Here is a 135166-nt window from a genome sequence, read left to right as displayed (position 1 = left end):
GCATGCTGTTATGGAGGCATCCCTAGGCCAGGAGTTCCACCTGGGAAATCTTTCTCATTTTTCCTGTGTATTTTACGTTTTCCCCTCTCCTCCCACTCTCCCTTCCTTAACTTTCAGTTACATTCTTGCTGACGTTTCTTGGGACAGTGGAGTGGGAGGGGAGGATTTATTAAGATTTTATACTGTTGTGGTCATTGTTGCCTTTCAAATAATATATTAAAAGCATTCTGGCCTGGGTGCAGAGTCAAAAAAAATGGGCCAACAACACTTGGAATTGGAGAGAGGAACGCCTTAATTTTGACTAATTTACAACTTCTGCTGTTCTATGAAATGAAATGAACTACAGAAATAGTAATTTTGTTAACTGGACCTGAGCAAACTGTTTAAATGCATGGTAAGCTAAAATTTAAAACTTAATGAACTTTTAACAGTATTATCTCATAATGAGGCAAAAATTTGAAAAACATGTAGCTTTTGGTGATATCAGGTAAAGTATAAAGCTTTGCCTGGGCTGTTTACTGCAAGTTTTTGTCCCTGCAGTAGGTGTATCAAGGGCCCAAGACAGTAGTATGTGAAAGAAAAAAAAAAAAAAAAGGCAGTCAAACTGTAGTTTTAGTAGAATTGTGCATCTGCTTGATTTCGTGCAGTGACACATTTTTGGTAAGGGTTTAAAACAACTATCTCAAAACTAGTGAGTAAACAGTCAGGGGTATTTCCTAAGATCCACTTTGAATGCAAGACTGAGGTTTTGTAACTAAAGCATCATCATCTACAGACAATTTACCTTTTGTGTGGCATAAACCAAGCGGAGAAATCAGGCTTGAAAGCTAAACTGTTGATGGGAGGGGCAGAGAATTGTCAGAATGTCTGGCTAGTAAATGCAATCTACTAAAGCAGCATTAATTTTCCCCAAAGACAAGGAGGAAAGGTACATCTGACACATCCCTCGTGGCTGGGGGAGCGGAGGCACCAAAGAACGTCCCCTTGAGCCAGGATCGCCCCGCAGCGGCCCCGGACACCCGCCTGCACCCCACGGGATGGGCACAGCCTCTGGGGGACGCTCGGGGATCCAGCCAGCTGCTCCCTGAGCCCCTTCCCGGGACTCCTGGAGGCGAAGGGTCAGGAGCGGTGGGGGCTGCGGGTTCCCGTGGAACCGGGGCTGCGGGTTCCCGTGGAACCGGGGCTGCGGGTTCCCATAGAACCGAGGCAGCGGGTTCCCATGGAACCGGGGCTGCGGGTTCCCATGGAACCGGGGCTGCGGGTTCCCGTGGAGCTGGGGCTGCGGGTTCCCATGGAACCGGGGCTGCGGGTTCCCATGGAACCGGGGCTGCGGGTTCCCATGGAACCGGGGCTGCGGGTTCCCGTGGAACCGGGGCTGCGGGTTCCCGTGGAACCGGGGCTGTGGGTTCCCATGGAACAGGGGCTGTGGGTTCCCGTGGAACCGGGGCTGCGGGTACCCATGGAACCGGGGCTGCGGGTTCCCGTGGAACCGGGGCTGCGGGTTCCTGTGGAGCTGGGGCTGCGGGTTCCCATAGAACCGGGGCTGCGGGTTCCCATGGAACCGGGGCTGCGGGTTCTCATGGAACCGGGGCTGCGGGTTCCCATGGAACCGGGGCTGCGGGTTCTCATGGAACCGGGGCTGCGGGTTCCCGTGGAACCGGGGCTGCGGGTTCCCGTGGAACCGGGGCAGCGGGTTCCCATAGAACCGGGGCTGCGGGTTCCCATGGAACCGGGGCTGCGGGTTCCCATGGAACCGGGGCTGCGGGTTCCTGCAGAACTGGGGCTGCGGGTTCCCATGGAACCGGGGCAGTGGGTTCTCATGGAACCGGGGCTGCGGGTTCCCGTGGAACCGGGGCTGCGGGTTCCCATGGAACCGGGGCTGCGGGTTCCCATAGAACCGGGGCTGCGGGTTCTCATGGAACCGGGGCTGCGGGTTCCCGTGGAACCGGGGCTGCGGGTTCCTGCAGAACTGGGGCTGCGGGTTCCCATGGAACCGGGGCTGCGGGTTCCCATGGAACCGGGGCTGCGGGTTCCCGTGGAACCGGGGCTGCGGGTTCCCATGGAACCAGGGCTGCGGGTTCCCATAGAACCGGGGCTGCGGGTTCTCATGGAACCGGGGCTGTGGGTTCCTGTGGAACCGGAGCTGCGGGTTCCCATAGAACCAGGGCTGCGGGTTCCCGTGGAACCGGGGCTGCGGGTTCTCATGGAACTGGGGCTGCAGGTTGTCGTGGAACCGGGGCTGTGGGTTCCTGTGGAACCGGGGCTGCGGGTTCTCATGGAACCGGGGCTGCGGGTTCCCATGGAACCGGGGCTGCGGGTTCTCATGGAACCGGGGCTGTGGGTTCCTGTGGAACCGGAGCTGCGGGTTCCCATAGAACCAGGGCTGCGGGTTCCGGTGGAACCGGGGCTGCAGGTTCTCATGGAACCCAGGCCATGGGGACACAGGAGCCAGGCGGGCACTTGTCACAAAAGACAATGTGATGTGTGGCCAGAGGAAACAGCTGGGGGTTCCACCATGGTTTTTTTCTGGTTTTGTGGGCTTCAAGTCCCGTGATATGCTTAGAACGGTGAATCTCCTGTGCTGGAAGTGTAGGCTCAGATGGGTCTGTGCAAACAACTCCAGATGTGGTATCCTCCATCAAATACAACAGAAGTTACAGAATCACAGAACATCCCGAGTTGTCAGGGACCCACAGGGATCATCAGGTCTGATACAGGGATCAAACCCACATCCTTGGTGTGATTGGCACCTTGCTCTAACCCACTGAGTTAAAGTCAGTGGAACTGTAGGGAAGGTTAAAGCTTTGAAGTTGCTTTGAGTGAAAGAAAACTATAGTTTCTCTTGGGAATGGATAACACTCCTATCGCTTTGACAATAGGCTTTTATTTATCCATTGGTCTCTTTTCAGGATACCTTGTGAGAGGATGTTTTATTTTTTTCTGGCTGAGAAGAGTTTGTGTCTAGAAGGACATAAACCACAACTGTTAGACTGGTAGTAACTTAGGAAAACTTGCACAGGCTTTTGGTGCTGTTGTGGCACAAGAAAAGTTCATAGAATCATGGAATGTTAAGAGTTGAAAGGGACCTTAAAGACCATCTTGTCCCAACTTCCCCTGCCATGGGCTGGGGCACTTCCCACTTGACCAAGTTGCTCAAGGAGTTGTCCAGCCTGGCCTTTAACACTGCCAGGGCTGGGGAATCCACAGCTTCCCCAGGCAACCTGTTCCAATATTTCACCACCCTCACAGTAAAGAATTTCTTCCTAATATCCAGCCTAAACTTCCCCTCTTTCAATTTGTACCCATTACTCCTTGTCCTGTCACTACCAATCCTCATGAAGAGTCCCTTTCCAGCTTTCCTTCAGATACTGGAAGGTTGCTGTGAGGTCTCCACACAACTTTCTCTTCACCAGGCAAGATGTTAAATCCTCTCTAAAAAAAAAAAATCAGTTGTGCTGCTACAGTTACATGTGCGTAGTTGAAATGGTTACATTCCCTCTGTCACACATGGTAAGAACAGAAAGATATGTTATTGTTAGATAGTATCAGAGAACTGAGTGATAAATTCCAAGTTTTGTTTCCTAACAAAATACTGGGGGTAGTTGAGAAGCGACAATATGGTATTATAAAATTTATATATAATAAAAAGATGCCATTTACAAAGATGCCTTAAACAACAACAGAAGTGAGCAGAAGTTGTATTCATTGATTTTAAAACTTATAAAGATATTAAAGATAATGTAGTCATGATCTTCTGTAGCTAATGAAAGTAGTAAACCCTCAGCAGATTGAACCATATAATTAGAAAGACTACTTTGCTATTTTAAGTTTTAGTCAAGTTTTTGACTAAGTTTTAGGTATTACTGAATATCTTCATTGTGAGACATATAAACCAAGCTTCCTTGCTGCTTCAGAAATTCTGGGCCCTTTCCTATTTGGGAAAGGGTAAAAGGTCAGTTTGTTGCAGGCTGGCATGCGTTTTATAGCAGAAATCTGCTGATGAGCCCAAAGTGCTGCAGTGGCAGATTTCAGAGGAGGCTTTTGGCAGGAGCTGGAAATGTTGCAGCCGTTCTCTTTGCTGAGACTGTTCAACACGCCTGAGCTTCCCAGTTTCCTGAGCTCAGACAGTTCACTTGCTCCTGCTGGTTCCTTGGGTTGCATCATAAAATGATTGACTGAATCAGGCTGAAATCCTGCAGATCTTGGGAATCCCCTCGGATGTTCTGTGTCTGCAGGTGACGAGACTCTAGATATGCAGGGCATAGAGATCTGGGAAGGCTCAACAGGCTCACATGTGTAAGTCTGCTGTAGCTGCCTTGTTAATAATTACTCCTGCCTTCCCAATATGCTTCTGTCTTAAAGTTGTGTTAGCTGCCTCAGCTGCAGTCCTTTCCTGTCTTAGCCAGGGAGAGAACAGTAAACAAAATACTCTGTCAGACACCGTGGATACTCTTGAACTTGGCTTCTCTCTACCTCAGAAAAAGCACATCATGTTAGAATTGTTCTGATGTATTGTGGCTTTGTTAGATCCACTTTGATACTCTGCCTTCCGCAGTGATAAGCACTTGGTGCTCTCTAGCAAGCAGTGCCTCAATTGCCTTGTTTGTCCAATGCTCTGAGTTGTCACATGGAGTTTGCCTCTGGACCTTCAGGCAGTTGGCTTATACTTTGGGACAGGAGATTTAATTAACTTCATTACAGTTTGAGCTGGCATTCAATACAAACATTATTAATGGTCATAAAAGTTACCCAACCTTTTTAAAATTCCAGTCACACTTGTTGACTCTCTGACCTCCTGTGAAAGTGACTTGTGCAGCCTGCCTGTGTGTCGCAGGAGGAATTACTGGGATGGTATCTGCAAACCTGAAACAGGCTCTGTCTTCAGAGATGTGGGCTTCACTTCTCATTAGAAAAGTGTTTAACATGTAATGAGTTTGTATCTGTTCAGAAATTAATATAATTATTTGTGCTGTGCCATTCCCTCGGGATCACGGAAAAGCCATCACACGTAGTCACGTGCATGGTTTTTACAAGTCAGTCCCCTCCCAAGCACTTGCACGGGTAAGCAAAAGAACCACAAAGCAGGTAAAGGAGCCAGATGGCCACTGAAACAAAGGGAAGGAGTCCAGGTGGTACAGCAGAGCGGAGGAACTGCAAACAGGATTAGCTCAGCCAATCCCATATACATCGCAGTTTGTTTGCCTTCCAGGGAAAACTTGTGAACACAGTCGTCACAGAATTGTTAAGGCTGGAAGAAACCTTGAAGATCAGCAAGTCAACCCAGCACCACCATGTTCACCATTAAACCATGTTCTCAGGTGCCATTCCCCAAGTTTTTTGAAAACTCCTGGGGATGGTGACTGCACCACTTCCCTGGGCAGCCTGTTTCAATGCTTTATAACCTTTTCCATGAACAGATTTTCCTAAAATCCAATCTCAACTTCTCCTGATGTAATGTGAGGCCATATTGTCTCATCCTGCCACTTGTTACCCAGGAGAAGAGACTGACCCCCACCTCACTACGATTTCAGCTCAGGGAGTTGTAGAGGGTGAGAAGGTCCCCCTGAGTTTCTTTTTCTCCAGACTGAGCCCCCTTGCTCTTCTCTGGACACACTCCAGCAATGTCTTTCTTGTCGTGACAGGCCCCAAACTGCACACAGGATTTGAGATGTGATTGAATCAGTCTCTGGGGTGTGTATGGATGGGTTTGTGTGTTTGTGTGTTTGTGCAGGTGCACTTTGCCATCAAGGCATGTCTCTGTGTCTGTCTGTACACACACACACACATATATACACATGTGTGTTTTCTGTGAATAATTTGCAACCAGGATGTGATTAATAAAATAAATTGCAGCTCTAATCTGCATGACATCAGAAAGTACATGAGCTTAATTGTGACTCTGATATGTAGTGAGCTGATAGTGCTAATCTTTATTATGCCACTGGGATAAACTTGAAAACAGATTAGCCATAGGTTCTGTTCTTACATCATAATGGAACAGCTTCCTTTTAGATATTACTAATAAATAAAAATAAATTCCTATTGTCATACATGCACACCATGTGATTTCTTTTTTAAATCAGTCAATCTTTAAATTGCATTACCTGGAGCTGCACAGCCCTGTACACTTTCCCAGTCCTCAGCAGGTGGCACTATTGGAGTGGCATGACTGTGTTTGCCTGAGACTGAAACATTAGAGGTCTCCATTTGGGTTGCTTTAGGTTGCTGGGGAGTATAAGCAGCTAAGCCATTTTCTAGCACTGGCACATGTATCCCTGAACAGCACTACAGGTTCTGAAAATTTATTGCCATGATTAGGTTTGTGTCAAAACTTGTTCTTTTTTAATTGAACAAATTCCTGATCAAAACATCATCTGAGTGGTTTTCACTCGATTAACCACTGAAGACTGAAGTGCCCTATTTCCCTTAAGTCTTTTCTTCCATCACGATGGAACCAATTCTTCATTTCCTTGAGGCAAAAAAAAAAAAAAAATTTAGAATACTTCATAGTCCAAAAGCTGTGGCTTTTAGAACCTGAAGTAGATGTTTACTGCTCTTGACCTTGGTTGCAAAATCTCATTTAAAAAGATGCAACTAATTTTATCTCATACTAATTAATTTGTGTGTAGTAAATTAGTTTTTTATTAAAAATTGTTTGGAGGACCTTTTAGGAATAATTGTTGATTTAAAGATAATTAAAAATGCTCATAATGGTTAACTGATTGAATGCACTTCCTATAACACTGGGTTTTACTGCACACCTGAGACTAGAGGTATATTATTCATGATATTCGTGTGCTGAATTATAGACATGTTCAGCACTGTTCACGGAGGTTAAAAAGACAGAATACAAATGTCTGTAGATTTTAACTTGCACTGAGAAGGAAAAATCAAAGTTATTGTGATAATCCCCTTTCTCTAGCTTTCTACAATGCTTTTAAAAATTTTATTTACATGCAGTCTTGAAGTGTAAGAAAGTGACTATTTTATTGTTAGAAAATGTAATAACACAAAGACAGATAGAAACAAGGTGGCTGCCATTATTTGGATTCAGGACAGTATTAGTAGAATCAATAGTAATTGTTTACTTTTTAGTGAGATTTTTGATAAGAGCACACACGTTTCTATTGTTTGAAAGCACAACCTTAAAACATGCCCCAGTTACGGCGATTAGTGAGTAGAGCACAGGACTTTCTGATGGCAAGATTATTTCTGGTGCTCTATGTATGTCCTTGCTAATGGGGTGAAGGATCCTATGATGGAAGTTTTCAAAATGATCTCGAGATGTTTCCTCTGATCTGATCTTTCCTGTGCTTTCAGACCTCAAGGGTTCAAGTATGTCAAAGGAAGGGACTAGCTGTCCTTCAGGTCCCTCTGCAGGTTTTGTGAGCTTGGCTTGCATGTAGTCCATCTTCACATTTCCTTGATGGGATTCTGAACACCTAATTTAATCCTTGTGTCTCAAGGTAAATATAATTAGGTGGTGTGTGTAGGTAGGCATATACCCAATATCTCCGATCCTGCACTCTGCCCGGGCGTCTCTAAAGGATTAAATCAAGCACACCAAGGGTTTAATATCAAATATCTTGTGCTTTACATGCTTCTGCCAAGAAAGATTGGACCAGATGATCCTTGAGGTCCCTTCCAACCTGGTATTCTGTGATTCTATGATTTAGTACTCACTTATCTGGTTTTGCAGGTGTCAGGAGCTTGGTACTTACTATCCAGTCTCCTTGACATTCTTTGGGGTTTTTTTTTCCCCTGTGTTGGTGTTTTTGTTGGTTTTTGTTTTGTTTTGTGGGGTTTTTTTGTTTGTTTTGTTTGTTTTGTTGTTGTTGTTGTTGATGGTAAATGTGGTCAAACAGAAATTACTGTATTCCTGCATGTCAAATTCAGTTGTGCTGCTTGTGAGGAGTTAATAGCAGCAGATGTTCTGTATGTGGTTTTTGTGCCTGACATAAGCAGCATTAAAAAAAACTCTGTTCTTCTGTCTTGACTTGCTGAGGATTAAATTGTATTCCTTTGGAGTGTTAGTTGCTACAAAAAGTGAACTAAAATGCAGAAATTTGCTTTGTTAGAAGGCTGCTCCCTCTGTTGGTTGTCTCATTGATAGGACTGGAATCTCTCCTGGGCAAACAACCAGCCTCTAAAACCAAGGGTCAGGAATTGTTCATTTTACAGCTCTGCAATTCTTGCCCACAAAGAACTTCCGAAACTCCCTTTTAGAAGTGACAATGTGCAGAGGCAAGTCTAAGAAGAAACTGAACATATTTACCAGTTAGAGATTTTAAATAAATGAACTTTTGACATCTTCCCTCACAGTTCCCCTGGCCTCCTTCTCTTCTATACCAACTACTTTTCTGACTGTTTTCTATCCATGGAGTTATGAAGGCTGCAGTTCTGGGAGGTGACAACAGCCTGTGGTTATTTGTTCTCCCAGGAGACATAATAGGGATATAGGAATTCTGTGGGAATTTCAAGCAGGGTCTAAGACAAATTGTATAAGCATTGTAACTTTTCTGCCTTGAGGTTTTTGACTCACTCTTGATTGCAAGATTTTTGGTCCTTGCAGGATGATGCTGAAAGGAGCAAGGTTTTTCTCTTATTAGTTTCCAATTCAGGCGTTGTTTGAGTAGGAATGAGTTTATCTTTGATTGCTTTTAATCAATAAGATGTACTTATCTGTAAGTGAAGATTGATAAGCATCAAGTACAGCATGAAAGAACTGGTTAATCTGTTGTTAATGAAAAGTTTTATCTGGATGACACCATCTTGCTTCTGAGATATTTGCTTTTGAGCACTAGAACACAAACCACTTTGGTATTCATCTTCAAGAAATTCTGCTGGGTGCATAAGTTAACTTTAATAAGCCTTGCAAATGGCTGTAGTTAGGATAGTCCTCCAAAGAGGATGGTTAAGTACTGCTGCTATTGTGAGAATGAACGTAGACTTCAAGTCTGTGCAGAGGAGGAAAGTGTCCTAAAAAATAATTTGTTATTCAGAAGCATCCTTTACTTCGCTTCCATACAGAAATCTCATGAGGACTTTGTACTGCACTTCATAATCACTGGTAGCCTAATCGAGTCAAGGAAATGACATCTGTAAAACTAGAGTATATAAAACCAGATACAATTCCACAGCGCCTGATTCAGTATCCACTGAAGTCAAAACATCTTCTGCTGAATTCAATAGAAGTGAAATTGGAGGATTTTATGTACATGATCAAATAAAAGCTGCAAATTGACCAATACCCGTGAAACTGATGGTATAGTTGAGATTGTGTAGTTGAGCCATCATTTAAATTCTCTTCTTGTACCCATTATTTGTGTGCTTGTGTGTTCTTTTATATGGAACCCTGCACCACTTCTCATGAGTTCTCTGTAAAGGGCCTTAACTGGTTAATGCAGTACCACACCTGGCATATTGAATATGCACATGTCAAAATATTAAATCAGCCAGTAAGTTTGTGGAGTAATTACTATACTTAAATAATCTACATTTTTAGTCTCTATGCAACAACTGTGCTCTGGGCTTCCTCTTGTTGAACTGATGCAAAGGGATTTTGTTGGATCTTTGTATATGCCTTCACAGAGTGGGTCAGGTTGGAAGGGACCACAGTGGGTTGTCTGGGCCAACATCCCTGGTCAAGGGTCACATTGTCCTGGAATGTCTCCAGTGAGGGAGACTCCACAACTCCATAACCACTCTGGGCAGCCTGCACAGCAACAAAACACAACAAAGCAAAAAAACCCAAAACCCAAAAATGAACCAACCAAACAAAAAACAAAACAAAGCAAACTCCACCCAAAACAAAACAAAGACCTCCCAAAAAACAAAACCCTCTCACATTCAGGTGTTCACAGTACAGTCAGAAAAAACCCAGTCACCTCAATCCATTGCTTTTAAATATCAAGTTCTTATTCTTACAGAGTGAATACAAATACATGCACTTGGAGGTATGGATAAACCTAATGGTTACCACGAGATCACGTGCAAAAATTAACTTCAACAGATAAGCACATATCTAGGGAGAGAAAAACACTTTTGCTGTTATAATGCCATCTCAATAAAAAGAACAGAAACTTCGTCTTTAAATTTTTGGTACTGTGGTATTTTATATTCTCGGTACTCGGTTAAATATTGCTGGAGATTTTGTGATAAGAGTTCTTGCAATACCAAGTAGAGAGGGAATGACCTTTAGAGCATTGCCATTGTTCAGATATTGTCCTAGCAGGTAGGTCTAGTGCTGAGGCTGAAATTATTTCTTTTTAAAATGGGATGTGTTAATGTGTTATTGTTGTGTTACTTGGAGCTCAACAATGTAAACCTCTCCTGCCTCATTAGCAGCAGCACTGCACGTGACTCAGGTTACTTTGGCAAAAAGGTTGGCTTGCATCTGACCCAACTTGCTATGTTTAATGTTTCTGAGGCTAATTAAAGAGGCACAGGATTTCTTATTGGGGAAAAGATAATTCTGCTGCCAGACTTAAAAATGCTTTTACAGACAAGGCCTGCTGTGGTTTATTGCATGTTCATATCTAAGTCTCTATTTGCAGTGACTCTTACCTGTCCCATTGCTTCTGCTGGGCCCACCTATGCTGATCCACCAATGTGGAATACCTTTTTGGGGCTTAGAAACACTTGGCTGCCCTGCTACTTAAAATAACTAGTTAGGTGCCCCAAATCTACTTCTGGAAGCAGGAAGATTGTTAGCTTTGTAGTTGCCCATGGGCTTCCTGTGAAGGTGTGAGTCCTTCCACATCCCATTCAATTATGTAGGCAGTATAAATCAGGTTAGCTGGACTGCTGTCAATACAGCCATCCTAATTTATAGCAAAGGTCTAGTCTATCTGCTCTCCAGCTTGGCATGTCTCAGATGATGTGATGATAATGAGGCCTGGAATTTTGGCTATCACTGTTTTCGAAGGAGTTCCCCTGTGTAATGTTGCAGAGTGCAGTTAAATCTAAGTTCATATCAGGGTGCAGCTGAGATCAGAGGCAGGTTTTGATACTGGAAGTGAGAATAAAAAGTGAAAAATCTCAGTATGTAGGAATGTGGAATACAGTTAATTTATGTTTTGCAATGAATTGATATAAATGTGCAGTTGCAGTTAACTTGACAGTAGGGTAAGAAAAAAGTAGCTTTAATTGGCGTCCTAGTTGTAACTTATCTAAACAGCCAGGGGCCTAGGAAAGCATGGAAGTATTGCTTCTCCATCAGGTCAGAAACTAGTTAATAGAAAAAGGAATAAACTTGCTTTTCCCTTTACTCTGCTCCACGTGTCTTGAGTGATTAATCTGTGCTTTGCCTCAAGCTGTTAATCTGCAGTGGTGACATTTCAATTATAAACGGCATTTTGTCCATCCCCTCTGGAAATTCTGGATTTGTCAGTGCTAAAACATCACTGGTACACGAATGCAGCTTCACTGATAAATGCACAGCTAAACCTTTCAGGAAATATTTTTGGAGGCTATGGCAGTATCTGTAAGCATGAATTTGAGTCAAAAGAACAGCAGCAATGCACATTTTGCATACTCAAACAATACATTTTAGACAACGCTGCCTTTATGCAAAGATGGGCAACAGAGTGACTGGGCAAGGCATTGATTCTCCAAACTTCCTTACTTTCTTTTGAGAAACATGAACAGTGAAAGTAGCAACAATAACACTCCCACTTTGTCCTTCAGTGGATTCTCCTCCTGGCTTGTCTTGGCCCCTTGTTCCTAATTAAGGAGATTGATAATACAAGGGAGGTTATTCCAGCCCCAGCTTTTCTGTGCTGTTTAAGTCAAGTGATTTCTTGGGTTTTGAGAGTATTCTGTCCTGGTTGCTGATATAACTGATTATATATATATATATATATATATAATATAACTCATTCTTACATACTCACGAGATTTTTTTAAATTTGTAAACTCTGGTTCCCTTTCTACTAGCTAATACCTCCTTAAAAATTAAAATCCACTAATTTCTCTTTTTCAGATGTCTTTCATCATTCTTACATTCAGACTTACAGACTTCAGTTTCTTTTTGTTTTGTCAAGTCTTTTGAAAATTGCAGCATTTCAAGTGTCAGCCTTTGAATCTGTTATTGTTTACAGTAACTATGGAGCCAATGAAAGGGCTGAGCAAACCTCTCCTCTCTGGCTCACCAGCCACATCCTGCATTAATAAAAAACTCAGCCTCTGTGTGTTATTTGATCCTTTGTTTTCTGGTATAAATTACACCGAGGAAGCAGTTCTTGGTAACATTTCAAAAGCATTATTTCCTTCACAGCCTCTGGTTAAGTGAGACCTTTGTTCAGGACAGGTTCATCCAGCATGAGCTCTTCAGGGGCAGGCAAATTCCACCAGTACCTGGTGGCCACTGTTCTAAAGGCTGTTCTTTGCAACAATAACTAGAAATATCGAAAACATGAACCTATGGATGTTAGGGCTTTGAGAAATCACTGGACATATTTTTAAATGCTCAGTCTATGACAAAATTTCATAGTATTTTATAATTAGAAGCACTGAATGTTCTGAGTTGGAAGAGACCCACATGGATCGCTAAAGCCAATTCTTAAGTGAATGGCTCATAAAGGGATCAAAACCACAACCTTGGCATTATTAGCACCATGCTCTGACCAACTATTTGAGCTATCTCAAATTAAGTGTTTATACTGTAAAAATGGTTTAAGATCCTGGGCATGCAAAACCTATTTGACTTCATTAAGGCTGTGCTGAGATACTGCCTTGACTATGGAATGGAAGTGTATTTTAGATGAGTCTTCTTTAGATTAAGGAATTCCACTTTGCTTGTCACATGCTATGGCAGATTATGCAAACCCCTGAAACCTCCCCAACCCTCTCAAGTGAAAAAAGGCAAACTAGAAAACAATACTTCAGCCCAAGTAACAATACTGTGTTTTTTAATGGAACGCTCTGTGTGTTTGTGCTGATTAGAGTGTGATACCACAACAGGGCTGTGTGATATTAATTGCATTAACAGGGCATTAAAATTTAATTAATTCGTTGGGTTGAGGTTGCTCGTTTTGATTTGGTTCTGGTGCTTGGGTGGTTCCTGCCTGGCAGTTCTGGGGCTCTCTCACTGGCCTGGGTGCTGCTGCTGGGGATCCCCATGGATCTGCTGGTTATCCGTGCTCAGCTGCCCCACAGTGTGGCACCCATCATCCCACCATCCCATCATCCTGATCTCAAGCCCCTCAGGGTTTGAACAAGGGTTTGTGTCAAACTTTGCAGGTGTTTTGTTTTTGTTGCTAACCAGTAGCTGTAGCTGGACAGTTACGATTAAGCAACTGCATTGTGAATTCCGTGTGCTTGGCTAATCTGTTGTTTTAAGGAAAAGGGAAGACAAGCCCAAGATGAATGGGCTGGACAAGAGCCACCGAGAGTGAATTCAGCAGAACTGAGCAGTAACTGGGGGAAAGTGATTACAGCAGTGGGCAATCGCGACCATCAACTCATGGACTGAAAACGGACCCAGACTCAAACGCGGGGGGAAGTCACATCATTTGTAACCAGTGAAAGCCGACGCCTTTGTTAAAATGTATGCACAGTGTAAAGTTTTGATGCGTGTGCGCCGGCCTTTTGTGGGTTACACCCAGCTCCTCACTTCGCGCCGGCTGGGACGGAGGGACAGCATCACCTCGGCCCGGTGTGTGAACTGGGGCTGCTCGGCGGGGAGCGGGCCGGGGTTGGGAACAATCCCACCGCAGCCTCACCCCGCCGTGGCCTCTATCCACCCCGGCATCACCCTCCGAGCTCTGCCCGGCGCCTCCGTGCGGGGGATGGAGCGCTCGTCCCGCTGCCGGCTCCCTGAGCACTCATTAACCGCGGTGCTGCCGCTCGGCTGGGCCGACTCCTGCCCGGGGAGGCTGGGCCAGCAGAGCCGCCCCCTTCCCGCTCCGTGCCCGGCTCCGGGGGACGGCGAGGACCGTGCCGTGCCATGGCCGCTCCCTGCTACCTGGGCTGGGATTTCAGCACGCAGCAGGTACCGCGCCACCTCCGCCGCCCCTCCCGTGCTGTCCCCTCCCTGGGCCGGGCGCTGGGGCCGGGGCCGCCCCGGTTGCTGTGGGCCCTGCCCGATGTGGGGCTGTGCGGCTCCGAGCGCCCCCGCGGTGCGGGGAACGGGGGATGATGCCCCGGCGGGATGCGGGGGATGAGCTCGGCGCTCACGGCGGCCGCCGAGCTGAACTGGGCCAGGCCTTCCTTGTCTCGGCCGCTTCCGTCCCCTCCCCGCGCCTTCCGTGGCCGCTCTCCTCCCTCCCGAGCCCGGTTTGCCGTGCGGGGCTGCCCGCGGTCCCCGGGCCCGGCCGGGGCTGCGGGAGCGGCGCGGTGATCCCTGCCCGGGGCTCGCACCCGCTGCGCCCCGGCACGGCTGATGCCAGATTATTCCCGGAATCACACAATCCTTAGGGCTGGATTGTCCAGGGAGGTTGTGGAGTCTCCCTCGCTGGGCATAGTTAGTAGGTGTCTGTGCAGAATGGTGTGCTTAGGGACGAACCTCGTAAAGCAGGGAGGTTGGACAGGGTGATCCACTACGGTCCCTCCAACCTGATTGAATCTGTGGAAGGGACTTCTGGGACATCATCCAGTTCATCCCTCCTGCCAAGGCAGGGTCACCTGGAGCAGGTGACACGGGGATATGTCCGGATTTGGAATGTCTCCAGAGAGGGAGACTCCATGTCCTCCCTGGGCATCCTGTTCCTGTGCTCTGCCACAGTCAGTGTAACAAAGTTCTTCCTCATTTTGAGGAGGAACTTCCTGTGTTTTAGCTTATGGCCCTAATAATTCCGAGCAATTAGTGTGTTTTAAGATGTCCGTGGTTTGCTCACAGTGCATGTACCTGGTTGTTCTCACATCCCCTTCACCCCTTTCTCTTTGCCCCATCTGAAGCAGTGGGTTGTATGTCTGATTGTGTCCTGCTTCTCCATCCTGCTAGGAATGGATTAAATCCCGGAGAAGAGTGCTGTGGCCCTTCTCTATATGCAGGCTGCATAAAGACCCCTCTGCCTGCTGCTATAGGAGCTGGGATTTTCACCCAAACCTGGCTTCCCAGTGTCCTTGTGGGAATCAACACTGTGAACACGGATGCTCAGGTTTCTGCTTGAAATTCTGATTTGTCGGCACAGCTGGGTATTGCTGCACTGTGAATAGAAACTGCCCAAGTTGTGCAGAGGCCAGAATATGTTAAAAATAGCTTTTCGAGCATAAATCACCATTATATGTTTGTGCTGAAGTTTGGGAGCTTGAAAAGACACATCCAGGTTAGGTTGATCAAGTGTTTTTACGGGGACATGCTGCAAGGAAGGAGCCAATTAAGCTGCGGTGGGTCAGAGCCATTTTTAAGCTACTGCAGGTTGGTAATGAGTTGTGCCAGGGCATAGATAATGGCTCTACACTACTATGGTAAAAATGGGGATGGCCTTGTTATTTGAATGCAGCTCCTTGAGATGACAGTCCTTGTAGGTTTCTTTTAATCAGTTCCTTTAACAGCAGTTTGCACTCTCCCCCGGTTGAAATAGGTACAGAATGTGAGCTTCCTTCTTGCTTTTCTTCTCAGCTCTTGCTGTCTTTCTTCAGAAGTAGGTGAACTTAAGTGAAGATAGAAGAGGAAAGGCTGTGCTACCTTTCTAATTCATGCTTACAAGAAGGCTCAGCTTTATGGACTTGGGGATGTTGCCTTCTGTTGCAGTAGCTCAAAATGCACTTATGTAATGTCCTCTGAGCTTTGCCAAATGGGCAGAGTTTGATTTGCTCACCATCTGGGGAGCAGGAAAGAATGTTCATGGTGCCCTGAAGGGTCTGGCTGTAAGGTTCCTTGGTAAGATGAGGTGACAAAAAAAATGAAGGTGTGTGACATCTTTAATCTAAGTTACTGTATTCTTTGGAGGAATTGGAGAAACTGGCTACTGTGATGCAAGGTATGCAAGCTGTTCTTTAGCCTGTAGCCCAGTCTTGTGCCTTGCAGGAGAAAGAAAATACAAACAACCCCACATGTTGCTGGTAACATGCTGGAAATTCACATAATAACTTGTTTAATGTAAAACTATGCCCTACTTTCAGTGAGTTGTATGGATTGGGGTGATTTTTATTTTTTTAATTTTGTCTTGGGGAATTAAATTATTATAAATGAGTCATCAATGCTATTCAATTATTGCTAGATTTTGTTAACTTCCTGTTTTATATCTTCTAGTTGAAAGTCATTGCTGTTGATGAACAGCTGAGGGTCATTTATGAGGATAATGTTCATTTTGATAAGGACCTTCCGGAATTTAAGTAAGGCTTTTTATATTTTATATTTTACTTGGAGAATGTAATTTAAAGCTTTGGAGATTGGGGTGAGGGGACTATTGCCCTGTTTAGTCTCACTGATATGTATGGAGGAATAAAAAAGTTCACGTTTCCCATTCTGCAAGGGTAGTATATGCTCTTGCTTTCCTTGCATGTAAAAGGAAAGCAAGGAAACAACAGCTCCAAACAAGAAATAAATTAAGAAAATATACCCCAAAATATTACGTATAAACAAACCATTCTTTTTCTTTTGGAGCTTCAGACTTGTGGACATGACTGGGTAGGATGCTCTCAGAACAGCATGTAAATTGCATGAGGGGAACATCTAAAAGGCATTTGGAGATAAATTCAGTTGTTAGGATGTAGGATGACAGTATTTGCTTACTTAAAAAATAGACTGGAATTGACAAATGTCATCCTCCAGTCACATGTCACATAAGACACATTTATTTACTTGATGGTTTAACAGCAAAAATTGAACTTCATCTTTGAGGTTCTAGTCACTAATTGTGACAGAAATTACTGAATTACATAGAGCCAATGAGCAATATCAGCAATGGATTCTATCACAGATCTTACTTCAGGGTCAGGGCCTTTCCTTGAAAATCACTTACTTTGCAGTTGGGTCAAACATGTCACCTCCTAGGAGCTGGCTTTTACTTTTCCATGTTTCAAACACTGATCCTTGCTCTTAACATAAAAAACATTGCAAATTCTTTTTGGTCCTTAATGAACTTGAAGAACTCTGCTTGGCATGGAAAAAAAATATTGCTGAATTTACCAAGAGAAAATTCTGTTTTTCTGTAGGACTCAAGGTGGAGCCTATATTCACAGTGACAGACTGACAGTCACTTCACCAGTGCTTATGTGGGTCAAGGTATGAACAAACTTTATATGGATCAACTTTTTCCTTGCTGTTACAGAAATGAAAGTTTATCGTGAGCAATAGTGGAACCCATCACTCAAATCAACATCATCCTTTTGCTTACATTCTGTGTCTTTGAAGTGTTGTTCTGTGTCTTTGGTATGCAAATAGTAATGCTATCAACAAACACAGCAGAAATTGCTAACACTTTGATGGGCTTTTTGTTTGTTTCTTCACTCTCTACTATTACAGCATTCTATGTGTGAGAAATTCCTTCCTGACTTTCCTTCATTTGAAAAAAAAGACTGGTTTTTTCCCTCTCATACACAAATGGGGCAGTTGTCACTTTGCCTTCCTTAAATCTGTGGTTTTGTAGCACCCAGGTTACTTAAACTATTTGGTTTAGAATAAGCTTTGCTTACAAATTGATGTTGCAACTGGTAAAGTGGTGAAAGGGCAATTTATTCCCTGGTTCCCAGTAACTTTGACTGATGTTTATTTTGAAATACAGCTTCTTTTTCTATTTTAAAATAAGGCCTTAGTTCTGTGCAGATTCTGCGACACTTATATGGCACTATGTAAATTTGTCTTACTAGAGGGATTTGAATAGTTAAATTATTTGAAAAGTCACAGAACTCCCAGTTGGTAATCCTCAGTAGCTGACAAAGGTTTGGTAAATTTGCAGTTTGCAGTTGGTTTTCTGAACCATAATGAAGAGGAACTGTTGTAATTAATAAATTAATAATATGATGATATAGGTATATATGATGTTTCTTTGGAAGACTTGCAGCGGTCCATTTGTCAAGAGAGACTGGGATATGCTGATCTAAATTAAACTATTTAAAGATAGGTTTGTTTTTGGTTCTAAACTTCAGGAAAATGTATCAAGAACAAAATTTACCTGGGTGCTTGAAGTGCTAAAATCACTTGAATTATCCTTCTATTAAAGAATCTGTGAATATGTTGGCACTGGGGGCACTGGTATTGGGCTTACCTAATGTCTTGTAGGATGGGGTGCAGGGTGTACCCTATTAAGATTTCACAGATTTTCAAAAGTAAAAACAGAAAAAGATAATCTTGCTTTGTGTCTAGCACTCTTAAAGTGCTTTTTAATGAATTGGAATTCTTTAATTTTTGCCTCTTATTTAGGATTCAAAGAACAGATTTTTGTGATTCATCTTCTTTAAAGATCTTATTTTTCCCCTGTGTGACTGAACTTTTCTTTTATGGACTCTCACTTAATAAATTAATTTATGCAGATTTTTGAGAAGTCCATAGTCATTAACTAATTTTTCATTATCTGCCAATGAACTCTTATCAGTGATGACATGAATTTACTGTTTAATTCCAGATTGTGAGTATGCATAATTTGATAGCTCGTTACTGTCATTCGTGATTCTGTTTGTTGTTGTAGGCTCTGGATATGATCTTGGAAAAGATGAAGTCTTCAGGCTTTAACTTCTCTCAAGTCAGAGCTTTGTCTGGTGCTGGCCAGGTTGGTTTATACAGAAAAGTTCACTTTTACTCTATTTCTTTGATAGAGTATAAGGTAGAGTGATAAATTTAAATAATTGTATGGCAGAAGATTGTAATGGCATAAAATAACACCTAAACTTCTACATAAGCATCCACAGACATTCCTCAGGGGAACTAGACACCTGGAGCACACAGAGCAATCACTATAAGGGAGTGGGAGTGGAGTACGAGGTTGGTGTTGCAGTTGTTTGGATCAGCATAGTGCAGAACTGCTTGGCTTCACATTGTTTTAATTCTTTGTTCACTTTGAATTTCAGCAGATCCAGGTGCTTGTGGAAAATGGGGTAGAAAAACCAGCGAGGAGCACAGTTTTCTAAAGGCACAGTAACATCCCACTGAGCAGTTTTTTGTTGGCCAGGACAGGGATCTGCCCAGAAACAACCAAACCCAAATGATGCAGAAATGATGCAGAAATGACAAAAATGCTGCCATGATTTAGCATGTAGTGCATGATGCCTTTTATTTTTTTTTTTTGAGATTTATAAAACCCACCCTGACATTTAGTCAGTTAGCCAGTCTCCTCCTAGTACTCCAATGAATCAACAAAGGCTTTTATAACTTTCATAGATGATATTCAGGGTGAGGACAGCACCAAAGCAATAGCTAATTCTGACATGTGAGGTTTAGGTTATTCATCTTGATGTATCTGGGACTAATTAATCAAACCCCTTGCTTTTATCTCCATGTTTCATTGATTGCAGTTGAAAGTCTGAGCAAAGTGTCTGAAAATCAGAGCTGGAATCAAGGCTCTGTTATGAATTCTTCAGTGGAGCACAGGTTGGGGACTGCCAAGTAACCCCATCTTACTCAAATGGAAAAAAGGAAGAGCATTTCCAGAGTGCCCATATTCCCTTTATTTTGCCCCCCTACAGCAAGGGGACCAGGCTGTGCTGAAATAGCACAGAGCTAAATCTTGACTCTGGAGCTCTGGCTACAGCTCAAAGAGCCCTCAAAGAAGTATCTAATGCCATTAGCAGTACAATAATTGGTCCCACTAGAAAATTCTGTAGTTCAAAATAATGTTCTGGTTTAGAGTCTGCTTTGCTCAGTCTTGAATAAGAGTTTTTTTATGAGAGCCTTGATTTGAAATGGGCCACTTTTTGGTCGTAGTTTGGAGAGAGTTCTCTTGTTGCTTAGAGTGTAAGATCAGGATATGAACTTTGAAGCTTGGGAGGGCATCTCCAACTCCTGTTTCTGTATTTCCTGCAGCAACATGGGAGTGTGTACTGGAAAAAAGGAAGCAACCAGATTTTAAAGAATGCATCATCTGAATTGCCTTTACATCAATCACTAAAGGTAAGGTGCACAAAAGCTCTGAAGGGAGAGCTACACTGTCCTTTTTCTGATCCTTACACATTGCTTTCCTTCTTCCTCTTGTTTGGCTGGGCTGCAAGCCCCTGCAGCATAAATGAAATGTAGTAGTTATTCCTTCAGTTGCAGGGCTTTTGACATTTCATTTTTTTTCCTGAATGACAGCATGTTCTGCTTTAAAAGCTTACAGGTGCCTGTATGTGTCCCAGAATCTTTCTGTGTCAGAGTAACACCCTCTTTGTTCTTCTAGAAAATGTAATATTTTTGTAAACAGTCTGTAAATATTTTAGATTTTTTATATATTTATATTAAAAAAAAAAAAAAGTGGTGAAAAAGACTTCTGTACCAGAGTTTCCTTGCAGGATGTGCAAGTGATTTAGTAAGAAAATACATCTATTTAAAAAAGACCAGTTTACACTTACCTCTGAAAGAAGTGTAGTGTTGTGTGGACTTAAAATCCTAACCAAGTGCCTTGTTGAACCTCAACATTTTTAATGTGTGTGATTGGTGAGCTTTGAACACAGACTTGAAAAGCTCTTATTTAAAAAGAAAAATTGAGAGGACTCAGCTTTCCTTACTTCAGGGTCAGAAAGGACAGATATATGTTGAAAGGGAGATTCTGTGTAACTGATGTGTTAAATCATTGGTTTTGTAACTGTCTCATCTGTGCAAAACTCTTGGAAGTGGCATTAAAATGCTGCAATAAATGGTGCATTAAGCCTCAGTTGTATTTCCAGGTGGTTATGCCATGCATTAAAGAGGAATGTGTTAGTAGAGCTGTGGGAAGATAATCTGATGGTTTGCAGGTTCTAAAAGAGGCTGGGGTTTTTATACCAGAGGATCTATTGAGACATTGTGCTGCAGGGGCTGTGAAGTGACAGCAGGAAAAGAATGTTGCTTCCCTCTGATGCAAAATTTGGGCGGAACTTTTCCTCACTGACCAACACAATATCTGCTTTCTGTAATTGCTGAGAGAAGGGCAGAAGGCCCTTCAGTCAGAGAAGTGAGCCGTGAGTTGATATGTACAGCTGCTGCATCTTTATTACTTTAGCAGGGACTTCTCAGAGATCAGACTTTCTAATAAAGGGTGTTCTTCACTACAGGGGTGTTTTTCAGTCAGTAACAGTCCCATCTGGATGGATTCCAGCACAGCCTCCCAGTGCAGAGAGCTGGAGAAAGCTTTGGGGGGAGCCCAGCACCTGGCGAGTGTCACTGGCTCCAGGGCTTATGAGGTAAGGAATGGATGGGGAGACAGTTCCCAGCAGAATCCCGTGATAGAAACAATTCTGTCATCACAGGGAGCTGCAGCAGGTAACCACCTGCCATTAACTATGAAACACAGAGCTTTTGAAGCAGGTCCAACCACGCTGTGCTTTGCATTAGTCTCACAAAGGAAGATACGGAAATTTTTCAGTGAAATGAACCAAGTGCTGGAAATTTTGATGCAGCTGGAGTGAGCATCTGGCCAGTGGTTCCCAAATACAGTGTTGGGTGGCAATGTTTAATGTCTCAGAGCCTGGTTGTCCCCTGGAAGCATCTTGTGTAGCCACATTTCTATTGGGATGGAAACCCAGTGTGTTGTTACAAGTTTGTTTAGGGTAAATCCCTCCACCTATTTGTGGACCACTGCTCGAGGTGACTTCAGCAATTAAAAGATTGGCCTTTTAATATTCCCTGGAGGTTAACAAGCAGCTGTTGACCTAAGAGAAGTGTTTCAGAAGTTTGGGACACTGTCAGAGGTACATTGTCACTTGTCTCCTCTTCCTGAGTGTTCCCTCCTTGTAACTGTGACACTGGGTTATGGAGTGGGAGCAGGGCTGCCCTCCAGGCATCTCAGCACCTGGCCACTCACACTCTTGCTTCAACAGAATAAGGCTTTAACCTCCCAGACTGACGTCTCTGTTTCTGAATCATCAGGCAAGGTTTATGGTCAATATGTTGAAATCTGACTTTCCATACCACTAACAGTTCATTTTTTACTTGTTAAATGTTAAGCTTTCAGTGCTAGAAGGTTTTTTGATTATTTGACATAATACGTGGATGAAAAATAAATATTCTTGTATCTGTTTTTAGCCTGTGCTGGAGTTTCTGCTTTGAGTATGAGGCTTGCTGCTTTAATTTCAATTCACCTGCCTCACAGGCAGGTTCATAGATTGTGTAGCTTAAACCTTTTCAAGGATTTGAAGGCAGCATTTGAATTGTGCTGGTTCCTGTGCACGGAATAAGTGTGATTCATTCCATTGAACTGTCATTTGTGAAATGTAAATTATGGATAGTAATGCTTTTCCACATGCCTTTTTTTCAAAAGGTGAACAAAATTCTCATAATGAGACTATGTGTTATACCCTGTTTAGTGCAGATTGCCTGCTGTGCACTGACTTTCATCATGCATCAGGCAAATTAAATATCCAAAGTGCAATGTTCTGAACTCATTACACAGAGTTAATGATTATTGACTCCATTTAGGGTTTGTGTTTCTAAGCATTTGCATTTCTTTCTCAGCGTTTTACAGGAAACCAGATAGCAAAGATTTACAGCCAGAATCCTGAGGTCTACAAGCAAACTGAGGTTGGCTTAACTTCAATTCCCTTATTGGAAAACACGGTTGAAAATCTTTTCAAATTAATTTTGTGCAGATGTTTTTACGGACCTTTTTGCTGAAGAATATTCTGATTTTCGTGTTTGAATTTAAGATGAAAATTGAATGTTTTTATTTTTAATTTTGTTAAATCAGTTCTACTTTGAGAGTTATATATCTCAAGCTGTTTTAAACAAGAATAGAGTTTTAAAGTGAAATGGTGGGGGGAGGAGAGCCTGAACTATCACTGAGAACCATCCCACTCCTATCAGATTGATGCCAGTGCCAGGAGACACAAGTGGTCAGACCAACTTCAGACTTTGAGGGCTGTTTGAACTGGTGGCAACTTTTAGCAATAAAGCTTATGCAAGATGTGTTCAAGCACAAAATAGCTCTTTGCCTGAGCTGCTCTTGGGGACCCTCAAGGAGCACTTAACAGCTTGGCAGTCTCAAGGACATGTGGAAGGTGGATGTTTTTGCTTCTGTAGGTCAGCTTGTTAAACTGGCTGGCTGATTCACAGTTTAACTTCATCCTTTTTTCCTTCCATTTCAGGCTAGTGCCCACTGGGGCATCACAGAAGGTAGGCCTTTGTTATCTGAGCACAATGTGATATATTCTTGGGGAGACGTGCACGAAGAGCAAGTGCATCATTAAATTTCCTGGCCATTGCAACCACCTCTTAGAGCTCTGACTATGGGCTGCCCTTGAATGCTGTGTGAAGCAGTGGTTTTGTGATCATTAATAAAAAAACCCCTGTCATTTCTGGCTCACTCCACCAGCAGAGGTTTGATTCCGTTTAGTTACTGGGTGACAACCATATTTCTTCTGAGCGAGTCGCAGCACAGAATGAGGAATTTATCTGCTTTTGTGCCAGCTTCTTGTGAACAGACAACACCTGATCGTGCAGAAAGCCTGCTGGTGGCTGGTTGACTTGGTAGTTCACACAGCAGACGTGAAAAGGAAGCAGGTTCATGGAGGATCAGTGTCTTGTGTCATATGGGGCATTTTTTGGGCAGCCCTACAGCTGGATTTTATGCAGTAGGAGCATGCCCTGAGGCAGAGCTGCAGGCAGTGGCTCAGTTCAAAGCTGATTATTACCAGCTCCTGGGAGTAACTCCTGGGAGGTCTGGGCTCCCAGCTGGAAGGAAGGCAAGGGGTCGTGCAGAGATGCTAAAGGTGCTCGAAGAGCTTTGCCAGAGCTCCTCAAAGCTTACAGACCTGTGCTGTGGGTGGGGCAGAGCGTGGTTCTGAGCATCCTGTCATCAAGACACAGGTGGTTTCACGTGTTTTGGGTTTTTTTTTTTTTTCTGGTGTGTATGTGTGTGTTTTTCTTAGAAAGTGTTTTTCTTTGAAAATGGGATCCTGTGACAGACTGCAGTTGTGGATTCATGCTAACACAGTGTTAACATGCTAAGTGTGTTTTGCATGTTTCTGAGCTATTAACAGCTTTTGTCATGGGGTTACTTTTAGATTGATATGTGCTGTATTACTGTGATGGTCAAAACTGAATAATCCTTCTAGGTGTATTTTTTGTGTGCTTTCTGGGCCTAACTTTAGGCATCTATTAATATTTGCTGCTTCCAATTACTTTATTTGCTTTCCACTTAATTTCTTTGAAGTGAATACTGATGTGACTTATTATTTCTCTTTTTTTTTTCAGAGAATCTCTTTGGTTAGTAGCTTTGCAGCTTCCCTTTTCCTAGGAACTTATGCACCCATTGATTACAGTGATGGTAAGTGTGGGCTTTTTTTCATAATAACAGTTTAACAAGGAAATTTTCCTTCCCATCTCTGCATTACATGGGTGGGGGACAAGTTCTCTGGAATTTGTTTTCAATCTTTAAGTTTTAATGACAAGTAGATCAGATTTTAGGCAAAGTTACTCCTTTCAGTTTGTTGTTAGCTATGATAATCTATCCCCATCATAATGATCCCCACTTCTATCAAAGGGATTCACAGAAAAGATTCTTAAATGTGAATATAGCTTTTTTTGTTATTTTGTGATGTACAAAGGAGTGCTGAAAGATCCTTTAGAGGCATCAGAAAGTTGTGGAATCTTAAATTAAACTTCAGAGTTCTGATATTTGTTTCTTGGTTTTGCTGGTTTAGCTCAGAGGTGCACAGATGTGAACATGATGTGTGTCATGATGATTTTCCCCCACCTAACTGGAGTATGGATCTTCAACAGAAGTATATTTTCAAAATGAATCAGGAAAAAAAAAAAAAAGCACAAATAAAGTAAAATGTACTAAATCCAGTTAAAAAAAGAAGTTTTCCCTATCTCTCCATTCATCATAACAAAGACAAAAAAGTGACAAGATTACTGTCTCTCTTTTCCGTTGTGTGTTATCTCTGTTATCCAGCTTTTAAATGGCAATTTTAAATGGCAATTACAAAGAGAAGCATTTTCCTGGGAGCACTGCTGTTATTTCTAAACAGCATTTCTGATTTCTGCTCTGAAACTAGGAGAAGATATATTTCAGAGCTGAGAGGTTAGATTTTTGTATTACAGAGACGTGGTTGACACCCATGTGTTAAGACCAACTCATTTTTTCTCCTTTGTTATTCCATCAAATCTTACAGGAAAAGACAAGACACCTCAATTTTAGCTAATGGACAACTAACTTGCTATCAGAGCTTCCAGTTAGACTTGAGACCTCAGAAATGGCAAGACAATCCATGCTTATTTCATAACACTTGTGAGATTATTATATCTGTTTTCTGGTCTTGTCCTTTTAGCCAAGTATTTCACAGCTGAATTTTATTTTTTTTTATGTATTATTGGCAGCAATAACTCTTTGGAGATTTGCACTTTACTCCTCAGCAGGTCGAAATACTGAGCACTCAAGCTGCTCAGCCACCTACTGTATTTCAAAGAGAAATAGTGAGATCTTTAGGTGCTTTTTTGATAAAGGAACATATTGATTTTTCATTTTTCAATGAGAGTGAAGTGTTTATTTTGATTAGAATGTTTAAAATTATAAGCATTAAAAATATTTCCATTTTTTTTAATTTTTTTTTTTTTTAAATAATGTTCCTTTACCTTTTCTACTTGAAAGCAAGTGGGGGAAAGCCATGCTTCTCCAATGTCAGAACATGAAAAATTGTTGGAAAACAAAATATTTTAAAGTGAAGAACATTAAACTTTCCTTAATTGGAAAATTTTCTTAGAAAATGAGTCACATTTTTCAAACAGCTCCAGGAGAGCCTGTTCTGTTACACCTGTGGACATTTACAGAACCTGAATAAATGTTATGTGCTGTTCAGAGGATGTAAGAGTGTTAAATCTTTGTGTGAAAAAAAAGATAAGAGAACTAAGCAGGATGTTACAGTTCTCTTTACAAGACAAAAGATTTTTTGGCATTGTAAGCTATATTTTACCTCATTCATTCCTTTCTTCTGTTAATATAATGAGAGAGAATTCTAATTCCAGTAATAAAATATAAGTATAGTGGAGGCAGTAGTTATTTGGATGCAGCTGAAAAACTTGTTTTCTTGTCATTTACAATTTCTTGCAATTCACTTGATCTTTTACTTAGCACCTGTGTATTGTAGTTTTAAATGCATCTCTCAAAATAATATTCAGATAATAGACCTATTCTTCATTTCTGTAGGTTTAACTTCAGGTCATATCATCTTTAAAAGACCCTATCATATTGTTTAGCTCTACACAATAACTTTTCTCTCTAAATTTGCAGGTTATTGTGGGAAATGTGCTTTCAGTTTCAGGATTTTTTTTCCTTTTCTTCTTAAAGGTCCAATCATTTAAGGTTCAAATCACTTGTGAATGGCTGAGCACCCTGACTGATTGATTAAAAAAAAAAAAAATGAAATTACCTTCTAGTGGAATGAAGAATGATTTTCATTTGTATTGTGCAGATGTTAAAAGTAAAGATACTTCTGGGACATGAAGAAGTTGAACACTTGGGGCATTGTTTCTTTTAGAAGACACCTTAAAGAACAGCAATTCAGCTCTTGACCTAGAGAAGCTTTATCTTTTGAAATGCTTTTCTAAGAGCCTTAGGCAAATCGTAGCTCATCATACTTGTTTTTTTGTTGTTCTATCAGAAAAGGATGTTTTGGGCTGAAGCCTTTTCAAAAGGAGGGTGGTGAATTTACTCCTCCTGTTGCTTGTGTGGTGGCAGCAGTTACACTTCTCATGGCTTCCACTCACTGAAAAGGCAACCCAGAGGGCTGTAATGCAGAAACAGATGCACTTAACTGCTTATAAATGTGTGCAAATATTGATCTTTACTTTGTTGATTAATAAAACCAGTTAGTCTGCATTGTTGGGTCATTGTAATGAAAGTGTTTGTATTCTCCTCTTCCTGTTCACGCACTTACACTTTTGTATTTGTAGTAAATATTAGCAAGGCCTGATTGTGCTCCTGGTCCTTCTGTGCTAGAAGTCAGTGATGTTTGCAGTGAAAATGGAAACTTATTAATCCATGTTTTGACCCTTTCCCCAGTTCTTATTACTGTGCCATGGCCTTGGCTGACCTTCACTGCTGATGGAGTGACAAGTCGAAGGGCTGCCCTTGATTTTTGGTTGTTTTCTCCCCTTACTCCTCAGATTATTCCTGATTTTGTATGTAAAACTTCGTGATGTAGATGACGAGCAGAGGTGCTAGAGTTAGGAACTCAGTGTGCATCACTCCTCATATAATCAGAGCAGCATTCAACTCTGTTTTTTATTTTTCACTGACTAGAGTCTCCCATGCCCACAGCTGGATAGGATAAATCCAGCCCAACAGATTAATTGTTCTTCTAAAACAGTTATTTCATATTTTTTAAAATGAGTTTCTGAGGTTGGGGCAAATTGCCTCACCTCTCTTTTCTCGGGGCATATGAAAGTCTTTGTGCCACTGCATCTACCAGTCAATAAACTGAAGTGTTCTTTCTGTATAATGCAAACATTCAGTTATAAAAATTAGAGGCTTTTATGCTTTATGCAGGAATGATTGAAGGCTGCCCTAATGTCATGTAAAATTGCATTGGAGGATTCTGATGAAATGTTTCTCTAGGCTTGTGGGGTGTGGACTAAGAAGGATTAAAAAAAATAAAAAAAAAAACCCCAAACCCACAGAATACAACAGCTAACATTTCCGTAGAAAATCCCTATTTATTTAAAGATTCTGTTCCCCACTGCTTTAGTTTAGTGAAGAGGTTCTTGGCCTTTTATATATTGGACTTTTCCAGGAAAATGTGTAGATTTGTGTGTTTCCTTGTAGAAAGCCCTGTTATGCCTGAAGCATGGGAAGATGTGGCTGCTCACACCCTCTAGCTCTGAAAAATGCAGGTGGTGACTCTGGGCTGAGTTTACCTTGAGAGGACGTGGTTTACCCTGGGAAGGAGGGGATGGCTGGATTTAAGAGTGATCTCTCATAAGGAACTGAGATAAGCTGGAGTAAATCTTGCCATCTTTCCTTTTCTGGGTGTGTAGTAGTGGTTTTGATGGCAGAAAAGGGATTTGCATCCTTTGCCTGTGGGAAGGTTGTTGCACTTCGTGCTCTGTCAAATTCCCACTGTTCCATCCTAGGCCAAGTATGTAAATTCTGTTTAATTTGCCTGAAATGGGATTGATTGATTTGGATAAAATTAATTCTGTTTTTATGTCATTAAGTATAATCCAAATATCCTGCTCTTTGGCTTGGGTTATTCCAGTGTCTCAGCTTGAGTGTGCAGTTTACAGCACCATGTGGAGCACTGGGTCCAGACCACGCTCGTGGTGCTTAGGATTGTGCTGATAAATATAAAGTTTGTTTATAAAAGCTATTAAACCCATTTTTGAGCCTGCATGAAAAAATCTGCTGGGACAGGGGATTTACAGGGTGGGCTATTTTGTGTTTGTGTAACCAGAAGAGTGTGTGTGGAGTGTGTTGAAGGACCTTTCTCAGAGGAGAAGCACTGCTGGAGCCTTGTGATGTGCTGCCTGAGATGAGGCTTGAATCCTGTTCTTCCTCTGCATCCCAGCACTAAAAGCAGTCTTGTTCCACAGGCACTGCATGTGGCATCAACTTCACCATCTTTATGATTTAAAAAGCTTAAAAATATGCTGAATGGAAGGAAATACCAGGTTTTCCACTGTGCTCGACTCAGAATATGGCTGCGTTTCTGAGATAAATAAGTTGTGGGCTAAAGAGTCTTTGAAATTAAATTGGTAATAATCTAGAATAACACTACTATGTTCCTGAGCAGCATTAACCAGAAATATATACAGATTTTGAAGTCTAATGAAATGTGCAATTAAAGGCATCTTAGAATCATAAGCCAGGGGCGTGGAGTGCTCAGTATGTTATATAGATTTGGCCACTAACCAACTTTAATTAACTTTTAAATCAGTAATAAAACAGTGAGGAAAGAGCAATGAGAAACCAAACCAAAACTGCACAGGCCTTTCTCAGATCTGCTGATAGTTCTGGTGAGGAAACAGGTGATCAAATCTGTTATTTAGGTTTTTTTGCACCCTGTGAGTCAGTTCACAGAATCTGGCCTTAAGAGGTTTGCACACTTGCAGGTGCTGCAGATTTCAGCTGGGCTGCTCAGCATTCCTGAAAATCATGGCTTTGGTGTTCAAAACTGGATACCAAATTATCCTCAAAATTAGAGGCTTTATTTGAAAAATTGAAAAGGGAAACATTGCTATAAAGGAGGATTAGTCAGCGTGGATTTAGATGCTCATAGGATACTCTGCTCAAAGGTAGGAGAAATGTAAAGCCATCCCACCCAGGGGAGAATTTCTTCACTTTTAGGTCTCTGCTGAGCACAACACATCTTCAAGGGACATTGCTCCAGCACTTTTAGTTACTTGTATGAGGTCCTTCTCCAAGGTGGAAGATTGAGGAGGGGAGCTGATGGGGAGGCATTGATATTCTTGTCTTTACTCATAATTTGAGAGAATGACTGAATTACCTAGTGCATTGTACCTCAGAGAAGGATTTTCTGCTGCTCTTGCAGATGAAAGCTCTCCAGAGGCTAAATTATCAGTATCCTTTATTCTTAGAGGAGCTGAAACTGTTCTCTTTAAATGTAAAACATACAGCTGTAAATTTTCTGTTGTTGGACTTTTCTGGTCTTTGCTTAATCTTAGGCACTTCCTTTTTTGATCTGTCTTGTAGGTTCTGGTATGAACTTGCTGCAGATTTGGGAAAAGGCATGGTCAAAGTCCTGCCTTGATGCTTGTGCCCCTGGATTGGAAGAGAAACTGGGATGCCCTGTACCATCCCACTCAGTCCTGGTATGTGCCTGGCCAGAAGAGTTGCAAGCAACAACTGGGGCTTTGCTGGGAGTTCTGCTGATGGCATTTGGATTGTGTTTGTGTGTGCAATGCTGCTGCTTTAATACTTCCAGCTGTTGTGGGAAGGTTTTTTCCAAAGCCAATGCAGACATCTTTGGAAAGTGACACCCATCATAGCTTTGGTCTCCTTGGATTCTTGCATGCTCTGGGCTGTGTGAGAGACTTTTTGGTAGATGCTCCAATGATGAGGATTTTTGGGGTCCTCTCCCATGTCCCAGAGCACCTGGTCACTGCAGAACTGTGCACGGGTGTTTATTGCTGCACAAACAGAGCCCAACATTTGCATTTCTCAACAGAGATCTTGTTTTCAGCTGTTTGTAGAGTTAATGAGGTAATCTTTGTGAATAATTTGGGATATTTAAAGCTCCTCAGTTCACGTAGCATAATGGTGAAATCAAATCAAGACTCACATCTCCTGAGTAAATGAATTTAGTCTTACTACCCAGCACAAAACCAGCTATTCTTTAGCTGTGCACATGTGAGGCAGTGGAGATACCCATCACCTGAGCCCTCTGAATTCACTGCTGATCTGTAATGGAGAGGAACATATTAAAAAAATCCTTATAGATGTCCTTGTATTTTTTATGGATAGTTTTCTTCTGTTTTATTTTTTCTCTGTGGCTATCAAACGTGATTTAAAAGAATACGATTCTTGACCTCTAAAATAATAGGGGTCATATTCCAGCATTTGATGCTGTGATGTATATTAATGTTGTGTTTCCTCTTATGTTTGCATTGAATTTCTAATTTCTAGCTATTAATATTCATGTATATGTGCTAAACAGATAGATGTGTTTATGTTACTTGATGTGAATAACTGAAGAAAGATCCAAAGCTAAAATGCTGCTATTTACTAGCCTATTTCCAAATCTAATCTGAGGGTATTTCTGTGAGGTTCTCAACAACTACAATGAAAAAAAGTGCATTAAAAATTTCTAAAATATTCATTTATACTTTAATGTTCATAAATTATTTTTGTAGCTTCTCTAGGGTTTTTCAGTTCTATGTTACAATACATTATGTAATATATTGCAAGATTGCATTCCATTTTTTTTGAGCTTTTTTCCCCTCTCTTTCTTTCTTTCCTTAGGGGCCCATTTCTCCATATTATAGTCAGCGTTATGGGTTTAGCCCAGATTGTAAAATAGTAGCATTTACAGGAGACAATCCAGGTGAGATGATTAACTGTGCAAGATTCAATGTGCAAGATATGATTATGTACGTACTGAAACTCTAAATTTATCTTACTGGTTCTCAGATGCTGCCTATAAAATGAAAGAATATTGTTTTTATCAGCATTAATTCCTCTTTCCAACACCCTTCTGAGATAGAGATATCTTGGATAGGCTGTGTATGACAAATTAATTCTCTTTTGCCAAGTAATCAGAGGTGAATTCATTTGCCTCTTGATAACTCCAGTTTTTGTTTGCCTGCCTATGAGAAAATATTCCTACTATGGACTGCTAACACTTTAGCTTAGAAAATAGGAATTTAAAAATGCTCTTGTACCTTTTCAAGCAAAAAGGTGGAGATGGACTTTGTTGGTTTTCTCTAAAAATTAGAGCTGTCCTTTTGTCAGACTGATAGATCTCAGTGCAAGGGAAGGTGTTAATTTAGGCTCAGTTTTTTGAATCCTGGAGACTGTTTCAGTGTAAAGCAAATGTGTCTGTTTCTGAAGGCTGTGAAAATAAAATACTTCCCATATTATAGTAGCTTATGCAGGTTTGAATCATGATGGAAGCTTCATCAAGATATATTTCACATTCTTATTCTGGGAGTTGGGTAAACTCTGCACTTCCCAAAAGTCCATTTTTTTTCTTCTAGAGACACAAATTCAACTTAGTCCAATAAATATGTGATTAATCTGATGGAAGTGGGAATGTCCCTCCTTTAAAGTGTGTTGTTAATCAAGGGTCCACTGTATATAAAACCTGAATACATAAACCATTAGAAAAATCACTCTGTTCTGTAGCCCTTTGTCTTGAGCACTTTGCTTTTATTAAAAATCACTCCCTCACCCAAAAGCTTTGCCCATCTTTTATGGTGGATAACCCAAGGCCATCAGGATCATATTTGCCATTTAAATTGTACTTTGAGATGGTGTTTGGAATGTCCTATGATGCCTCAGACAACAGACTGTAACAGAGTCAATGAACTACCTTTGTACCTGAAATTCTTTTTGCTTTCAGCATCACTGGCAGGGATGAGACTTCAAGAAGGAGACATTGCAGTAAGTCAGAAAACTCTCCTGAAAACTGTCCGTGCCCTTGGATGCTTGAAATACCTGAAATGTAAATGGGTGCAGGTTGCCAGTTAAATATACCTGCTAGTGTTGATTTACTGCTTATTGGATTTATGCTTGTTCTATTTCTATCAATCTATAAGCTGCCTGAAAGGTTTTAAGTAAACTTTTGTGACTATTTTTAACTAATTCTCCAAACATTAAAACCTAAGGCTCCATCTAGTATGTATTTCACTGGCATGACAGTCTAAGTCAGAACTAGCTTCAACACGAATCCAATTGACTTAATGTGTAATTTAAAAACAATTAGTGGTAATAACAAATGGTTTTAATTTAATTTCTGTATTGCTTTCCATGCGCATTGTGATAAGGCTTCAATTATTTTTTTTCCCCTCCAGATTAGCCTTGGCACAAGTGACACATTGTTCCTGTGGATCCAAGAGCCAACTCCTGCCTTAGAAGGTCATATCCTCTGCAATCCTGTTGATTCTCAAACATATATGGCACTTTTATGGTAATACCATTTATTTTTTTTACATCTGGGATCGATAACATATATTTCTTGCCCTGTGTTAGTGCTTTTTATTTCTTTTGTGAAATGATAATGAATAGAACATTCAGCATTCTCTACGGTATATGGCAATCTACTGCTGAAACATTTCCATCAACGTTATAGCATTCCTATTGTTTAATTTGAGGAACTGAAACTGCAGAGTTGTGAAGGATAAATCCTCGTGGCAATAAAAGCTGAAATTATTTCGGCATAAGGATAGAGCCAGTTCACTGTGTATCTCAGGTAATGCATTTAATGTACAGGAATAACAAATCTGCTGAGACAGAATGTGAAATGTGTGAAGCCTGACCAGGCTGTGTAACTTCTGTGCTCCTCCAGGGGTCCAGTGGGGTGATAATGGAGGAGGTAAAGATTCCCTTTCCAGTGAGGAGCATAATCAGTGCTGTTCAGGGAAGTATTATGGCTGTGCTTGAGGAAAATATTGAAATCTCAAGAAACCCAGCTGAGAAGATGATCCTCATGGTAGCTTTTGGCTGCTGTGATTTGGCAGTTGTTTGACCCTTGCCAGCCAATGTGGAAAGGTGGTCTGCAGCTGTGTTTGCCCTCACTGGACCACTGTATTCTGGATTAAAATTTCCAGTCCAGGTCATAGTGTTTTGGCAACTATTTGCAAGTAATGCACAGATAATTTTCTTGTCTAAATCCCCTGGATTGCAGATGCTTGAAACTCAGAACTTCAGCAAAGCTCAAGTCTGCCCTGGAGCTGTAGTGTTGAATCCCACCTTCACAGTAGTAGATGACAGCAGGAAAAGTATTCATGAAGTTGAGTTCAAAAACATGATGTCAATTGCAAGTTACTGAGTTTTATTTTGTGATTTCCCAGCAGGTTTGTTTTGTTTTGGGTTTTTTTTTGTTAGTTTGTTTGCTTTGTTTTTAATTTACATTTGAGTTTTTCTTCTACCCTATGTTTTCTTTACTTCTGCTGTGTAAAAGAGCTCTGTAAACAACCTGTTTGTAACAGCAAAGCAGATACTGAGACATTTTTCTGAATAAATGTTACACTGCTGTTCTTTCACTGCAGCTTAACATGTGGTTTGGTGCTGGCCTTGGCAGTGCTGAGTTAATCCTTCCTGTTCCTCCTGTGTAGTCATTTCTGACCTGACACTGCCCCTTTGGCACCAAAGCCTCTTTATTTCTAGAATATTAGAGTTAATGGGGGACTCTCAGTGGAAAAAGAATGCCTGAGCTACCAGACAGGGTATTTGTACAGAAAACTCAAATGACTTCAGCTGGTGCTACTGAGCAAGTTCAGTGATTTCCTTGCCCTCATTTTTGATATTTCTGTGCCTCTCCTGCTGAGCTGCTCTGATAAGTCTGTGCTGGAGAGTGTTCAAAGTGCTTTCCCCTGCATACAAGTCCAGTGCTGCAGCATTTTGCAGGAGTGTGATATTCACAGAGAAGGTGATAGCATGGAGTGTGCAAAGACCATAAAAAACGAAGATATGCATATTTTCCTGCATGGTTTGTTTACTGGCTGTGGTGCTTTCCTTTGCCAGATCCTGGCACAGAGCTAGACCTCATCATAAGTCTTGTTGGACCCAAGCTGGTTCCATACAGGTTCCATGTTCCTGAAATCATAAATGCCACATGGAGACACTGCTGCTGCTCCTTGCAGAGTCATCTCAGAGTGAGTGGTGGCAGGGCACTTCTCTGAGGAGATGTCTCAGCTGTTCAGAGCTGGGTTTGGCATGTCCTGCCAGCCTGGATCTAACCTCACTCACTGGAGAAATGTATCCCCACTGTGCTCCCCAGCACCTCCTATAAAAGTTGTTTTCTCTTATCTTGCTCTTCCTTCTGTATCTCTTTGCATAATGAAGTGATGATATATTTTAACTTGCCCAGCTTTATTTGGCTGATAAACTGAACAATATCAAGTAAAGGAACGAAATGCTTTAAAAATCTAGAGCTAAACATTTTGGAAAATACATATAGTGTGTTTGTGTGTTTCAGTTTTAAGAATGGTTCTCTGATGAGAGAGAGGATCAGAGATGACTGTGCTTCAGGCTCCTGGGATGAATTCTCCAAAGCCTTATCATCAACTGTTGCTGGAAACAGTGGGAACTTGGGTATGAACCTTAGCAGGGCTGGGACTTGGAGGGTTTGCTTAGACACATACTGCAGTAGGTGTTGTACCTGCTTTTTATTTGGGTCATCATAAAGGTCAGGAGTTAAATAGAGCAAGAGAAATTCCTGATGTGTCCTTGGAAATGCTCTGTTGACAGCCTAAGTGTCATCACAGGGTTTTCCTCCAATATTCACTGGCTAAGAAAATTATATTTATGGATCTTCTTTGGCTGTTGGAAGGGTGTTAGTAATATCTTAGCTGTAGAATGTTTAAAACTAGTAATTTCTGAAGGAGGCTTTAATTCAAGTTTTTTTCTTTTTCTGAAGACTCAAACCAAGTGAATTAAGTTGCTCCATATTATTTCTTTCTCAGTCTTTTCTCTAGAATCTTGTTCATGCATGTATCTTGTAGAATCTTCTACAAAGCAGTGATATCAAGGAATGCCCAGATTTCCTGCATTTTCCCCAATGTATGTCACAGAATCATTTCCTCCCTGTTTTTTCCCCCATGTTATGGTTAGTGAATGAAGTGTAACAAAATTACAATCATGGAAATATTTAAAAACTACTATTAAACTAGTGGATTTGAAGTTTTACATTATTTTCTTTCCCACAGTGTAAGATTTTACAAGTCTAATATGTAGCTCTGAAATAAGCTGTCGAAAAGTGAGCACACGTCTAATCAAGATTAAAAAGGACCTATTTCAGAGCAGGGTTTGAAATCATCACCATCATCTCAGGTGTGAATTGATATGAGCCAAATTAATGTAAAAATTGTAGGCAGCAAAGTTTTTAAACGTAGTTTTAAACTATTTAAGCTATAGAAGACTTCACTCCTTAGCAAAGTGAATTTAAGATAGAGCCTCTTGACACTGTGAGATTAGATTTTTCATTTTTAGAAGCTCTGTCATGTTGTCTGTCAAATCCAGTCTCTGTGGGGTACTAAAATGACCAGGAATCTCTTTTCACTAGAAGACAAATCAATTCCAGTGTTTTAGAAAATGGGAAGAAATTATTCTAAAACCCCAAAGTCAGCCAGTTTAGACAATATTAAAAAAAAATTGGAAGTTGGTGAAAATATTTTTACTGAACCAGGACAGTGCCTTTAACTTTTGTGTTATAGTATGTTCACTTGAATATCTCACTCCTCTATAAAATGGGTGGTTCATGGAACTCATCCTCAATAATCCATACACTAGAATAACCTCTTGGTATATCTGTAAAAACACAGTAATCTCCATGATTTGAGTGCCTGGGGAAAGCAAAGCAAAGGCATAGCTGGGTAAATACCCCCCCTTTTACTCCCCTGTGCCTCCTGTTGTGTGAGAAGGTGCCTCTGCAGAGGTCTGGAGGTCAGAATTGGAATGTTGGGATGTGCATCCCCTTACAGGGCCTGCAGATCTGTGACACACAGAGTGGCTTACTGGCAACTGTGCAGAATGTTTAAGCAGAAAGGTGACATGTGCTAAAGCACAGGATTATTTTGGGCTTTATTTTGCCAGTAATCACAGGTCTGATGGGGCAGCACAGTTTTGTTCCAAGGTTAGAACCTCAGAAATTCTCCTTAGTTTCTTAGCTATTCTGTTCAAATTTCCTCTCCTCATTTTTTCTGCTCTCCTTTCTTGAATATCTTTTCTGACCAACCCAAAGGAAGCTTTGTCTAGCTGTCTACAAAGCATTACAGCATTTCCTCAGATCTCATCGAAACTATTCAGAGACCAGCTCTGCTTCGTGACTTAAAATATCTGATGTTCTCTAATAAGCTCAGGAAATCTAATCCAGGGTATGAAATGTTCCAATATTCCTGTACTCTTCTTACCAACTTGCCATTTTTTCTGTGTGTGTGTGGTTTTTTTCTTTTTTTTCCCCTTTCACCCTTGCATATGACTTACTCAGACTATTTCTGGTATGTTTTCTATCTGTGTTACTTGAAAATGTGTGTATTGTGGTGGGTGTATCCTCTTTTGTAGGCTTGGTGTTTATAGTTTAGCATGTTTAAGATCCACATCTTGTAAAATGAGAGAATCATAGAATTATAGAATATCCTGAGTTGGAAGGGATCCACTGGGATCACTGGAGTCCAACTCCTGGCTCTGCAGAGGAGAGCCCCAAGAATCCCACCACATGGCTCAGATCATTGTTAAGAAGTTGATGTGTGGACTGAAATTAGTAAAGAAACGGGTTGTGTGCTCACTCATATGTCCAAATACATGATAAACATCTGTTATCATTTTAGCTGAGTGCAGAAATAAGATTGCAACTTTGGGCCTGGGAGCAAACATGACACTCTTTAATGTTCCTTGATGCAGGTTTCTACTTTGATGTGATGGAAATTACTCCTGAAGCAGTTGGGATTCACAGATTCAACAGAGATAACCAAAAGGTACTAATAATCTGGTTAATTCTCAGACTTTGAAGGAGTGCTGCCAAGGCTTCAAATCCTTGCCATTATATATTTTTTTCTTTCTGTCTGAAATATTTGCTTTCCAGTTTAATTTATTGATGCAAGTCCCTGGGACGATTTTCATAAGGAAGTATTTAGTCTGGAGCTTGAGAGCATCCACAGAGCAATGTCTGAACTAGAACTTATATGGTATTGTTTTTATTATATACTTTCTTTACTGGAAAATGTGGATTTACTGAAACCAACACTGTCTTCGAGACAGGATTAGCTTTAAGCTTACTGAGAATTTAGTACATGTACATGACTTAGTCCTTGTTTTTTAAGTTTTAGACACATAGATAAGGGTGTGTGGAAAATTTGGGTGTGTGGAAACTTTGGGCTGTAATAGTTTGTCTATATATGTGTGAACTAAAAACCTCACTTTGCTGTCCTGCATGACTTGGAGTAACCTACAAGCCACACAGTGGTATGTGAAGGGATAGAGGAAGTTCTTTGTATATTTTCCTTTTTTTTTTTTTTTTTTTTTTTTTTTTGAGGAATGGTTGTTGTTTAAATGCCTGGCTTTCTGGGTGGTACCGAAACTCAGGAGGTGTCTTTGATCAATCATGACTCCCAGTCGATTAGACCTCACGTAGGCGAACATAGATTGATGTTATCTGGTGTTTGCAGTGCAGCTCTACTCTCTTAAGTGTTGGCTGTTAAATGAATGCTTAATCACTTCTAGCTGTTACACAAATGTGGGCACTTACTGCAGTGCATGGAGAAACTCAACTTCGTGTGAAGGATTCCCTCTGTTTGCAGTTCAATATTCTCCTGCTTCTGTTGCTAGTCTCGTTGATGAAAGGACAGAAAAATGTTATAGATAGAAACGAAATAAATTAATGAAAAGATTACATGGTTTCACTTTTGTGCAAACGGAAATAGATTTAAAACGTCTGGGACATTGCTTTATTCATCTGAATTTTATCTAATGGCTTTAATTTTATATTTCTGAGATATTGATTCCTAAGCAGCTCTTGGTGATGGGAAATGCTTAGGGAAAAGTTTACAACTTCCCCTAAACTTCTTCCCATTGTGCATCAACTTCAAGTTTGATGTAGTTGCCAACAGCATGGAGGATGTGGGTTGTGCTCTCTGTCATGAGTCCTTAGGTCCATCTTGTGTGCATCAGTGAAGAGCTGGGCCTGGATGAGAGCAGACTTCAGGGTGAAGGCAAAGATAATCAACTATAAATCTGCCTTGTGTTTTTAACCACTCTGCAGCTTGGCACTGAATGCTGGCTGAGGTGTTGTTAGTTCATTCTCTCTTTGGTACAGGTTCCAAGCTTTCCAAAGGAAGTAGAAATACGAGCACTGATTGAAGGGCAGTTCATGGCCAAGAGGATTCATGCTGAAAAGCTGGGATATAAAGTCTGTAAGTATGATGAGAGCTAATGGCACTAGAGGCCAAAGGCAGTAATGTCAGTGCTGCGATTCCTGTCCTGCCCGATGGATACAGAAACTGGTATGAATTCTGAATTTGGTCTCTTGGAAAAATTATTGATGGTGTGTTGGGTGAAAATTTTTTGCAGATGTTAACATTAGAAGGACAAAGGAGTTTTTACTTTAAGAGGACTTATTTTTCAAGCATTCTTGCTGTTTCATTCTTTCTGACCTGCATTGTCCATTTTTAAATAAGAGTTTGGCCTTCAATAGTTGTTAAGTGAAAAGAAGACCAGCCTTCTGCCTGAAGCACAAGACTGTAACTCAGAAAATCTGAAATCTATGCTGAGTTCTTGGATCTGCCATAAGCTGGTCACGTACCTCTTTACCTCAGTTTTCTGTTAATAAGGCAGAAGTTTTTTCTCTGTCTTGTGATTAAGAAAGCAAGAGATCCAGCTTCCTAGAATTCATGATATGAATAGTTTTTAGCATATTGGAGCAGCAAAGTCAGCCAGTGTTTCACCTAGAGAAGTGGGTTCAGATCATTACTAGGTGTACAATTCTACAAAAATATTACAGGCAAGCCTGTAAAGTTTTTGTTGATGTTTTCTGTCAGTGTATCAGCCAGTGGTATCTTAAACATGCTGAATTAACTCATCTGGAGGACTTTTAAATAAATACTTTATTTTTAAATGTCGTATTATTTTTATTTGTATCCTGACTTCCTTCTTCACAAGTCACTGCTTGACTCCTACCCCCAGGCTTTTACCAATAATCATGAAGGACAGAATATTTTTGTTGTTTATTTTTTAAGAGAGAGCTCCAGGAGCTGAAAGTTGAGAAAATGCAGAGATACTGGAACAAATCACAAGGCTTGACAGTGCCACCTCATAAATTTACTCTGTAAAGATTTTTGTGTTTTATATTTTCTTATATAGTGGAAACTGTATTTATTTATGGAGGTTATTTATGGAGACAGGCAGAATTTCAAATAGACTGTGTCTAAAATACCTGTTTATCCTTCATTCTTGGATTCTGCTGCACCAAAATCTTGGCTTATATAGCCTAGAAAGCTCATGGCTGAGGACACTTTTGTACTCTGCAAATGTCAGGGGTTAGACAAGCACCAGAGTGTGAGAAGAACTATTTGAGATATCAGACAACCCTGACACAGGAACAAATGGGGATAAATTATCTGTAAATATATTTAGGCTGAGTTGGACAGCCGAAAATTCAAATAGTTTTAGGATGTGGCTTAATAAGCTTGGAAAATTTTTCATTAGTATTTTTTAAATGCTGTAGATGCCTACAGTGAAAAGAAGAGAGGTGTGATTGGATTATGTTCCTATGGATTCTTTGGAATATTGTACAGTTTTGTTTTGCTGCATCCCTAGGGCCTTTTAGCTATTTGGTAACTTAACAGATGAGTTGCTTTAAAAAAGAACTGCTGTACATCGTGTAGGCTGTGTGCATCTCCCACTTCTCCTTAGTGGTATTATTTAAATGTCATACTCTGTTGTTTGTGTAGTGATGGCAGGCTCACGTCTGCATTTGTTTTGTGACAGCTCTGAAAACAGGGTGTGTTCTCAATGTGTTTCAGGGTATGGATGAGCATTGTGGGAATTACTCCAGCATTGCCAGACTTTCTCTTGTTTAATAGCTGCTGTTTTTCAGGCTGCCTTTTTTCCCCCCTCCTTCCTTTTAATGTGATTTAAAAGCTTATTTATTTTTTGGATTAAATATGCAGTCAGGACCCTTGTGTTTATTCATTTCCTTTTAGGCCTTGCCTACATGGGGGATTTACTTTGATATTTCCAGGAATCAAGCTGATTTACATTCAGAAATATAATCACAGCAGGGTAAATCTTGGCTTTTTTTTTTTTTTTTTTTCTTTTTTTTTTTTTTTTTTTTTTTTTTCTTTTTTTTTTTTTTTCCCTTTTTTTTCCCTGTTGTTTGCACTGATGGGAGAATACAGTAGGAAATGCTCACAAGATCTGGAAGGTTCTATGATGACACCTATTAAATCAATGTCAGTCACAACAAATGCCTTGCTGGGGTGCCCTGAGCTTTGTGTGGTGCTGTCACGGTGGTGCATATGAGTCAGAAACCTGGCTAAGAATTTCCCTAGCTCTGGCACCAAGGTGCTGGAAAATGATTTTGGCAGCTATGAACCTGCCTTTCTGTTCTTGGGCCAAACGCAGTTTGGATGGCTGTGATCAGAAAAGCCACAGCGAACGTGAGAGAGAATTTTGGAAAAATAAACAAATAAAACCCTGCCATTATAAAATTCCTGGTTATGCACTGTGAACATGACAAACATTAGATAATCCCTTAGAATTAGCTTCCAGTTAATGAATATATTATCTTGCAAGGAGCAGTATTTTGAATCCTCAGCCTAGCTGGTGCTGTGGGAAGGAGCTCGATGATGCTGAAAGAGCTTTTTATATGTGAGGTTTTGTTCCCAGTTGGATGTGTCTGGCACATTATAGATCTGATATAAATTACAAATAATAGTTTAAAATACCCCTTAAAACAGCTCCTCAGGTGCTGTTTGTGCTGCCTGTGACACGAGCTCAGATTTCAGTGTGGCTTTGGAGCCAGTAGAGGGCAGGGGATTCTGTCTCATGAATTTTGTCTCCAAGACTGGGACGTGTCAGCCTTGTTCTGAGAATGGCACACAGTCACCAGATGATCCTTAGGAGAAAGGTTAAACCTTACATTAATTGTGATTTAAAGGCTTTCAAAGTGTGTGTCACCCTGTTCTAATTGCTGTAATCTTTCTCAATCAGGTTTCAGAGGAAATCATTCAGTAACACCCTGTATCCTGTTTTGCTTATGTGCTTAAGGGGTGGACTGAGTGTTGAATCTAGAAACAAACAAGTGAAGTTTGGTCTGTCCCTGTTGTTTACATCCTCCCATTCAGAGATTCATGAAGATAAGGTGAAGGTTTGCTGTTCTGCCTTTATTTTCCTGAATTTTGATCGTATCGTAAAACCCTATTTTTTCACTTCCTTTTACTGCTTGCAGCCATCCCCCTTGGAAAGCCAAGCTCACAACTGGAGTTCAGAGGCTGGACTTACAGCCATTCTTGCTGCATGGTTAGGGGACTATCTGAAGCCAAAACCATGTTAACTTGGTGGAGAAATGACAGTGTGATCACACAGGTGATCACAGCAGCTGTGAAGCTGTCAGTGGTACAGACTGATCTGCCAGTGTATACCTCAATAATCCTGATGGTCACTTCAGAGTTGTTTCTATTCCTGACCAAGCAATCCTAAAGTTCATCCTAAAACTGACACTGACTGGAGAATGTTGCCATGGTCCTTGTTTGGGCCTAGTGAGGCTGTCCTGCTGAAGACCCACAAAACTGATAAATTTTGGCAGCAAAATCCATCTTCCACCTTACTGATAGGTGAAGTAAATATGCCATGATGTATGTGTCATATGCTGAAGGAAAACAGCACACAGGTAGGGGTTCTGTGTTGATTACACATGTAGTCAATAGATATTTAAATTACATTCTGCTCCAGAGGAATGCTCTTGGTAGGAACCTTCATGAAAATGGTCATCTGAGCCCTGAGTCAATACATGTTGGGTCAGGTGTGTGCTAGAGTCGTGTTAAGTAAGCTTTTGTGGGACTGCAGCAGCAATTAATAAATCCTGCCACATAGGAAGGCTGATTATCTGAGGTGGGGTCTGTGTTGAAGCTGTTAACTTTGGGCAGCTGTTAACTTTTTTCTGTCTTTCATGTGCCCATCAGTGACTTCATAATACTCCACTTGCCCAATGTGCTGTTCTGTCACCTTTATACCTTTAGGAATCTGATTCTGCCACCTAACTGTCATCAGCAGGGGCAAGTGGATAGAAGGGGCCACATTTTACTAGTGCAGGCTTTGTCCATAAAGCCCTGTATCTGTGATTATTGTATAATTTATAGTTTCTTGCATACATAAATCCATCACTCACAAATAATGTTGGTGCCTTGAATTGTAGTGACTGTATTGGTGTGAAAGTGCTGGCTGGGGTGACACTGACTTGCCTGGGGCTTTGCATTGCTGTAAGAATGAACTGATTTTTTTCAGTGGGGTGCATTCTTGGAAAAAAAAAAAAAAAAAGCAGTCCTGCAGTGCTAAGAAGAAAAAGAGGAATGTCAGAGCATGCTGGGCCTTTTTTCTCAGTGATTAGAGAGGGAACTTACATTTCTGAGGAACTCAGCTTAAGATTACATGAGGGCAAACTCCAAGGTGACAAATTTTCTTTTTCTTCAGGTAGTGCTTTCTTCTGATGCTCTTCTCAGCAGGCTGGAGGTAGCAATAATGTGTAGCTTTTTGCCTGCAGGAAGGGCAGTCTGATGGAGTCAGGGATGCTCAGAAAATAGAATCAAGGAATCATTATGGTTGGAGAAGACCTCCAAGATCATGATATCCAACATTTGACATAACATCACCATACTCACTAAGGCATGTCATGAAATGCCACACCTACAGGTTTTTGAACACTTTGAAGGATAGTGACTCCACCACTTCCCTGGGGAGCTTATTCCAAACTATCAGTTAGTTCCACATGGAGCAGTTGTGTTTCATTGTTCCTGTTGTCATGTGGAGGCACAGAAACCCAAAGGTGGGACGTGAGGCTGTTACTCCACAGCAAAGTTTTGGATTCATTGGAGGATGAAGTGGCTCTCCTGCAGGGCTGGATGCTTCAGGGATGCAACTGGTCCTCGGGATGCTTCAGGGATGCCTTTGTGTCTGGCTGTGAGACAGATTGTCCTGCTGGTGGTTGTCCTTGACTTCTGGCATTTGTGGCTGTGCTCTCCAAAACTCGTGTGAATTATTGGGAATGTGGGGATTCTTGTTCTGTCTTTGCCTGCACTGCTGAGTGTGTGTTTACTCCAGTTGTAGCAGTGTTTTGGCTGAAATAAGGAACACTGGGAGTGAGGCCATTTTGTAGTTGCATACAGATTAAATTGATGTTTATGCCCTGCGGGATTTAAATTTCTTAGAGAAATCAATACTAAAATGTTGTGTTGGCTTCGTGCTTGTCTCTTGCTGTTTACTGCTGAGAGTGCTGATGGTGTTTCAGCAGCATGAGGGTGCTGGCTTTGTTAGGAGCCTTTTGCTTAAACAAGTTTGTGAAAACAGTTTAAAACATTATTAGAGGACAGTGACAGGTTGAAGTTTTCTTTTTGAAACAATAGTGAATAGTGGTAACAGCCAGATTGAAGCATGTGGAACAGAGATGGGGCAGAGTGTGCTGCTTGGCACACAGTCCAAACAGACCTCAGAAATGCCTTGCCATTACATCTTAAACCTATATTTTTGAGGGAGGAGTGTTGGCTCAAGAAGTTCTTTGGAATTCATCAGAGGCAGGATCTTCTTCCCAGACAAGCCTGTCATTCTGCTGCAGAGGATATTTGTATTTTCTGATGAAACTTCTGGCTGATAAGAGTGCCAGTGTGAGATGGGCAATAGCTTGCCAAGAACTTGACTCTATCCCCTTATATTTTTCACAGAGCATCAGACTTTTATCACGTAGCTGAGCCTTCAAGGCACGATCAAGCAAGGCTTGGTTTTAAGCCAGTGATCTGGAAAGGTTGGTTAGCTTATTACCAATTCCCTGACCAAGTATTTCACAAAAAATGGCTTTTTATTATTACTTGGCTCAGGAGAGTAAAGTATTAGTTTAACTAATTTTTTAAAGGGTTAGATAAAATGTCTCTGAAGGAAATGACCTCATGTGCTATAAGGAAGCTGCTTACGTGCTCTAGAATTTTTCATGCAGTGGCTATTGTCTTGCTTTTATTTTGCTTTATTGTTGTCCTACATATACAGGAAACACAATGAAGACAGAAAATCTGAAGAGTTAATAAAAAGATTGGAAAGGGTACTATCTGTCTTTCTTTTCTGACACAATGATAAAATGTTGTCATTGTTTGAACAATTGCTTTTAATGTTTGGTCAGCAAAAGACCAAGTATGTAAATGGTTCAATTCCTGTGCCCTGATGTTAGGAGAGATTGTTTATGGCTCTGTCAGTGGATGTACTGTTCAGGCAGTACTCAGGAAAATAGCCAAGCTGTCAGTTTGCTGGGTTTGTTAGAGCTTTGTGGATCTCTGGAAGCTGGGAACCTGGAGATCAGTTGGGTTATCTACTAAATCTCCTTTTATTACTTGTTTTTTGAGCCTGATCTACAGTTTTAAATCCAATTAGATTAGCAAGGGAATGACATGACTGCAGTCTGTAAGTACCTTCTTGGGAAAGGAAACTTGATAGTATAGGACTCTTGAGCTTTACAGACAGAAACATTATGGTTCAATAACTGGAAGCTGAAAGCAGGCAAACCTCAAATGACAAGGAAGGTGCAGATTTTTAGCAGAAACCGAAATCAAACTGCAGCAATTGACAGTGGTGTAATGAATTCTTTAGCACTGGCAGTTTTAAGAACAAGATTTTTTTTCCCCCCTAAAACTAGGTGCTCTGGCCTAAAGAGATCATTTATGTTATTGAAGAGTGAGTTTAAAAGATGAGAGTTGTCCATTCCATCTCAGACACATGGGTATCTGTAAGAAATGCCATTGCTAAGAAGTTCATCTGATTCACAGCTATAACACATTGCTGTGTAGTAATCATTTATACCCATAGCAGCTTCTGGTATCACTGTAAATGAAGCCCTGTTTCCACAGTCATTCTGCTTGTAAAAGACTGTGTTTCCCTTAGTTGACACTTAGTGAAATGCTTCATATTTATTATTTTTAAATCTTTCTCCAGGTGTGTTCCTGTATTTTCATATTTGTTGCTCAAATGTGACAGTCCTCTTAGGGAACTCTAATCAGCTCTCCCAAGACTTTCCTAGTCCTTCTAGCTGTTTTTCCTTTTTTTTTTTTTCCCTTTTTTTCTGGTTTAAGGTTATTCTGCTTCTTTTACACGTCTCAGGTTGTGCATCACTCCTGAGCATTGAGTGTCCCAATGCTTTCAGCTGCACAAAACCCACATCGAGGTTTTTTCAGTATTAAGAGGGATTCCTTCCAAAAAAGTCATTCTTTCCCTGCTTCCTCTATTTGCCTGCACATACAGTGATTTTTAGCTGTGATTGTTGGCTGCATGAAATTAGGCAAGGCAATTTTCCCTTACTTAAAAAGAGATTACTGCCTAAATTTTAAAAACAGTTTTGATATCCAAAGCTTTGTTTCCATCCAGACTTTGATTTCCAGAGGACAGCTACTCAGTGCTTACCCAGATTATCTCAAGAAAAGAAAAGCCAACCACCTCCCCCATTTCTTAAGTAAGACCCAAGTAAAGTTCACACAATCGTGGACAAGAGTTATCTTCCTTTCTACTTGCATAACTTCAATTCTCTTAAGACATGAGGAACTAATTTGGGCAATTTTTTTTTCTTATTTCTGGCCTGTGGTTTTCAAGAACATGCAAGAAGGGTATTCTTTAAACTATAATGTGATTTAGCCTGTATGTGGTGTATCTAACTTGTGCACTAGCACAGATGAGTGTGGGGCATGTAAAATGACAGGTCTCAGCCCCAAGGCTTTCACAACTTCAGTTTAGTCCAAGTGTAAAAGGTGGCAAAAGGTGGAAAGTTAATGAAAAACAACTTTCAAGTGCAGTGTGTACTTCTCCAGTTCTCTCTCTAAGGTTAGAACAGAAATGTTTTACCTTTGCACTTGGAGGCTGGAATTCAGGATCACTGACAGGATCGACCCAAGGAAGAAAATTTGGTGTGTGCAAGGGTGAGATTAGAGCATCCACAGAATTAAGTCCCTTGATGACATGGTGGGTGACATGAAATTCCTGATCCCAGCTTCTGGACAGTGATATAATTTTTTCTCTTTGACGTTCAAAAGACTGGACCTGACAGTGTCTTGCACTGACCTCCAGCTTGTCAGTGCTACAACTTTCCTAGCTGGAAAATCCAAAGAATGGATAAAAGAACACAAAGAAAGTTTGCTTGAATATGAAATTGTCTTTTTTCTGACTGCAGTTAGAGTGATTGTACAGCATCAGACAAAGTAAAACTAAACTCAGGAGTACCTGCTGAGCACTGAACATCAATTACTACTCAAGTAGAAAGGGAGTTTAAAACCGGCCACTTCTCTACCACTTCTGTTGGTTTTAAAGTATTTGTGTTCCATTTGACAATATCTGAAGATTAATGAGAAATGTCAAGAAATCTCTAAAAGCTGGAAATTTGAAATTAAAAATAGAAGTATGTATATACATACAAGCGAAGGGTGGGTTTGTGATGGTTTTATTTTTCATAGTGTCTCAAAGTGAATTAGTTCTTTAGAGGATACCTCTACTGCAGATAGCTGCAGTTGTCAATACTTATATGAAATGTTCCTAAAGTGTGGCTTAGCATTTAATGTTTCACCTCTGGTTGTGCCTATTTCCATGGATTCTTCTGAAATGCATATTTATTAGACATTTTCAGAAGTTGCAGTGGATAAAAGTTCAATTAGCTCCTAGCTGTAGAAATCAGCTGCATCTTTCTCAAATGTAAATCTTTTCTATTTCCACTTTTGCAGTAACACTAACAAATGAACTGACTTGTAAACACGTTCAGTTTCTAAAGCTGGTAGCCAAAGTTTCAGCGTGCTTGTCTATCTTGCCAAGGTACTCCATCATTTAGCAGCTTCCCTCAGGGTGTTCTCATGTCTTGTTTTCAACAGCTTGGTATCACTTTTGTTGCATTTTGAATATGGGCTTTGTGTCCTGGAGGTATCCACGTGCTGAGGGAAGGCTCCTGAGGGCTCCATTTCAGTGCATCCCTGGCTGCCTTCTTTGTGTTCCCAGGAGTGGTCACGCAGCTCCTCCCTCTCCATTGCCAGTATCTGTTACTGAGCAGGGTAGATGTCAGAATTTATCTGCACATAGCCATTTTCTTGGTGGCCAGGTTAAAACACACAGAAATGTCATATATTTTTTTCCTGTGTGGCAGCAGCCCTGTGAGTAGCATTGGAATGAAGGTGGTCACTGGTCATGGAGCCAGAGGGATTTCTACAGGATATTTTCAAAAGCATCCATTCTCTTCACTTACGGTGCTCTTGATCTTTTTTTTTTTTTTTTTTTTTTTTTTTTTTTCTGTGTTTATTCTGGTCAAAAATGAACTTTTTGTTATTTTGAAGTAGTTCTAATTATAATGGCAATACAAATGTACAAGTGAAGAGCTGCTTGACTAATCTCTTCAAATTAAGTGCACTTCTAGTTAAATGACTTAAGGTTACCTGCAAATGAGCAGTTTTTCTGCAGAGAAAGTGATACAAGGCTCATATTGGGTACTTGATTTTGTGCACACAAAGGCCTGGTACCCATTGAAGTGAACATCTGAAACCATTGTTTTTAAGTATGACACATTAGAATAAGAAATCGCTGGCATATCTGCTTGAAAATGTGGAACTGCTCATAAGTAAACTGCAAGTAATAACTCCTTTAATAATCATGTGCATCTGATGCTTTGGAGCAATGCCACAAAAGTATGGAAAAAGTGATCTAATGGATGGTGTGTACCTAAGAGCTTCACATAAAAGGCTCAAAGAACAATTATCTTAGTTGAATGCAGTGTTTTAAAAACAGCTTCATCCATTTTCCTGCCATTTTTTGTACTTTTCCTCTAAATAACTCTAATGTATATTAATTAATTGCTTGAAATAATACCAATAAATCTAACAAGGTTTGTCTAAAGCTTCACTGCACAGAGGAAACTTCATGTTTGTTTCAGTGGTGAGAGAAAAAAATAATTTACTGAAAATACTAAGAAAGCTAATATTAATTTAGATGGAACTTAATGAAATCTTTAATGCCTTTTTAAAATTATTTTCCTTAGATTGTAATTTGAATTAAATCATTACTATTGTTAAATTAGTTAAACACTAAATTAAGAAATGCAAATGAAGTGAGCCCAAAATCCAATGTGGTTATTGTTTTTATTGATATATGTAGCCTAGTGGTGCGGAGCAAATTCCAATTATATCTGATCTGTTATTTGCACTACAAGTTCCTGACTCTTCATTAAGTGTAATACATTAGATTAAATGCTTTGTTCGATAAGAGCTTGGAAAATACCAGTATTACAATAAACCTCTTGCTGCTCTTGCCTCTTTGTTTGGGCTGTTAGCACTGTGTATAATGCAGGCTCCAAGGCTTTCTGGTTTAAAGTTTGAAAACCCTGCCCGGCTGTGATCATCAGAGGAAGATAAATGTTGGTAGCACACTCACAGGAGGCTCAGGAGTGAGGGAGAGTTGCTGAAGGCAACTCCATTACATACATGAGTTCACCTGAATAAATGTTCAGTGGCTTCTGTTTTGCTAACTTTAAATACTGGTAGCTAGCGAGGAAAATGCTCGTTTCACATGATATATCTCTCTCTCTATGATTAAAACATCCAAAATAAATGAAGCATGCCTCCACGAGTCAGAACTGGATTGATCCAAGTTCTTTATCCTTTGGTTTATATTTTTTTATAATTTTTGTATCTATAAAACACCAACTGGAATCAGTAGAAATCCAAGGAGGAAAGAGGACAATGTGTGTGCCATTTTGGGCTCGCCTGCTTTATGCACAGCCAAGGTACTCGCCTGTGTAAAAGCTCATTTTTCATTTTTAAGCTGCTGTTTTCCTCGGAAGCCATTCAGGAGGGTGAAATGGAGCACACCAGCTGCCAAATCTCCCTGTGGCTGCCCTGTGACAGTCCCATGTAGAGGGAGGACAGCACAATCAGGGGTAGATCTGGCTGCATGATTGGGCAAGCGGGGCACACGTGGTGAGACCAACACTCCTGAGCTGTGCCAGGCTTGTGCCTGTGCCTCTGCATCTGTCCTGGTGCTGCATGGCTCTGTGCCCTGGGTTGTAGTTTAGGATGTATTCTATGACCATCTTCAATCAATGGCTCATCAATGCCTTGTGCATGACTCATAGATAACTCCCTCTGGGGTTATCTCTCTTTAATGGGCCATCAAGGACCCACTGCATGACTCATCATCCCACTGTGAGATGCTCCGCCCATGGGGAGGAGCCAAGCATTCTCACCTGGATATAAGCTGGGATTTGGGATAGCATGAGCTCTCACCCACTGGATTCCCAGAGGACCAGAGCTACCAGACCTTTTAATGAGATCACTGCATCAGGAAGACCACCTCACCTGGACTGCTTCCATCACCCTGCTCAGGTTGTATTCCGACTCTGTCAGTGGGGTTTTTTTTTTTGTATTATTGCATTTATTTTATTTTATTTTATTTCCTTTTCTTCTCATTAAATTGTATTTCTGACTTGGAGCCTCTCACTCGGTTTGTTCTCAAACCACTACACTCTGGATCTCCCTTCTCAGGTGTTCTCCAGAGCTCCTGTGTGATAGAGGAATCATTATTATGCACTGTGGAAGAACTTGCCTGTCCTGTTGAGCCCCCATGCAGAAGTGTTCTTAGCTTGTCAGTATAGTGATAAAAACCACTTTCAGCTCAGTGTGCTCCTCAGTTCAGTTTATTCTGGTGGTGTCAAGGCACGTGTCCAGCCCAAGTGGAGGAGCTGCCTCTGCTCTGGCTGCTCTGCAGTGACAGCAGATTGTAGAGACAAAAACCATGAGACCTCATCACTGTTTTCCAACGTTCTGGAAAGCGCTGTTGCATTTGGGAATCCATGCAGGCAGGATGCTGGCAGAGCAGTGGTGACAGCTGATGTTTGCAGCAGTTGCTCTGGTTTCACTGGTCATAGATCCCTTTTTTCCCCCAATGTATGAGGTGAGCAGTGCAAGTTGCTCCATGATCATGTGAGTATAACAGATTCCTCTTCAGTCCGTGGTTAACCTTTTCCTGGCAGAATAACTATTGGAATTGATGTGTTAGAGGCTTGTGAGGTGGTTGCTGCTCTATTTTAGCCTGATGTAGTGGGCATGGTTAGTGTATCCAAAGTTCTTGTTGGCTTTGAGAAGTGGGATTCCAATCCTGGAATTAAGTTGTTTGCAATGTCTGTGTCTACAGCAGGAGCATGTAGCAGAGTAGGACAAGACAATGAGCACTGAGCATGTTTTGTGAGCCTTTTTCCCGGTTCCCAGAGAAATTTTTGCCTGTTGTACTCCAAATACTGAAACTCAATCTTTTTCCCATACTGTCTCTGTTCTCCTCCTCTTGTTTCAGATTCTTGGAATTCTGAATCATTCTGCATCCAGAGCAATTCAAAATGGTTTTGTGAAGGCACTGAAAGACCTAAATAATGTTTTATTACTGGAAGGAATTAAACATCCCCTGTTTTCTCCATCATGATGAGGGCCCTAAGGATATTTGCCATGTTGCTTTGTTTCATGCATTTGAAAGCTCAATAACTGCTACCATACAATCAGCAAAAGGCTTCCTTTTCTTGGTTTCCTCCAATGCTCCTCATTGCACAAATCCTTGGAGTGTGGCTGCAGGATGAGTCTCTGAAATGCTTTTGTCTGTTGGTGTAGTCTGTTCATCCAACCCCATTCCCACGGCCATCCCTGATTTGTGCTGGGAATAGAAATGAGACCATTCTGGCTGAAAATCCTCCCAGATGTTTTGGGATGCTGGCTTTGTGGCTGAGGGTGGTGTCTCCTAGTGAGTGTCTCCTCGCAGTGGCAGTGTGTAGAGAGGAATTTCTGGGTTGGAGACAGAGATTTTTACCTTCCAGGAGATGTGTTGTGGTTTTGAGGCTGACGTTGCTTAGCCTATTCCTCTTGAAGATTTTTGAATGTGCTCTTACACAGATGTTTTCTTCCAGGCATAGGGGCATTTTTCCCACACTGCTGTCAGAGGATAACTAGACTTCCAGAATGATCCTTTGGCCTTCTAGGACCATGTTGGAATGGCATCATCTTGTACTTGAACTGGATTGAATGGTGTGGCACCAGCAACCTGCAAAGAATGAGGATCTGGGCACCCAGGCAGAGCAGACTGTGGTTATTTTCAATGCATACTGTTAAATGGGAATCAGTTATGGAGAAGCCCTGGAAACACTGGCGGGGAGGAAGCGTGGTTGGTGTTGACCTTTAAGGTTTGACCATGCTGCACTCCTGCAAAACAGTATCAATGAAAGCACTGGGTTATGAATAGTGCAGCTGCTAGGAATAGTGAGGATAAGTAGTGCTGGATTAGAATATAAATCTTAATCAGGATTAAGCCTCAGCAAATATGTATCTATGAAGCAGAACGTGCTGTATGAATAGGGAACAAGCTAGACGAACAGATTCTGTAAGTTCAGAGACAGCTCTGCTTCAGTCTGTAAATGATCACACCATTTTACACTCCAAGGACCATTCTTACTGCACTGGATGTGAGGCTTTTCTTTGAAATCAAATTTGTTCACAGAATCACGGAACTCTTTGGGTTGGAAGGGACCTCTGGAGACCTTCCAGTCCAACTCCCCTGCCAAGGCAGGGTCACCTGGAGCAGGTTACACAGGAATGTGTGCAGGTGGGTTTGGAATGTCTTCAGGGAGAGAGACTCCACGACCTCCCTGGGCAGCTGTTCCAGTGCTCTGCTCTGTTTGTTGGCTCAACAGCTGAGAAAAACCTGCTGCAGCATTTGTGAAGGATTCACTCACCCCATCTGAAATTCTGTCAGGGCTGAAATGAAATGTGAGCAAGAGGAAGGACCATGTAGCAGTAGAGGCTCATTTGTTTTCACATGAATATATTAGAGCAAAATCTCATTTTCATGAATCAGCATTTCCTTTGTCAATAACTTTCAATATTAAACAGTAAGGTGACACCAGGATTACACTGGAGGAAAAGTAAATTAAACTGCAACAAAAGATTCTAGAAGGTAAACTGACACTTCAGATCTTGATTTAGGTTCAGCTACAGAACAGGAAAGGAATAACTGTTTCCTACCCACCATGTTTCAAATTGTTTTGTGACTGAGAGATAAAAAGGACATTTCCAGATCTTTAGTGGATACCAGCTCATCCAAATCATACACAGTGTTGAGAAATTATTTTGTTATTCTCCTCTGTGTTCTCTGAAAATTGTAACACTCAGTTTGCCTAGATATGGAGCATACAGTGGTGCATATCCCTTGTTGCCTAGAAATAAAATAGCTGATGTTTTAATATCCTCATGTGCTGAAATGTCATATTCTTCTGCTGAAGTGCACTGTTTCCTCCTCTTCCTTCTTGCCAAATCCATTTTGTGTTTCCACACATTAACCTCTTCCTGACCTAGTGCTGCTCATGCATGAAATGCCCAAGTGCTTCTGGGTTGCAAGCACAGCAGTTATCTGATGTGTTAGTCTTGACAATGATGAAAGGAAATGCCCAGGTGTATGAATGTTACCAATAATTTTAGTAAACAGTCCCTGGAAGTGTTTTAGGGATGTGTATTTTGGTGAAAAAGCAGTCTTCAAATCTTCTGAAACTGTTTTTTAAAATTACAAAGGTCTCCTGCTATTCTGACCTTAGCAACAGAAATTATCTTACCTTACATTTGGTTGATACCCTTAAGTATCCATGGGTTTACAGAAATACAAATACATGCACTTTTTGACTTGTCAATGTAGTGGCAGGTTCTCCCTCACACTTAATTGTGTGAGTCTCCTGTATTCTTTCATTTGCCATTACAAATGCAGAGGGCCACTCTTGAGATGTTTTCAAAGTTCACAGAAAATTTAGAAGGCAAACTAAACCAAGAGGCAACACACTTTCTGCAGGGCTGTTGGTGGAAATTCAGCTGCTGCTTTAGTTGAAGAGTAGGTTCTGTGGAGCCAACATCAGTGAATGCTTCCCTACCCTTCAATTGCAGCTGTGACTTAAGGAAGTACCTTTAGAAGAAAATGTTCATATTTTTATAAAAATGGACTTTACCTCTAATCTGTCCATTTTTTTTTCTTTTGTTTTAATTGTGAACCTAGATTTAAATACAGACACTGTCATCTCATTGACTTGTTGGTACTAATGATGCTACTTGTGTTTAAGTGTGTTCTGAAGCAATTTCCTAAGTTCCTAACTTGAATTTTTCACCTGCTCCTGAAGGCCACCAAGAAAACTGAGTTGTGTCATTTGTGAGCCATGTAGCAATGCCTGGCAGAAATGCCTCAAACAGGGACATGAGCCTCTCAGAACAGAGAAGTTTCAGCAGAGAGACCCCCAGTGTCAGGCACTGTGAGTGTAAAGATGGAGAGAGGTCTTGTGATAAAATGAGAAAAGGCCAAAGAGGTGAGCTGTGCAACACACTTCTCCATCCAGCGTACACCTAATCCTGTCTTACACATTCAGCTCTATCTCCAGGCTTATCCTCTGCTGTGATGATGAGAAGCTCATGCTTGTGACTTGAATAAATCATGTAAGTTGCATGTTAAACAGAGGAATGGTCCATTGGGAACCTCATCAAATTCAACCAGGAAAAATGTCAAGTCTTGCACCTGGGGCACATAGACTCCCTGTCTTGATAAGAATCTGGGGGAAAGCTCAGCTGAAAGGGATGTGGGAGGTCTGGCTAAAAATGAGCCAGCAGTGTGTTCTTTCAGCAAGGATGGCTGAGAACGTGCAGGCTGTACCAACAGAAGCATGGCCAGGCAGTTGAGGAAGAAGAATTATTGTCCTCTGTTCAGCAGCCCAGGAGATGACATCTGGAGTGCTGTGCCTGGTCTGGGGCCCCTTAATGTAAGAAATTTATTGACAGGCTGGACCAAGTGCAGTGGGGAGCCTCCAAAATGGCTTGTGGCTGGAGGGCCCACTCTGGGCAGAGAGGCTGGAGGAGCTGGGCTTGCTCAGCCTGGAGTGTCTTTTCATAACTTCTGAAACAAAATTATTGAGGGGGGAAATGGCTGGACTTGGACATTTGGGACTGGTAGAATCAAGTGCCTAGTGGCAGCTTGTTGAGGTGCTCTTGTCTGAGTTACACAGTCCATAAACAGATAGAGGAGACTTTCTAATGGGATATATATATTAAAAAAAAAATCACAGGGAGGAGTATAAATATAAAACATTTTATTAGTGAGCTCCTGATAACTGAAGGTCTTGAAACCTTGTCTGGGAAATATAACACGACAAGGCTAATTTTATGTTGTCCTCCTTCTGAATAAAGTTGGTATATTGACCTAGTTCTGTCACTCTGAAGCCACAAGCCAATTGGATCCCTCAGCTGCCACCCCATCTCGTTTTGCCTTCTTCGGACAGAGAGAGCTAATTACAGTGGGTACTCCATCCAAATTTTTATGGATTAATTTACTGCATGAGGAACAGTGTCAGTGATGGAGATGCAACGAAAGAAGTGAGGGGTGCTCTGACCTTGTCACTCACATGGATGCAGAGACATACTGCTCTTTTCCCAGATGGCTTTTGAGTTTTACAGAAAGCCAGTGACAAGTTTAATTATTTCTGACAAACAGAGAATGCTTTCTCTTCTATCAGCATTGTGTTATACTCTTCATGACAGTGGAAGGAGGCAAAGCAGCATCCTGACCAGCCACCCTTTGGGTGAGGTTTAATAGACTCAATAGAAGTTTTGGGGTTGAAGTCCAGAGTTGTGGTTCCAGTTGGCTCAGTGCTGTCCAAATCAGATATTTCTGATACAAGAAGGTGTTTAGGTACCTCTCAAGTCAATGAAACTTCAGTGCCTGCCTAAATAATATTTGGCAAAGAGATGTTTTCTCAGCAATCAAGATGTAGTTTACATGCTGTATGGCATTTGATAACTCCTGCTAAACAGAGAAGGTTAATGTGCAGTTGTGTTAGCACGTGGGTAAAAAGGTCAAGATTGTTGCAATCTTCAGAATTATGATAAATGTAATTAAGGTTGTAAGACTTTTGTCTTTTTATAACTTTTCAAACAAAATTATTGAGGGGGGAAATGGCTGGACTTTGACATTTGGGGCTGGTAGAATCAAATATTTCTTTGCAAGATTTTAAGGTGCCTTATCTATTGGCTGGATAATGACTTTTTTTAAACACTCAGTGTAAAATACTTTAATGTATTTTGTGACAGAGAAAGGAAAATTGTGCAAGCTGTGTCTTCCCAGCTGAAAAGTCTTTTGGATCACCTCTGGCTTGACTTGATTTGCAGGCTTTTGTTCAAAAAAGAATTAAGGAGAGGTTCTTTCAAGAGTGCTCAAAGATAAAACAGTTTTGATGCTGTGTGTGAATGCAGAAATGTTATCCTGAGTCAGGCTGAAGGCACAGCTAGGCCAAAGTCTTCCTCTGACAGTGGCCAGTCTATAACACACAAACTAGGCTTGAACATCCTCCTGGTCTGCATCCAAGCAATTTCCCAAACCTCAGATTTTTTTATGCGATTTTCTTTTGATGGACTTTTTCCCATGATTTCTTTAATCACTTTTGAAAAGCAGGTTTTTGGCACCCGTGGCATCCTGCAGCACTGAGAGCTTCACCTGAGCTGTGCATTGTTTGAGATGTCCCTGCTTTTTGTTTGTGTTAAGCAGGTCACCCGATTTGCAGCTTCATTTGCACCTTGGTAGGAGTTGTACTATGAGAAACAGAGAATAGTTATTCTATCTCTGTATTTATTGTCTCTGACTTCCTGTGCTCTGCTGGCCTCCTCCTGGTACCCTCTTAGCCATTTCTTTTCTTGGCTGAATAATTGTAATCTGGAGTTACTTATGTCTTGTTGGAAGCTGTCCCACCTTTGATCAGCCTTGTTGTGTCTCTCTCCATTGTTTCCATTTCTGCTGTGTTCTTTTTGAGATGTAAGAGGGCTGCTGCACTGAGTATTCATACAGAGACTCAACTTTTATTTAACTGGTGGCATACTGCTGTTTCTGGCTTTATTCCTTTTATAAAAGTTTTTAATGTAGTCGCTTTTTCTATTTTTTGAGTATTGACCTGGTATTTTAAGGAAATTTTTAAAATTTACCGTGCTTTACTCAAAGATAACACTTCAGAGCACGTTGGGTGTGCAAATTTAGGTCTCTTCAGTGTTGGGTTTGCTGCCTAATTCTCTGCTTTTTCCCAGATTACCTTTCACTAGCAACTGTGAAAACCGATCACTTACTTCTACTCCTTGTGTCATGTCTTTTTAAAAAATGATCATTAATTTGTGAGACCACTTCCATTCTTGTCCTGCGGCAGCTGTCTTTGGGGAAGGAACTCATCTAAATACCTGTTGGAAATCTATGTTTATGCTTGTGTAAAGCATTTATACTTTCCACAGGTAATATTATAATAATTGGGCACTCCATTTGTTCACAACTTTTGCATGGGTAACATACAATTTGTTCTTAACTTCCCTTGACATCCTGAACCCATGGATTTTGTGCTTAAGTCAAGAGTTGCTTGGGTGGTTTTTTCCCCCCAGGATTTTTGAGAAATTGTAGCATAAAGCAGATGTGAGCATGATGTTTAACCTAATTTTTATTAGTTTATTAGCTCATCCTAATGTAGGGATAACTGTAGCGTGTTGTGGTTCCTGTATTGCCTGTGCAGGTCTCTTTGTGTGTGTTCTGATCATTGCCATCACCCTGGGCAAAGGGGGCTGTTGTAAGATCCTGGTATTGATGTGATATTCAGACCATATGGATTATGTTACAAGTTGGTACAAGTAACTGCTTTGTCTGCTCTGGCTTCAGGTTTTCATTAGTGTATAGCAACACTCACCGCTGTGGTTTTCCTATATCTTTACAATATAATTTGTTCTTTTATTTTACAGCATGTAATGATTGCCTGCCTTTCACCAGTGTGTTGCTTCTATCAATATCCTCAGTGAAAACTAGGCATTTTAAGCCTTTCTATCTTATTTTTTTTACATTTCTAGTGTCAATATAACAGCACTTCCACACTTGGCTCAGCAGCTTATTTTTGTGCTATGATTAAAATGGAATTGTGGCTTCTTCGTGGTTAGTTGTTAAGATTTATTAATGTCTGCCCTATCTTTTATTTATAGATACAAAGTTTTAATGATTTCAGCCCTAGAAAATGTGTCATGTCCATTTGTGCCAGCCTTATTGTACTTCTTAGTTTAAGGATTCTCTTGTAAGATTATTAATTGTAAATGCTGGTAGTTTGGTACCAGTTTGATTTGGATGAAAACCATCTTTTATGTATAAGCAGAATTTCTTCCAAAAGTTTCTGCAGTTCCTACTGAAACAAAAGTTTGTAGTAAAAATGAAGAGAGAGTTACACCAGTATGGAATTGGGTTTTTTAAATACCAACTGGAATATTTGACAGAATTTATTAATGGAAAGAGATTTGTTAGAACCTGTGAATATGGTTGATATACAGTGATCTGTGGATACTGTAAATGCAGAGTGGCAGTTACCAAAGCAGTGGGCATTCAGGTGTTGGCCGTGACTTTGGAAGAACTAACCTATAAAAGAACATTTTGTTCTACTGGTGACTTGGCAAAAGACATTCAGAATCCTCAGCAGAGGGGAGAATCAGGCTAATAAAGGCAGATTCGTGCTATATGGGTAGGATTTGGTTGTAGGAATTTGAAAGTTGAAGACAGTAAGCTAAGCAGCTTAACATCTTCAGAATAAGAGGGAGTGAAGCTTGTAAGTGCGTCAAGCTGTTTGCTTAGATCTGGACTAAGGAGCTTAAGTAGCTTATAACACCACAAGCTCCCGAGCTCCAGAGGAAGGGACTTACAAGCTGTGCAACAGCCACACTTCAAAGGCCTTACAAGTAGAGCTGATGGAGCCTGCAGGGCTTCCAGGGAGCGTGTCAACTAAATGTGTCCGTCCGTTTGTTTCCGTGCAGCATCCAAGTGCTTCCTTTTGTTCCCTCCTTACTAAGTTATGGACCACTCTCCCCCCTGGGGCTACCACAGTGATAAATACCAGGCACTTTCGAAGAGAGGAGGTTCTGAAAATCAATTTAGTCATGTCCTTTATACATAATCTGTCCTTCTTACTCACTAAAAAGCTGTAGTATTATGCATGCTGGGATGTACCACTTGTTTTTCTGATTAAATGTATGAGGACCTTGAAAATGATGAAGAGTTCCTTGCTTGTAATGGGGGATAGAAAATTATTTCAATTGTATTATCTCAAAATGTAAATGAGCTGTCTTCAAGATCTTCAGCTCTAAACGTTTTTGGTTCTTGTTGAAATCTTTAGGACTAGATCATCACAGCTTGAAAAGGTGCACTGTGTTGCTGTGGTCCCACCCAATTCCCACTAAAATCAGTTGCCTTGGTTGGAGTCAAAGGCTCCTGCAAAGCAGAGATGACTACTTTCACAAACTTTTCTCTCCAAAATAGCTGTGATGTCCTCAAGAGTGTCATTACTTACTCGTCAAAAAAATTACCTTCATAATGGTGCTTTCTTAAGTAATTTTGTCATCTTGAGCTTTTTCTGTCCTGATTTCATTAAGCCTACTGAAGATGCACTTTAAATTAGAGGCATATGACCACATTTCTGTTTTGCTCTAAGTCCTTGCTCTCCAGCTATTTAGTTGCTATATATTTCAAAGTAGATCCTTACATGCAGCTTAGTATTTTTTGTCTGTACAGAGTGAAGCTTATGATGATGAAAAATGGATCTTTGTGCATTAATATCTCACCCAGACTGATTTTGCAAAGTAGTCTTTCAGGGTATTTTGCACTGTTTGCAGTTACATGTAGTGTTATGCTAAGAGTAACTCAAATCACAGTGTGGAAGAGGATGGAAATGATCTCTGGAGCTTGCCTAGTCAGAGCAGGGCCAGTAGGAGGGGACAGCCCAGGGCTGTGTCCAGTTTGGGTTTGAATCACAGAAAGGTTTGGGTTGGAAGGGATCTTAAAGGTCATCTCATTCCACCCCTCTGCCATGGGCAGGGACACCTTCCACCATCCCAGGTTATTCCAAGCCTGGCCTTGAACACTTCTAGGGATGGGGCACCCAAAAGTTTTCTGGGCAACCAGAGGCTGTCTTAACACCCTCACAGTAAAGCATTTTTTCCTCATAGCTAATCTAAACCTACCATTTGTCTCAAAGGGTGGAGGTTCCAGAGCCTCTCTGGGAAACCTGCTGCAGTATTTGATCATCTCTGAAAAATAAAAGGTTGTCTGAAAGGATTTTGTTTTCTATTTCAGTTTGTGCCCTTTGCCTCTTTTTCTATCACTGGACAGTACAGAGAAGAATCTCTTGTCTTATTCTCCCTCATCAAGTATTTATGCTCATTGATAAGATTCCTGTGAGCCTTCTCTCCTCCAGCTGAGCAATCCCAGCTCTCTCAGCCTTTCCTTGGATGCCAGATGTTCAAGACCCTTAATCACTGGCACATTCATTCACTGGGCTCACTGAATGGTGTGTCCATGTCCTTGCACTCCCTTGCTCAGCCTGGACCCAGCACTCCTGGTGTGTGTCCTCATCCTGTGAGTGCTGCTCTTTCCAGATGCAGCTGGCTGCCTTTTCTGCAAGGACACATGGCTGGATTTTGTTTGCCTTGCTGTATTCCAGGATCCTCAGATCTTTTTCTGCCAACCTGCTTCCCAGCCCATCTTCAGCCAGTCGGTGCATGGAGTGTTTCCTCCCTGGTTGCAGGACTTTCCACTTCCATTGATTAAACTGGATAAGGTTCCTGGTCCATTCCTCCAGCCTGCTAAGGTCCTGCTGATGGCAGCACAACCCTCTTGTGCATCAGCACTCCTCAGTTTTGTGTCACCTGCAAAATTGCTGAGGATCCACTTTGTCCCATCATCTAGGCTCTTAATATTGAACAGTGTCAGACCAGTGCTGACCCTTGGGATACACCACCAGTGAGTTGTCTCCAGCTGGACTTTGTAGCACTGTTCACAACCTTTAAGTCCAGCAGCGCAGCCAATTTGCAGTCCACCTCACTGTCCATGTATCTAGTCTGTACTTCATCAGCTTGTCAGTGAAGATCTTGTGGGGCACATTGTCAAAAGGCTTGCTAAAATAGAGATAAACAACATCCCCTGCTTTCTACTCATCCATCAAACCAGTCATCTCATCTTAGAGGGCTGTGCTGACTAATTCCAGTCACATCTCTATCCTTCATGTGTTTGGAAATGGTTTCCAGGAGGTTTTGCTCCATCTTCCCGAGGATCAAGGCGAGCCTGACTGACCTGTAATTCCTGGTGTTCTCCTCTTTGCCATTACTGAAGACAGAAATTACATTTGCTTTTCTCCAGTCCTGAGAAGCCTCCCTGAATTGCCATGACCTTTCGAAGACAAAGGATTGGTCTCACAATTATGTCAGCCAACCATCTCAGCGTTCAGGGGTGCATTCCATGAAGTCCCATGGACTTCTGTGCCTTCAGTTTATATAAATGTTCCCTAACTTGGTCTGTTCCACTGAGAGTTTTCTCTGCTCTGGATTTTCCTCCTGGCCTCATGGACCTGCCATTCTTGAAAGCCAGTCAGGCTGAGGCCAAGCCAGCACGGAGGATTTTGGTCCTTTCTCACCCAGTCCTGTTCCCTGGCTCTCCGGGCTGCAGACCTTGCTCTGTGTGTCTGTGTGTGTGTTTACTTGTGGCTCCTTTCCAAACAAACAGGTCTGAGTTTTGTGCTGATTTCCCAGACAAGCTTTTCCTGTTGGTGGCTCAGGATGTCAGCCAGCTGCCCCAGTGAGCCAGCGATTCAATTCCAGGGGAAGTTCAGCTTGGGTGAAAACAAAGACAGCAGTCCACGTTTTTCTTTGGGTTTTTAATTACTTCCCTCTCTGTATCTGAAGCATTTTTTCTTAAAAATACTTCACTTTGCAGGTGCTGCCTCACAGACTTTCTCCCATCATAACTTTTCTTATCATCTGTAGCCATTAAAGGGCTCAAAATACTTTTGGCAGAGGGGTTAACACAGGTGCCCTGGAGCAACTCCCATTGGGAAAATTGCATTCTTTTTACTTAAAGTCCCCTTTTTTGTCAGGTGTTATCTTAGGGTTCATTTCATGTCAGGAGTTGCTGTGTTGTGCTGTGCTGTCTGCCAGAGAGGGGTGTATTTCACTGTGGACTTATCTAAGGCTGAAACTTCTGTATGTAAAGCAAATTTATTTATTTTTTTAATACTGGAAGGACAATCCAATAAACATTTTTTTTTTCTGATTGGAAATTGAAATATTGCTTCTTTTTTTTGGACGGAAAAAAGTGTGCAGGGTGGATTTTTATGTCTCATTGATTGTCAAGCAGAACCACGGCTGCAGCTCACAGTGAAAACGTGGGGTGATTTCAGTGCTGCTTTGACCCTCAGGAGACTTGACCTGCAGTCCTAGTTCATCTAGATGAGTATCTTCTCTTTTTCTCACATTTTAAATCAGGATGCTGATAATTCCTGTCTGTCAAGGGTGTTCTGAGCACGAATTGACTATTTTTAGACTGAGATTATCAACTCCCTCAGTTGTTAAATGGAAAATGAGATTCAGACCCGGCAATTTCTTTTTTTGGTGCTTAATTCTCAGATGAAAGTTATGCTGAGGACCCTGAACACCAACATGTACAAGGGTCCAGACCTGAATCACTGAAGTTTTCAGGTTCACAGAGGGTTATTTGCAGCTTGGATGAGATGTTTGTGTACAAGCAGAGGAGAATAAACCAGGTTGACACTCAGTTCTGGAGAGCAGCAGTTGTTACTTCTGCAAACTTGGAAGCATATGGTTTGGATTTCTGTGTGGTAGGAAAAATGGAAGATGTTTGGTAGGGCTCCCATGCTTTCTTCTGGGAATTAGTGGAAGGAAATAGCAGCTGATAGGCCATGTAGGCTTTGCATGGTGAGCACGATGTCTCTGATATGTCAGATCTCTGACACACGTAGTGCACAGGAGACCAGGGCCCATATGGTGAACCTTGATGCATTTTGTATCCCTCCCTTTCCAGCCAGTCAAGATTTGAGCTTCAGAAAGGAAACATGAAAGCAGAAATCTGACCATATGGCAACCCTAATTAAGGGAGTGATGTTAGTTTTTTCCACCTTCAAACTTGATGGCGGCATGGTGACCTCAGTGCTCTTTGCTTCCCTGTGGTGCATTTCAGCATGAAAAGTTTCCTTTCCTGAGCAGGGAGACTGAGGGAGCATTTGCAATCAAACCCTTGTGGTTTCATTTCATTAGAAATTGCACGCTTTTGAAATTTCTGTCCAAACTGGCTCATAGTTAAAGTCACGTTTTAGGGGGCTTTTGTGAGGAAACATAAAGGATGCATCTCCTTTAGGAGACTGAGATCCCTTTTGTGAGTGATAACAGAAATGAGTCTTGAACCAAAATTTAACATAAATCAAGGCAGTGTCTTTGCTGTTGGGTTTTGAGTCAGTCTGTCTTCTGCTTGGGGCTATTCTGCCTCTTATGAAATATTCACCAATCCAGAGAGACAGTGTGACTTTGTATAACTTGATGGTGAAGGAAAATCTGCAGGATGAAGCAGATCCCAGTTCAGATTCTGTCTCTGCTCTAAATCAGGGGATTTATGTCCTAACTGAGTCCATAGGCAGCAAGGTGATAGTGTTTATTTATTGTCTTACTGATCTTTCTTCGGTTGCACATTTTCCAATGGGGCCTTGAGAAACTCCTCAGTTAGCTGTTCTGGTCCAACAAAACGTATCTGCCAGGAAAAATTCTTGCCCAGCTCCTTCAGGATTACTTAATAAGTTATGAATTACAGAACAAAGGTGCTAATATGTTCCAGGTAATAGTACATAGGGTTTCCCATTTTGTTTAGTCAGTCTTTGCTGGAGTCAGCAAAGATTTTAGATTTTTTAAATTTTTGTCTCGTTCGCTACTGCTATATTCCTACTTTGCGTAAGACCATATAAGGAGAGGGTCTAACACTGTCTTTCTCATGACCAGACCTTTGCTTTTCCCTTTTTGTGTGATTTTCCATAATTTAGATAGCTTGACAGTGTGTCTTAGTGGATTTTTAATTTTGCAGAACTCGAGTCGATTTGCTGTTGAAAAATTAACCAGTCCATGCCCTTGAAAAGTCATTGCATCTGCTATTTCCTCCACATGTGATAAGTTTAAGAAAATGATTAGCAAAGGTGTCACTCATTTCTGCATGCTGTATATCAGATCGGACTGGCTGTGAAGTAGTGAACCATATTAAAGCTGTGAAATCAGCCCTGCTCTACAGGGACTACAACCAGCTGCACCAATTTTACTACTTTTTTTCCCTTGCAGATTCAGGAATGATTGGAATGGAGTTTGACAGTTTATTTACAGATTTGCTGTGACTGACAGGATGCCAGAGGGGAAATGTTTGTACTCCCTGAAGATAGTTTTTAGTAACTAAGGCTAAATATCTGACAGGACTTCTGTTACAAAACAGAATGTGATCAACAGTTGTGTTACTGCAGAATTCAGTGCAGTTTTTCATTTAAAATAAAGCTAAAAATACTGAACTAAAGCCAGCCCTTGCTTTAATGTAAAATGTCTCCACAGAGAAGCGTGACACTGGTGAATTCAAGCCTTCCAGTCCAGTCCTGATCCCTCATCCCTGTAAGAAACTGGGGAAAGGAGGATGAAAACCGCTCACATGCCACTTTCTTTCCTCCTGATCATTGATTTTAATACTTAAAATTTCTAGGGTCCCTAAATTTTTCAGTATGGGACAGGACTTCTTGCATGGCAAGTTCAAGTCTCCTTGGCAACCAATGTGTTTCTCTTGCATTATGGGCTGCCAGGAGTTCATGGACCATGCACCAAAAACTTACACCCATGTGTGAGATGTTAAGGTTCCTTGAGGCTTAACCTTGAAATGAAGAAAACAAAATTAATCCTGTTTTGCTCTTACATTCATCCCTTGGCTTTTTAACTAGTGCAAGTGGGTTTTTTATTTTTATTTTTCATGAGCATTCCTTTTCTGGTTCCCAGTGCAAATCTGCAGTAACCAAAAGAATCCTTGTGGTACATAGAAATCTTATACAATGGTAATTTGAAAACAAAAACCTTTTAAAAGAAGATCCATGAGCTATATACTGTATTATGTACAATATATGGGTAGTCATATTATACTTTTTATTCCCAGAATTAATATTAAACTTTTAGTCAGGAAAGTATTTTTTGTTCATTAGGAGCTCTTTGTTCATTTATGAGGCACAGAAGTTTTTGTACATTGCAAAGGTTAACTGTGCTCAGAGTAAAGGTACTTGAATAAATTGTTTTATGGGTGGCAGAGGTTGGAGGTGAGCAGATTTGTCTAGCACAGAGAAAAAAAATATTTTTATTAGACTGTAAGGTGTTAAGAAGTGCTGCCAACTTGCCAAATGTAATCTGAGTATTCATGAGCAAGAAATGCTGAAATATTGCAGGGGACAGAAAAGAGGCACCTGAGTGCCTGTGTCCTTACTTGTACTTTAAACAGTCCTGGTTTTGCCAAGTATGACAGATTCTAGTAGGGCTAATTTTTTTTCTTAATTTTATTGTTTTTCTGGCTGTATTGATAACCTACTGCAGACTATTATTTGCTGCAGGTTTTGTCATAATAAGACTGTGCACCAAGGAAGAGATGTAGAGCCCAATGAGCAAAGAATAAATGAGAAAAGGCAAAAGGAGCCTTTCTCAGTCACAGTCTTCTAGTTAATAAGTCCCTTTTTAATATTGATATGTGAAGAATGGCTTACAGAAAGACCTGAATACACTGTGTGCTGTACCACAGCCCTAGGGAAGATTTCTCTGGCTCTCTGGTCCTCACCAGGCTGAGCTCATCTCCCCAGTGATGGGGCTCTTGCAACATAGTCTTTATTGTGGATGCTACAGATGAATTCTTATTTGCCTTTTTTTAAATTGTTGGTAATAAAAAACATACTTCTGGGAGCAGAGCTCAGCCCTTTCCTGGTGAATTCTGTTTTCATTAGGCTGTTCTGGACCTGTGGCTCTGGCAGTCCTGGCTGCAGAGTGACTTTCCTGTCGTGGCACACTGAAGGTTTTCTGTGTCTGCACCGTTGCCATCCAGGCAGTCAAGGAATTCCTCGGGGAGTGGGAATGGTGCTTAACATTTTGCTGTCCTGATTACCAAAACTTTTTCTTGCAACAAGTCCAACTGTTGTGTGTCCCAGCTTTACACAGCCAGGCTCCCTTCAGCCTGTGCTGGCTGTGGGGTGGCAGTGAAGGCTTTCTCTGCCCCTTGTTATCCATGCAGTTCCTCAGGGAGTGGGAATGGTGGTTGTGGCTCTCTGGTGCCTTTTAGGACTTCAGAAAAGCGACCAGAATAGTTAAAGAACGGTCAGTGACCGGTGTGCCTGATATTATAGCTGAAGTTCTTCAGCAGTTGGATTATGTGATTAAAAAAGGATTAGATGATATAGCAGGAATGGAGTGCTTTGAGATCCGCAGCAGAGCTGTGAACTGGAATCATGGGCATTACTAAGACTGTCATCCAGTGCCTAAAGACAAAAGTATAATTGCCATCAGAAGGTCATTTTTCTAAGCAAAGGACAGTTGTAAACTGCCTTTACCAGGAAAAAAAAAATCAGTATTTGTTGCATTGCATCATTGAATTATTCATCAAGATCAGACACTTTCTTGTTCAATTTACTTTGTCATTTTCTTCTAGCTTATTCTCAGCAGTTTGGATGAAAATATAACACAGTAACACCTGCTTACAAGAGACATTCAATTCACTGGATGTCTTGATTGGAAAGACTTTTGCTCTGGTCGAAGGTAAAATCAAATGCTCTTTGTTTTAATGGGATATTCATGTTTTATGGACAAATAGCTAGAATTGATGTTATGATACCTTTCTCTTAACCTGGTCTTATTACTTTAGTGAGTTATTTGAGACCCTTAATTTAGAATAAATGAGATTTACTCATGGATCAGGTCCTGCATCTTTTCTTCTGATCTAAACCGCCTGTGTTGAAACAAGTGTTTTCCCAGCAGTAAGATTTGATTGTCTAGAAAGGTGTAAACATTCCTTTTTCTGAAATTGCTTCATGTATATAGGTGAAAATAACACTCTCTTAGGAAATTCTAGGCATGGTTAGATTGTTTCAAGACCCTGGTCAGAGTACTGAGATGAGTAAATAATAATTTCTCTATCACTTCAAAAGCTTTCCTTCTCATACACATGTATATAAAGAAACTCAGAAACACAAGATGATCAGAATCTGCCCCCATATGTTCCTCTCACTATGATCCCTTTTTTTTTCTCTTTTGTTGCTTTCCCCCATAATTTACTTCGTTTGCATATTTTAGTGTTTCATACCATGGTGCCTGAGTCAATTTTCTTTTGAATAATTAAACAGGTACATGCCCTTGGAAAGTCATTGCACCCTTTATTGCCACTTAATGTGTTAACTGTGAGGAATTGGGAAAAGATGTTGTACGTTTTTGTTGACTGCTGTTTTATGTGAGGATTGGATGTGGTGCAGTGGAAGGGACTCAGAGAATATGCTGCATTTTGGTGAACCACATCTCAGGTACCCAGAATGGAAAACCTTATCCTTTTGCATTTGAAAGGAATATGTGAGCACCCTCTTACTTTAAAATAACAACAACAATAATGATGATGATAAAAAAATAATTAAAAATTAAAATTGATAGATAGGTTCAGTGGCTATTCAGTGTTGTCCCATACTTAGCTGAGGCTGGCTTTTAGGTAGGGGAAGGTTTTTTGCCTTTGCAGAAGAAAATTCAAAGAAAAGAAATGGCCCTGAATCCTCTGTGCTGTGTTTCTGGGAGAAGGGGAAGAGAGAGGGAATGGACTGGAGAAGTTTTTCAGCTTTTTAAAGAGGACAGCTGAGACTTCTGTGAAGGGATGACAGAGGCAGGTGGGGATTGGGGTGGATAACACACTCTGAGCTGCTCTGGGGAGTTAACAGGGCAGTTTCTGAAATCAGTGGAGAGCTCCAGGTTGTCATTAAAATCCTGAGCCAGGTGAGCTTGAGCATAGCTGTGCTACAGATGCAGCTCTGGCAGTGATATTATAGGGATTTGTTAAAATTGTCCTGGCTTGGATAAATGAGTCACTGTTTGTGTTGTAGGAGCAAGGAGCATGCGCCAGGGTAGGCCAATGACAAAATGTGCTTTGCTAAATTGCATTTTACTTTACTATTGTCTGGTAGCCATGCTTTACTTTACCCCCTCCTTCATCTAGAGAATAGCCTTAATTGTAAACATATTTCAGTGTCTTTGGTCACTCTAAATGACATTCAAATGCTGGTTTGCCTTCATTGCTCATTCAAGCCCTACTCTTTGCAATTAGGGTGCTACTAGAAATTTATATTGATTTCTATCTGTGGGTTTGTTTTATTTTTTTCCTTAGGATAGGACATTTCTCTGCTTAAATGCTACAAAATAAACCAAGGCAGTTTTTGTTTTTTTTAATGCCAGCAGATAGGTTTTTGGGATTGTGGGGCTCATTACTCAGTGTGTAGAGAGGTCTGGGGGGAGATCCCAGCTGATCCCTGTGGCCAAGGCAGCTGCTGGACTCCAGCTCTGTGACAGGGAGGTGAAATCTCTTCTCCAGCTGTCAAAGGCTGAGAATTCCTCTAAAACATAAAACTTCTCTCTGGTCAAGCTTGAGAAAAAAGTGCAGACTGCAGCTTATGCTTCTGGTGTGTGAGTTGATTAATAAACCTAGAAACAGGAGGAAAAGGTTATGGCAGGGTGAGTTTGCATTCAGTGCAATTTATAGTGATTTATCCAGAGAAAAGGGACTCCATCCATTGATATAGTTCTCTTCTCTTGGCCTTTGGAAGAACTTTCCATAGAATTGCTCAGCTGTGCTTAAGATATCCCCACGTCAGCGTGGCTGGTGTGCTCAGCCAAATGCTAAATGAAACATGCCTGATTTGGGGGTTCATCAGTGGGAGAAAACATGGGGAGTATGACAGCAGTTTATAAAAGAGCAGCCTCTTGAATTATGGAGATTAACATCTCAGGGAAGGCTACAGGCACAAAGCATACCTAAATAATGATGGTTGGTTAAAAGGCATGAGTGCTTTGGAGATAAAGAACTGCTGTAGATTGTCAAAGAGATTATCAAAATCCCTCAAACCAGACAGTGTTAATGATGCAGATCATGAAATGTGTGGTGACTGAGACTTAAATGTGATTTTTGATATGGATTGATCACTCAGCAAAGGATTCAGACCTGTTGTTTTTTTTGTGAGTGTTTTTCTTTACTATCTGAATCAAATATGTCAGCTCTGCAATCTGTGGCAGGTTAATTGAAATGCAGTGAGAGTGCAAAATCTGAATCAAGCATGAGGTTGGCAAACTTTGTTTATTCTTTTATTTTTGCAGATCTCTAAAAGTAATTACTTAACTTGAGAACTGTTGGTCAAATTAATGTGATTTTCCATCCTTCCTCAGATGGGAAGTATTTGGAAGGAATAATTTCAAAGGTGTCTTATTTAGGTGGATTGAGTGAAAGTATATCAGGAGCTTGAGGAACATCTTATTAGTAGTAGAACTGAGGTTAAATTTCAGTGGCCAGTGATGAACTTCATCTGACTTGAGTAAAATTCTGCAAGTGACATTCCAAAAATATGCCAAGGTAATTTTTGTTGTCTCCTTTTTCCTCCGAAATAATTATTTAATTATACTTGGTGACACTGCACATTAGAGAGAAGCATTTACGATGATTGCTAAAGCAAAGGGTATTTCAGGTTCATCCTTTGTGAGCTGTTCCTGTTGTTCTACCAAACCCACGTGCACCTCTGCCTGTCAGGAACCTGTGTCACATCATGGCAGAGCTTTTATTTGGGCTCCTGCCTTTGGATCAAGTGATATCCTCACACACCATCAGCAGGAGAAAAACAAACCCAGCAAACATGACTTTGCAAAAGCCTTTGAATTACAGTGCGAGGGGCTGAAAATGTTCTTTCCTTCTCCTTAGCTGGACCTTTGGTTCCCACTGCAATGGGCTCTTAGTCTTTAACTTTTATTGATTGTATGGGAACATGAGGGCAGCAGAACATGGTTCAGGTACAAGGATGATACACCATGTATGCACAGCACAGCTGAAGGGGGCTGTAATAAGAAGAGGAATTTTAAAAAGCCCTTTGTCATCATCCCCACTTTTCTCACTATTAGGGGTGTGAGAGACTGTTTTTGTATTGAGGGCTTGTATTGTTCAGTACCCACCAGTGTACCCTTCCTAGATCTAATATTTCATTTAAAAGCAATTTGCCTGAATGAAATAAAATATGCATGATGGGTGAACACAGATGAGCTCTGTTAATGTATTCTAATTAACTTGCTAAAAATATTTTAAAATCTTAATAAGCTTAAAGAGAATTTCTGATGATCAGATGCTATGTTAATGAGCATGGTATAAAAACATAAGAAGGTAAAGTGTAAAGCTGATTGGCAGTTGCAGTGCTGTCTGTATACCTAACACTTTTCTTGGGCAAAAGAAGGATCTTTGGGTTAAATTTTACCTTTTGTCTTGGTAGCTAATTTCTCAAGATCTATTTCTAGAAAGCTTAATGAGCAAAACATTAAAAAAAAAAAAGAATTTACCTGTTTGATTTGGGGCGTAGTAGGAATTTTATTGCTTAATTATGCCATAGAAAAACATGCTAAGGACATTTATGATAAAGTATCTGTGTTCTTTGTGTGTGGGAGAATGACTCTTTTCCTTTTATATATGCCATAAATCTCTGATTGTAGTCCTTTTTCTCTCCAGGCTATTAGGTTTCTGCAGACTGTATTTCATTCCTTAGCACCTAGAGTTGCCTGGCAACAACATCTGATTTACATGAACCCAGCCCCGTGAATGAATAGTTACCTGGAACCTTTCTGTGCAGAAACCCTCAGAAACGTAGCAGTTCTCCCATTCACTGTGACAATTATTAGGAAATATTAATTGCTTCTCCCTATTCATCTTTCCATAGCCTTTGTTTTTCAGTTAAAGGGGAGCGAGCTGTATTCTCTGTTCAGTTCTAGCCTGCCAGAGGTCACACAATTCATTTATAAATAATCCACTTGGAAAGGAGGAGGTTTATTAATAACAGGAGGCTTTAGTGCTGCTCAGAGACCCAACTGGTACAAGTGGTCCCCAGTGCTGTGTTCTTTAGGTACAGAAAGAATGAGTTCAGAGGAGTGAAGTAACTCAGCACAGTCACATAGAGCAGGTCACCGTGATTTTTTTTCCTGTGAGTAGGTCTGGTGTGGTTTTTAGGGACAAAAAAAAATATGTTACCACCTCAATTTATTTTCTTCTCTTTTTGATATATGGAACTCACCTGAACAAACAAAATAAACAGATTTTCTGCTACCTCAGCTAGTGTTTGGTGAGCTGTTACACCCTCCTATCAATTAATTTTTTTCTTGTGAAGTACTTTCCAACCTGTAGGTTATTTCTATTGAGAGGAGTAGGAGGTATGAAAGGGAAAAATCAAGAAGAAAAATTCTTCACCAGGCACTGAATGAACACAAACCAGTCTTTCTGGACTAGGAGATGAAAAGCTACAGGCAATATTTGTGGATGTCAAAACAGCTGTAATAATTATTTTGAAAAAATGTTTAAGGAAAGCACTGAAATTGCCTTGTTTTGGGAGTTCTTTTCTGTTCTTAATCAGGCTTATCCTTTGCAAAAATAAAATACTACATGGGCTTGACTCTGTTGCATTTCCAGATGCTTTTATTGCTGTTGTTGATAAGACACAGAGGCTGGTGTGGAGGGAAGCAGAGCAGACCTGGTAGATCTGCTTCGCAAATCGAGACCCAAAGGTGATTTTTTTCCCCCAGATTTGTTGTGCTTTGGGTTTCTCTAGAATCGAACCACTTGACAGCATGTTCTTTTTTCTCATCACTTGGGTGGCATTCAAGGTCAGGTCACTGCACCCCGTGCCTTTTAATTATATCCTGTGGCTTTAGGTAATGCTGAACTTGCAGCTCATTATTATTATATTTTCTCCTGTGGACATGTCTTGCTACTGATGCTCATACTCTGCAGATTAACTAAGGCAGAATCGAATGCATTTGTGATCTAAGTAATGAAAAGGCCTTTGTTCTATTCTTGGTCGTTCTTCTGATTTTGTGTGACCTTGGGTGGCTCATTTATCTCTTTGCTTGCTTTTCTCATTTTAACCTTCGATGGACAGTGTCATATGTTGATTTGCCAATGTAATTTTCTCTTTCCCTTAGAAGATTTGCAAGGCTGAATATTGGTGTATGAGGACAAATCTCTGTTAAAAATGGTGTTTTTTGTCTTCCTGAATAACTCAGTAACAAGCATTATTTACTGGTGTGTGATCTGCAAAGCCACATGTGTTACTTATACTCATCAGAATTGGGATAAGCATTGGAGGGTGTGTATTTTGCTGAGTTTCAAGTACAAGTTTCTCATGTGTCAGAATACGTTGAGGAGACACCGAACTGTGCTTCGGTGCTGCCTACAGAGCACATTGAAAGAAATTTGTTTTAGTCAGTGGAGAATGCCTAAGGTAGCAGTGACCTTTTAATTAAAACTAATTTTTGAGCCTATCTGGCATGTGCCTGTCTCTGGGTGAATGTCTCACCTCAGCCTGGGAACTGAGCAGCAGGAATTTTCAGAATGGAGCTCAGTGCAGAGCTCTCCAAAACCCTGAGGACCACAGGACTCCTGACCTCCTCTCACATGGCAATGCAGGGTGTGTGTCTGCTGGAGCTACAGACATTCAGAGCCAGAATTCCCTCCAAAAAGTTCTCCCAGTGATCACAGTCCTCTGTGATTTATCAGGAGTTTTTATAAACTGGTAAATAGCTGGGTAGCCAAATTGACAACATGCAGTCAGACACTTTTGGGACAGTAATTTTTAGTGCTCTTACCAACTCTGCTCTTTTTTTTGATAGTGGTGTCAGAGGTGAAGACATTTCTGAGAGGCAGTAGTAGTAGACCAGCAGCACTAAGCATCAGTGGTTTGTGGTCTTGAAATTATGCCTTTTAATGAGTGGCAGAACATAATACCCTTAGCTTACTAAAAAGAAATACAAGATGTAATTTAATTGTGGTCTGTAAAGTGCCAGCATGTGAAGGGGAAACCTAATTTTAATAATAATGTTTTAACTGGAAAGCTGAAGCCACTAAGATCAAGTGACTAGATGTTTAAAGAATAAAAATATAAATTGTGGGAAGAGTGCAACTATTTAAAGGTATTAAACATGAGAACAGTCAGTAGACACAGTAAATTCTCAGTCACTTTAGCTGAGGTTCCATGCCTTTCTAAGGTCACTGTAGTTCAGTGATTACAGATCCAGACTCTGGGATCACTGTGTGGAAGCTGTGTGATCTTGTTTAGGCAAATGCTCCACTCTGATCTTTTACTATTTTGGAGCTGTCTGCAGGTATGTTATTAAAAAACTGGATGTGATGGCCAGATTTAAAATGCCTGGTTGGCATCTCCTCTAGGTTTTGCTTTCAAACTGGTACCACCTGCTTCAGAACATTTTTTGAGAATCAGTTAGTTTGTCACATTAGTTGCAGATCTCTTGTTTATTCAGAATGACAGGAATTCTGAAGTGGAAGAGGAAGGCAGAGGTGTTGTCAAGAGTCTTGTTATGAGTAATTGTGGCAACATAGGGTCAATCAAAGCAAGTTGTTCTTTGTTAGATTAAGCCTTTAATTGGAGCCTTGGCTAGTATGTAGATATTTGAACAACTGCTAAATAGTTTTTGTGGTTATTAGTATTTTTTCCCAACACACAGTTATTATAATATCCAGACTTTGGGTAACAAAAGAGGAAAACTACCAAAAAATAAAAAAAAAAATTAAACCTGATGTAAGCAGTTACATTGGTACATGAATTCTTTCTATTTTACTACTTCATGAAATCTGCTACTTATTTTTTCTTTAATGAATTGATTCAGAAATGAGAAATTAGATGAGCAAGAGATAGCAAGGTTCATTAAACTGCTTCTAGTAATAATGTCTTCAGGAGAGGACTTCCCCCAGTACATCTGCAGTGTTGACCAAACAGATTTTTAAGTGTTCATAGAATCACAGGAGGGTTTAGGTTGAAAGTGGTCAAAGTGATTGTGTTTAAAAATCATCTAGTTCCAACCCCTCTGCCATTTCTTCCATCTCTTTCCTTAAAAGCTTCAGAGAAATATTTTTCCAAAATATTCAACCTTTATCTACAAAAATTATTTGTCTGCATCTGCTGCTTTTTTCCCCCCCCCTTACTGTAAGCTCTAGTGCTGAGTTGTGGATTTTTTGTTTTTTATAATACCTTTGGAATTTGTCCCAGGCTTCATCATAATATTCTGTCAAATAGAGATCTGTGTCTTAAAAAATAAATTAAAAAATCACTGTGACTTGATAAGCAATTGCAGCTCTGCAGTATTTCTACAAGAATTGCAAATATTTCAGAGGCCTTGTTGCGAGCGTGTCAATGTATATGTTATAACAATGTTATGACTATTGATCTGCTTGTTCCCAAAGAAGTCTTTACCCCTCACGTACCAAACTTTTCCCTGCAGTATAATTCTGCTGCAGTCAATGAAATGGAATTGTATCTTGAGTAGATTTTGTTTCCTCTGTAGTACCTCTTGGGCTGTGTGGGTTTTTCTGGGGGGGTGATCTGCAGAGCTATAAACTGCTGCTAAGAGATCATTTATGTGCACATTTTTCTTTGTGTATTTCTTCCTGAAATCCATCAAGAAGGAGAAGGCTTTGAGTCAACATTAGATTTTAAGTTAATCTCTGAGCTGAGCTAGACTAGAAGGATTCTCAAGAAGGTCATTTGGTAGCTTCAAGTTCTGAAATCCTAAGTTTTGTCTTGTTTGAAATAAGACCTTAGGATAGCCAAATTTGACATCTTCATGAAGAACAGTCTCTTGAGAAAATAAGGTGGCCTGTGACTATCAGTGGTACACGAGCCTTGGATCTTAAATTGTTCCTGCTCTGTTTCAACTCAGTTGTTGTTCCTCTGCTCATTTTAGTGGTGTTATTTGTGCCTTGCAGCAGTGTGAGCAAGAATCATGCCTGGTTTCCCCCACATCATTGTAGAGAATTTATCTATGTAAGTAGCATAAATGTTGAGAATATTAGGCATATTTGTCATTGCTGATGAGAAAATCCAGGCTTTTTTTCCCTTCTGTTGAATTACAGCTGATTTAATGGTAGCTCTACGACAGTGGCCTTAGAGGCTGATGATCAATTCTATCTGTAAAAGTTGTTTTCCTTCCCCAGGCACTGCATTTAAAAAAAAATAAGACTAAATTTTGTGTCTGGAAAATTCCTGACAAACATTTGAGCAACTCTCAGTGAAATTAAAGGATGTTACAAAATATATGAAAACTTCTTCACTTGCCAGTTAGAAGGCAACAATCCTCTATGGCAAACCTGGGTTTCTTTTGCCAGTGATAAATCAGCTGATGCTTCAAAGTGCAAGTCAGAAACACTTCTGAAAAATAGTTTTTGAATGACTGAAGGAAAAGGGGGAAAAAAGGTATATTCCAGTTTCCATTACTTTTGCCTCATTCCTGTAGATATTGTTTAGGACACAGTCCTAAAAGTCTCAGGGACATAAAAGGCCATACTTAAAAGCATTTAGATAAGAGAAATCTTTTACCATAGCAAGAGTTAAATTTTAGTGTTTTTATATGAATAATGAAAATTAGCATGAATTTTGGAAGAGTTAATAAGCAAGGAGGATGATCTTGCAATATTTGTTTGATAAATGGGACAAAATAACCATATATTTTTGCTTTGTTTTGGGTTTTTTTCTTGAATGGAAAGCTAGCAAATACTTTTTTTTCAAAAATTATAGTATTTGAAGTTAATCAGAGAAATAAAGGAGGGGCTTTTCTTGCTTGCAAATTGTAAATTGCAGTTATTTGCAATCATGCTTATAACTGGCATGGGTTCATGTGCATAATCAGCTGCTTTTTGAATACATGTTCTATTGTTCTGTTTTATTTATGGATTTAGTGGTGATGAGAAAGATGTTATGAAGCTGCTTGGATGAATTCTTGGAATTGTCTTTTAAGGGATTTGAAAGTCAGTGAGTGCCTGGAGATTAGGGTACACTGTGGGTAGCCCTGAAAATTTAGATGAAAAAAGCTGAAGGGTTTTCAGCATCAAAATGGAAGGTTAAATTCTGGTTTTGGGCTTTGAAGTGCACAAACCAACAAAATTCTGTAGTGACACAGTGACACAGACACACTCTTTCTGTCCAGTTGAAATACAGCAAGATCCAAAAACCCTGAGGTCAGGAGTCACCCCACCAATTTCAGCATCTGGAACAGGAGGCTGAATTTCTACCTCCAGTCTCCTTGCACGAATGATGTGGCAGAAGACTTTTGGTGATAATTATTAGCATTACCCCTCTGACTGGTGTGAGTCTGCTGAGATAATTATTTTTCTTAATATCTACATCTATCATCACAGAACCATAGAATGCCTTTGGTTGGAAGGGACCCACAAGGATCGAGTCCAGCTCCTGGTGGTGTACAGGACATCTCCAAGAGTCAAACCCTGTGCCTTGAGAACGTTGTCCAAACACCTCTTGAGCTCTGTCAGGTTTGGTGCTGTGACCACTGTCCTGGGCTGTGGGCCTGAGAGATTTCAGCCTGCTGGCAGCTGCTAACTTTTCCCCAAGGAAAAATCAAGAAAGTTTCTTCTCAAAACAATCTTGGCAAACAACTCTCCTTTCTCAAAACAATCTTTCTGCAGGTGGTGTTTTGCTGTTTCTCTGGTTAACCAATGGGATTAGAGAGGTGTCATTCCTATTCACCAACCATGTCAAGTCTGTATTGGAACACCTTGTAAAAGGTAGTAAGAATTAGAAAATAAAGCCTTCTTTTTCTATGCTCTTTGCCTTCTGAAATATTTGGAGTCTTTCTTTTGTGTCCTACAGCGACACTGGGGAACCTGTTCCAGTGCCTAACCACCCTCTGGGTGAAGAACCTTTCTCTACCATCCAACCTAAACCTCCCCTGACACAACTTCAGGCCATTCCCTCATGTTCTGTCCCTGTCACCACAGAGCAGAGATCAGTGCCTGCCCCTCCCCTGTGTTTGCTAATATGCAGTGATGAAGGACTGCAGTCTTTTTGGGACCACTGACAGTGCTGAACATACATAATCATAATTTCTCTCTGTTCTCAGTGACAGTTTTTTTTTTCTTTTCCCTATGAACCTTTGAATGAAAGCAATATTCTGGCTGAAAGCAAGAGACAGGAGATGAACTTTAACATCACTCAGTTCTTGCTGGATCTCTGTGGAAGGCACAATGAGTATTTTTGTGTGCTGCCTTCTCAGCCTCGTGTGGGAAAGTGCCTTTTGCTCAGACTTCCCACATAAACAAACTTCTTTACTTGAGTCTTCCTCCCTCCTCCTGTCCAGTGGGAACCATTATTTTAACTCTGTTTTGTTAGGTGAATCATCACGTTCCACAGAAGAGAATAGATCTCCAGAAGATGTGCCTATGGCAGAACAACACTGTGCCATGTGCAGCTGCAAACACTTTCTAGACAGGGTTAAAATTCAGCATCAGCTCTCTAAAAAAATAATTAGTTTTTCAATAAGAAGGAAATAAACTGGTTGGTTAGGTACTATGCAGGGAGCTTTTAATTAAAAGATATTTAAATCTGATTCTCTCAACTGTCATAGAGTTGAATTCTTGAATTATGTTTGCTACAGTTGTTGTTGTTGAGGTTTTTTTTAGTAACACTGTGAAGTTCTCTTTGTGCAGTGCTGTAGGGGATGGATGGTAGCTCCTGACAGATTCAAACACAGCTGGCTGAGAACACTGCTGGTGATGGATGAGCAATGTCTCTGTTAATGCCTTTTATACATAAATGATGGGCTTGCTTTATTTATTTATAAGATGTATCCAATTACACATCTCAGAGCAAATGTCCACTGTTCAGTAAAGCACACAATATTGGCATCAAAAAGACAATCCCTGAAATCAGTGATCAATGTATTTTCCTCCTTCTCTGGAGAGAGGCTGAAATAAGAAGTAAACCTAAAATTCAGCAAATTCAAGTAGTTCTTTAGGGACCTAATCCTTGTCTGTAATAAGTGACTGAAACCCAAAGAGGGATGATGTTATCTCTGCTCTGGCCACTTGCAGAGCACCACACTCACTTGAGATTTTTGCTTCCATGTGGCCTGGGTGGATCAGTCCCACCTGTACAGCAGCCCAGAGTCTGTCATCCCACAGCAACAGCTAAAGCTCACTTGGCTGTAACCTGCTGGGATGAGTTTCTGTGAACTGAACCATTTTATTTACTCAAAGAGGAGGAGAATGAATGGTTTTGCCCTTCATGTAGCTTCAGCATAGGTTTTTGAGTGCTTTTACTGTTTCTGTGTGTGTTTGTATTCATGAGTGGATGCAGTTTAGAACGTGAGCTGTCCAACCAATATTAGCAACTTCACAGTGTAAATTGAGTTAGTTTCTTTTATCAAGTAGTTAGGTATATTCTGAAACAATTCTTAGTATTTTGCTACAAAAGAATTAGTCTGGATTAGGGAGGGTGTGCAGACAGCAGCATGCTAAACAATTTTAGCCTTGGGATCTGGTTTGGCCTCTTGGAAGACACCCAGCTCAGCTGATGGTGAGGTGTGTGTGTGGTCTGTATTAGGTGACAAATGCACTGTAAATTCACCCTTATATTTCTGATAACTTATTGATATAGAAGTGGCTTGAATTACGGTGATGGGATGAATTTATAACGCAGCCAAAACCTGAAGGTTGTGACCTAGCAAGGACTAAGTCTCCTGTCCATTGCTGGATTCCAAATGCAAACCATTTGGGAAGTTGTGGAGCAGAAGCCCTGAGGCAGAGAGCTGGAATGCTGATGGCAGGGAGCAGCTGAGCTAAGATGTGTTTGCTGTTCTCACAGGGGTGGTTGTTGTTTGGCTTTGGCACTTTTATGCTGCCCACTGTTCTTTCCTGATGGTGGGAGCCCAGCAGTGGGCTCAGCCCCTTTCCAGAGGCACTGGACAGCAAGCCTGTTTTTTTTTTTTTTTGTGTAGCCAGTGTGTTTGTTTCTCATCCTGTCTTGCTGTCTGTCTCTGAAATGTGGTGCTTTCATGTTGGATGTGGTAGTTCTGCAGGAATTTATATTCGCAACAAGGTTTAGCAAGACAGAATTGTGACTACCAGGCAAATAATTTAGAGTTTGGTTCGGTTTCTAGGAACAGAGGCTTGCTAGTTATTTTTCACTGGCTTCTGTGCTATTATGTTGTTGTGATAATCTTGGCAGGAATCTGTCACTCTGTGTTGGTATAATTGAAACTTGTTTTCCCTGAGGAATCACTCTGCTGCTTGTTTTATTTGTTTACTGACATTGACAGAGATCCTAATGGCTTTTAAAACCCAATTTGTGCATCACTGAATATCCTCCAAAGAGGAAAATAAAATTAAATTTATCAGTAAAATAGGGTCTCCCATGCAATGCTTTGTCTGGGTCTGGGGCTCCACCTGAGCACCCAGATGGGGGTCTGGAAATGGTGTGGTGAGCTGCATCTTTTGATTATTTCTAATTCTGTCTTAGGGGCTTTTGTCATTAAGATACTTGAAAGGATAAATGACAATAAGTTATTTAGGGCATCAGTGTAAGTTGCCCAACTTCGCCTTGTGAGAAATAAATTATCTTTAGCTTTTATTAAAAAGGAAGTTAAGATAACAAAACAATAACCACAGTGAAATTTCCCTTTTGGGAGGGTGTACATGATGGTATCACTTATTATTGTCATAAATCAGGGTAATTAAGTGTTCAGATTTTTCTTAATGTGTGATATCAAAGTGTTTATGTATTTATTTTATTTTAAGCCTTTGAAGAACTTCAGCGAGACCATTTGGACTATTTTGTTCATAATGCCTTGCTGAATTGTGATTATGGATAGATAGATGTGTGGCTTGTTGCATGCTATGCTCCAGAGGAGCATGCACACAAATAAATGGTGAGGCAGACATTCAGGAATGTAGAAGAAAGGATAGATTTCTTTAAGCCTAAAGAGCAAGGATATATTTTTTAACTCCCCCAAAGCTGTGGGTTTGCGCTGGATGAAGATTCAGATTTTTTTTTTATTTTAGTGGAGTGATTTAGACCATCTCTAATTGCTTTTTGACACACTTCCTTGTCATTCAAGCGCACAGGGATTGCCCAGCTTTCAGTGAACTCTGACTGTGAACGTCATGAGGAGATAAGTTTGGAAAATACTGCTGATTTTAAAGGTTATCTGTCAGTTTGTATATATACAGCTATGAGCCAAACCAATCTGACCTCAAACCAGAGCTGTAATATAATAACACTGCCTTTCTTACTCTGTATCTCCTTTGCAAATCTCCCTGACACTGATAGCACTACAATAATAATAGATCTGCAATATTTATGTTGCCTCTTCTAAGGAAATGTTCTAATGTGCCTTGGAAAAGTGGGTAATTAGTGTTATCTCCTTTTTTACAGAAGGTAAATTAGAGGTACAGAGAGCCCTGACTCCCACCTCCTTGTTCTCACTGTACTTGGTTCAGTAGCACAAATCTTGACCATGTGCACTGTCGGTCTGATTTGTACTTTTTATTGCATTGCAGTGCCTAGAACAAGGATTTTGGCTACTGGTGGTGCATCCCACAATAAAAAGATCTTACAGGTAAGTAGAAAATTAAATCTTGAACTGAACTTGCAGTTACATCTCCATTTTTATTTTGCTGTACTGAATCCAAATGACTGCAGCTGCACAGGAAGGTGGGGATATGGAATTGTGAATTTGCTGCAGGTCTTTGGGGTTTTTCTTTAGGTTTAGAGTGAAAACCTTTAGCCCAGTGCTAATTTTACATTGAACTTAGAGGTTTTTTTCCCATTTGACTGGTTTTATGAATGTATATCTGAAGCACTGGTGATTTCCAGGTCTCATCACTTAAATCAAATAATTCAGAAAAGAAATTGCAAAGAAACTTCTTATATAATACCTGAGATATATTTTTTTATTGCTCAGGTGGAAGCTGAACCATTGGTTTCTTTAAACTGAAGGGGAATCAAACATGGTGGTATTAATGGTGTTAAACATTGAAAAAACCCCAAAAACAAGCAAACAAACAATCACGCTGATACAATCCTCAACCCCCTGCCTTTGTATTATTTATTAGCTTTATGGCATTTGTTTGGAGGAGGCTGCACTTTTTTTAGGGTTGTTCCTCTGTCTTCCCAACCTCTTTTTTTGCTGCTGCTGCACATCCAGCCCGGGTGAGATCCTTCATCCATCTTGTGGAGAGCAGGGAACCGTGTGCCCTCTGTCTGCGCCCACTGAGACTTGGCACAGCCTCGCTCACAAATGGTGAGAGGCCTCTCACCTGGCTCTCCACAGCTCAGAGCCAGACATCTGGATTGGGATTCATCCTGCCCAAAGCCAGTCATCTGTGACGTGATGTCTGTTTGTGATCTGTCAGCCCTGGGGTGGTCGGGGGAGATCCCGTCTGTCGCAGTGCAGAGGAAAACGGATGGTGTTTTGACTTAACAAATGGAAATGTCTCCCTCTGGGTGATCCGAGGAGCTTTCTGGGCTCCAAGGGCTGCCTTGACAAGCTCTGCTTTATCCACGGGCTCCAACACTCTCCTGGAGGTAGATATGTACATCAGAAGTCCTAATCTTGGGCCAGGTCTTATCACTGGGGATAGTGAACACAGGGTGAAATATTTTCTGGGCTTTCCAATCCCTTCCCACCAGCTCCAGAGAGAGTCAAGGCCAGCCTCAGCTGCACACCATTCTCTTTGACAATTGCAGTCAATTCTCTGCTCCACAAAACCTGAGCTGGATTAAATGGAGGTCGAAGAACTAAAAAGTAAAAAGCTGTTTTCTCCTAAGGCATCCAAGCCACGTGTGTGTGTGTAACTGCTGGTTGTACAGCTGATTGGGGAGCAGCAAATTTAGCATGTTTTGCCTGCAGATGTCACTTCTCTTCACCTGCTTTGGTTACTTTGCCTAAGAATGTGACATTGGGAAATTAAGTGATTGGTTAATTGCTTCAAACATTGGTGCTTACAAGAGTAATTCCACTAAGGGTGCATCAGGAAAGATTGGATTCACAGATGAGTTTGTTTTTAAAGCTGTATTTCCAGTTTGGTTGCCAGGAGGATCTCCTTGCTGCGGAATGAGGGCAGAGAAACAAATGTTCTTAAAATATATAATTTGGTAATAAACACAGCTGAAAAATCATGGGGTTGGGAGAGTGGCGGCTGGGGTGCTTGCTCTTCACGTATAACAATTCAGCTGGTTTTAAAACTCATTAGAAGGGTCTTAAAATAATATGATCAATACAGTGTCATTCACTTAATTCAATCACTGGTTAATTGGATCTTCCTTTTTAATTTAATCAAAACCTCAGAAACCATATCAGTTGCATAAAGAATAACAGCTTCCACCCTTATCATGGTCAATTTTGGATAATTTGTTCCAGGGCTACAAAAGACTATCATTTAATTAATCAACGTTCAGGAACTCCTATATTTTACACCACAAAGGACACAACTTAGGAAAATCTGTTAAAAAATTTTAGTAGGGCAGCTTTCTCCACAGTTCCAGGAAGCTTTTTATAACATATGTGGTGCTTGATTAATGACCACATGGAACACAGCGAATTATCTTAAGCAGTAGAACCTCTAACAGTTTCTTTTTACATTATTTGTGAGAGATACCACAGTTCCAAAGGACTTACCAAATATATGAACTTGGAAAAAAATTTATTTTATAATAGTTGCAAAAAATTTTTTATTTTTTAAATTATTGAAATTTTTTGTAGTATTACAGCACTTCTTAGCAATCAGTATAGAGTAGAACTGCAGTGTATGAAGCTCTTCAGAAATAAAAAACAAAAAACCAAACAAACCAAAAAACCCAAAAAACTCCACAAACCCCAAAAAAAAACCCCCACAAAAAAACCCCAAAACAACAACAAAAAAATTGTTGTCCAAAAGACTGTACAATTTAAACTTGTAAATAAACAAATAAGAAATGCCCACTAGAGATGAGGTGAAGATGCAGATGGGGAATGTGTTGAAACAAAGTGGTAGCAGTGGCTGGCAGGATGGGCAGTAGGACTAGAGCTCTGTGCCCTTATAATTTCCAGAGGACTTTTTAATAGATAACCATGATTTTTCATTTGTTCTCTAGCACTGAAGTTCATGTGTTGCTCAATGCTTGCTTGCAAATGAAATTAGCCAATCCTGACTTTTCTGTCTTACCAGAAAGCAATGTTTTAAGTATATAAGCTCAGGCTTCCATTGGGTTCTAGTTAGCAAAATGCCACTTTAATTTAAATTATGAAATATCAGTGATTTGCAAAGGTTTTGATTTGAAGATTCTCCAAAAAAAAAAAATCAGAGAAAGAAAAATCCTTCAGAAATTTCATGTACTAAATATTTCTATAGGTGATATGGATTGAACTTCTTAGTCTTCTTTTATGAAGCCATGGCGTCCATCCACAGCAGGGTTATAAATTCCAGCATCGGGGGTGCCTTGCACTAATCCAAATGGCTTGGAATGCTGGACATTCTGGCTTTATTTTAGACTCAATTGCATGGATTTAAGTCAGGTGAGACACTTTTCCCTTTGGCAAAAAGTAATAAAACCAGCACAGGTTATATCTGAATTGTTTCCTGCTTCATGTGTTGCTCAGCCTGAGGGGCACCTGCAGTCCTAGAAGTGATGGAACCAAAACAGAAAGCATTTGTTGACAATGTTTTTGGAGAAGAGTTACTGAACCTCCCATATCCCTATCCAAATATGTCTTAATTTTTCCACCCCTGTGTTGTTTTTCTAAACCTAAACTGTGGGGAAGAGCACATGTGCTCAGTGGCTGTAAGGTGCTGATGGTGTTGATTTCAATGCAGAATGATGCGTGGTGGAATAACTTCAGTATCTGTTGGATGCCATAACAAATCCTTTGCCTGTAAAATTTTATTTGTATTACTCAATGTCTCAATATATCTTCATAGCTAAGGTTCCCTTAAAACCAGGAAAACTGGTAAATTTAAAGGCCATGTAATCAGCTCCTGTGTCATTCTCCCTGCTGATCCTAATAGGATGGGAATGGTGGAGATGAAGAAGAAAGGCTTAGAAGGCTTTCATATTGCTGGAGGGTTTTTTTTTTAATCCAAGTATAGAACTGAGGAGCCATGACTGGTTCTTCTCTCTTTCCTTCCCAATCAGCTGTAACATGATGGAAGAAAACAGGCTCCAGTCCTGGGTTCCTGAGCAGGTCTCCTTGCCCTGACATAAGGCTTTAGTGTGGGCTGATCCTGTGAGCTTTTGAGGGATGACACTTGAACCGAGGCTCCTCTGAACTGTAACCAAGAGATCTGGAGAGAAATGGGACTTTATTTAGAGTTACATCTGTAGCTCAGAATTCCCAATACCCTGTTGTGTGACAACTTCAGGCCTCATTGTTGCCTGCAGTGCTTCTTTCCACAGGCTCCTGGATGCTTGGCTGGGGCTTGGGACAGCTGCTTTTTCTCCTGAGCAGTGATGAAGGATTTCTTTTCCCTTTGTGTTTCATGGATGCTTTGGTGCTCCTCAGGTCCTGTCCGACGTGTTCAACGCGCCCGTGTTCACCATCGACACGGCCAACTCTGCTTGTCTGGGGAGTGCTTACAGAGCAATCCATGGTAAGGAGATGCTTGTGAGCAGTCAGGGCATTTAATTTTACTTGGTTAATACTTGGGATTAATGTTACTGGGCTTGAGTGGGAGTCCTCTGCACGTCTGACTGGAAGGCCACACAGGTCAAAGAGGGATTTTTGCTCGTAGTACACTTGGATTAGGCCAGACAATATAGTTTACATTGTAATTCCAAGCCTGATGGCTGCTTCTCAACCAAGGGATGGGGTGTGGGAAGTGTTGGTACTGTCCAGGGAAGGTCTAGGACCTTCACATGTTGAGTTGCTACCTCCATGGAAGAATACAGGCAGCTGAAGGTGCTGGTGCAGCCTGCTGCCCCAGTTGGTGGACTGGCTGCAAACTGGGTTGCTGAAATGGCCAAACCAAACTTAAGGTTGATCCCAGCAATGAAAACCAATGAGGGCAGGGCCAACAAGGCCTTGTAATATTGTTGGCCAGTATTAAACCTTATATCTATCTTCCAGCTTTTAAACATCAAGTTGAAAGATATTCAAGGTGTCCTGGGCTCCATGTACTTTCTCTGGTAAATGCATGAATCTTGGGATACTCTTACCTTGACCAGTCATCTTGCTTGCTGTACTACATCACTCACTGTAATATAACAGTCCAAGCCCCAGGATTTACATGTGAATTAACTTATATCTATTAATGTATGTGGGTGTGTGTTAAGGGTGGACTGTCAGCTATTTAAGACTTGAATCCCAACCATGAATTTTTATCCATGTATTTTAAAATGTTTTCTAATATCTTACAACTAAATAATTTTTAAAAAGTGTGGAAGTTCTTGTTTAGGTCAATTTTAGTTAGCCTCAGATTTTTTTATTTGAGTCTTTAGGATTTGGGCCTTAAGACATGGATAACTTTTCTACAAGTTCATGTAAAACCATGGGATTACAACAAGCATGGAAAAGATAGCATCAGCCATCAGAAGAAATGAGCCAAGTTTTAATTTTAGAAGCAAATTCTGCTGTCACATTATAGCATCTAAAGACTACACCATCTCTTGCATTTGAAAACAGCACAGAAAGTTGCATGACCAAACCCTGAATTGGTGTGTTTGATGCACACAGCGTGCTCTCCTCTGTATCTCCAGAAAAGGCACAAGGGTTCTGTCAGGCCTAGTAGGCTTTTGCACAACAGTGGAAACACTTGGATTATCTCTGTATTTGAAGCCACAATGGGACCATTTCTGCACCTCGTGGGTCAAGTTTCCAAACTGTTTTTCTTTATGCTGAAATTTTGCCTTCTGCTTCAGAAGCCTCCCAGCAGCTAATGCTGCAGGCAAACTCCTTGTCCTTGAATGCACGTGAAACGTGGAGCCATCATGAAAGTTTGTGTGGATATTTCGTGTGTGTGTGTGTGAGCTGTGTGTTCCCTCTGCCAGTTTGGCACTTGAGATGTGGAGGCTTGGCTGACAGAGCGTTTGAGCGAGGATTTCGGATGCTGTGCTGATGGAGGGACTCCTCTGCTCACGTCCTCTGCCAGCCAAGCCCCAGGGGGTTTGCTGTGTGTGTTCCTAAATGGCATTTTTGATTGATGCTTTCAGCTGCCTCACTCTTGGCCAGGCAAAGGAATTGAGCAAAAGTGAGGACTTGCTAATGTAAATGAAATACTGATGGCAAGGGCTCTTTAATAACCTTACAATGTGCATCTGGGGTGTTTCACAGTTAGCCTGGGGTTCTTAGCAGGTGTACAGGGAGCTCCTGAAATGCTGTGATTTGCTCACAAAGCAAAATGTTGTCGTAGCAGAACTCCCCTATTATTCTGCTTTCTTACACGGAAATATATTTAATAATTTGTAGCATATTTTCTTGGAAGTGTTTTCATTTCTCTTCATTTTTATGTTTAGTCACATTTTGTCCTTCAATCTCTTGCTTCCACATATTTTCACTGCTGTTTACTGTATTGTTGTAACCATAAATAATTACTGATATTGTTGAGTAGCATTTCTGCTGCTTACCTGTTCCCCAGGGTATGAATTGAGTGACTGGCAAAAACTCAATCACAGAGTCCCCACTTCCCAGGCTACCTCATAGGAATGTAAGATCTTCTGCCATTTATCCTTCAATCCTGAATGCTGACCTGACCAGGGAAGATCAATATAATGTATTAATTTGCCAGGGAGTCAAGGCACATCCCTCATGGTGTTTCTTGGCATTGATCAGGATTGTGATTCTCATTGCAGGACTTGTAGCTGAGAGGAATGTGTCCTTGGCTGATGTTGTGAAATTAGCACCGGAGCCCAAATTGGCTGTTACCCCCACCCCAGGGGCTGAGGAGGTGAGCAAGTTTGGGAATACCATTTTTCTTTTCCTTTCTTGTCTGCTTCAAAATGTAGAGCTTTGCTAATTCTTCTGGTAAAATGGATTAATTTAGGAAACATTTGGTTACACAGTTCTTGTTGTAAAGACAGATTTGATTTTGAGAGATATTTGGTGTTGGAACGATGCAATAATCTGATCCCACCATCCAGGCCTGTGAGAATGAATTTTCCTAACAAAGTGTGATCAGAGAGCAAATTCTCTTCCTTAAGGGACAGAAAAAGTTATTAAATAGTTGAATTTGGATACAGGTCAGTCAGGTTGTAACAGATAATCTTGACAAAATAAATCTGGACTTGTTTGCAGCAAGCAGCATGGAAAAGAGGGTGGTGACTGTGCTTTCTGGCTTCTTGGAAGCATCTCAAAAAATCCTTCCTGTCTGTAAACAGTGGTCAGCAATTGTATAGAATCACTGGTATATAATCACTTCCAAGCTCCCACTTGGAAGCCATTCCAGCTGGGAGGATTCAGTAGGCACAGGTCTTTGGTTCTGTGCCCATCCTGTGAGTTTCGGCACGTTTGAAGGTGAGGTTTGTGCTTTATGGCCCACGTAGACAAAGCAGAAGAGAGAGTCATTGTTGGTGACTGTGTGATTCCAGCCCTTGTAAAACCAAGGAAGCCCTTGTAATTTCAAGGAAGAAATCATTGTCTCAGGCTCTCCAGTGCACCCTGCACGTCTCACTCTCCCCCAAAGTTTACAACAGCTTTTGAAATATAATGAGCAGTAATAAATACACAATACAATATAGCAAGGTTCCTGGAGAACACATGTTTAAATAGCAAAGGTGAATCTCACCAAGGTCTTGAGCTGGGCAAAAACTTTCTTTTACATCAGCACAGCCTTACACACTCCACCATTTATGAGACTTGGGAGCGGCCTAACTGCAGGCAACAAGGTTTTAAAGCTTTTAGTTAAACTGGGAAATTAATGATCTGCCAAAACTACTAACTCCCAGCTACATGTGTAGAGGAGCACCAGATATCATCATGAGTAATAATAGAAATGATCATGCTGCATTGTGCCTGCCAGCGTATTATTTAATTATTAACTGAGATGGAGGAGCTCAGTAATCGAATAGAAGTCCCCTTCAGAAATATTAAGACATTGAATAATTTAAACTTGATTGATCTGATCTCATTTACTCAACCTTCCCCCCTCATTTTAAAAGGCAAAATAATTAACAGCAGTGGCCTGTGCCATGTGTGTTGCAGCTGAAGCTCTCTGCAGGGAACACACCACAGGAGCAGCTCCCTGGTGTCTGATTCAACCTCACGTCGCTGCCCTGTTCCCCCCCAAAATGCTGTGTGGCTGAAAAGCTGCCAGCCTGCCTGGGGTGGAGGTGGGGAGTGCTCAGAGACCTGCTTTTGACCCCCTGATGCTGCTTCAGCTATAAAACTCAAGGGCACAGAATACAGCTGTCACTCACAGGGGCCTTGCAGCACCTTGTACCCCTGCAGGGGCCAAGCAAACCTGACTGGAGAGATCACCGGGGGATTCAGCCACCTCTTTCTACTCTGCTCTCTGCATAAAATGGCCTGGAAGCTAAAAGAGTTAATTATCTCCTTCTCAGTACTTTTCCTTTTCCACATGGTTAGACCTGGCTCTCCTTGCACTTTTTTTTTTTTTTTATTGGTTTTAAATGATGTACAGTAGCAAATTGTTGCCCCAGTAGATAGGAATGAATGACAGGGAGGGCAGTGGACAAACAGCAAGGAAAGGAATAACCATTCCTGCTCTTTAGCTTAGCTTTCCACCTTCATTCCATTAAAATCAGCTTCTTGCAATTACATATTCCACACCATTTCTTTTTTCTTCCTGCCTTATAATTTTGCAGTTGATGGTGGATTCCCTGGCTAGTTTCATGGCTGTGAAAATGCAGAAAGCCAGAGGGCCTGTCAGTAATACAGTGTGTTAGCATGAACAGCACAGTAAAAATTCATAATGCAATGAGTCAGTTTGATTCTGTTTTATACAGAGCTGCATCCCCCTGTCCATCCAATTTCATTCTGTTGAGGTTAGAGCCTTTCACTTAAATGAAAGTTCTTTTTATAAACTTCAAAGTCATCCTGAGGTTAAGTCCTGTCTTGCTGAGGAGCTCTTCTGAAAGAGTGGCTCACCAATGTGAAATTCCCCCAACCACTTCTTTACATTTTTTGGACGGCTACAGCTAGATCTTGGCAGGGTGGAGAAAAAACAGGTCATAACACAGCAATCTGCTCTGGTTTCATCCTTTATTCCTGGTATAGGTTGGAGACAATGGGTTAGATCATCGGGGAGAGGAAAACCTCCTATAGACAGAGGTCAAATGGGACAGTTTGATGTAGTTTCTCCTTCATTGCCAAGGCCTATGCCCGCAGCAGGGGTTTCCAGGAACCAAAAATGCAAAAAGCATTTCTTTGATTTCTGAGGGATCATTTGTGATAATGAATGTGATTTAAAAAAGCAAGGGCAGGGCGCACAGAGCAGCTCTTCTGGTACAATTAAACTGATGGGCAGGTAAAATAGAATAAAGTCACAAGATGGGGAACACGGAGCTTGTGGTGGGCGATGAATCAGTGGTTAGTGGAAACTGAAGTCTCAAAAGTTCCAACTTGCCTGGCAACAATGGGACTTTGTCCTGTAGCAGACCATCCTGCCTTGAAGAGACCATTTCAAAGTGGATGAATCCCCTCTGTGGGTATGATCCCATGTCTCTTAGCTGAACCTGATTGCTCAGTATTTTTGTAGGAGATGGGTATTAATCTGAGCTTGTTTCTAATTCTGTCAATACCCAAACAGGTTATAAGATGTTCTGGTGGAAACCGATGTGGTGATAGTCCTTGGTCACTCACTCAACCAGACTAGCTCAAGTCAGTCATCTGTGGGTTAATCTGATGAATCCTTCTTCCTTTTTTTTTTTTTTTTTTTTTTTTTTTCCCCCAGAACAGCAAAAATTAAAGAGTCATTTCACCTCTTTGGGGCCTCCTCTCTTCCCTGAGGAAAAAGACTCATCAGAACCACTAAGCATGACAAAAATAACCAGGAGATTCTAAAGCAATAAATATATGTTAAGAGACAGAAATAATCTGTTATTTCAGCATTAGAGCTCAGATCTATTTTAGTAATCTATTAAAATAAGGATGGCTGGCTAGCTGGTTAATTAAGCAAAAATAAAACAGGAGAGAGAACATGATTATCTGGGAGTTGGTCACTTTTGTTTATACAAGCTGTGTGCCTGTGACAGAGTACCAGACTGGCTGTGATAGTGTCCTGTGGGGTTTTGTAGGAAGAAGGCATAGAGCAGCTCACCACCTCTGGATTTTTGATTGCATTATTGACTCTGCTGAGATGTATTAATCTTGCAAAAAAATCAGGAAGGGAAAATGTAAACCTAACAGGTTTTCTTGACTTTGGTGAATTGTCTTGTAAGTGGGTGGATTTATAGAAGTGACCCTATTACCCAGGAAGGTTATAATGACCTACTTATTGATTTAAAATAATTATATTTTGTTGAGTTTGATTTTGGAGGGGGGAGGTGGTTTTCTAGAATTGGTTTAGGTTGGTAATTTACTGCAAAGTAGGTAATAATAATACAACCACAAAAATATAATAGGTATTGATAGAAGTTTGATTAGGGTGATTTGTGTAGCCAATAATTTTTTTAACCTGGTAAACTGACTAAGGTAGGCTTGCAGAATGGCTGAAGTAAAGAATATAATTGTTTCAGGTGTAGTTCCTTGGCCAAGTCTTCAGAGTATTTCCAAACACTGTTTTATTGTTTCTGCTTTAAGAGTATTCTTTCTCTGTCAAAAAAGGTGAACAACTGCTATGACTTGAAAAATAAAACAACTCTTGATTTCTTAAGCAAATATCTATAAGTAATTTGACTTTGGTTTAAAGAAAGAGGAACCTATCAGAAGCAGCAAGTGTTTGTAAGAGACTGATTCATTTTAATCTGTTCAGAGTAGATCAAATGTACTCGGGTAGATTAAAATTAGATAATCACCAGCATCATCTTTGTAATTTGTAAATTTTGAATTGCTCCAGTGATTGGCTAATGGAGCATTGCAGGAGGTGGGAGGATCCATGTGGATTGTCACTTGTAGTAATAATTTGTAGCTGCTTTTGCCCTCGGAAGGTGGCAGGGACAATGTAAACAGTAAAAGCCCTGTTGAGGCTGGTAATGTGGTGAGATGTAGTAACAAGATGGCACATTTGATTTGTTCTTGAAAATAGCATTGTACAAATGCATTTTTCAAAGAGGGCAGGTTAAATCATTCCCTGGTATAATGTATTATTTATCATTAGCATTTTCTTTAGTTGTGGGACTCTCAGAATGTGACCAAATTGTCCCAGGAGAGAAGTTTAGGGTTTGTAAATGAAGCAGTCAGAGTACTGTCAATGTTTGGAGTAGGCTATAAAGATAAGCTGGAGAAAGGGCCATAATTAAGCAAGGACAATTAAATTATGGACAATAATAAGGTTTGTGTTGTGATACGTGTAATTACTTTTGTTAAATATCATGGTTTGATAGATTAGATTTGAGGCTATGGCAGAGAGGGGGAATTTATGTCCTTGGGTTTTTATGCATTATTGAGAGTCCTTTATTCCCTTTGGACCTCAATTATAAAAACATATCTATATAATTGCCTCAGGAGACAGACTCCCAGAATGACACAGGAGGAGCTGCCCAAGGTTCTGTGGAGGCACTTTAGTCATGACAGACCTGGAGAATCCCCTTCCACAGACACACCTGGGTGCCATGCTCTGGGTTGGGGCTGTTTGGCTTTTCTTCTCTGTTTCATGGGAGCTGCACTGCTCTGGCCCCAAACTTCAGCTGGCATGAAAAATACTGCTTGTGAAAAAGCCTGTGGTACTGCTGCACTTATCAGCTATGATGTACTGCTGGTATTACAGCCAAGTTCCCTGAGGAGGAGGAATTTAAGGCTTTGCTTATCCCTCTGAACTGTGCAGCTTTTTACCCTGAAAAACAGGAATAGAGTACAGGAAATATTCTTAATTATTTGTTTGCAATTTTTTTCATATAGTTCATAATGGAGGATTCATTTACACTAATGGCTGAGAAGCTTATTGCAAATGCCTGAATTTTCTCAATTAGCAAGCTAAGTGCTTAAGTCCAATAAACAGGAAAAGAAACTGTCAGTAAATGTGGTTGTTCATTTATTTTGACACATTTTAATTTAGAGTGATGTATTAACAATAATACTTCCCAGCCTTCTGGTAAATGTGTTGTGTGTATTTAGTAAAAATACTGATGGGCAAGTAATATGGAGCCTGCTTTCTCAGTGCTGAGCTCACTCACCAATGCAGCTCTGCTTTGCTGAATCTTTGCTGAGAAGCACTTAGGGTTTATCAAATTTACAGAAAAGCAAAGTAAGAAATAGCCAGTGTTCATTACAGATGCTTCAGTGAATAGAGGATTGAGCTGGTTTTGTTTGAATTACTTATACTCCCAGTATAGCCATAGTTGCCTTCCCAACATTTTGTTTACTCGGATGTGCATACTTACCAGAAATGGGAGCAATAATATTCTTTGAGAACATGAAAAGAATATATATACACATATATATGTAGTCCTCTTAGCCCTCCAGGCCCTCATGTAGTTAGTTAAAAATACCATGCTGAGTAATGTGACATTTCATAATAGTGGTGCGTTTTATTTTCTAACCCCATAAATCTGCATAAACCTCCAGGATCTCCGTATCACTGTCCTGTGGAGAAGAGGAGCTGGGGCACACACACATGTTAAATGCCTGGCCTGGGGTCACTGAATGAGTCTGTTGCAGAGGCAGGAGTGAGCAGGATTCTCTGCTTTAATCAGTGGAAGACACTGTAAGACTCAGTCACTGAGAGGTGGCTTTAAAAACCATTTTATGATGTCTTGGCTAATGAAGAGTGTCCCTTTCCACTTGCTGTGGATGCTCCTTCTCTTCTACCCCTTCCTAGACTTAATCTGCTATAGAAATGTAGAAATGAAACTTTAATTTAACATTTGGTTTGTTAAAAGGGAGGAGTTGATTAAAACTAGATCCATGTGCAGAATGTGTCTATTAAGTCACTTCCAACTGTTGTTAGGGAGGGTGGAAATGGGAATGAAGAGATAAATCCAGTTTTCACTGGTCAGACTTAAACTATCATTCAGGAGAAGGAAAATATAAAAACTGGGTATTTTGCCATCAGCTGAAAGACAAAACAAACTCAGTATTTTTTATTTCCTAGATGAGAAAATTTCCTGATTTCTTTTTTTCTCTGGGAAAATATGGCTGTTACAGACACTGAGGCTCCTGCAGGGCTGTACAGAGACCTACACAAAACCAAGCAGGTCTCCTACCACATCCCCAGAGTTTACCTCTGCAGCATTTTCCTCCTGAATTTTTCATACATGTACACACACTGCTGTTGGCTGTCCTGAAGAGGATAAAATGCATTGAAATGCTAGATCTTGCTTACTGATGAGAGCAGTAATTCAGTTTGCTGGGTATGATTCATTATGGCTCTATAACCTCTCTGAACCTGGAGACAGCAGCGAGGCTGCCCTGATTATGAGTCAGTGCAGAGGGCTTGCAGAGCAGACTGGCAGCCTCTAGGATTCACTGTGGCAGGGATATGACCTTATGGCATCCTCCTAAGGACTGCTCCAGCCTGTACCACACCCTGCACTGGCAGTCCCTTTGTGCTCGAGCCAGCAAATGTGCAAAGCTGTGCTGGTGTGGCTTGTCACAGTTCTGACTTTATGAGAGGGAAAGTTAACACCAGAGGGAGGAGATAAGGAGAAAGGTGCAGATGAAGAACAGTTTTTTTGGCTGGAGCCAGAGTAGAGGTTTATTCAGGGTTTCTCATGTCATGGATCTCACCCGTATCCAAAAGCACAGGACGTGTCTGACTCTGGGGTTTTGAATACATTTGAGTCCTGATTCTTCTTTGTACAGTTGTAAGAATATTATCTAAAATCTCCTGGAAAGTTATAGCTAGGAAAATACAGAAAAGCTACTCAGATGGGTCTGCATTAGTCCCTGTGGGCCTGGGGAGTGAGGAATGTGGCCATGGAGCAGACTGTGGATGGGAAAGGTTGTGGCTGGGAAAGAAGTGTATGAGAGAAGCAGCTCAAACAGGTACAGGACTCTGAGAGGGAGTGTGAAGTGCATTTTGGAAGGCCCTGGTGAGCACATTGGCCAAGGAGGACCCCTCTGACTGTGCTGGAGGGTGGCAGTGGGGTGCTTAGCCAGGCAGAGGAGGAGGGGACAGAGGCAGTGATCCATCCTGGGGCAGTGGAGGGAGGCAAGGACAGGAGTTCTGCCTGGGTGATTCGCACAGCTATTACTGAGGGGGCATGTCACACTGGGAGAGGTGACTTTAGCTGAGCTGCTTCTGCTGGAAGTAATGACTTCTGCTTATAGCAAGAACACAGTCACAATAAGAACAACCTGTGCATGTCATAAAATTAAGTTGTAAAGGTGATGGTAAAGAGGACTGTGACATTTAAAGAGGGAAAACTCTGCAGCACTTTCATGAGCAAATTGGGGAACAACCAGCCCAGACTTTCAGGTACTTGTGAAGATGCTGCATTTTTCATGTCTGAAGATGTTTTTTAACTGCAGTGTAATTTAAAAATCTAATTTTTCAATGAGACATGTTTATTTCTTTTTCCTTTTCAGCTCTATCGTCCACTTCTGAAAAGATATGCTGAGCTTGAACAGAAGGTTATCTACAACCCAGCCTCTTCTTGTCCTGCAAAATAGAAGCAAATAAAATTTATATGTTGGCTGAGTGGACTCCCAAGGAGAAGATCAGAAGAGATTTGCTCAGAATTTACTGGAGCTGTTTAAATCATTTCGTTCCTCTTTGTAGACAAATAATTTTTAAGTGTCTGTGTTTGAGTGTGTTGGTGGGGAAAAAATTACATTGTGATTGAAAACCTTCTTTTTCTGACCTAGAGACGGGGCTCTTGAGAGGCGTTTTAAAAACTTTTATTCCATTTTCAGTTTCATGTGAAGGGTGAGATGGTACAGACGTTACAATTCACGTCATGACAATCAGAAGCTAAACTATTTCCTAATTACAACACATTATAAGTGTTTCTTGGCCTATCAGCTTTTGCCACACAATGCTGTTCATGCCTTAAAGCCAATCATCTAAAATTACCCCTCGTGGGTCCTACTACAATACACTTTTCATAGTTCTATTTCTCCAAAGTATCTAGTCTATTTGCAAGGCCATCCTTTGAAACTTGTTTCTAGTTCCATTTCTCTCTCAACACTGTCTGTCCTATCCCATGGCCTTTCTAAGTCAGCACACTTTATCTCAAGGTTTGCATAAAGATGCACAGGACTGTGTGAGCCTTCTGTTAGGCTTTGAGAATTCTGGACAAATCCATTTACTACAAAACCTGATTAAAAAAGCATCATATTGCTCTGTGTGTTTGTGGCCTCAATATTTCTTAGGTACTTTTCAGACTATGGTTGCTGTTTTGGAAGAACTGGGTAACAAAGTCAAGCTCCTTGTGTATGTGAATCACTCTACCCATTTCTGTCAGCTTTGATTCCATGTTTTTGGCATGCCAGTCTCTGCATACCTGTCTAGCAAATTATCTTAATTCCTCAACTTCTGTTGCTTAAATGTTTTGAGACTATCTTTCTGTTCATCTGTAACTTGGAGATGTTTATATCTTTTTCTACACAGAAAGCATAAGCACACTGACTTAATCCAATCTTTCTTTAATATGCGGAGGAGGCTGATTAAAGTCTTTAAAGATTCCCTGGGATCCTCTGAGAAGGGACATTCTTGTCACATGACACTATGGAAAGCCTGTTGTGTGATGAAACATGATATGGCAGGGGTTTATAGATTGTGGAAAGCACAGAGATCTTATGTGATACAGACACCACTGCACAATGTTGTACTTGACATCAGTTTTGTAAAAAAGAAAATAAGAGACCAAACATGGAAGGTTTCATACATCTCCTTTCTGCTTCAAAAAGCAGAGTCAGTTCATCTGCACACCATCTTGGGGTTACTCTCTTTCTTCCTCCTTGTCATGGCTGTGAAATTCTGTGTTGTGCTCTGCTTTTAACAGGGCAGGCTGGTAATTTCTTTTCTTACATTCCCAATATCCCATTTCTTTCTTGGACATCTTGAATAGAACAGCTTGATTGTTTTGCTCTGTTGCCACTGTTTCACTTCAATTGTTTTAGTCCAGATTAAGTAGCCTCTAGCTGAGAATATCTCAGAAAATGTGAACCAGGAGATCTTTCTGCAAAGATGTGTGGAAGTTGCAGAATTTGAATGAACATCCCTGGGCAAGTGGGAACACTTTACTGCGTTCTGTGGAGCTGGTATCTTTCCCTTAGGATAAAATTTCTCCTGGGAATAAAGCAGATTGTTTAATGAAAGTGACTGAAGCCTTTCTTCCTCTCCTGTAGAGGCTGTAATGTGTCTTGGGAATAAGCCAGGGAATTATAGAGAGTAGAGGATGTCTTTATTGACTGAGAGCTGGATTGTGCCCCTGCTGGAGCTGGATGACTCAAATTCATATTCTTCACATTTTGGGGGCATAGGAGCACTCTTCCTATCCCTGCCACATCTCTGTTGAGTGTGAGAACCCTTGGCCATGACTCACCTTTGGAGTGGCCAGGGAATGCTCACATTCCTCCTTTGGTCTCCCTTTCATATTTAAGTGCTTCACTTTTGAGTACGAGCAGTACCCTTTTTTGTTCACAACTGAATAATTACAACTTCTCCTGATATTAGCATGATTACTCAGGAAGGTCAAGAATTACATTTCCGAGTTGCTAAAGCAGGCTTCTTTTAAGCAATTGCTTTAAAAGGTGGCATTAGAAATACACATCTATCTCTTTTATGTGCTTATTATTCTGGGTCCAAAGGTACAGTGCTAAAACATATAATACTTCTTGCAGGCCTCCACTGTCAGCAGTTGCTTTGTCATTGAGCAAGGCTGTAGAGAAATGCAGAAGGATTAATTAATACAGGTTAAACAATGCCTGCTAGTTTAAGTAGCATTGTCATCATCATCACCCTAAAGTTCTGCCAGGTTAGTAGTTTGATGTCAAAATTAACCACACAGAGAAGAGGTTTGGAGAGGTCACATCACAGAATGGGTCAGGTTGGAAGGGGCAACAGGGGTCATCTGGTCCCACCTCTCTGTTCCCAGAGGGTGATCCCAGAGCAGACAGCACAGGATTGTGTCCAGGTGGTTCTGGAATATTTCCAGTGAGGGAGACTCCACAGCCTCTCTGAGTGGTCTATTCCAGTGCTCAGTCACTGCCCAGTAAAAGAGGTTCTTCCTCATGTTCAGGTGGAACTTTCTGGCCATCAGTTTCTGCCCATTCCTCTTGTCCCATTGCTGGGCACCACTGAGGAGAGCCTGGTCTATGCTGAGGCTGAACAGCTCCAGCTCCCTCAGCCTTTCCTCATAAGGGAGATTCTCCAGACCCTTGATGACCAGGGGAAGCTGTTCCTCCTGACATTCCTTTACCCTGGTCTCCCAGGTCAGAGGTTCCTCAGGGCTGGTCTTACTTGTGAAGACTGATGACAGGAAGGCATTCAATAACTCTGCCTCCTCTACATATTTCAGCTTTGTGCAGTTTTGGTGACAATTTCTTGAGCTCATTTGTTTTGTCAGGGTGAGATGATTATTGTCTCTTGTAGCTTCCTGGCTTTATTTGCTTGTAAAACGGGAGGCTCATGATCAGTTTCTTACTCAGCTGAGGAAGATTAAAGCTCACATTTCTCAGCTCATAGCACATTGCAGAACATTTCTAGTTAATATCTCGGCTCCTAGCAAAGTATTATGTGGTGCTAGTAGGATATTGTCTGGATGATTTAACTACTTTCTGAGCTCTTCTCTGGATGGGGAGAGGAGACTTCCTTGTCTGCTGGGCTGGGCTGGGGCTCTCTGCCATGTCCCACATTACCGTTAAAGTACTGTATCCTCAGGGCAGCTGATGCACTGTGTGTTTGCTGCAGGAGTCCCTGAGAAGAGACTGGGATGCAGGGCTCTGAAGAGTGAGCCACCACTGAATTATAGTATTGCTGTGGTGCTGGGTTTATTAGGGCTGGCCTCTGAGGAACAGTGTCTGGAGTACAAGAATTTATAGACAAGCTCTTTTTTTTTTTTTCCCAGCTCACCCAACTTGCACATGTTCACTGACTAGTGTCTGATAGAACAAGACTCAATAAATCTCCCCCTTGAAAGGTCCTTTGAAGAAATTCTGCAGTAAGACTTCTACTACTCTTTTATTTTTGTCCTTCTAGGAATGCACATTAGCTCACCAAGGAAACACAGGCTCCTTGCTCTCATGTGCACAACCTTTTAAAAAATCCCCAGTGATGGAAGGATCTGATGCCCTTTGATTTCTAAAGCCATGTGGGCTTTTTGCAAAATTGTCTGCTTTACAGTACTTTGGTAAAGTCCACAGTAGAGGTGGTGTTATGGCATCTGCTGGACTTGATCTTAGAGCTCTTTTCCAACCTCAGTGATTCTATGACTTAATCAACAGCTTAGCTAAGAGAAATCTAAAGGCAAGGCAATAATTTCTACCTCCAAATATTTGATAGAGATTGATTTCCCTCCCTCCTCCACAGGGAACCTTACTGTTCTTCAAGGTGAGCAACACTGCATGCCCATCTTGCCTAGATGAAAGGTCAGCTTCTGTGTTTAAATATCTGATGAGCTATTCCCAGTCTAGAATAACTTGATGGAAAATTCTCACTTCCTGTAAAAAAAAAACCAACAAACCCAAACCCCTCAATTTCCACAAAGAGATTGTTTGCTGTCTAGCCTGCAGCTCCTGTCCCACCCAAGCAAACTACTCTAGCTTGGAGGTGGGTCATGGAATTACATAGAAAAATCCAAGCACCTTCCCTAGCTCCATGGCTCTGTGCTCTCACCAGTCAATCAGAGCTTCACTGGATTCACCCACAAGCTCTTGTTGCACAACCACCCAAAGACAAACAGTTTTCTTTGCAGCCTGAAGTCTTTAAAGTCTTTTGTGATGCAGCTGGAAACAAACAGGAAAAGATGTTTGCTTTTTCTTAAGGGATCAGTCTGAGAGAGCTGGAGCTCTGATTGAATAAGTAATGTACTGAAAAAAAAAATCTATGCTGTGTCGGTGCTTTAATAAGTAATTGAGCTGAATACCTCCATGTGCCATCCCAGGGGGACCTTTTTGTTTTTCAGCTTACTTTTACTTTGGAGTTGAGCTACCATCACAGATCACAGAGCAGAGCAGTGAGGGATCTGTATCTAAAGCCACAAAAAGCCAAAAAAGGACTTTGAATAAATATTTAGTTTTTATCCTTGTTTCTATTACCTTGGTCCCCAGACTGCTGCATGCAGTTTGGAGGCTGAGGGGAAAGAAGACCAACATTTTAGAGAACTAAACTGTCTGATCTTGGTTTTGTCATCAATGCGAGGCCAATTTAGAACCTCCTACTTAGGAGAAAGGGACTAATTTAGATTTTTCTTCTCCTCGGCTGATGATTTTTCATGTAACCTCTCCAATTTAGTTTTTGGTGAAATCTTGACCCTCATGTTAAAATGGGGCTGAAATTGCGAAACAAATGGCAAAAGAAAAAGGCAGAACATTCACTCATCTGATACCAGGGCATCACTATTCTGTGAGGAGCGTTTTCCTAACAAGCTTCTCTGAAGGTGATTGTAGTCCTGATTCCATGTGGCTTGAAATTTTATACTCCTGTGCAAATTGGGTACAAAATCATGTCTGCACCAAAGAATCTCACCTCTTTATTACTTTAAGCTCATTTTGTGCAGGTCAAAAGCACTTTGTGATGTGCAAGGCAAAAGCAATCTGAACGAATTCTTTGGGTAACCCCTGCTCACCTTCTGTACTTTGCAGTCTGGATCAAGCCTCTTTGGTTGGTCAGTTCAAGTGGTTTAACTTTCAGCTATCACAGCTTACACTGCCAGAATGCAATATTTTTAGATTATTTTTTCCCCCTAGAACCATGTTTTTCCTCTTTTGCAGCAGATAACTACCTTTTCTTGTAGATGATTTACCTTGTTGACTGTTTCCACTTCTGAAGGATGCTAAGAGCTTCTCCTATGTGACACTTTGCTGAAATCCAGCCCCAAGAGTAATTTTGCTTTTCTTGTTCTTCTGCTTCTCTGCCACTTCTAAAAGTTGGCCTTGACAAGCAGAACAATGTTTCTGTGGTGATCCCAGACTTCTGGGAACGTCTCAACCACTGTGGGAACTCAGAGACTTGGTTTGGTGTTCTTGAAGCACATGCCCTGAGGGGAAGGGTGAAGGAGCAGCTATCCTAAGGATACTGCTACAATCTCTGATTTCAGTCCTTCACTGAGTTCCCTCCTCCACTGATGTGTCAGCCTGCCCATTACCCCATTAGACATGATGCTCAATCACCAGCCTGACTACTTGGGGATATTATTAATTGTGTGCGATGTTTTTTTCTCCAACATCTTTAGATGGCAGGTATTTGTGACACATTCTTAAGGTGCTTTTATTTGGTATATGTTGCCAGAGTACTCTGTAATGCATCCATCTGGTTGTTGTTCTTGTTTTAGCATCTCATCAGCCAAACAGGAGTCTGGACATTCAGGTGTGGGATTCATCTGACCAGTGTACACATCTCTGTCTGCTGTCATATAGGTTCCTTCAGCCATAAAGTAGGAGGACCACAAGGGAGAGGACTTTCTGGCTGTTGTTCATCTTACCTTGTGGCAGATGTCTACAACAGATCAGGTGATTCATCTCCTGAGTGAGTAGTTTCTCCCTACTGAGTAGAAAGGCAGTGGTGTGGAGAAGAGGATGGAAAAAGCCGATTTCTCTTCCTGTGCCAAAACTCCTGAAGACCTGATTGAAAGCTTGTCTCAACTTTGGAGACAAGATTTGTCCCCAGTTACCACCGTACATCTGGAAAGCTTTCTTGTTCCAGGACTTCTCTGTTCTTACTGTCAAATCTGTGAGACTGACCTCCCCAACCCCGCTCAGACTGCCTTTCCACACCCCTGCACGAAGGTGTCTAGCAGTTTGAGAGCTTTGTTCCTTACATTCTTGCATTTTGTCTTTTAGTAGCAAGCCCTTGCTTGTGTTTATCCCTTCAAGCTGGACTCTCTCAGGCATTTGTGTTATGCCTGCAAGCTCAGAACCCTGGTTCAGTGAAAAACAGCTCCCTTAGGACTGAGACAAGCTTTGCACAGGAAAACAAAGGTCTGCTCAACTTGCTGTTTGAGGACACTCTTTACTCTCTGATTGACATGTATGCAATACCCTCCTGAAACCTCAGCTATTTTCCAGGTCTGATAAACACTGGTGTTGAGGAAGACTGAGTTCTACTTAAAAAGTAGTCCAAGCCATGCTGTGTAACAGAAAGACTTGGAGTAGATATGGAGCTGCTTCTTAGGTGAGGACTTTTATCTTAAAATAAAACATCTTGCAGAAATCAAGTGAGAGGCAAAGGAGTCAGAGAACTTTGATATCACAGCTTATGCCACCTAGGAGCATCTCTTCACATGGCTGTCACAGCTTGTTAGGTTAGGATGGGACATTCCCCTGTCACTCCTAGAATAATTTCTTTGCTGGGTTACTGCCCTGCTTGAGGACAGCGGCATATAGCAGAAACACCCTTTGGATCAAGAAAGATGTTGACAAAAGGCAATAATATATTTCCCAATTTCCATTTCTCAGTTAAATTATGTGGGTCCCCACAACTGTTGTCCCTTAGAAGGAACACCTACTCAGGCAGAGGAAAGAAAAGACATTGAATGCAGATAATGCAATATGTGATTTAGTCAGAGAGTTCAACTGAATGAATAAGCAAATAAGCTGCATTTCAAGCCCTCCCTTGCTGTGAAAGTGTTTTATTTTCCTCAGAGTGATTCTCGGCTCAGAAAATACAGCTGTTGTTTTTCATTTGTGGAAGGTGTCCCTGCCCATGGCAGGGGGATTGGAACTAGATGATCTTAAGGTCCCTTCTTACCCAAACCATTCTGTGATTTTGTGTTTGGCAAACTCTCCTAAAAACCTTTCAGCACAGACTCGCTCTGCTGTTTGTCCAGTGAGTACAGATTTTTTTGTTTTGATCTGTGTTGTGTGTGGTTTTGGCATGATTTATAAATGGACCAGTCAAACAAAGTGTTGCTACAACTGCCCCTGCCTGTTGTCAACCCTCTTTGTTCATGGGCTTCCATAGCAAGAAAGATGAGCCTCTGTGGGACAAGGGCTTCCCATAAAGACCAGAGTAAATGTCAAGAGGCTCTTTTACCTTCCCTCTTGGCCCAGAAACTTTGTTGTAGCTCAGGTTTGCTGGACAGGCAGTGTTGGGTTATCTATGATATGAGTAGTTTGAAGTGAAGGATGCTAATGTTCAGCTAGATTGTCTGGATGAGAAATCACTGAGGTGAGACTGGGCAGGCAATTTGTATCAAGTTCTGCATTTTGTAATTTATACTCTGAATCTTTAAATGACAAAGTAAATTAGCTTGTTCAGATGACTGAGAACCTTGTTTAGAGGGGAAGGGAGAATTCATCTGGACTCAGGAATTCTTGGTGAGGGGACCCAGGCACTCAGAGCCTCTCTTTCTTTTGGCCGGATGCCTCTTGACTTTTTCCTCTCCAGCAGCTCAGGTTTACAGCAGACATGGAAACTTCTCCCTGCCTGAGCTTCCTGCAGCCTACCAAAGGTGGACTGCAAACTGGCACCTGGGGTCAAATCCACCAGGCAGGAGGAGTACCCAGAGCTCCCTGCTCATGGTGCCCCGCTATTGTCCTGAGGCTGTTGTCCCAAAAGTTGGCTGCTTTCCATCAGCTGGACACAAGGCTCTCTTTGGGGGCTGAGTAGTGGTGCCTCTTGGATCTGCCTTAGGCTGGGAGTTCAACCTTCAGCAGGAGTAAAGGTGGTGAAGGATAAAAAACATTCTAGTTGTTTTACATGATGACTAAAACTGTAAGTATGACCTGGCCATGAAGAAGGTGAATGTTATCCTGAACTTTACCTGTGTGCCTTTCCAGCTGAGATGGAGCATTGCCTCATGCAGAACTTTGGTAAGACCCAGCCAGATTTGCTGTCTCGTGCTGAAGAAAAAAGAATTAAAACAGGAACAGGTGAAGGAGAGGCTGGTACCTTGATCAGGGGAAGGGGAGGGCTGTCCTAGGAGAGGAGGCTGAAAGTTTAACTTGCTTTGCCAGAAACACAAAGAAGTTGGGTTATTCAGTAAGAATTATTTGCTGAGTTATTTAGTAAAACCCTTTCAGGTTGGGGGTGGAGGAAGCTCCTCAAGCCAAAGAACAGTGTTGGCACATGAGCAAGTGACACATACTGATTTGGAATAAATTTGCACTGGAAATTAGGAGCAAGGTGGGGGTGAGGCTTTTAAGGACCTCTTGTATTCTGTGCGTTGGTACCAGGATTACAGAGCCCCACACCTGCAGCCCAATATGCTGGAGGGTGGTAACAAGGTGTTAGAAATCCTGTGTGAAAACTCGTTTGGACCAACAGTGACCTTTAGAGAAGCTATTGTTTGCTGTGTGGACAGAGCAGGGTTTCACACTCGACCTCTTCCTTCTTGACTGTGTTTGGTTCGTGGGAAGGAACAAGTAAGGAAGGGACAAATAATGCAAAGCTTTCAACTCTACTTCTTAATCTTGGAACATGTAATAGCCCAGTTTGCTGGGCTGGTCTTCTACAAACAAGAGGAATTTACCCCATGGCAATCTTTCTTCACTAGAACCCTGCAAAAGGAAGTGAGGTTGAATTAGCATTTTAAAGTGGACAGCCTTGAAGTTAATGATATTCAATAAAGAAAAATTGTTTTAACCTTATTTGCACTTTTCAATTTACTTATTAGAGGCCATCTGTTATATTTTAAGCAAGAGCACTGGGAGCTAAACTCTCAGATTGTCAAATGAGGTTTTAACTGGCTAAGCAGAAGGGAAAGAACAGGCTGCCTTAAATGAGCAGTTAGGCTGTTTTTCTTCAATTTCTCACTTTTGTGTCAAAAAGCAAATGGTCACCCTTTCAAGAAACAGTCAAGTTGCGACAATGACATCTGTTTTTACAGGTGCTGATGAGTCTTGGCCAATGTCACTTGTCCTCAGATCTCAGATATGCTCTAACATGGATGAAATTCAAAAAGGCAAAAGTGAGATGAAACTGGTGAGGGTGTGAAGGGCGGGAATAAGGATTTCTGTAAGCAAATCACCAGGAAAGGGAAAATGGGAACATACTGATTTCCTGCTGAATCTGTTGGCCAACCTAGTGACAAAGGGCACGTGCTCTTTGCCTTTGTCATTACTGGCAAGGTCTGCTATCGAACCTCTCCATTTTCATGCCTAGTAGCAGGATTTAGGAGAGGCAGGTGCCACCTGTCATAGAGGAGGATCAGTTTAGGAACTGGTGAAGCAAAATGGGCATTAATGGGTGCATGGGATCGGGTGGGATGTGTTAAAGGGTGCTGAGGAAGATGGTTGATGCCACTGCAAGACTGCTCAATGTGATCTCTGAAAGGCGGGGGTGATTGTGGAAGGTCCCCATGGCTGGGAAGAGGCTGATGTCAAGGTCATCCTCAAGAAAGGAGGGCCTAAGAAAACTGCAGACTGGTCGGCTTCACCTTTGTCACCCTGAAGGTCACAGAGCAAATCTCCCTGGGGACCATTTCCAGGCATGGGAATGTCACTGTGGAATGCAGGGACCTGATCTTCATCGAATGTCACAGGATTTTGACTCCTAAGCTTAGCTCTCTTAGGCTTGGGCAGATTCCCACCATACCTCTGAGAAACTGGGTGTTTTTCCTGTGTCCCTGGGCAAAATGGGAACCTTTGGGAGGACAAGAGCCAAACCTTGGTCTCCCAGGTTTCATGAGAATAATTTAAATACTGGGCAACACATAATTCCCCCTAGAGGGTTGGGAAGGGAAAACAAAGTGTCCTCTCTATATAGACTGAGAAATTTATGAGATCCAGTACAACTGCTGCAGTGCATCTGGATTTAAGACTGTGCATTCTTGTATGGTTGTTTGAATTCAGAGGTGTTGCTATAATAGATAAACTGTTGTTCACCTGAGCAGAGGCTCTGAATCCTGGTCTCTGGGGAATTTGGCTGTGGTGGCTGCAAGGTTGCCATGCCCATAGTGGGGTTGGGATAATCCCTTTAATCCCTTTTGCAAACAAATGCAAATTGTGATCAATGCCATGGAGCAGCAATGTAAATTGCCTCAGCCTGAATCTCTCTGAACTGGAAATTTGAAGACAGATCCCACAATTGCTTGAAAAATTAGCTCTTAGGCTGAAGTTGTGTGATTTTTTTTTTTCTCTCTGTGAGCTTTTGTGTGTATCCTAGATTTTCTGGGGACTGACCCAGCAGCTGCTGGTGGTGCCAGGCTTGCTCTACAGCCAGCTGTGATTCTGTCCTGTGTGGTGGGTTATGGCAACAGAAGGAGGGAGAAATGATCCAAACAAAAGAACCAGGGCAGAAATGTAAACTAGATCACGTTGATTCAGGACACCACTTGATCATTAGGAAGAAAATCCCCCCTAAACCAAATGAACTATGAAGTATCTGTAGCAGTGAAATCTGGCTGCCAAAAATGTTATTGTAAAACATAGTCATGGGTACTGTTAGTTTGCTGTAAGCACTGAAGCTGAATGAGTGGGCGATAAAATAGCTTTTATAAAACCTGTCTTTTGTGTCATTCCAATACAAAAATGCTATTTTGTGTTCAGATCTAGAGATTAAAAAACCCCACACTACAACTTGGGGTGACTTTTGTTTTAAGACTGTTCTAAATTTATAACTGAGCTGGCTAAAATGCTTTTCATCAAAGTACAAAAGTTTCATGCTGTAATTAATGGCAAGTGATATCTAATGCAATAAAACACCATCATTTGAGTGTTCTTACAAGACTATTTATGACTGGATATTGAAACTGATAATGATTCTGCCATTTGTCCTCATAATTTATTATTCCAAGGAGAGGCAAGTGGTGTTAAGGGTTCATGATCTGTTTTATGGAAAGAGTGCTGAATTCAGCTTTTTATTGGTGTAAATGACAATGTTTGGTTCTCTGTGGAAAATGAGCTTGTGAGAGTGAGTGCAGGCCCTACTGAGGGGTTGAGGTGGGGGTGTTCATGCTCTCCCTTAAAGAGCTGAAGCCCCTGGCTGTGTGATGCTGTTGCAAGTAGCCTTACTGGGAACAATGCAAAGGCTCAGTTGCCATCTCAGCATGATCCCTTAGAAGACCAGGGCAGGGTTTTTCTGAAAACCTTCTACCTGCTTTTCCACTTGATGATCTCTTGAGGTATCATGTTGGACAGGCAAAACTGAATTCACTATAAGGAGCCTAACCCAAAGACCATGGAAGATAATGGAAAGAATTAAAGTGACAACTTAAGTTTCAGCTTTCATATTCAGGCTCTGGTAAAATCTTGTGTCAAGCCAAAACAGAACTCAGCTCTGGAGGAGGCTTCCCTTGGTGCTGTAAATTGCCAGCCAGGCTGTGTCTCTCTGAGCACAGCCTTTCATATTGTGCCAGGCCAATTTATGGAACTCTCAGGCTCTGACCCTCACCTTATTCAGGCTCACAGAAACATGGAAGAACTTCTTTTAAGTCCACATCGATGCAACTAATGGAAAATCTGAATTAAGTTAGACCTTGTCTTTTTTTTGGACTGGTATCTGAAAAACATTCTGACAGTCTCCCAGCCCTAAGACTACAGATCTTTGGTTTTCCCCAGCCCGCTGTTAATTTGCTGTGGAATAAGGTCCTGTAGGTAAAGATCTGCATTTCCATCAATAGTCCTAGCAGCAATCTAATGAGTTTCTTGCCGTTTTGCAAATAACTTGCAGTGAATCTGATGGCACAGAGTCAGGGAGCAGGATGTGGCCTGTTGTCTTTGCTTTTCAAGAGCTACAGTCACCTTCCTCTTCCCTTCCGCCTCCCCTCGTTCATTCTAATCAGTGTGTCAGAAGGGAAGTCACTCCTTTATTGGAGGTCATCTGTGTCAAGGGAAGTTATGTTTCCATCACTACCTGGGGGCCCATCAGCAGATGAAGATGGAGAGCAGTGACTCAGAATGACTTTGAAGCAACACCCAGCAGCAACTGAAGACAAGAACATAACCTCAGCTGACGTTTAAAATAACCTGATACACAAATAAAACCGTTCTGCTAAATTATGCATCTTTTTACTCTCGGCTGTTCTTAAAGGAAAGGGACTGGGTGAGTGTTTTCAGTGTTTTTCTTGTGTGTGCCTCTGCTTTTCCTTGTGCTGGGATTTGAGTGACAGATGCACACTGATGGAGCAGAGTGGATTGATTTTTGTGGCTGTGGTACTTTATGCTGAAAAGAAATACAGCTTTTAAAATGACAGAGGGCCCCTTTCAAAGAAAAAACAGTGATGTGTATGGGTGAGTTTTGCTGAATGTGCCTTAGTTATCTGCTTTGAGTTAAGCACATGCCTAAATGCTTTGTTGACCAGCATTGATGGGAGTACACTTAACAGTGAGTTTGAGTTGAACTAAGTAATGGCTAAAGAAAAAGCAAGAAGAATAAGATAACTGGGAAATTGGGGGGAAAAAATCTATCTCTGTTTTAGTAATTGAAAACAAGAAATAATGTGCTGTGTTTAAAGCTTTTTCCCTAATGGCACAAACACAGATAAGTGCCATTGCTTGAGCACTCCTCTTTTTCCCAGCTGAGATGTGGGGACAGTGAGATGCTGGTTGGTAGTGGGTGATGAGTCAGCAGTGAGCTGAAAAGACAAAATCCATTCTGTGGTGCCTCAAGCACAGCATGACCAGCTGTACAGAAGAGGTGATTGTCCTGCTCCATTCAGTGTTGGTGTGGCTTCATCTGGGGCACTGTGGGCAGTTCTGGGCCCACAACTTAAGAAGGGTGTGAAGGTCTTTGAATGTGTCTGGAGGAGAGCAACAAAGCGGAGGAGGGAATGTCCTGTGAGGAGCTGAGGACTGAGGACTTTGGGTTTGTCCTGTTCAGAGAAAAGGAGGCTGAGGGGTAACCTCATTGCTCTCTACAGCTTCTTGAGAAGGGGAAGTGGAGACAGAGGTACTGAGCTCTTCTCTCTGGGATCCAGTGACTGTGTGGGAATGGTTGAAAACTGCACTGGAGGAGAGTAGATGGGCCATTACAAAGCATTTCTTTACTGAGAGGGTGGTCAAACACTGGAATAGACTTTCCAGAGATTTAGTCCATGCTCCAAGCCTGTCAGTGTTTAAGAGGATTTTGGACAGTGCCTTAGTAACAGGCTGTACCATGGTCAGCCCTGAACTGGTCAGGAAGCTGGAATGAGTGATCACTGCATTGTCCTTTCCAACTGAAACAGTTTATTACAGCTCAGGCTGTTTCTCTCATCATTGATTTCACTCTGCTCTCACTATCACAGTCTCTTGTCCTGTTCCTGAGGTCCTGTGGCCAAGCCCTTGCCAGATACACTTTCCATGGGGGTGATGTGCTGATTGACCTTGAGCAATGGCCTGCCCTCCAGCTTTCCTTTAATGGCTCTTATTCAAAATTTTGTGGAGGGCAAAAAGAAGATGAAAGATGTCCCATTTGCTCTGGGTATCATTGTATTAGTTATCCTACTGCAGTACCACTGAACAGCTGTGGGTGGGGATCACTCTGACATTGCACAAACATGGATCAAATATCAGGTTTGGGCCCCAGTTTCTCCTCTTTTTGTGACTCAAGTGCATAACCAGAAAATACAATCCAATTTTGCACACTGAGTTGTCTGTTTGCTACTCTTCTCTGTTTGCTGTGGCAGGCAAGATACAGAGCAACCGAAACCTGTTTTCCAGGTGATATCCTCTGAAACACTGCATTTATCAAGTTTCTATGTCAAGACTGCATCTGTGGTTTCCCAGAAAGATTCAAGCATCACACATGTCAAGTGGAAAGGCTGGTCTAAGAGAGTTGTTTTAATATTTGCCATCTTGCCCTGCCTCCAAAAAAATTGTTGCTTCTGATGGGGGCTGGTGATCTGGTCATAACTTTGAAGCCTTGAACACGCTCGAGTCACCTCTGATACCTTTAGCTTGCTGAATTCAGTATACTCATTTCTGGTGGGTTTGTGGTTTTAACATAATAGTTGATTTTAAGAAGAAATCTCACATCTGTAAGGCGGGGGGGGGGGGGGGGAAGTCACTCTTTTTTGAACATGTTGATCAGTTGAGACCACTCTGTTCCGTGGATGGGCTCTGTGAACGTGTGTCCACACCATAAAATGGCCATGCAATTTAGCATGACAGGCAAGAGGCATTTTAAAGGTTATTAAGGGGATACACTGGCTGATCTGCCTGTGAGAGCTTGCACAGATCCTGGCTCAGCCTGTGTTTTTGTGTTTCTGCCTCCCTTACACTAACTAGCAATAAAAATTTAAGCCGTGTAGCAAAATTACTTTTGTTTCAGGGGCCAGGCAAATGTTCCAGGTTTTGTGTTTATTTATAGGAGATGAACTTGTTTGTGAGATGGGTTTTGTAAAATTGGATCCAGCTTTACCCAGAGCTGAGCCAGATCCATTGCTTGCATTACTGGCAGCATGGTTTCCATGGGAAATATCTTCCTGGTTCAGAGGAGCACAGGACACGGAGGAGGGCAGTGAGAATGTAAGAGGTGATGCAGGAGACACATGGCCCTGGTTTCCCCCTACCCAAACAGAGTCCTTTGGTGTTGGATTAACAGGACAAGGAAGAGCATGAGCTTGTAGAGAGATGAGGGTTGGTCTCTTTGAGGGGACCAGAGGAAGTGTCCTGAATTTTTGGCAGGGGAGGTTTAGATTGGATATTGGTAAAACTTTCTTCACTGAAAGGGCTGTCAAGAATTGGAAAAGGCTTCCCAGGGCAGTGGTGGAGTCACCATCCTGGGAGGCATTTAAAAGATGTGTAGATGTGGCACTGAGGGACATGGTTTAGTGGTGGAACTGGCGGTGCTGGGTTGAGGTTTAGGTTTGATGATCTTAGAGGTATTTTCCAACCTAAATGATTCCATGAGGGATGAGGATACAGGACTCTTTTGAGGTGACAAGCTGGCCCTCAACCAAACACAAAACTATGCAGATGATAGAAACCTCCAACACATCAAAATGCCAGTAGTGATGGCAGTAGAGGCAGGAGTGAGCTTCACTGGCACAAGGGTGGGTTAGATGCCAGGACTTCAGGGTCAACAGGGACACTCACATTAATGTAGCTGCACTCATATGGCCTTTTGGGACTTGGCTCTGTCCTGTTGCTGGTGGCTGCAGTTGCTCCTGGGACCTACATCCCACCTACACCATCACAGGCACTGAAGGTCAGGCCACCAACCACCATCCCATTGCCATGTGGCCTAACTCCAAAACCCTTTTACTTTCAAAGCTCTGGGAGAGAAGGACATTTTGTTCAGGAGTATTTGTGGAGGTGGTTCCAGTGCCCAGGAGGGGATGGTGCTCTCTGGGTTAGGGTGTTTTATCTCTTCTTGCCCGTGCTCTGTGTTGGTTCCTGAGCAATATATGGGTGCCTGTTTACCATGCATGGAGCAGCACTGCTCTGATGACACAGCATACATTACCCAAAAGTTCACTGGAGGACGGTGAAGGTGATGAGGAACGGAAGAAAGTTGTTTTTCTTCCAGTGACTTGAGAGCCAAATCGTAAAAAGTGAAATGTGCTCGGGTGGCTGTAGCTGTGCCTACACTGCTGGGTACGGGCTGGACTGGGACACCGTGGCCTGTCCTTGGCAGTTTTATTTTTTTAATTTAGACTCTGCTAATACAAATGTCCCACCCCAGATGTCACATAGTCAGCTGAATCTGCTATCTCCCAGCTTAATGCTGTCCAACAGCAACATGTCTAATTTTCCAGCATGTGCCCTGGGACTCGTCTGCTGTCATGCCCAACCCTGCACATGTGGTGCTGTGAGTGATGGTGGCCCTGACGCCCTGGCATTGGCACTTCTTTGCCCTCAGCCATGCCAGGTCCCCAAAGCTTTGAAAATCTCGTTTAAAGCCTCTCTGGGCTGTGCATCTCCTTCTGATGGGGCTCACACGCACTGGATGTCTTGGGACACGACAGGCTCATCACGAGGAGACGCCGCTCGCACTAATGAGTTTCGTGTCTTGCTACAGTGGATGGTAATTAAAGGGGGTTGATGAGACGGAGCCCGCGGGCACGGGTGGTCGGTGTGGGGGTGAGGAAAGAGGCTGCTGAAAACAGCGCTGGGTGAGGAGGGACGAGTTTTTCTCAGAGTGTCACACTAGAGGGTGCCAGATGGCTTTCCTCCACCCTGCTGCCTTCCCTCGCTCACATTTGGATGCATTTGGCTTTGTGCATCTTGAAGGCTCCTTCCACCCTCTAAATGCTCATTGTGTGCACACAGCATTGTTGCTGACTGGCTGCAGAGCACCGAAAACCCCTGAAAACCGTGGCCGTGGACATGTGGTGTCCTCCTCTGCACAGCTTGGCTTGATCCCAAAGCCAGAGCTGCATCTTGAAATTCATTTGTGGCCAAAGAGCAAATTGGTCAGATTGTGGGGTGTGCATTGTTCTGATAGCAAGAAGCATCCCTGGTCTTCTATAGGAGCTCAGAGGGTGCCCTGGTCTTCGATAATGAGTCACAACAGGAAACTTGGGGGATATCCCCCATTATGCCACAGCAGGTTCATGTGCTTCCCTGTGGATCCCCTCCAGGCAGCACATCATAGCTCTGATGGGATGTCTCATTTCTGGCTCTTTGTGGCCCTTTCCCCCATCCCCCAGACCATAAACAAGCACCTCTTGCTGTTCCTGTGCTCTGGAAATGTCCCTCCCGAGGGCAGGAGTTGAACTCATTCCTCTGGATTTCCTTCTCGCTGCTTTCAGATGCATTTCAGGCTGAGGCCTGTCTGAATTCTGTTCCTGTCCACTTGAACATTTGCAGCCATTTAGGGCTTGATCTCACCAGGCGTTTTACAAGCAAGTTCTCCACCCTTCATCGAAGGCATCAATCAAGATGCTGGCCACACCCAGATCTGGGGCAAACCTCCACAGGTTTGGGAGTGAGCCATCACTAATCACTTTGTATCTTGTTTTTCATCCACTTGTGCCTTTACTTCCATAGCTTCTTTGCAACCTGGGGCCATGATCTTTCTGAGCCCAAAGCATCCACAGAATCAATTAACCAAGATCCATGGATCTGCTTATGGACTCTATCGAGCAGTCCCAGCAAGGACAATCTCATCCTGGTGGGGATCTAGGCCAAGCTTTCTGAAGTGACTATAATTCATGGGGACAGCAGCTTTTCCTTCCAAATTGGCTGATGGGTGTGTTCATTATACACAACTCTCATCCACGTTAACTGGAAGACCCTTGACCCTTTCTCCCTCCCAGAAAGGTGGGGTTGGAATTTCTGATCCCTGTAGGCTTGAGATTGTCTCCTAATTTTAGACATGTAGAGTCTATAGAAGAAGGGCAAGTATATGAGGCAAATGGGAGGAGATATTAACTTCAAATCCCTTGAACTGCAATCTCACCCATGCACAAACACACTCTTCCTCACATTCCAATCAGAATTTTTACTCCCCAAATGCCTATAAGGACTCTCATGCCATAAAATCTCTAGTAATTGAGGTTGGATATTGCAGGGGTGGGTGGCAAACCATTGGGTAGGTAAAGCTTCATAAAGGTAAATTAGACACAACCTGATTCCTGCACACCAGCAGGATAAATGTTTCTTCAGTGGGGAATATCTCCAACTCCATTCCTGGCCATTGTGCACAGTTCAAGGGATGGCTTTCCCTCTTCCTCCTGTTGCTGTCACCATTGCAGCCAGACCCGTGTGTTACCTCTTTCTCACCCCATGTGGGTAAAGCAGAGCAGAAATGATGTGGGGTGTAATCAAAGCTGCCAATTACAATTATGTCTGGTTATACATAATAAGCCTAGTTAGAAGCCAGTGTAGATCTGCTGGAACTCAATGAATTTGTACTGTGTATGGATTTGGCCCAGTGTTGTCATGCCATTTGCATGTGTCTGTAAATGGCTAATGCATGACAACCCAGTGGCATCACAGAACAATGCAGGAAGGGGAGATGTGTCTTTTATCCTATCCTCTCTGTTTTGTTCCTTCATCCAGCATTTTGCATTCATATTTGCCCACTTTTATTTTAGAGTGTGGATAGTATCAGGAATGACTGGCTTATCTAAACATCTCATTTGATTTTTCTAGAGATTCTAGTTTTATCATCCTCTGAGCTTTAGAGGGGTGAGAAAGAACTTTCCCCTAGCTGCTTAAACCCCCCCTGCCACACATTCATTGCTCTTTACCACAAGCCAAGCTCAGAGGGGTTTTTGAAGCAGCTGTGGGTCCTACTTCTCACTGCTGTGTCAGCTCATCCCATCTGGAGGTGAATCTTTCAGACCAGTGCTCAGCATAAACAACACCTTTCTTCCCAGGTTGTCCTGGTGCTGTTAGTGAAGGTGTTTGATGAGTAACTTGTGGCTTGGTGAGCAGCAAGAGGATGTGACATGTCCTGTGCTCTCTCCATCAGGCTCAGCTTGTGTCCTGACCCATGTCCCTTGTCCCTGCATGGATCAGAGTGGCAGCATCCCACTGGAGCAAGGACAAGGGCCTGCCAAGAGACTTGGGGACACTGGCTGATGGAGGGCTCATAGGAATTTTCTTTCATTTTCCAAAATGTTGCCTGGGACTGGCTCCTGAATACTGCAGCTTCACTCTCTGATGCAGCACAATGTCTTTAATGTTTCATATAATTGCTTCAGAATAAAATTCAAAGTATTGTCATTCTCCTTCTTAAACTGAAATCTCACTATTTGAAAAAAAGTAGTACTTCTTTCATGCAGCCCTTCCGAGGGGGGTCCTCTAATCCTACCAAAGTTTGCAAGCTTTAAACCTTCATGCTTAAAATACAAAGGAGAGCAAAATGGGAGTGTTCCCTTATTTCAGCTCCCTTGCAGCCTGGCCCCTCCATTGTCAGTGAGCAGGGATGTCTCTTAGGTTATGGTGGTACAGGAAGCAGATGTCCAGGACCTTGCAGTCTACAAAGTGTATGGCCAAGGCTTTGAAATAAGTTATTCTTATTGTGATTCTTGTTTATAACACCAGATTCATTGTTTGTAATTTTGTTCAGTGGCATCCAATCAATAGCGGACAATAAAATATTATTTCAAGTGGTGTAGACATTCCAAGAGAATGTGATTGATTGCTTTAATTTCTGCCTTCCTCAGTGTTTTTACTAAGCCCTGTCTTCATTTCTTTCATTCTGCCTAGTTCTCTTCAGCATCAGTTGTTAAATAAAGTGACATATTTATTATATCAGTTTTATTTAACAGATTGCAGGGCGACATATTTCAGATTAATTTTTCATTTATAGATGTATGTATGTGTGTGTGTGAAATTATACATATATATATACACACACTGTATAAAATCAGTGTGTGCCTGAATATACTGAAGGCCGGAATTCCCAAGCACAACTGGAGATTTTAGGTGGTGGTTTTAGCTGCCTAAATTGACACCCTTTGACTAGTCTAAAATCAATTGCCAGCAAGTATATGATCATGCAATTTAAGTGATGTGTTATATGAAGTTCTCAGTGGTCAGATGAGGTTTATTATCTCTTCAGATGGCTGCAGAAACAGACCACACAACACTCCTGGTTTTCCATGTCTGACAGGAGAGCTTAACAGCCCACCACTGAGAATTTTTATATTAAAATAAGCCCTATAAGGTGGCTTTAACATGTGTTTTAAAGAGATATTTCAGAAATGTCTGGAAAAGTTCCTTTTTGTCAAAAATCCAGGGAATTTTTTGGAGCTATTTCTGGTAATCATCAAACCCTCCTGGAGCACATTTGTTCCTGTAAGTCCGGTGTGAGCAGGACATGGAGATTAAAATCAAGCTCTTTGGGTGGTGTACATTGACTTAATCTACTTATTCCATGTAAGGATTTGGGCCATGAGATTTAGTGCACCTCCTAAATTACAGCCTAAAAGAGCTCTTTCTCCTGTAAATATTGCATGGCTTTAAGTCAGGTGCTCCAGAACCTTAATAGCCTGTCCCAGAAATCCAGTGCTGTGGGGACATGACAGCTGTTTCCAGCTTTAGTTGGTCTTGATATTGGGCTGTAAATCCTAGCCTTGCTGGAGGACTGAGCATTGCTTCAGAATGTGCCCAGTGTGCTTTGGGTAAGGAATTTCATAGCTGGAGAACATCTGGGTGCTGTTAAACATCCATTCTTGATCCTCAGACAACTCCTTTTTTTGTGCTGATCTGAGCTGCACATTTAAAATGGCAATTGTCTGAACTTGTTTAGCAATTTAGGATGTTCTCATAGCAGGGAAGCATTAAGACTACACAGGCTCTGAACCACATATTGAAAATGGAGCACATTCATGTTTCTTTCCTAATCCTTTCAAAATGTTGTTGGAGTAGGGTGTAAGCCCAGCCAGCTCCCTTTTCATGAACATAGCTTGTTGTCTCTGAGCTTAAAAAACCCCACAACCACCAAACAACCAACAAATAAATCCTATTACTCCAGAATATGATTAGTGTTCTGGTTTGAGTTATAAATCCCGTTCATTTAAAATGCACTGTTGCTACAAGTTAGGATTTGAAAGTACAATCATGCAAATGCCATTTGCAATGTTTTCACTCTAGTAACCTTGGCAATACTGCAAACAGCTCTCCTGTTTGATACACACAGGTTGGGAATCTCAACTGTAAAGCAGAGAGGGGGATGCTGCCAATTTGTGCTGCCCCTGGGAGGGGAAGAGGTCATTTCTGGGGTAAAATTTGGTAGCTGCAGGAGCCATCCGTTTTTAGTCTGCCCCATTCTAAGTACTGGTGCTTTGTTTTACGTTATTTTATGCTGGTTATATCCAGCTTTACAATATTTAAACCCCTTTTATAAATCAAAATCACAGAGCATAAATATTTATCAGCACAAAAAATACACCGCACAGGAGACAAGCTCAGGAACAGAACAAGCCAAGTATTGCTCATAAAGGCAAAACCAGTTACATTTTCTTACTATCCAGAATTAATGTACAGCAGTCACAGACCCAAGCACCTTAGTTCTGTCTTGACTTTATATTAAACATGATTACTGATTATTTGATTTTTTTTATTATTATGATTATTTGATATTAAACATCCTAGAGCAGCATGGATGTTCACACCGTGGCCACTTGTTCCTCAGGGTTGATGCAGAGAAGCAGTGGGGCTTCCCTTGGGCACATCTCCCTTCTGAACAGAGCCCCACCTCTGCAGGCTCACAGCCCCAAACATGGGCCCTGTCCAGCACTGCTTGACCTGCCACGATGGCTGGTGGTTGTTTTTGGTGGCCCTGGCAAGGCTGGTCACACCTGACCACTGTTTTGCTGCCTGGTGGAGTGTGGAGGATGCTTTGTAGGAGGTGCCTCCTCGTGAATGTGGGAAAGCCAGATTTTCTTCTTGCAGGTAAAAAATAAAGCCCCTGTAAGATGTGATAGGAACCTTGTCTTAGTCAGCCATTCCCTCCTGACTCAAAAGCTGGTCTGACATTTCCCCTTCCTAGAGGCTCCTTCCTGATGTTGATTTTCTGACAGCAGCCTCTCTGGAAATTTCTGCACCCACCTTTCCAGGCCTTAGCCCACTGCTACTGGACGCCAGCCCTGCACATAGAATCAAAATCATTAAGCTTGGAAAAGATTCTTAGGATCATCAAGTCCAATTGCCAATCACCTTTGAGCCTGGGACACCAGAACCTCTTGTACTTTGGAGAGTGGGCAAGACCACAGAATCACAGAATAGGACAGGTTGGAACAACCACAGTGGGTCATCTGGTCCAATGTGCCAGCTCAAGCAGGGTCATCCCAGAGAACACGGCACAGCATTGTGTCCACATGGTTCTGGAATATCCCCAGTGAGGACGTCTCCACATTCCCTGGTCAATCTGTTCCAGTGTTTGGTCACTGCACAGTAAAGAAGTTCTTCCTCATGTTCAGGTGGAGCTTCCTCAATATCAGTTTCTGGCTCTTTTCCTATTGTTGGCACCACCAAGAAAGGCCTGGTCCATGTGCTTGGCACCTCTCTTTAGATATTTGTACACATTTATGAAGTGCCCTCTTAGTCACCTCTTTTTGAGACTGAACAGCTCCCTCAGCCTTTCATCATAAGAGAGATTGTCCAGACCCTTGACCAAATTAGTGGCTCTCTACTGGAGCTGCTCCAGGAACTCAATGTCTCTTGAAATCTCCAAAAGGCTTTGGGGGAGATATTCTGTCTGCTGCAATCATAGAAAGCAAGCAGGAAAGAACAAAAAGGTGAAGAAAATATTGGAAGACTTCTAAGGAAAAAAACCCAGTATTACGTGCATGTGTGTCTGCAGGAAAAATTATTGCTGACTAGAAGTATCAAATCTAACCTTACACATATTCATGGCTTCCTGAACTTCAGCTGATTTACAGCAGTGAATGTATTAGCAAAAGCATGAGTTAAAACTTAGTCCTTTTTTATGCAGTTCACAGGATAATCTCCTGAGGTCTGAAAAACTCATCCGGAGCCATAGAAGAATGGAAGTTGCGTACCTTGAAGGTAGCTGCAGAAATGCAGCAGAACTAGAGATACAAGGGTTTGGCTGAGCTCAGGAGGTGGCTGTGTGGCCAGCTGCACACATCCTCATGAGCTTCTCACCTCCACACAAGCAGAGCAGGAGGGAATCCCCGGGCTGAGCTGAGAGCAGAGAGTGCCTTGAGGGCAGAGAGCAGGACCTGGGGGTGGGTTTCTGAGCAAAGGGCTCTTGTAATTCCTGTAAAAGGGGATGCCATGGCATGCCTTGCCTTTCTGCAGCGCACACCTCGTTCAGAAAGATTTCGCTTTGAAAAAAAACTACCTTTCTTCCACTTTTTCAGCATGAGCATGAGAGCACTCCACGGCTGGGCAGAGGCTGTCTGGGGGCCCTTCCTGCCTCGGCGAGGACTCTTTGTGTGACCATTGTTTTTTACTGCCTTTTCAGACAGCGTTTTGCAGCCTTTCACATTGTTCGAGTTCTACAGCAGAGTCAGATGTTAATCGGTTTGTTGCAGAAAAAGGTTTTATTACACAATTTAACTTTAGTTGAGTCTTCCCCCTCTTCCCCACCTTGTTTTTCTTCAGAAGGGGAAAGGACCTGCATGATGCTCTTTGTCAGGGTGGGAGAGGTCTCCTGACCATGCTCACTGTCCTTTCCTTCTCAAGCAGGGCATGCACTTGGGTAATAATTTCATGTTAGGTGTTATTTCATGATAGGTGTTTCTTCCATCTCTGGTCTGCAGCTGATCCTGTCTGGAGCTGTGGGCTTTAAGGAAGATTCACCTCACCTCACACAGATAACCAGCACCCCAGGGACAAGGTGTTGTGCTCAGGAAACTTTTCCACTGTGGAAATCAGGTTTTCCACCAGTCTCCACACCAGCATGCCCAATCCCCCCATCATCACCTGTGGCACAGCAAGGCTCCAAGTGTTGGATACATTCCCCTGTGTTCACTGCAGTCTTTCCAGGCTGAAGGGGCAATTTGAGAAACAGTGTGTGTTTCCAGTGCAAAACCATTACTTGGAAAACAATAATTCATCATTTTGGAAAATCATGGTTTGAGGAAGGGAGGGATAAGGCACTGAACCAGGCTTCTTTGTTGTCAGGCTGCTTAATGTCTGTTCTCCAGCAGCTTCCCCAGGATAACACTCCTGATAAAGTCTCAGCTGTGCTCGGAGACTGCCTCTGGGATGCTGAGATACTTCAGGATCTGTGGTCATGTTGTTTGTAGCTGACAGGTTTCTGGTTAAAAAGCCACCTGGAAGTCAACACAGTGCTTTATGGACTCGTTGAAATCCTCCCTTAAAGACTGTCAGGTCAGTATGATTAAATTCAAAAGGGTTTGGAGTAGGATGTCTGGAAGCAGACACATTCCAGGTGCTGCAGCCACGGGAGTGAAGCAAGCAGCATCTGGAAGCAAAGACACTGTTTGGACGCTCTCCTGTTTATGGAAACCCCATAAAATTCAACGACAACAGGAGCAAGAGCATTCTCTAAGCATCAGATAAAAAGCTGTGGGTTTTTTTCTGCATAATGTAGAATTTAATACATGTAAAGATTGCTTCTATGAGTGTCATTAACAACTTATTTTCTATTAAGTTCTGCTGTCAGGATCTGAAAGAAAACATACAGTTGCTATTACAACATGTACAGCATCCTCCTAAGGATTTTTTTTCCTCTGTTATCCATAAAAGAAATGTGTTACAAATCAGTTAAGGCTACCCTTTGGTCACATTTTCCATTCTCCCCTAATCCTCCTGTTGTCACAGGTCTTCAGTCAGCTATGAAGAAAATGCCTCCACTTGGCGGCTTAGGATCCAAAATTCACCCTCTAAACAAAAATACCCAGACATGATTTAGTATTTTTGAAAGATATTGTAGTGTTGAAATGACAATGTGCAAATACCTCCTGTCTAGTGCTTGTATTGTGCACAAATCCCAAATCATGAGCTTCTGCAAGAAAAAGGGCTGGAGGGAAAATTTCTGTGCATGCTGGCAATGCAACAGGCATGCTAATTAGCTGGGCTGTTTGCTGCTCTGGATCTCAAAGGACCTGGGTCTGCCCAGGGATTTCTTAATTCTTTCCCTCATTTCCCCCTTGTTTAGTTGTTTTGCTTTTTTCTTCTGGCCTTCACCTGTTTGGTCTTGTGGGAGCAGCTATTAAAGACTCTGAGGAGGCCTGTCAGTGAGTAATTGCTAGCACCCAGTAATTAGTTGAACTAATCAGAAGTGGTTAATTGTGATGGGATAATAAATGTAGTAGCCCACCACTGTGGTTTGTAGAATGGAGGTGAAGATGCTTGGGTGAATTTTAGTATTTATGAGTAGATAATGAGTGGGGGATGCAGGAGGCTGGCATGGGTCTGGGTAAGGGCTGTGGGTCCTCACTCAATAAATCTGGTGATTTGATATCCTGATGTTTAGGCACCTCTAGTCTCTGGGCTGAGGTTAAGCTGCACGGCCTCCAGGTTTCTTTACCCTACTGTGATTTGTCATTCCTTACACCAGCTCTGGAGTTCCAGTTCAGACAGTTGCAGTGCACATGGATCAGGAAACTTGTGTCTTTCCTTGCCCCTTGTTTATAGAGGTGGCTGTGATCTGGAATGAGGTCTTCGAAATCACCACCCTGGATGTTGATGAGGATCTCTACACCCTGAACCCTCCGCTTGGAGAACTTTAAGCCCTCAGTACTTGCATTGCTCCTTTTTGGCCTTGGCTTGCTCTGATAAAGGACATGCTTTGTGATCCCTGTCTTGTGAGACAGCAGGCATTGGCACATCCTGTGACACTATTCTCTTGCTTCAGAGCTCCTGCATCAGGCAGTGAGCGACTTTTATAGCTAAGAAGCAAATGCAGACACTACGCAGAGAATGGCTGGGGTGGGCAGAACCCTTCAACAGAAAGTGCTGTGCTATAATCCTCTCTCCTCACTGAAATTTTAGACAGTACCCCTGTCTCCCTGTTACTCCATGCCTTTGTTTCTGGAGAAGCATGATCTGTCCTTTGCTTGGACTGTTGCCCTGATTGTGTTCTCCTTGGTTATGCATCTCATCTAGAAGTAACCTTTGTATTTTGCTCTCCTATTGCTGTCCGAAACTCCAGACCATGGCTTGGATGGGCCACTCGTGTCACTGTGATCATCTGTTGCCATGAGGATTTGTGGTTTGTTTTTTTTTATAAACAGGAGCTGCAAATGAAGTGCTGGATTTAAAGCAATAATGGGGAAACAAACCACCTTTTTACCACTCTCTCCCCTGAGGATAGACCTTATTTGAATGGGGGCTCCTGTTGCTGTCCTATGCAGAGTTTGTGTAGAAACTTCTGACAGGATTGTCAAAAGTAGGTCACGGGAGCTGGAATTTCATGTTGGAAGGGCAGAATTTCTGGCCAGAGAGAAATATCCTCATCTGGAGTATCTGAAGATGGGATGAGTTTTGTGGGTCATCCCAGAGATGAGAAACTGAACTTCATGCCAATACCATGGCTTGAAACTCACTCTGCTGCATCCTGAACTTCTTGTCTTGCTCACAGTTTACTGCTTATTGCATATGGGTTGTTTTTCTCCTCTTGCACCTTTCCCACTTCATATGGATAGCTCAAGAACCATTGAGCAGGAGGAAGGTAGGAAAGAGATTTTCTTCTTTTTGTCCCTCCTTCCATCTCCCCTTTGAATGTCACAAGACTGGAAGGTTTCTTCTTTGCAGAACCAGATTTAAAAACACCCTGTAATGATCTGAGCTCTCCTGGGAGGTCTCTATCCTGCCCTGAGGGAGATGGAGGACGTGAGTACATCTGTGTATCCCAGTGCCTGTCTCCTACATAGAAACATTCCTTTATTTTGACACTTTTTTTTTCCTTTGGTCATATTATTAGTTTTTCATTTTTATATACCACTGACACACTGCCTCTGACATTAACTTGCCACTCCTCTCCTGTGATGTGTTGGAGACCCTTTGGGGAAGTTTATCTTCAAAGAAAGTCAGTTTTTCCTGTTTTACTTTCATCACTCCTTCAACCTGGAAAAAAACCCCCAAGCCTATGTGCAGGAGCCCAGACAAACTGAATTGTACCAAAAGGACAAGACACAAACTGTACCTGACACTACCATGCCCACAAAGCTCAAATATATTCCAATTTTAATTCCTTTTAAACACCTAGATGGCCTGTATATCTTAGAAAAAATCTGGTTTTCCTTGTCTACACATAGTGTTTGTTGCTTGCCTTTTTCTTGATGTGTCCTCTTCTCTGCCTGTCCTTGGCCAGAGGGAAACTGTCACTTCTTAAGCATTAGAGAAAAGCCTCTCACACTGTAGACTTATAAATAATAATAGAAACCTATAAGTGTTCATACAGTAAATGCACATTAAGCACCATCCTATCTGGAAGAAGTATTCATATTTTATGAGACACTGCACAGCCACCTAGGCACACATAATACAGAGGTGTCCAGAGCAGGTGATCAGATAGCAATCTAGGCCATAAACTGTGTTTTTTCTCCAGGTGTGGGCTTGTTTGCCCAGAGTCACTCCTGCTTCCTGACATCAAGTGTGGCACAAAGTTCAGAGGGCACATGCACGAGCATGGGGTTGTCTTAAGTTCTTCTCACTAAATCTCAACACAGACAGTTTTGCCACAAATGTAACATTAGAAATAATCAACAGATGTTAAAGATGTGTTGTACTAATGACCTATTTCATATTCAAGTTCAGTTCTGAATTCCCTTCTCAGCCACTAATTTGCATAACGTTTTATTCATGCTCATTAGCCATCAGGAGATTCTAACTCAGCAAAAGTGGATATTCATCAATTTCCCCTTTGATAATGAATTGGTATGACACCAAAAACCATCACAGGTCTCCCTGTACCTGCTGCAGTACCTGGAAAGAGTGTGTTGTGCAGTCCAGTCACTTCCTATCTGACAAGGATGCCTTGGAGGAATTCTTGTGTTTGATTTCAGTGGTATAAATGAGCCCTGCAGAGAGGCAGTTAAAAAAAAAATGAGACCATGAGTGCATGCTAATGAACCTGCCTAACCGTGAAGGTATCCAAAACCTCCCCAAAATGCTGCCTGAAGTCCAGGAACTTCTTACAGTTAACAGCTAAAGCCTTCAAATCTGCAGGAGTGTTACCAAGAGGGAAAGAGAGACAAGGTAAGAACCAGCATGACAAGTAATCAAAAACTGGTTCTAAATCTGATTGATGGACCAGCTTTCATCCTGCCCCTGACCTACTCCATGTCAAACTGCATCACCAAAACCAGCAGCCACCACCTATCATGTGGATGGAGAGCAAATGAACGCCCAAAATGCATGTATGGAGAAGAACAGAAAATTTGCAATGACCAAAAGCTGTTGAGTAGCCCGGTTTTTTGGGGTTTTTTGTCCTTACTTTTAACTCTGTTGGAAACCTTGGTGCTTGGGACACACTGAGTTTGTTTTCAGCTCCAAAGGGAGATGTCTTGATGTCAATGAAATCTGTAACAGTGATGGCATAGAGAAACACAGCAAAAATAAGTGTGGCACACTGTAAAAGGAGTGAGACTCGATCATGAAGATTAATTTGGAATGACCTGTTTCTACAGAGTCCAACTAGACCCAGAGAAACTTCAGATTCTGGTGTTTATTTTTGAGTGTGTCATGCTAAGCACAACAAATCTCGTTTACCTTCAACTGTCAGACCTAGGACAGGGTGGATTTGTCTCTGCATGGGGGAAGAAGGTACTGGCGAAGGTCTTTCTGCCTCCCCTCTGCTCTGGATCTGGAGGGGTCTGCGTCTTACAGCTGTGAGTTGTGATTTTAGGTAATTCCAGGACAAAGCCAAGGCTCAGTTAATAATGTAAGACAATTCTGGGAGTGAGGGTAGGGGGCAGCCTGCTGTTCCTTGTATTGATCAGGAATTAATGTCTAACCTTTGAAAATGCAATGGAGAATCTCAGTGTGACTGTGAAGCCCTACTTTGTGCTGTGATCAGTTACCTCTGGGGACCCGTGGGGCTCAGCCTGCTGATTACGGATGCATTTGGAAAAACCTGAATTTTCAATTTTTCACATGAATCTTATAAAGTGAAACGGACTCCTGCTGGGATTTATGGAAACTGGTTTACTCTCCACTGCACTCAGTATATCTACTTAGCTAAGTTGGGAGAGTGCTTCAACCAGAGAGGCACTGCAGGAATTATTCCACCCTCAGCAAGTTAATTGCTGCATCGTCAAGTAGCATGGTTATCCATCCTATTCCTTCTGCTTTCTCTCTCTTTTTTCCCCCCTCTTCCTCTCCAAGAGCTGATGTGTGATGTCTTTTATTTTTTTTTCCTCCTCCTTGCCATCTGTTTCATGTTTGTAACTTGCAGAGGGTGGGTGTGTGGTAGTGGAGCTTGTGATGAAGTTTGCTGGTGGAGGCATTTCTTTCACTCTGTTAATTAGATTTGTGTTTTCGTTACTCCCAGTTCTAAGGGCCATGCAAATAGGACTAAATTATGCATCAGTGATATGCCCCAGTGTTTAAAACATTCTTATTGTTGGGGGACACCAGCTTCATCCTGTATTCCTCCCATTCATGGAATTCAATTATATTTAAACTATTAACATGGAAAGTCTAAAAATTCTATTAAAATGTCAGTTTAATAAATCTTCCTAGGTTTAATCTTTCATTTCTGGACTGGAGGAAGGGGAGGATGAATTATGACAGTTTTAAGTTTTCCCCGAGCAGCCCCTGTGTGTTAAATTGTCTGTAACTGTCAGGGTGTTTCTGAACTTATCTCTTATTGGTAAAACAATCTGAGGCAATAGGAGGCTGCCCAGGGTATTCACTGGAATCAAGCACTTCATGTCCAGGCTTAAAACACGCCACAACTGGGGGAATTTGGACCCAGTTCTTTCTTTCAAACCATTACAGAGAAGCAAGGGAAATGGGGTGCTTCATGCCTGCTCTCTGCTCCTGGCTCCAGACTCTCAAAGATGGGTTTATTTGGACCCAACACTATGTAAAACTGATTAGATTGTTGGTTTTAATTCCTCTCTTGTGCCACTTCAGAAATAGACTGTCCATCATTCTGATTGGTACCCCATGGTGCTGAGTACCATGTGAGCATCTCCTGTAAGCAAAGCTTTCTCCTCTCCCTCTTTTTGTGCTGTATTTCTGTTTTTAATAAAAGCTGAAATCATGTCTCTTCTGTTTGCTTCAGCTAACTTTTGATTTGAAGCTGTTCCAGTGTCTAACATACAGGGAGTTTTTTATTTCCTCTCGGCTTTCCTGTGCTTGAAAATCAGGACTCACACATGACCATGTAAAGGGATTGCAATGGTTTAGCCCAAATAAAGGAAATCCAGCTCTTGGTCCTGCACTTTTATGGCTGTAACACAGAGGTTGCAGGTGTAGTGGTGGTTTTGAGACCTGGGACATGAACAGAGCTTCCAGGAATACTTTGTGACAGGGCTGCTCCTAATCAGGTGAATCAATAGCTAAACATCCCTTGGTGGGGGTTTTGTGGGCACTGTCTGGGAGGGCAAAGAAGACCCAGGTGGTGATTTGATTCAAGTAAGTCTGCTTGCACCTGAAGCCCTCCTGTATCTGGTGTGGAGACAATGATGACAGTGATGGGTGATATCTGCAGGTGATATTTTTTATGAGACTATTAGTAGTCCTGCTCTGCCTGCCCCATAAAAGTGTGGATTGCCAGTCTGTAGATGATGATGGTTGCAGAGAGCTATGAGTGTCAGGTCTGACCAGGCTTGAAGGGGCTCAGCTGGGGCTCCTCTGGACAGCAGTGAATCATGATTTGTGCTGGCTCTGCAGGCTTTGCTCATGTGCTGGAGTGCAGATCTAGCATTGGGAGAAAATCCAGCAACTGTGGACTCTTTAGAGGATGGATGTTGAAGAGAAAAATCCAGCTGCCCCTCCATGGTGCAGACTCGTGCCAGAGTCAATGCACATGAGGATCTATATTGAAATGGAAGAGATTTTCATTAGTTTCTTGGCTTTGCTGGAGATCCCTGTGTGCTCTCAGCAAAATGCCTGCACAGCAGGAAAATGTGGTTGGCATGGGCATATGGCTTATGGCATCTCTGCCATAACAACAATGAAGTATCTCTGACAGAAGACAGTTCCATGTGGGAAATGCTGCTGTGGCTGTTGGTGACACAGCACTGAATGAAGAATAATTCCCCCCAGACTGTCCAGCTGACCAGCGACCCTGTGAGGACCTAGCGTGCCTGGCATTACTTCTCCAAAATGGGAATGGCTGCCTGACGTCTGGAACTGCACACTAGGAAAATCAAACTCAAAATCTTCTTGCCTCCCTCTTGCTCACATTTTCAACTTTTCCCAATACTTAAGCACAGTAGAGCTGAATTGTCCTATTTCAGCCCTGGAAATGAAGAAAGTCAGTGACCAGAAAGAAGGGTCACAATGTTCTTGGTGGATTCTAGGGAGAAAGAGGTGATAAATGGTACTGGTTGAACACCTTGGTCAGCTGGGCTGTGGCACGTAGCTAATGCGAGGCTGCAGGGAGAGTGTTGGGGCAGTGTGCTTTGTTTGGGTGAATAAACCATGCATGTTCATGGAATATAAATTAATAATAAATGAACATGCATGAATTATTCATGCTCATAAAAGCAAATTCGCCCTGAAGGCATAACACAAGATAGGTTTTAAGAAGGTTTGTTTTTGCTGGTTTTTTTTTTTTAAGTGAGGGATAGATTTGTATAGGGCATAACTGATTGGTGGTAATTTGAATCCAAATGCAGTGTGACTGCCATGGCCAAGCCAGTGTATCTCAGCACAGTGAACAGGCACTCCTGCTTCCACTAATGCTATTTCAGTCATTCATTTGTCTTCCAAGATGCATATAGGGACCTACTTGCTCAGAGCCCCATTTGACTCTGGCAGGCCCAAAAAGGGTCCCCTGGGTTAACAGTGTTGCTGTTGGAACAGGGATAGATTTGTCCCTGCCCGTTTGTTCTGCTGACAGATTTGTTCCACCAGTGTGCAGTGCAGATGTCTCATACATGATGCAGGATTCAGGTGAGATTTGAAGCGATGAGCTGACGCAGGAAATGCTGCATCTCTATTTAAACTCCAGTTTGTGCTAAATGGGCCAGCAGAACCTTTTGCTGCAACAGTGTCTGTCCTTCTGGACAGCACAATAAACCCCATTAAAGGATTTAAATTAAAAAAAAAAAGCCTGTGTGTTTTAGTGATGTGCCACTCTGCCATAACAGGCTCAAAATTGTCCCTAATTCAGGAGGTGTCTTGACTCACCTTGGGCTTCACTTTGCCAAGGTAAAAAATGGATGACTGCAAGCCCTGTATGTAGGACAGGTATCACTGTGGGACTGTCACCTTGTTCACTGTGCTCTGTAAAGGCTGACCTTGCAGGGGCCAGGGGCATAATGTGTTGTAGCCATGCAAAGAAATATGCAAACATGTGCAGTATCTTTCTAAGTGTCCTGCTCTGTCACTGCCCTACAAAGTGAAATGTAAAGTTTTTCTCCCTGTCTGAGACCATTAAAGATTCTCAGGCTGCCATCCTGTTGGAACACAGTTAGAAACATAGCCCCCACCTATCTACATCCCAGCACAAGTTTCATGTCAAGATATTCTGACTTCTCCTATTCAGATGTGGGAAAACTGGGTAAGCAGGATGTTGCTGCATTTGTCCAAAAGCTGCCTATTGATGGTGGGTAATTTGTAGCTCTCCCTGGGTGCTAAAACCTTTCCAAAATATCACCCCGTTGCTCCCAGGAAAGGAGCTGTCTGGGTTGTGTACATGTGTGACATTGTGGCTGAAGCCCCTATTCTCACTCCTTGGGCTCCTTGCTCCTAGCCTTCTCATGTTTTGTACTTCTAGTCAAAAATTGCAGCTGGCTTCTAAGGTGCACTGTCCCTGCTCCACAAAGACACCACAATTTGTCCAAAGTGTTGCCTCTGGCCAGGCAAATGTGGCCATGGTGTGTCAATGACCAGCCGGGGAAAGGGCTGCCCACATCTCTGGAAAGTGGCTTAGGAACTGTGAAAGTGGAGGATGATTTGGAGATTCACTGAGTGCTGTTGGATGGATCTTGTGGGCTGGCAGAATGGCAGGTGCACAGGAAAGGATGCAGAGTGCACACCATAAACATGGTGCTCACCAGCCTCCCAGCCGTCATTTCATAGGAAAACATCAGGGAACGTTAGAAATAGAGGAGAGATCCCCAGACACAGCTCAGGTCTGCTATGAATCTGGCCTCAAGCCATCAAAATAATTTTAAACTCCTTTTTATTTCCTTTCCTATTTTTTTTTCCCCCAGAAGCGTGCGTTGACTTCCTCAGCTAATAAAGAGCAGGGCCATAAACTCTGCTGCCTTTCCCTGGCAAGGCCATTCCCTTTGGTGAGCTGTTTCCTCCTGTCTTCATCTTCCCGTTATTACATTTTTAGTTTCTGCTTTTCCAGCAATCCTTCTCTGCTGAGCTGTAGCGGTTTGATCTCTTCTTTTTCTGATTCCACAACAAACACGTTTTAAAGCCTTTGCTGCTGGTTTTGCTGCAGACAGTTTTTCCAGGAAAAAAGTGCTTCATGTATTACAACTTAAAACATGGGTGGATTTTTCAGGATTTAACGTCTTGGGACCTAAGCCTTTGGTCTCCTCTTTCATATGGTCATGAAGGCAGACAAATGGGAATGATTTGAGTAATTTATATATTAAGAAGTAATAATCTTTGCAACCACTTTATCCATCCAAATGCTTTTAACTTTGATCTTTCTGTTTTCTAGCAACACTCTGTATTTTTTTCAGACCTCTTCACCCTTCAGAGATAACCATCCCTGATGACTCCTTTGAATGCTTCCCTCAGCTAAATAGAAGCAGTGTCTGATTGCCACTGCACCATCCGTGTATCTCCACAATTAACTGAGATAGTTTTTGGTGTTTGAGGGTAGGGCAGAAAAGGGAAAAAACTCTCTAGATCTTGAAAGCTGCTTTGTCCTTGCACAATGGTAATCCGAAGCCCTAGGTCTTGCCATGTTTAGAAGTCAGTAAATTTACTAATTAACGTTCCTCACTCAATTAAAAAGCCCTTGATCTGAGCCCGTCAATAGATTTTCAGTATCTATAGAAATCTTGGCCTTGTGCTGAAAGATTTAGCAATTTCCTTCTCTCCCTTCAGACTAAGTCTCAGTAGGGATGAGACGCTGTTTGGCAAAACGGGCTTGGCCGCTCTGCTGGGCTGTGTTGGGAGCCCTGCTGGGAGGCTGTCCTCGGCTGCAGCTGGGAAATGGGCTTAATTGCAATAATTTACTGGGCTGGGTAATTATCGGATTAAGGATCAGTGTTGTAGCACTGAGGCAAGGCATTGACAGAAGAAGGGGTCTTGTCCCAAGAAGAATCTGGCTGGGCTGGTGCAAAAGGAGCAAAGGCATCTGTGATATCTGTCTTTGAAAGGTCCCACAGCATAGGGAACAAGGCAGCTACAGAACACATTTACTTTACTCTATTTAGGCTATAAACAAGGAGGATAAGAAGAGAAATATTTATTTTTATTATTATTTCACCTTGTAACAGCGTAGAGACAGCCAGTGCTATGTTGTCTCTCTTTCACCTCTTGCTATAAATACCTTCCTGTGAGAAGGATCTTCTCAGCCCACTTGGCTTGCATTTTAATTATTTTCTCTGTCTGGCACTTTTCACCTGTTGAGCTGTCTATTGTTGTTGATGTTTTGTAAAGGCAGATCAAAGCTGAGCATCACTGTCAACTGGACATCCCAGTTCATGCTGGAAAATGGATATGAAAGTTTTCCTCACAAGAGAAAACCCTAAAGTAAAAACTAAACTAGTTTTTCATAAGACCGCTGGCACAGAATGATGCACTGATGTCTTGAATTGACCCAAATCTGGCACTTTACATTGGTAGGACCTATTTCAGTGACTTTCTCAAGAGGTTTAGGCACATGTACCCTCCAGTTAAAATCTTTGTCCTCTTGCAAGACCCTGGTGAAGTTGTGAGCCTTAATAATCTCTGGTCATGCTCCTTTCCTGAGAAATCATCAGTTATCTCACTAGATTAACTCCCTTTTGTCTTTGGAGGATGGAAACTCCTTATTAGTCTTGTGTGTGTGGCACATCTGGGTTTTGAGTGTTGGGAGGTGGGAGTAGAATGTATGATGGGGAGGTGACATGAAGAAGCCAATTCCTAAAGTGTGTCCTTGTTTGGCAGTGCTGTGGCAGAGCTCACTGGATAATGTTCTCTGCACTCACAACTGCCCCAGGCTGGCTTGGGCAAGAGCTGGAGGGGAAGGGTCAGACAGGGCCAGGGAATGAGCCTCAGTGGCTTGAAGGGAAGTCAAAGCTCAGGGACTGTCATCTCTCAGCTCTCACACTGAAAGTGAAGGGGCAGGCGAGGCATGAGCAGCACAGGCCTCTGCAACACACTCCCCCTTCTGCTCTGCTCTTTAGCAGCCCAGCTGTAAAGCCAGAGAAGTCATCAGCCCTGGGAGGCTCCATGGTTTCACATCCAAAAATGTAGCTCAGATACGATTCCATTTCGCCTGCCATGTGTTTATCTGCTTTTCCTAAAGCCGCGAGTCTCTCGGTCGGAGCGGATGGGACTCGTCTCATCAAACTGGCATCCGCAGTGTCGGTGCTGACTTCAGCAGCAGCCACCCGGGGCTCCCAAAGGGTCTGCGGGGACAGAGCCAAGGCAGCCAAAGGAGTCCAGGGCATGATTCATCTCTTCTTAAACTGGATGTCTAAAATAGGTCTGGAAAGTTGTGCTTGGGAAGTGCTGATTTCCCTCGGCTGGCTGTGAAAGGAGCTGACGGTGATCAGCTCAACATCCCTGTTGAGGATATCTGTGTCTAGTCGGATGAATCCTACCCAGATGGCTTTTGGCTGTGTTTGTACACAGAACACAGCACAGGGGGGCCGTATCCTCAGTCACCGTGGATGTTACTGTGATATAAATAATACCACACCACCACTGAGGACACGTACTGTACATCCCTCGTTATTCCAGCTCCACAGACAAACATCTTGCCATCTTCTGGGGTTCCATATGTATTTGTTAATATAATAAGAATGGGAGGTGCCGTGGGGTGGGTGGACATATGTGGGTGAATGTACGGTGTCCTGTATGAATAGGTTGAGATGAGCTGATATCATCAGACAGCTCTTCTGCATCCTGATTGATTGAGGTGCTCTGTTTCCACATTAACTTGCAATAAAGTGCTCTCTGATGCCGATACGCATTCATCATGTGCAATTGTGGAGACTGTTTATAACTTAATTTACTCCAAGGTAATGATGATTATATCTAAATATTTATGGAGAGGTCAGTGCAAGTAAATTTCTCAGTAATTTTGTTTTGCTTTTCTTTTCTTTCTCTTTTCTTCAGTCAGCCAAATTATCTCAATGCTCCCTACAGACCTTCTGCTAATTCTTTTGTTTGCAGTGACAGTCAGGGGAGAAAGAAGGCTGATTAACTGCAGGCAGCCTCTGTGTTGAGCAAGCCAGCAGTCTAACCAGGGGTGCATGCCGAGTCTCTGCCTTTTATTTTAATTTTGACCTGCAGGAATGTCATGGGCCAGGGCTGTCTGTTAGGATATGTCTGAATCGTGTGTGTGTTTGTGTGAGTTAGCAATGCTAAGCAAAGCTTCCCACTAACACTGTTAAAATTGATACTTTCTGCAGACGCGAGAGGGGGTGGCATCTGTGCAGCACTGGTTGTTCATCTGATGATGATCTGCTCAGTGCAGAGCATGGGTGATCATTTTAAGGTGGGCTCAGTCAGGAAATCATTTATGGCACAATGAGGTGTTTGTTAGTTTTCGGGTGTGGGCTTCTCCCTCCATTTCTTCTGCTTGTTCTCTTTCTCTGTGCTCTTTTTCTCATTTCATATAGTTCACTAAGGGGATTCCATCTCTTCTAGGAGGATTTCGCCCAGTGGGGCTGTGGTCTGTAGGTGATTCCCAGCCTGTCTGCTAATATTTAGGACTGACTGGAGCTGGAATTTTTCACCCAGGAATTTTTTGAGGCAGTGTTGAAAATGGACCATTTTGTTATCTCTGAGAGAATTGGAATTTCACTATATTGATATGAAACAGCTGAGAGCATGTTTCATTTTGATGTCTTATGAAAAACATCTGTGGATTCCTGCACTCCTTGGCTCCCCCTGCTCCATATGCAGAGCTCCAACACATCACATTATCCCTTTCCTTCTTCTCCTCCTTCAGCCATGTCTGTGTACTCGTGTGACCCTGAGGGCTGTGCTTTGTGCAGGAGTTTTTGTCATTAGGCAAGCAATGAACCCCAAGTGTGTCCCTCAAGCAGCTCAGGCAATGGGATGCCTGGATCCTGGATGAGTGATGAACCTGGAAAGAAGATGGGTGCTTATATGCTCAATACCATGAAGGTGGCACTTCATGGGATTGAGGATAATGGTGGGTAAGGTGGGTCTATAGGATCTGATTGCAGCTGGGTGTCTCGTGCTCTCTTGGACACCAGCATCAGCACAGGACTATTAATTTCTGCTCAAGAGGTGCAGCCACCCACCAGCCAATGGCAGTTGTCAGCTTTGAGGGCTGGCAGTGGCTGTGAGATGTGGCAGTTTTGGACCTAAATGCTCTGCAGAAAGATGCTGCAGTCTTCCCTTGAGTTTGGCCTCCACTGGTACACTTATTGCTGCATCTTACCACAGTGGTCCACATTGCCTTTAGAATTTACCCTCATCCTGCTTTAAATACTGCTTTACTTCAATCCCTGGCATTAACTCTTCAAATATTTTCTCCTTTTCCCTCTTCCAGTTCTATTTTCCCTGGACAAGCAGTAGAAGCTCAGCAGCCATGCCTTCCTGAACAAGGAGCACTGCCTTTTGTCCTTACCCTATGCTATGCCACAGCAGTGGGATGCCCAAGCCCTGTGACTGCTGATAAATGATTGCTCCATGCATCTATCGGTGATTTGGTGGTGAGGATGTGCTTTCAAATGGTCCTCAGAACATCTGATCATCCAGCTGTGGCCCTCAGCTGCCTGGAGCCAGCTGGAGAAAGGACCTGTCTTGCAGTTCAGTCTTTATGGCAAGGAGAACGGCAATTGTATAAATTGTCATCCTGAATCAAATGCTAGAAGAGAGAAAAGATATTGAAGTATATCGAACCGCAGAGGGGGAAAAAAATTTATAAGAGCAATCTGCTCCATTAAAAATTTCATAGGCCGTTACCTTTACAGTGCAATTAGCCGAGTGATTCCGGCGCTATTGGAAGCCAGAGCAGTGGATAATCAGAGGCAGAAATGCCTGTGCAGGTACATTTGCAGAAAACCTTTAGGTTTCAGCTGCTTCTCACGTGTTCTGAGCGCGCTCGTAAGTCACCAACTGTTGATCCCTTCCCTTCAGCCTCACTTTTCTCCTTTGCTTGTGTTTCCTCCCACAACTCCAACAAGCCCCGGCCCCTGTGCCTTGATGTCTTTGTTCCCTGCGCAGCTGCTGTGGGACAGCGGCACAATGGGACCTGTCAGCGCTGGGGAGTGGGGCGGCGGCGGGCGGGGGGCTGCTGCAGGCAGGCAGAGGGGGGCTTTTGTCAGCAGGGAGTGTTTGCTACCTTTGATGCCAATCATTTCGGAAGAGTTAATGCTGACACGGAAAGCGGCGAGAGGGCTTTTCATGTGAATTCTGACGGAGAGAAAGGGATCCTGGGAGCCACATACGCAGGTTTCCATGGCTGAGCGCTTTGTACCAAGTTTGCAGTTTCTTTTTAATGCAAACTGATGGCCATTTTTCCACTGCAATACTGGGGGGGAACTGCCCATTTCTTTGATAAATGGCCCTATTCCGGTCTTGCTTGCACCAGACATGCAGGAGGAGGCATCAGGGGATAGGCTTTCCTTGTGCAGAAAAATGTTTGGGGTTAATTCTTTGCATTTCATCATGAGGACTCTAAGCCGTGAGACTTACATCAAAGCAGAAAGTTTTTACCACCTAGTGTTTGACACTTGAGCACCCTGGCTGTGTGTTTATGTCCAAAGGCTCAAACCCAAACCTTAGAAATTTGGGGTGGGCAGGGGAATAACTCCACTTAGTGAGAGCTGAAGACAAAAGAGAAAAGGCAGACCCCAATTTTTACATGTGCTGTCTCTTCTTCTGGCAGCTGAGGGGATGCTTTTGGCTCATGTAGTTGTGCAGCATGGGAGATGAACTCTGTGAGTGGACATGCATGGTGGGAGCACGAGTCAGGCCTGCATTTATATGCATGTCATTGACCAGCCAATTCACTGATTAATTTGACAGCAAGCCCCGTGAAAGGCGCTGGGAGCTTTCTGCCCCCGCCCCAAAGCCTGGAGTTCAGTGTCATACAACTGCACAACAATCACTAATGAGAAGAAAAATGTTCTTATTCCTTCTGGCTGAGAAAGATAGATTTCCTTAAAAGCCAGACCCCGACATTTCAGTGAACTGTAGCTGAAGACAAAGAATGTGCATTGTTTCTAAACAGATGCAAAAATAATAATAATAAAAAGGTCTTCTGCTTTTCAAGCCAATCTCACAATTTCCAAACCTGGCTCATGGTTTTTCTCATGCTTCATGGTGACAATGCCAAGTCTCTGTTGTCAGATCGCTAAAAAAGCTCATTCAGTTTCACTCAACCACCAAAGAAATGAGCAAAATCAGATCATTTTGCAGCTGGGATGGAGTTCATGTCTCTTCTTCTGATGTGTGCCTTAGAAGAAGAAGCAAAGGCAGGAGGCTGAGCTCCAAGATGTCCTCCTGCCATCATTCTTCTGTGGCCATGCACAGGGCTCCCTTATCTTCCCTCTCTCCTAAAGTATCTCCCCACAACACACTCCTTACCAGAAATGATTCATAATTCAAGATAATTCATTTCTCAGAGTGAAGCCACATTGCAAAATACAGCCTGCCCTGCACAATAGCTCTGCCCTGAGACTTTCCCTTCACTGCTGGTCCTTCTGCTCCCTGGACATTTCCACAGCATTTCAAAACTGATGTTTCTCTCCTTTCCTCCAGGAGGGAAGAATTCCAGCATCCAGGTTCACTTCCAGCTCTCTTGTTTGAAAGATCCCATAGCTAAGATTTGGACTCACTTTTGGAAATGGAAATTCCCCCAAAAGCTAAAGGAGTGCTTTCTTTCTAAGTTAGTTCACTATCCTGGCTCACAGATCCTGGGCTGCTGGGGTGCCCTTTGCTTTTTGAGATCAGATGACTGGCCAGGGCTCCCAGAAACAGCCTGAATAGAGCCTAGAACCCAAATCCCATCGTGGAAGGGAACCAGTAACACTGCTAACTTGTTAATACTCAAAGGGCTCTGGAGAGAAAGAGGAAAATTCAGGGCACCTTCTCCTCAGATCACGAGTTACTGCACTGCAGTGAGGGTATGAGTGGCTGGTACATCAGCTGTGGAGTAATATTGGAAGATACCAGCACTTACACCTGGTAATGGGATGGGGCTAAACTCCATCAGATCCACTTGAGGGCCTGCCTTGCATAAATTCCTCATTGTGGTGCTGTGTTCCTCTACATACAGGCACTGTTAAGCCCCCTGCATGTTATTTGCAGAGGATTCTGGTAACCAGAGGCTTAAGATAAATCAGTTTTTTTGTTGTTGTTGCTATCACTGTGGGCAGCCTGGTACTGCTGAACTGTGGCCAGGGTCTCCAGTCCAGCATATTCTGCTGCCTCCTACAGCTCTGCTGGAAGTCAGCTGTCAGGCCAGATGTTTCGCAACCATTTTTCCTAGTAGGAAATTAGTCCCTATCAGATAGCAGGTGGCATTTTCTCTCCTTGCTATACAGTCAAAGGCTTTGGAGAGTGAACATCTTCATCCTCTCTCACCTACAGCTATTTTCAAGGGGCAGCAGCATGGAATTGGCACTGGCAAAGCCTATTACTTGGAAGAACAGAGAGGAAATGAAGGTAAGAAAAATAAGTGTCTCTAATGGACCCAGACCAACAGCAGAACATCCATTAAATTATTATTTACAGTGACTTTGACTTTTACGAATATAGTCTCAAACAATGAGGGGTATCTATTTTCTGTTGGAGGCACCAGAGCATCTCTCTTTAATGTTAAAAAAAAAAAAAAAACCAAACCAAACCAAAACAAAACAAAACAACAAAAACAAAAACAAAAAACCCAAAAAACCAAAAACAAAAACAAAAACAAAAAGCTGTGCACACCTGGAGAGAGGGATATGAGGGCAAATGTGCCAGACAGGCGGCAGCTTTGCTTTCCCAGCTGCTGCAGAGATGGGTGGGGAGTGGGAGGGCACGTCTTGCAGAGGGTTTTGGTTGCAGCTCCAGTGAGCACATGTGAGATCCCGATGTGCAGTTCCCTGCTGATGT

General features: G+C 42.0%; 1 protein-coding gene across 1 annotated transcript; it reads left to right on the top strand.

Annotated features, from left to right (window-relative positions):
- The first annotated feature begins 13902 nt into the window (after positions 1-13902).
- XYLB (xylulokinase) lies at positions 13903-94715 on the top strand. The gene is made up of 19 exons (XM_066314175.1): positions 13903-13993; positions 16199-16281; positions 17104-17173; positions 18576-18656; positions 19907-19993; positions 21112-21240; positions 22511-22576; positions 24248-24320; positions 29706-29824; positions 30975-31056; positions 32074-32114; positions 32525-32640; positions 34651-34766; positions 37074-37147; positions 38485-38581; positions 79905-79963; positions 83885-83972; positions 86170-86264; positions 93962-94715. Exons 1-19 carry the CDS (start codon positions 13949-13951, stop codon positions 94043-94045), a joined length of 1605 nt encoding a protein of 534 aa, XP_066170272.1. The 5' UTR covers positions 13903-13948; the 3' UTR covers positions 94046-94715.
- Positions 94716-135166: the final 40451 nt, after the last annotated feature.

The sequence above is a fragment of the Sylvia atricapilla genome, chromosome 1 (genome assembly GCF_009819655.1).
Source record: "Sylvia atricapilla isolate bSylAtr1 chromosome 1, bSylAtr1.pri, whole genome shotgun sequence".
NCBI classification, from domain to species: Eukaryota; Metazoa; Chordata; class Aves; order Passeriformes; family Sylviidae; genus Sylvia; species Sylvia atricapilla.
Note: the sequence above shows the minus strand (reverse complement) of the source record. Positions and strands in the feature narration are given on the sequence as shown.

Excerpts from the sequence above, each read along its gene's own strand:
- XYLB (XM_066314175.1), top strand. The coding sequence starts at position 13,949 with ATGGCCGCTCCCTGCTACCTGGGCTGGGATTTCAGCACGCAGCAG. Across the intron at positions 29,825-30,974 it reads TACCATCCCACTCAGTCCTG|GGGCCCATTTCTCCATATTA; the intron begins GTATGTGCCTGG and ends TTCTTTCCTTAG. Across the intron at positions 38,582-79,904 it reads AAAGCTGGGATATAAAGTCT|TGCCTAGAACAAGGATTTTG; the intron begins GTAAGTATGATG and ends ATTGCATTGCAG.